This window comes from Manihot esculenta, chromosome 1, assembly GCF_001659605.2.
Source record: "Manihot esculenta cultivar AM560-2 chromosome 1, M.esculenta_v8, whole genome shotgun sequence".
Lineage (NCBI taxonomy): Eukaryota > Viridiplantae > Streptophyta > Magnoliopsida > Malpighiales > Euphorbiaceae > Manihot > Manihot esculenta.
The window spans coordinates 28241447-28385255 of NC_035161.2; the positions used below are offsets into that span (position 1 = coordinate 28241447).

Here is a 143809-nt window from a genome sequence, read left to right on the forward strand (position 1 = left end):
AATCTAGAACCACAAGGTCGGCAGAAAGGCATCTTCCCTCCACAAAAACTGGACTATACTGGCAGACTGACTCTGCCACTGACGGGTCACACTTAGGCCCACTGACCCATAGGGGACACTCTAACCCAGAGACCATCAAACCCAATCTCTCGACGGCCCTCGGAGCAATGAAAGAATGAGATGCACCAGGGTCCATTAATGCATACACATCTGAACAGCCAATGATGAGATTACCTGACACCACGGTGTTGGATGTGTTTGCCTCCTGCTGAGTCATAGTGAAGATCCGTGCTGGAGCTGATGGACCTTCACTCCTGAAACCTGCTAAAGAAGAGGCTGCCCCTCTCCCTCTGCCTCTGCCACTAGCCTGAGTCGCGGCTGGAGCCACTGACTGAGCCACACTGCCTGAAGCTGTCTGCTGAGACTGTACCCCAAAAGCTGGCCTAGGACACTCCCGTGCTATGTGTCCCTCCTGCCCACATCTGAAGCAGGCGGACGTCCCAACTAGACATACCCCCTTGTGCGGCTTCCCACATTTCTTGCATACTGCATTATCTGCACCAAAGCTTGAGCCACTTCCTAATCCCAGACCTGACTTGATCTTGCTCCAGAACTTGTTCTTCTTAGACTTGGCTTTACTCCATCTCTTACTGCCTGAAGCTGCTGCACTCAAAGTAGAGGGATCTAACCTTCCCCCACCTGGGGTTTTAGAACCAGAAGACTGTGCCACTGACTGTTGACTTTCCCTTCGATGATAGCACTAGCCTCCATCCTCCGAGCCATATCCACTATGGCATGGAAACTCTCCCTCTCTGCTGACTGAATCAAGGAGGAATACCTGGAATGGAGCTTCATGATATACCTCCTTGACTTCTTCTGATCAGTATTCAGATTCTGCCCAGCAAACGGCAACAGCTCCAAAAACCTGTCTGTGAACTCATCCACACTCATCTCATCCGTCTGCCTCAGCTGCTCGAACTCAATCATCTTCAACTCTCTTGAACTGTCAGGGAAAGCCCATCCTGCAAACTCATTTGCAAACTCCTCCCATGATAGGCTGTCCACCCTCGGGCTCACATAACTCTTAAACTACTCTCGGGCTTTCTTACATTTCAGTGTGAACCCAGCCATCTAAATGGCTCTACTGTCATCAGCTCCTATCTCATCTGTAATCGTTCTGACCCTCTCAAGGTACATAAATGGGTCATCACCGGTTTCAAACTGGGGAGCACCCAGCTTCATGTAGTCGGTCATCTTGACCTTGCTTCCTCCAGATGAGCTAGGTTTAGGGTCTTGGGTTGCTGGGACAGCAGGTGCTGCTGGTGGTGGAGGAGGTGCAGCATCCCCTGGGGTAGGGTTTGCTGTACCTGGATAGAAAGATGGGGGTGGGTACATAGGGTACTGTGAGTATGGTGGATAGTAAGGCGGGTATGGCATGTGTGTGGGATAAGGATTAAAGCTAGGGTAATCTGATGTACCTCCCATCGAATGCCCAGGATTTTATGAAAAGGGTGGGTAGTAAGGTGCCTGAACAAATCCCGAGGCATGAGTGCCTCCTTGGGATTCTTCCATGCCCTCTACTGACATACTTACTCCGAGACTGTCATCCCTCCTCTGATCCACATCCATCTGATCCCCCACATCCTCTGACATATCCCCTTGCACGGTTCCCCTCACTGATCTGCTTCTACCCAGATCCAAAGACCTTCTAGGGTCTCTTACTGCTCTTTCCCTGCTAGACCTGCTAGACATTGCCCTTGGCAATGCAGGGGGACGGGCACTCATGCCCTCATCCTCCGGTGGTACTCCAGTCAATCGTGCAGATCGACGAGTTCCTCTCATCCTATTTACTGAAAAACAGCACACATCACATAAACATTAGCATCAAATGGTTCATGTGGAAACACATGAACCCGCATCACATACATAGCATATCATTAATGTACGTGCATATTATCATGGCATTACACATCATCATTCAAGACAGGACTCTACATCCTATCCTAGTGGACATGATCTTCCTATTATGCTTGACCTTCTATAACATCTATGAGCCCGACACTCTAGGTCCGACCATATGAACCTAGGGCTCTGATACCACTTTGTAATGACCCGAAAACCGGACCACTACCGGCGCTAGGATCCAGATCGGCTTAAGGCCGCCGGGACCCGTAGCAAGCCTAACATACATCCTGTGAACCTGTATAATCCCATATATGATCAACAACATACATAAAAATTTGAACTTTTCTTTTTCATTCATGAACCAAACTCAACCTGTGCATGCATTATCATAGACATTAACATTAACCCCACCTTGGAGTCCTCATCAATGCTCCAATGGGGTGGCATAATCATGCATTAAGTTTGGTTAAACATAAACATCCATAAACATTTAAGATCATGTATCTAAAAAGGGATTTACAACATACTATGGTCAAGCACACTTCTAAACCTCAATATCAACATTACATTACATAATCCATCATTACATTACAATATCTATCATGTCCACTACGAGCTATTACATGACTAAGACTTTACTCTATCCGACCTCCTGCTCTATCCTGTACCTGCAAACCTGGGGGTTAAGGGAGAGGGGTGAGCTAACAAGCCTAGTGAGTAGAACCATAAAAACATATTAACAACATGCTCATATGAAATGCATCATAGCTCAGACAATTCACATCAAGGGTTAGGTGAACTTGTCACCAAATAGTCCCAGCATCATTTCGTGCCAAGTCGTAGCATGGGGTCCTGGTCTTCCTGTCATATCATACATTACTTACCATTTTCCCAGGGCCTCCTCTGGGCACCTGGTCTTCAAGTTCCATATCCGTGCCAGGCCGTAGAATGGGGTCCTAGTCTTTCATTTCCGCGCCAGGCCGTAGAATGGGGTCCTGGTCTTTCCTTAGGGACTAATTGGGTCATTCAACATTCACCCACATCAACAACAAAGAATGCGATGCAACATATTCATGAAGTCTAATGCAATCATCCTATTGCATAATCATAATGCATGAAACATGATAAAAACATTTAATTTCTCAATTTAAAGGATTAAGTTTAGTTCCACTCACCTCTGGCTGACTCTGACAAACACCGAAGCAGCTGAACTCACTGCTGGGGTCCTCGGTTCCTCGGGTCCGAACCTACACAAGTGGACTCAAATGAGGGACCTAACACACATAAACATAACTCTAAAAACATCTCTCAAAAACCCCCTAAAACACCTCAAAACAATCAAAGAATTCATGCAAAGGAGGGCTGAACAGGGCACTTTCGGCGGCAGGTTCGGTGGCCGAAAGTCCCTCCAGAGCCGAAAGTCATGCACCTTCGGCGGCACCTTCGGCGGCCGAAGGTTCCCTCCAGAGACGAAACTCATGCATGTTCGGTGGCACCTTCGGCGGCCGAAAGTCCCTTCCAGAGTCAAAAGTCCCTTCCAGAGCCGAAAGTCATCTTTCGGGGGCAGGGTTCGGCAGCCGATCCATGCTACCACAGACAGGTTCGGCGGCCGAAAGAACCTTCGGCTGCCGAACCTAGTTTCTCCCAAAAGGGCAGAAACTAAGCTCAACATGCATAAATGCCTCCTAACTCATTCAATCATGTATTATCCTATTCTACAACATGCATACTCGAGCATACAAGCTCCTAGGGCTTCAACTATCCTAAACCCCAACTACAACACATCAAACAACCCACATTGCTCATAAACATACCATAAACCCATAAACATAACAATAACCTAACATGCATTTCTACCCCATAGATCTTCATAAAACTTGTTTAAAACATGCAAGAAAGGTTGGATCTAAGCTTACCTCTTGAAGATCGAGAGGAAAGACGATTCTAGCTTGGAGGTAGGGAGAAATCCACTCTTTGGTCTCCAAACTTCCAAACTTGCTCTTTTGCTCAAAGATCTTCAAACCAAGTGAAAACTCATAAGAAAATCATGAAGATTCGAAGGAAGAAGCTCAAAATCGATGAGGGACGGCGGAGAGCTCACCTTGGCCGAAAACGGAGAGAAAAGCTCTCCCGTTCGGACATGGGGACCCCTTTATAGGTGGCTGGCCAGACCACTTTCGGGGGCCTAACGTGCCTCAGCATGCATGCCATGTTCGGCGGCCGAACTTAAGGTTCGGCGGCCGAACCTGGACTTCCCTCACATATGCTTTCGGGGGCCTAACGCACTCCCGAAACGCATGCACGTTCGGCGGCCGAACCTGGGTCTTCCTCCAAGGCTATTTTCATTTAAAAACTCAACTTCCTTTTTACTTAAAATCATAAAATACATCAAAACATTTTATAAAAACATGATTTTACCCTTCTAGAGGTTTCCGACATTCGAGATTCCACCGAACGGTAGGAATTCCGATATCGGAGTCTAGCCGGGTATTACAAGCAACTCAGTCGACTTCCTGAATTAATTTTGATCCTATAAACATGGGGTTAGGAAAAAAAAAAGATAAACTACAAGAGTTTAGTGAGCAAAATATGAAAAAATAATTCAATAAAACATACGATCGTATGAATGCGTCACAACACAAATAATTTATATCAATATGAACTTGTCACCAGTAAAAGATTCCAATAGTACCCGGCCCACGACGGATACTCCTCATAACTTCCTCTTAAATATAAGATAACATATCTATAATGTTAGGAGTGTAAAATGGGTCTCAACTTGAACTTTTTTTTACATATTGTCAATGGTATATAATGGATCTCAGATATGAACAACCATATCCATCATAATATATCATAACATACTCAAGAATTACTAGGCCATCCAACATTCATTCACTTAATAATAAATTATACAGTGTACCATATTCGTAAATTCTAATACAAGATAACTAAAATCACCGCAAAGCATGATATTATGAAAATTTTTTATATTAATAATTCAAATTTAAATATAAAACTTATCATAATTTTAATTAACATTATTGAATGTATGTAAAAAATATTAATATTATAAAATTTGAAAGAATCCATTATAAAAAATTATTACTTGTAACGCTTTACCTAATTTATATTATTTATAAAGGTGAGAAGAGGAGGAATAATGAAATTTTTTAAAATATTTCTACGAATGTTTTATAATTATAAAAATTTTATTATTTAAAATTTTTAATTTAAATATTTTATTTAATTTTAAATTAATTGAGAATATCTTTTAACATTTAAATTATATTTGATCAAGTGAGTTTTTTATTTAAATTTAAATTTTATTATATTAATCGATAAGATTTTATTATTTTTATTTTAAATTTAAATAATGAATTAAAATTTTATTTTAATTAAATGAATTTATTATTTTAACTTTAAATTTTAAATTTTTTAATGGATATAATTTTATTATGATTTTTAATTCAATTATAATTATAGATTTACTTTCAAAAATATTACAATTAGAGTTGTATGTAAATTATTTCAATTAATTTTTTTATTATAATTAAAATTGTTAAAAAATTTAAAATTATCTAAAAAGTTAAAATTTTTAATTTTTATAAACAATTTGATGTAAACTTAAATCTTTCTCTGAAAAAAAAAAGATTTTAATATTAAATTGAGTTATATTTATAACATTTAAAAATTAAATTTTTTAATATATTAAATTTACAACTATTATTAAATGATAAATTTAATAACAGATAATTATTATATATGTGAATGTATGTGAATGTGATTGAGTTCTCATAAAATAATTTTAAAGTTCAATTTGATTAGCATTTTATTCTCTTATTAATAAATTTATTATTTAAATTAATTTAAAATATTTAAAAAATTCACTTTTTAAAAAAAATCAAAATTTTGAGATAAATATTATTGAAATAATATATTTAAATATTCAATAATTATAAAAAAATAATATAAAACAAAAATATTATTAATATAAATTATTTTATAATAAGTGATTCTTCTAATTTTTAATAATTATATAAAAAATTATAATTAAATATTAATTAATTATAAAAAGAATATAAAAATAATAGTTTTTATAAAAAAATTATTAGATAATGCGTTAATCTTTTTAATTATAACAATTATATTTTATTTTTAAGTAAAAATAATTGTTATTATCAAAATTAATTTAAAGTTGGTAAATAAGTATGTAAATTTTAAGATATACATGAATAGTAAAAAAATTTAAATTTTGATATAAAAAATTATAAAATAATAAATGATAATATAAGTCAGATAATAATAAACTAATTTTTAATTAAAAATATTAAAATATTAAGTAATTTTAATAATATTAAATTATTAGATAATAAATCAAAATTTATAAAAATTAAAATTATAGGATAATAATTAAATTAAGTATAATAATTTTAAAAATCAATTATCAGCTATATATAAAAAAATTTAATAATTTTAATGTAACCTAAAAACTTCTTTATATAATTATAAAAGATTAATAGTTTTAATTATATAAGATTATTATATAATAAGTTGTTACTTTAATTATTTATAATCATATTTAAATTTTAAAGTGGGACAATAATTTTTATTATCTCAATTTATTTAAATTAATTAAATAAAATTTTAAATTATGAGATATATATAAAAATTAAAAAAATTAAAATTTTAATATAAAATTATCAAAATAACACATTTAAATATTAATGAATTCTAAAAAATAAAAAATTAACTCAAAATTATAAAAAAATATAAATCATTACAAGATTATAATTTTAAAAATTAACTTAATTTTAAATGTTAATTATTTTAATATTTTTTAAAATTAATTATATGTAATTATAAATATTAATAAATTTAGTAATATTATGTTATAGAAAAAAAGTTGTTGTTTATATTATCATATAACTTATTTATATGATAATAGTAAGTTTATATTTATTTTAAAATATTAAAATAATAGTTATACATTAAATTTTATAAGATGATGAAGTGATTAAAAAAATTAATAGTAGCTAATTTTAAAATAAATATTATATTTTGTTATAAATTATATTTTTATATATTTTATATTTATTTCATTATTATAGATTTTATAACAATTTATTTTTATAAAAAATAAAAAAATAAAGATATTATATTTAAAGTTGATATATTTATGCTTTCAAAAAAAAATTGATATATTTAAATATTTATTTAAAAAAGCAACCAATCTTATAATTTATTTTCATGTTTAAAAAAGTTTAAATTAATTATAATTTTACGTTATTTTGTATTAATATTTTATTTTATTAATTATATTTTTTATAATATCAATAATTATTTAAAAATTATTTTATATAAAAAATATAATAAATATAAATATATAAAAAAATTACAAATGCATAGAAGAACATTAACACCGTGCTAGCGTTAACCGACACTAGTTATTACTAAAAATTATAAGATTGTAAAATTTGGTACAGGATTCTATGGCTGTTTAAAAATTAAAAACTTGTAAAAATTTAATTGATTTCTTTTTTATTCAATTTTTATATTTAAAAATACATAAAGGACAGCACTTCAATTTTCAATTTAAAAAAATAAAAAACATGTATTACAAAAAAAAAAATTAGATTTTGCAAGAATTGAATTTATTTATTCTGAACACAATTTATTAAAAAAGGAAATAATTTGTATTTGATTTCTCTAAAAATGTTTTTCAAAAAATAATTTATAGTTTGTTATTTATTTATAATTTAAAAATGTAGACATTAATAACTCCCTATATAATAATGTTAATAATATTTTTAAAATCAAGAAATTACTTTTGCTTTTTAAAAATTATATATTTATTTTAAAAAATATACAATTTTTTAATTAATCAATTTTTTAAATATTTAAACATAAAAAGTGAGAAATATTTTATTTTCTTCAAATGACTCTCTCTTTTTATTTTTTTTTTATTATTTCTTTAATTCTTGGAAGGAGCATGCTGAACCGGGCTGGAGTTGCGAGGGAATTTGCGGGGGAAGAATGGGTCGGCGAAATCGTGAGCAACACCGAACCGCCATAATATTAATATATACTCTCCAAAACCCTACAGTCAAATCTTAAACCTTCAATATTTGGGTGATATCTAAAAAAAAATTATATTACCAAATATCATTACTCGAAGGTCTGAAACCTCAGAGATGGGAATTATCAGAAGCGGTTTCTCGTTCATCCTAGGATCCGTTTTTGGCATCTACGTTGCTCAAAACTACGAAGTTCCGAACATTAGAAAGCTAGCGAACACCGGCCTCTTAATAGCCAAGCACATCGAGGAAACTTATAGAAAGCCGAAGAAGCGGGACGAGGATGAATGATTTGATTTTGACATTAGATTCCAGGTTTATTGATATTACTGTTTTAGGGATTTTGGTGATCGTTATAGGCTCAGTTATTCAAGTTTTCTTGGGCGTTTATTGGTTTTTATTTGATCTCTCTGTACTTGGGCCGTTGGAATTCAATGTAATTCAAGAAAACAGAAATTTTCGTGGGAATCGGAGATGTAGAAGCATTTGCTTCTCCTGTATCAATATTCAATTTATGACCAAATTCACTTTAGACATTTAGTTTTGTTTCCAAGAGATTGGAAAAGCTGAGAAAATGTATTCAATTTTTTCTTTTTAACGGGCAATGTGGAATTTTCAAAGGCTTTTATGCTTCTTGTTCTACACTGTAATAAGTTGCAAGATTATGTGTTCATCAAAAGATTCAGTGCAAAATGTCTGCCAATTAAGTAATTGAATATGCAATAATATATTTTTTTCATAGTCTTTATGGATCTGTTTCGATTGGATTTGACTTCACTAGAAGGTCTTGTCTGAGATCTTGAACTTGGCTCTCTATGGAATTCTACATAACCCTTTACTCGTCCTGCTTGTCCATATCCATTTCTGTTTTGCATATTAACCAAAAATTATATTGCTCCTTGGCTTGAGATATAGTTTGCTAGTTTGTTTAGTGCACTTCAAAGGAACTTAACATCTAGAATTATGATCCAATTGAAAGTTTTTTGCTTACTTTGTTTTTATTTCAGTGATCCTATGGTGGTTGTACGAGATTCTTCTGTGGACTTGTAATATATATCTTTCTGCACAACTGGCTTTGGAATTCTCTAACATGATAGGTTAGTTGAACATGTTGCATGTAAATTGTACATGTAGAGTTGAAAGTTTGCTGAAAACTGAATAAGAGATGCCGTGCGGTTCTCATTTCTGGATTAGATATCTATATTACATGTTGACATTAATTACAATGACATAAATTTATGCATAAAACAAAAGCTGGAAGATCAGCAGAATCATAAGCTGCTTTTATTGCTAACACTATTTTTATATATTTTACTCAATGGTTAAGTGCAAGTCCCATGAACTGGAAGAAGCTGTATCATTTTCTGTTGAAGATGGAGGGAAGGGAAATTGATCCTTTGTTTTCTGAAAAGCACGCCACTCATTAATGCATGCCATTTCATCAGGACCCAAACTGGGAAGTCCTTTCTGATCTAAAAGTTTCAGGATCTTTTCTGTTTTACCAAGGAGGAACACTGCCCATCGAACCCTTTCTTCTTGTACTTCGATTGAGCTGCTAAAACACACAAGGTATATGACACGTCGTAAGTTGGTGAGACTAGCAGCTATTATGTCTGAGATCATGATAGTTAGTGCTTCAAATAATTTCTCACTGCTGTGCATGTTACTTCTTTCATCATTCTGCAGAATAGTTTGGCTTATTCTATACATGGAATTAGCAGCCAATACTGTGATGGGCCACTTTGAAGGGCTCTCCTTTAGTAGACATTGATTCACATATGTCTTCTTAAATCCCACATACCTGTTCTTTGCAGCATCAGCAAGCCCTTCAAGTACTTCCTTTGTGCTTTCCGCCTGGAAGGACATTTTATTGAGATCTACATCTAGCCATTTATGATAGAGATCGACCCCTAGCCAGACACTATATGCACCCTTCCTCATGTGAGTCATCTCGCTTTCTGCATCCAGGTTGTCTTCTACTAGTTTGACATACATGAGGCCTTCATGCACACTACGCATCAACTGCTTACGTAAAAAACTGTTGGTGTTTGGAATTGCAAGTGCTATGGCTGTTAGAGTCACTACTGGAAGAGCCCAACAATTTTGAGGCTCTTCATTATCTAAAGAGGGAACTAGGTCTGTGTCAAAATCTTTCACTCCATGGAGTCCTGATGATGATTTTTCCAACAATTCTATGAGATGTTTGGGCTGTTTCTTTTTTCCCTTCTTTATCCAGTGCTCAGTAGCATCACGGTTGTTCTTCATCATCAATTCAACCAGTTCATTCTCACCTTCAAGATGCAAAACAAATCGGCTAAGATCTGGTTTTGAGCTGGGCTGTGATTCTGATGCCAAGTCAATTGATCTGTTGTTGGAATTGCACTTCATCAACCTTCTGCAGAAAATATAGAATAACAAAATCCTGCTCATGAAGAACACAGAAATGAATCTAATAACTTTGCTTGCCAACACAATTCCGACTTGCATTCCAATACACAGGTCCAAAATTTGATCTTTTGCCCCATGGGCAAGTTTCCTACATTGCCTGTTCTTGATTCGTATGGTAAATGGGCACTCTTTCATCTCTACTAAGAACTGGGTCCAGTACTTTTCTACTTTAAATTCTTTCCTGCTACTTTTCTTACCTATTGTTGGGCATCTGAAATTTACAGCAGTGAACCATCTAATAGCAGGGGCAATTGTACCAACTCCTGTTGCAATGGTCTGTATAATAAGAACCAAGAAGGTCGACCATTTGTAATCAGACTCTCCATTGCAAAAGTTAAATGACCAGGGCATCAAGTAAGATCTCAGCATGGCTTCTGCTAAAGTCATGGCACTCAGGAGACACAATGCACCTGCAGCAGTGCATGTAACTGAACGCCCTATCACAAACTGGGGGCTGCAGGTATGAGCCATCATCCAGTATTTCATTAGATCCTCTCTTAATTTCTTATCCACTGGTCTGTCGCATTCAGTTGTGCATTCTTCCACTGCCATTTGATATTTTTTCTTGTACTTAAATTCTAAATATTTCTTTGTTGTTGGGACTGTTAAAGTGGAAGAGCTCAAGATTACAAGCAAAACAATCATGAGAAACATTATTAATGCATGCTCTTTCCAGTAAAGATAGATCACACCGGTGCCTAATTGGATGCAGATATTAGCAATAACAGTAATAACAAGTATTCCCAGAGCTATAATATTCATCCATATTTCTTTGTTTTCCATGGTTCCAAGAGAAGGCATAGAATTACCCATCAGTGTACAGATCAAGGTACTGCTGCTAAGTTTTGCAAGCTGATCGATGCGGCGAGGCATAGGAGTGTTTAGATCCACTGAAAATTTGATTGCCACAGCTATTATGGTTAATGAAGTTGCATTGAGGCAGTAGTACTTGCTGGGAAACCACAATTTTCGAGAGCGGAAGCCTTGAATGAGATCTGCAGCCATCACAATTGCACAGGCGAGAGATGCTACTGCTATATAGATGCCAATCCATGGAAGAGGCTCGCTGAACTTTGCTTCATTCAGGTTTCCATCAGCACTGCAACCGATCTTACCCATCTCTATGTTCTCTTCTACTTCTGCTCCCTCCCTTGAATTGATGGATAAAAGGTTGGTCAAGTTGCTTTTGAATTTGCATTGAGGCGTAATTTACTTCCAATTTCGCATATAATCAACAGATGATTGTTGAATGAGTCTCGACTGTCTGATCGTCTCTTCATTCTTGAAGGGAGGTGAAAATATATATATATTTTTTTTCTTGTGGAATGAAGTCAAGCGGAGGATTATAGACTTGTATGTGGCCTTGAAATTTTGGATAGGTTATTGCGTGGTTGTATTTTGATGGGTCATTTTTCAATGGGGGTGGGGGCGGCTTGATTATTAGAAAACAAAGGTGATTTTATGGATAACCAATCAATTAATGAGGGCCTGCTGGGTTGAGGGCCACCCACTGTGACGTTGATTTATATGAAATTCATAGGAATCAAATGCATTTGATGTTAACTTTTTGCTGCACAAAGCAATGTAAGTAAAGTAGTTGATAAGTCAAATTGATGTTATTATAATTACCCTTAAGCCCTATTGGAGTTATTATGATGACGAAGAACATTGGAAGCATTAACCTACTCATTTTTATATTCTATTTATTTATTTGATTTTTATAGAAGAGAATTGGAATGGCTCATGCGCTAGCCCTGAAGTCGATGGTTGAAGTCTTCAAGAAATATCATCAGGGGCTACATGAAACCATGAAGCCTAGTCGCGAGAAACAAACCCAGCCAGTTATGGCTTAAATTGGTCGCTTTTCCAAATGAGCTCATTCCAAACTAAACTGATTTTTAAAAAGAAAGAAATTGAAGGCATAAAGAATACTAAATGAAACTAAAAGTGTATGAAGAATGGAACTAAATTATTTCAGTTCAATTCAAATTAAAACTATCAGACTTGTTTGGAATTTGGATATCCCCATATCAATAGCAGGTCTTTTTCCAGTGTGGCTGCATATTCTCTCGACTGCATTCCTCAACAGTTGGTTATTGCATGATAGAGTAGGAGTTGTGTGTTCTTGTTAGTTTGTGTTTTATTTCTTTCTTTCTCGTTAGTTTGTTTCTTTTGATATGGGATAGTTAAGGCTTTTGTTTTCTGGTCTGACGAGTTTGTTTCCTGCAATTATTTTATTTATCCAGATTCTAAATGAAGCCCTGCAATGAAATTCTATTTCTTTTGATAAAATCAAGAAAAAAATTCGGGTAATTGCACATGTAATACATGGTATCTACAAAATTATACATTTTATCATAGTAATATAGATACTTAATTTTTGTTATAATGTTATATAATGAATTTAGTTTAAAGTAAATTTTATATAATGAATTAATCACATTAATTGTTTAATTTCTATTTAAGTATTTTCCAATTTATGATTGAGTTTCAACTCCATTTTTTTTAAATGTTTTTTCATCAACAGTTTCACAAATTTTTATAAATAATATCATTTGAATTTTAATTTCATTGCTCTAAATCGAGAGTGGAGAGACCAATTGAGGCGTTAACTTGCCAACCTACAAGTTCAATATCAAAAAGGTGCCGAGAAGGTGCCAAAAAGAGGAAAGGAAAGAGAAGGGGGAGCATGAAACGGTGTCCGTCAATAAGTGTTCTTTAAAATAGTGATATCGTAAAAATTCCTACTTCTAAATTATAAATTCTTGATAACTTTCAGGATTTAGAATTTAATCACTCAATTTAAACAAATCAGATATTATCTTGTTCAGAGTTTTTCAATCGATCCTTCACTTTACTTTTAGTGTCGATGCTTTTTTAGGTTATGTTATTCAAATTACTAGAGCCCTATTTATATTAAGCTGGTAAAATTCAAACTAACCAATTATGGAAGACTATGGAGGTCTTAACATGTAAGATAATGAAGTTGCAGCTAAACAAGAACAATTAAAGCATAATTATACGCGGACTTATAAAAGTAGAGCGGTACTAATTAGAAGTATAATTTTTTTTGCCGAGCGTATCATCTTGGAAAATAAAATTTAAAAGAGTTTAGTGACGAGTGTTAGATCAAATTTTCTATACAAGAGCTTCAAGTTATTTTGGAAGGAATTTTGGGTTTAATAGTTTTTGTTGAATCACACATTAATTGTGAAGATGGGTAATGTGCCTCTTATATGAATTATATACACTCATCCCTCTTAAACTAATTTTTAGGGTGAGTTAGGTCTGTTTCAAATTTAACATGGTATCATAGTCTTTTCATCCAATATTGGACCTCCCATAAATGTGTCACGCACTCGTAAAAATTTTGGATTTGAGGGGGCGTGTTGAATTCCACATTGATTGTGGAAAAGGTAATGTACCTCTAGGCACTCCTCCCCTTAAATTAGTTTTTGAGGTGAGTTAAACCTGATTTAAATTTAACTGTTTTAATTACTAATAATATAAAATAGTCTTATATTTTAAATAGTTACTAAAGATTTTTAAACTATATATTTTAAATATTGCATTTCATAAATAGACAAAGAAAGCAAGCAGATGTGAAAGTGGAAAAAAAAAAGTGCAAGTAGAGATGATCATTTATGACCACTTAGCCTTGTCAAAATTCAAGACAAAATAGCTTCTTTTTTTTTTTTCTCCAAGAGATAAGCATAGTTCATTGAAAATTGGCAGAAGCTTAACAATATACCGGGCTTTTTGCTTTTTCAGATTTAAAAAAAAAATATTTCTCAATCCCTGATTCGGAAAAAATATTTTCCACAATCAGAGTCAAAAGAACCTCTACCGCACTTTAAACGTGCGGTAGAGCTTACCGCACTTTTAAAGTGCGATAAGCAAAGAATAAATTAAAAAAAATATATATTAAATGCATTACCACACCTTACAGGTGCGGTAATGCATGAGTGCCGGCAACAGCCGCATTCAATTAATTTAATTATAAATTTAATTTTTATTTAATTAATTATTATATTTTATTAATTTAATTTATATAATTATATATTAAATTTATAAAATATAATTATAAAAACTATATTAATATTAATTAATTTAAGTTATTTGTAATATAATATTATATTTATTAATTTATTTTATTAATTTATATAATTTAATTAATTAAATATTAAATTTATATAAATATAATTATAAAAATTACATTAATATTAATTAATTTAAATTATTTATAATATAATACTATATTTATCATATTTACCATTTTATTTTATTAATTTATATAATTTAATTAATACTAAAAATATATATAAATGTATTAATATAATTTATTTTACAAATATATTAATTAATGTTAAGGATATATATAATTTATTTTATTAATTATATTTATGAATGGAGAAATTATAAAAAATTAAATAAAAAAATACATTTAAATATTTAAAAGCAGTGAAATATAATAAAAATAAGTTAATATATATATAAATGATAAAATAAAAAATTTTATCAAAAAATAATATTAAGGATGATTAAATCTCTTTTCGTCCTATATAAACATTTATTTTTTTTTTAAACATTGAGTTCTATATGACTGACGTTTATTATTTATATATAATCACTGTTTAATATTAATATTTGTAAAGTTATAAAAATATTAAAAATTAATATTTATTGAGTATTTTGAGAGGAATATAAGAGAATAAAGAAAAATTATGAGAAAAAATATGAAATAAAATAAATTTTAATTTTTTATAATTTTTATAATTCACAAATATTTATATTAAATATTTATAAATTAATTGTAATAAAAATAATAAAAGTAGAATAATAAATATGAAAAATATAATTTTTTATTGTAAATAAATTAAAATGATTAATATTTATAATAATATTAATATAATTTTTATAATTATATTTATATAAATTTAATATATAATTAATTAAATTATATAAATTAATTAAATAAATTAATAAATATAATATTATATTATAAATAACTTAAATTAATTAATATTAATATTAATATTAATATAATTTTTATAATTATATTTTATAAATTTAATATATAATTATATAAATTAAATTAATAAAATATAATAATTAATTAAATAAAAATTAAATTTATAATTAAACTAATTGAGTGCGGCTATCGCCCACTCATGCATTACCGCACCTTTAAGGTGCGGTAATGCATTTAATATTTTTTTTTAATTTATTCTTTGCTTACCACACTTTAAAAGTGCGGTAGAAGTTCTACCGCACTTTTAAAGTGCGGTAGAAGTTCTACCGCACTTTTAAAGTGCGGTAGAAGTTCTTTTCACAAGATTGAAAAATATTTTTTTTTTTAAATTTGAAAAAGCAAAAAACCCAATATACTGAGGCCCAAAGAAACACTCCAAACCCATAATACAATCAGCCCAAAAGAAAGCCCACTATGTAATCCTAGCTTAATAGAAATAATCTGGATACTTCGATCCGAACAAACTAACTGGGAAAACTTGAACAAGGGCGCCGCAACACTCAGGCCGGAACTCGCCTGAGAAAGGTTGGAGTAGAAACCACCAAACAAAACCACCGATGGAGTATAGAAACCAAGTTATCTTTAAACTATTTGATATTTGGTTTATTAAGCCCAATTCAATTTTAATTTTTAGACTTACTAAATGAATTAAACCTTTGGTTTTTTTTTAAAAGTAATATCATTAATTCAAAGTAATTAAAGAATATGAATCCACACTTCTTTAATGAATGAGTTTAGTAATATAATAATAAAATAAAAAATAATAATAAAATTTTAAAAATCTCTGTTTTTATTGTAATTTTTAATAAATTTTTTTATATTATAGATATTAAATAGTAATTTTCTTTTCACAGGAAAAATCCAAATAAATCCTACATCCTCCGTTTGTTCCCATGATTTTTAGATCAGCACTAAACCCGAGTCGCCCGCGCATGCCCTAGGCCCCTGAAACACATTCTCCAGCCATAATCCCAGCTGTGCCGCACCGCCTTTTAACCCCTGTTTCGTGTTGACAAGGAGCTCATCTCTTCCGCTTCGTCTTAGCCAGTTCGTCTGGACAAGGAGAAGCTCCTTCGATTCGGCTGGACAAGGAGAAGCTCTTTTCTTCCGTTTCTTCTGTTCATCGATTCACTTGTCCTTGTATCAATTATTCTTCAGTCAGCTAATTTGGTCATTGGCAAAAATTTGTGAAGTATAAAGAAATTACAAATCCTTGGTCAGGAATCAACCCTAACTTCCAGAATCCAGAATTCAATCTGTTGATCTAAAAGCATCAGGTATTATCTCTCTCAGAGTTTTTCAATCGGCCCCTCACCCTAGCTATTGTGTCTGTTGCTTTTGTGGGTTCTGTTAATTCTGATTTCTAGAGCCCAATTGTATTAAGCAGGTGAAACTCAAATTAAGCAATTATGGGAGGTCATGGAGGTCTTAACATCCTTCCTCAGAAGCGGTGGAATGTATACAATTATGACAACAGAGAAAAAGTCCGGCGAGATGAAGAAGCCGCCTCTAGAGAAGAGCAATTAAAGCGTGAGCAGTCAAGAAAGCGCGACGCCGAGTTTCGCCTTGAGCGGCTTCGAACTGCTCGTGGTTTACCTCCTTTAAATAAATCAGAAGCAGAGCTCGAGCCAGAGCCAGAGCCCAGGCCGGAGCCTGCTCAATCAGAACCAAAGTCCAACCACATTAATCTGTTTGAAGGGATGAAGATTTTTGACCCAATTAAGGAATTGGAGAAAGGGGGAGATGCCGAGAGAGACGGATCTAGAAAGAAGAAGATGAAGAAAGAGGAGGTGAGAGTTGTTACTGCAGAGGAGGAGAAGTATAGGTTGGGTTATGGGGTTGCCGGAAAAGGAGTTAAGTTGCCCTGGTACCTCGAGAAACGCAGTGATGATGTGAATGAGGAGAAGGATGAAGATGATGGGTCCACGAGAGGGAAGAAGGAGGGTAAGAAGAGTGGCAAGAAGACATTGCAAGAACTAAGGGAGGAAAGGCTGAAAAGGGAGAAGCAGGAGAAAGAGAGGGTACGGGCATTGCTGGAGAATAAGCAGAGAGATAGAGCTGGTTTTAGGAGTGGAATGATTTCCAGGAGGTGAGTTTATTGAGGGATTTATTAAGTTAGTATATTTTGCCTCTTTTAAAGTTGGTCTGTCTGCAAATTTAATGTGCACAAGCATGAAATTCGGCCTCTTGGTCAGCATGTCAATTTGATTGTTAATTCTGATGTATTTCTTTTTAGTTGTAGTGCTATCTTATATGTCTGGATTAAGAGCCTTCTATAGGCTTCATTTGGATTCTTATGTACATCCTGAGTTTGAGAACTTATTATTTGTGATTTTAATACAACATGAAAGATTGAAAAGAATCAATGGGGCCTTCGTCCATATCATATATATGACTAATGAATCTTTGGTGATGCTTAGCCTTCTTGTTTTAGGATTCTATTTAGTCATCTGATAGCATTCTGGAAGGTAGTTCTGCCATCTATGCAACCTTAATTACTGTCTTGGCCCTGCATTCACAAATTAAGAAGAGGCTTTGTCTAGTTTGTCTTAGAAACACTGCTAGATCCATTGTCTCATTCCCGCAATTTTGTCAAATTTCAGGATATGTTAGCTATTGATGTTGTACAGAACTAACTCCAGTAAATTGACTGTTGTGTTTTTATTTTGACCCCTAATGGCATGTAGTTGTGGATGGACTAGATCAATTCAAGCAAAATCTTTGCTATAAGACTCTTGTATCATCTTTGAATTTTTGCTATAGTTTAAATGGAAGTATTAAAAGAATGCTTTACTCAACTGATGCTGATCAAGGCTGATAAATCAGAAATCCCGGTGACTGCACTTTACCTGGCTTGGCTCATAGTATACATGTAAATCCAGGGTTTGCATGATTAATATAAATATATCCACTATCCCAGGGTCACATAACAGAGCTGCTGCATTCTTTTTCCTTTTTCTTCTGAAGAATTTTTGTGCTAGCTTTTGTGTGAACGGTTTATAGGCGTATTGTGCTTGGACCGATTAAGGAGAAAATGAAACATCATGCATGTGTTTGTTAAGAAAATGAAGGAGTTGAGTCACTGAGTATTTGAGTCTTTATAAAGCTGTATATTGGGCAGAACATGAATGCAAAGGTCTAGAATAAGGGGGCATTACTGTTGAGAATTTCTGGACATGGATAGGAGCTGTTGAAAATTTTCTTAAGAGTGTCCTGAGGCGTTGAGAACTCCATAAGCATATATTGATAATGGCAAGGTGCCTTGCATTTCTGCAAAGTGGCCTATGTTTGCTAGAGAAGTGATAGCTTATATAATTGTTACCCATAGAACCTTTCAGCCTAAAGTGTGTTATATTTTACCTCATATATTTTGAGATGCTAGAAGTGGAGATTGGAATAAACTAATGTCTGAATTGAAAGTTAATTTTTATATTAAAATATTTAAAAATTATAAATATTATTTAATAATTTATATAAACCAGTTTAAACAGAAAGTAAACATATATAAAAGCAAATAGATAGTTAAATTCTATTTACGAGTATTAATTTTTAAATTTAAATTTAGTTACGTACTATTTAAACTTATTTTAATAGAATTTGATAAAATTAGATATCCGAAAATACTCTAAATATTCTCTTAATTTTGAATGTATATTATTATTATTTTTATATTTAAGATATCTACATATTTCTATAAATTAAATTATTTATATAATTTAAATATAAGTATCGTGCACACCACCTATCCATATCTTTTTTTGAGTAGCTCGCAATGATGCTTAAACTTTTAAGAAATTAAAAATCAAGTTTGACGCTGACAATACTCTATTATTTTCTTGATATCTCTCTCTCTCTATATATATACATATATAACATATTTAATCATACTTAATAATTATTAAGTAGTTATTTACATATTTATATAAAATAACTATAAATTCCAATTAATTATTAATGATTTCTAACCATTAATTTAATTAATTAGTTACGGTTTATATAATTATAATTTGTTCTATCTAAAAGAATTTACATATGATCTCCATATTAATAATTGCTAAAAACTGCATGATTTTGACATCCAAAAACTAAGGATAAATGTCATAAATCCCCGTAAAGACAGATTTTCTCCATTGTACCAAGTTTAACGCTAATTCTTGAAGCATGTATATAATAAATTTAAATATATTAATATTACTTCATTCATAATTTTTATTTATTTTATTTTTTATATATATATTAAAAAATATAATTTTTTATTGATATTTTAATTATATTTATTTTAAATAAATTAAATTTTATTAAATATTAAACAATGTTTTAAAAAAAATTTAAAAATAAAATAAAATAATAATAATTAATTTATATGTTATTATAGTTTAAAAAAAGTGAATAATAATTTTAAAATAATAAAAATATAAATAAAAATAAAAATTATGAAATGAAAAAAATAATATAATAATATAATTACATAATTTTATTTAAAACCGCATAATTTTGATTTAAAAGAATGAGTACAAATTCTCAACAGTCAAAAACTGCATAGCTTATATATAGCTTACCATATATCTATGCAGTTTTGGTCTGAAAAATAAGGGTTATCTCATTCATAAATTAAAGTGATTTTATAATTTGATTCTGAATTAATATAATAGAATCAATAATATATATATATTTAACTAAGTTGATTATGTTTATATTAATATATTTATTTTATATATACATTATATATGGTAATTTTTTAAATTATATAATATTAAGAAAACTCAAATGATAAATATTAATAATTTATTTGTAGTATATACATTATCTTTTAAATTAAATGTGTGCTTTTTAAATATATATATCAAATGTGTTTTTCCAGCCAGGTTAGTTTAGTTAACGGCATAGTTTTGATATAAAAAGGAAAAAACCAAATAAATCCTACACCTTCCTTTTGTTCCCATGATTTTTAGATGAGCACTGAGCTCGAGTTGCCTGCGCATGCCCTAAGCCCCTGAATCTCTAATGCACATTCTCCAGCCATAGTCCCAGCTGTGACACACCGCCTTTAATCCCTGGTTCGTATGGACAAGGAGCTCTTTTCTTCCACTTCGTCTTAGCTAGTTCGTCTGGACAAGGAGAAGCTCGTTTCTTCAATTTGGTTTATTCTTCAATTCAGCTGGACATGGAGAAGCTCTTTTCTTCCATTTCTTCTGTTCTTCGATTCACTTGTCCTTGGATCAATTCTTCTTCAGTCAGCTAATTCGGTCATTGGCTTGCTTCCATTCGATATTTATTAGCAGAACGGTTAGTGTTCCTTAATCAATTGGTTGTTTTGATTAATATTGGTTGTCCATGGTGAGATTTGTGGGTTTTGTCAGTTACATAATGTCCTAGGAACTGCATTAAGTTACATTAGTTGGTTTATTACCTAAATCTATTAGTTATTTTGAGATGTGCACTTGCATTACATTGAAAGGATATGTGTCAATATTGCTAATTCGGAATTTGAATGGATTCAGATAGGATACGGGTTTAATTGATCAAATACTCGTTATTCGAATTCTATCGGCTAATAGAATTTAAATTTAGAATATTCATGACTATTCACGTAGAAAATCCGTCGCATTGAACACTAGACATCTCAAAATTTTGTGTTTGAGTTTCACCAAAACACTAATTTTAATATTTATAAATTTTATGTTAATTTATAAATATGTATTATACGCATCTTGTTCATTTATCAATTATATATTGAATATTAAATATGAAATATTATTTTAATATAAAAATTATTAAGTAAATTATATTTTATTTTTTAAATTTTAACATAACTGATCTTTATTTTTAAAATCAAACACTTAAATTTTAAAAATCTCAATATTTTTATTCCATTTAAATTAAAAGTCTTTCTATCTTAAAATATATTAAAAAAAGTCTTCCTTGAACTCTCTTTTCTTTTCTCCATTTCATCTCATTCAAATCCCATAATCCTTCTTTTCAACATTCATCTCTCTCAAACAAACTCTCATTCTCTTCCATCATTTTATCTCTCTCAAGCTTCTCTTCCCCCATTTTTGCAATTTCCACAAGAGGAGTATCATATTAGGGAGAGCACGTGATGGTTAAATTCCATAAACTTTTCATCTTATGGTAATAATAAAAATGATTTAGTTGTATAAGGTATTTGAATGAATGAAAATAGTTGTTTTGTAATGTTTGTTTTAACCGTGAAAAATATGAGGAATTAAAAATAATAAAAATTTTGAGAAAATTGTAATTTTTGAATTCAGAAACTGATATGATTTAATACATAAAAATTGAATAATTTAAGTATTTATAATTACTTGAATTTTATACCCATAAAATTTGTGAAATAGCAGCAAGTAAAAAAATTTCAAATTATTTTGTGTTCATATATAAAAAAAAATAAGTTAATATTATATATTTAATTTCATTTTTTACTAAGAAAATTAAAAATGGTGGAAGTTTTGAGAAAACTACAAATTTTAAATTTAGGGATTAATATGTTTTAATACATAAAAATTGAAGAATTTAAGTGTTTATAATTATTTAAATTTTATATCTATAAATTTTAAGAAATCATCGTAAGTTAGAGAATTTCAAATTTTGTTTTGTGTTTTTATATAAAGAGGAAGGAGGTAATATTATATATTTAGTTTGATTTGATATCAAAGAAATTAAAAATAATAAAAACTTTAAAAAAAAACTGCAGATTTTGAATTCAATAACCTACTTGTTTTAATATATAGAAATTACAAAATGAGAAAGGAAGGAGAATTTAAATTTTTAGATATAAAAGTTTATTTTGAACTAACGGAGAAATAAATGAAACTACTATATATTTGAATGTAATATTAAAGAGATTTAAGTATTCGATTTTAAAAATAAAGAGATTGATCTGTTAATTATGATATAATTTAGAGGTTAAAATATAATTTATACAAAGTTATTTAATTATATTATAATAATTAATTAATTATTATGAGTAGATTATAAGACTAACTCTCTAATAAATTATGATAACATATATTAATAGATGTCTAACTACGACTTTAATATATATTTATTATGTTTAATATTTAAATTTTAAATAATAATAATAATTAATTTTAATTTATAAATACTAAATAGATATACACTTAATTTATATGTTTAGGTTAATTAATAAATTAATAAATAATATATATATATATATATATATATAATCAACAAATGACTTTTGACTTAACTCTTCAAGATTTAATAGATGGCAATAATATATATTTAATTATATTTTCTAATAGATGTCAAACTTAATATTTAAATTATAACTAATAATAATAATTAATCTTAATTTATATGAGAATATTACTTAATTTATATATTTAGGTTAATTAACAAATATATATATATATATAATCAACAAATGACTATCAATTGACATTTTAATAGACGACAATAATGTATATTTAATTATATTCTCTAATAGATGCTTACCTACAATTTTAATATATATCTATTATGTTTAATATTTAAATTATGACTAATAACAATGATAAACTATTGCTTAACTCTTTAATAAATGACAATAATGTATATTTAATTATATGTTCTCTAACTATAAGCATATATTGATTATGTTTAATATTTGAATTACAACTAATGATAATAATTACTTTTAATTTATAAGTATTAAAATTAATTAGTATTTTTATTTTTATCAAATAATTATTTTTAAGATATATATATATTTAATATTTATATACACTAAGTTGTAAACTTCTGATTATCAAATCAGCAATTTAAATTATAAATGATTATTTTAATAATTAATATTTAAAAAAGCCTATTGCACAAAAAAATTCACACCCTGACCACTTTTTACCACATTTTACTTTTTTATCGTAACTTTAAAATTTTAAATAATAAAGCTAATCTTTTCATATTTGTTTCAATTTTATCATTTTATCTTAATTAATTTTAATAAAAAAATGTTTAATATTATATTAAATAAAAAATATAAACATTTAAATTAATTTATATTTATATATAAAATTTTAAATTTTAAAAAATAAAATTCATTTTTTATTTGTCATAATTATACTTAAAAAATTAAATTAAATACAAAAAATTAATAATAATTTATAATATTATAACGACCCGAAAATCGGATCGCCACCGGCGCTAGGATTCAGGTCGGCTTAAGGCCGCCAGAACCCGTAGCAAGCCTGTTATACTCTCTGTATACCTGTAAATCTCATACATGATCATAAATTTTCTGTGAAAATAAAAACTTTTTTCTGGATCAAGGCTCAACCTGTGCATGCACTATCTCTATACTATAGAACTCCCTGACTAGAGCTTGCTCCAGATGGGTTAACTCATACCTGTTAAGCTTGGTTTTTCACCTGCTCATAAAACAGTGACATAAACAGACTATGTACACAAAAGATTTACAGTACAAATAAGTCAAGCACAACGTTAACTTAAAACACAACTATTACATCTCTTTAATATTACATGTCCACACTATACTATTACAAAACTCTTTTCTCTTCCTGTACCCTACTGAACTTTCCCTGTATACTGAACCTGCAAGACTGGGGTTAAGGGAGTGGGATGAGCTCTATAGCCCAGTGAGTAGAACAGTAAAACAGGTCATTAACACATGCTCTTATGGAATGCATCATATCACAGACAATTCACATCAAGGGTAAACCTGTCACCACAATAGTCCCAGTATCACTTCCGTGCCAGGGCGTAGAATGGGCACCTGGTCTTCCTGTCATGTATATCTATATGTGTATATAACACCTGTACTTACCATTGTGTCAGGGCGTAGACTGGGCACCTGGTCTTTTCTATACCTGCCAGGGCGTAGAATGGGCACCTGGTCTTTCTCAGGAACTATTTGGATCATTCAGCATCCACCCACATCAACAAGTACGTATGCAATGCAACATATTCGTGATTTCTAATGCAATCAACCTAGTACATACTCATGATGTATGAAAGATGCTAAAAGCATTATTTTCTCAATTAAAAGAATTAAATTGAGTTCCACTCACCTCTGGCTATCTCTGGACTGATTCTGCAAACTCTGAAGCAGTACTCACTGCTGCTCTCTTTGGTTCCTCTGGTCTATGCCTACACAGATGGACTCAAATGAGGGACCAAACTAGCTCAAGAACAACTTTCTAAAACTCCTCAAGACTCCCCTTAAATACCCTAAAACAATCAGACAAAGCATGCAAAGGAAGGCTGGACAGGGCACTTTCAGCGGCAGGTTCGGCGGCCGAAAGTCCTCTCCAGAGCCGAAATGGAACAATTGGTACTCACTCTCACCAGACTATTCCCTTAAAGTAGGAGGTCAAGGGTTCGAGTAGTGGGGGAGACGACCTAATTTCCAAAGGGAAATTTGGGCCAAATCCACTTGGGGAAGGATGCGATACGAGAACCCAAGGGGACAAATCCTGCCAGGAACCCGTGAGGGTGAATGGATGTTAAGAGCTGTTCACGACGCCAGTGGAAAGCCCGAGGTGGCACGAGGCCAGGCGAGGGATAGCCCTGGGCCGTGAACGGTAACAGTACCGGTGAAAGGGCCGGGTTGTTACACATGCACCTTCGGCGGCCGAATCTCTACTTTCGGCAGCCGAACCCTTTCGGGGACAAGTTTCGGGGGCTGAAAGGCACTCCAGAGACGAAAGTCCATAACCTTCGGTGGTACCTTCGGCGACCGAAACTCCCCTCCAGAGCTGAAAGTCCAAACTCTCGGGGGCAAGCTTAGGCAACCGAAGCCACCTCCTCAGCACATTCGGCGGCCGAACCACTCTTCGGCGGCCGAAGCTGGGTTCATTAGCAAGGCAGAACCTTGCTCTGCCTCACGCCAAAACACACCAATCTCAACCAAACTCAAACACCACAATTCCTCTACATCCATATACTCACGTATATGCACAAAGGGGTCAAAAACTACCTAAAACCCCAACTCAAACATAACACAACACACATATACATACTTTCATCACAAAAACACCAAAAACACACGTTTTGCCCTATTCATGCAACTCTACCCTTAAACTCCATAAAACCTCCACAAAAACATGAAAAGAAGCTCAGGATCTTCACTTACCTCTTGACACCAAGAAGATGACCGATCCTAATGTGGAGATATGGAGCAACTCTCCTTCAAACCTCTCCAAACTTCAAAACTTATGTTTTTAGCTCAAAACCTTCAAAATAACATAAAAACCAATCAAACATTTGCAAGATTTGATGAAAACATGAAGAAGATTCAAGGAAAAGCATGGTCTCACCTCGGCCTATGCAAATGAACTCAATCCTTATCCATTTGCCGACTGAGGGCCTTTTATAGGTGGCTGGCCAGACCACCTTCGACGGCCTAACGTGAAACCAAAAGTCATGCATGTTCGGCTGCCGAACATCACGTTCGGCTGCCGAACATCACCTTCGGCTGCCGAACTTGACTTTTCTGCCTTGGTTCTTTTATCTCAAAAACTCATTTCCTTTTAACTTTAAAACTATATAGCATACTAAAATACTTTAGAAAAACATAAATCTTACCCTTCTAGAGGATTCCGACATCCTGGATCCCACCGGAAAGTAGAAATCCGATACCGGATTCTAGCCGGGTATTACAAATATAATCTTTAAAATTTTATTTGACTAATAAAATAATTTTTAAATATATATTTTTATTTCCATAATGTATTTTTTATTAATCTTATTATTTACTTTTGATTCTTATTTTATACACGCTAGTTTAATAGAAATTTAAAATGTAAATAATTATAATATAAAATATATATCACAAGATTACTTATTAAATACGTGAATAAAATAAAAATATTAAATATCTCAAATAATTTAAAATAAATATGATTAATATATTTAAACTTTTATAAAAATTATAAAAGAGTAATTTTATATACTCAAAATTAATATATAATATTTCATTTGATTTAATAATATTAATATAAAATATAATTTTTATATATTAAAAATATATACATAATTTATAATAATGAGTATAAATTTTTAATAAAATATTTTAATATATAATATTTATATGTGATTTTTATATAATAAAAATTTATTTATAATAAAAATTTATTTAATATTATATATGATAAATATAAAATAAAAATATATTTTCAATATAAATTTTAAATTAAAAAATTATATATTTATTAATATAAAAATTTTAGGAATTATATTATAATTTATTATTAATTTTAAATTTAATTTAATATTTTTTATTATAATGAAAAGGCTTTATTTCATTATTTAAAATTTTAAATATAAATATAAATATTTAAATGTTTTATTTAATAAAATTTAAAAAAATTATTTTACATAATTAAAAATTTTTTAATCAAAATTAATTATGCAAAGTGACTGAAATTAAGACAAAGTGAAAGTATTATATAAAAAATGATAAAGTTCTGATTTTTCTTTTTCCATAGAGCTAAAAAAAATTATGTCTATACTAACAAAACCACCCAAAGTCCCAAATTCGCTTCCCACTTCCCAGCCCAGTCGGCGACAACCCTTCCCTCTCCCAGTCGGAGTCGGCGTCGCCTTTTCTCTCCTCAGTCGACGACAACTCTTCCCTCTCCCCAGTCAGCGACATCTCCTTTTCTCTCCCCAGTTGGCGACAACTCCTTTCCCTCTCTCCAGTCGGCGACAACCCCTTTCACTCTCTCCTCAGTCGGTTTTTCTTTCTTTCGTTGAATCGGTTATTCTAGTAATCAAGATTTGACTGTAACTCTCTTCAGGTTTGTAATCAGATTTTGATGATAAAGATTTTTTAAGTGCATGTTGTTTAAGATTTTTTAGTTGCTATTAAAGATCTTTAGAATATGGACTATTAATCTGATTATTTAGTTACTTTTAAAAAATTTTTAGTTGCTGTTAAAGATTTTTTAGGTAATCATCAAGATTTTTTGTTTTGTTGTATGAAATATTGTCATTGTAAATTTGCCATTTATCATAGAATTTCTATTACCTTCTGTGATAAAATTGGGTGACCAGACTTCAGTCCCATCTGGTTCTGTCTCTATCACCTCACTAGAAGCACCAGAATATTCATCTGAATCATCAAATTTTGTATATGCCTTATTCATAGATGGAGGCATTCCTTCCATGGATGGATCAATGATTTTATCTGTTTTACCAATAACCAAGATTAGGCACCAATTATATTGTTTAATAGCACAACCTTACAAGAATAGAAGAAAATAGTGGCATGCACCATCAAGGTAGAAAATGCTGCTATAGATTAGTCTGCATTGAAATTTTTTTATGTCTTTCCACGTGCTTTAGTTCATATTTATTAGTTCTTTGATAAAGCTTTTATCCCTTTCTTTTAATGCTGGTTGAATTATAATTTTAGCATGGTTTAGAATTAACTAGGTGAACTGGTGTGATTATTTTAGTTTGTGGTTATGTATTGACTTAAATAAATTTATTTGTTGATTAAGTTACTATATGTTATTTGTTCTTGTGGTTATATATAGTCCCTGGAACGGGAATGAGTATTATGCGGGTATTGTTAAATGGATTTGGAACGGATATGGGTGGTAAAATTAAAATACTAAACGGATTTGAGACAGATTTGGGAATCGGGTTCGAATTTGGGTACCCTCAATTTTGCGGGTACCCTACCCTTTTACATCCCTAGCTATTTCGAATACAGTATATTCAAGGCTCACAAATATCCACAACAAGGTTGCAACTGTTTTATCTGTAAATCTCATTTAAAGTGCAAATGATTTTCTCTATGCTTGCATGTTTTGCCATCCCAAAGTCTGCCAATTTTAAATGACCATTTGGATCCACAAGTGTGTTTGCTCCTTTTATGTCTCTGTACAAGAAATGCAATTTAAAATATGAAGAAGCCTACATATGTATGTGTGTGTATATATATATGAATCATTAGCCTAGTGATATGAATTGATGGAAATATCTGTCCCAGTGTTGTAGAAATTTCAAATTTCCTACAGTTATATGGTTTATGTGGCTGTTCCTCTGTTGTGCAGCTTAGGGGAGGATGTTCAAGAAGTTGACATTTTACTTGATTGACCATTGCCCAGCCATTATGTGGTACATGTCTTACCTGATATAGATGGTGCTCCTTTGCCTCATCTAAACTGGGCCGGTTCTGACATCTATCCGTTTCAGTCTAAATGTTTCATCCAGAGAACAATGTTGTTTATTGGTCTCACTGAGCTCAGGCTTCTTGAACAAATTTCTCAAAGCATGCATAGACCTCTGTAAGTATTAAAATCTGGACATTCGCATCAATAGTGAATAATGCAATGGGACTATCACAACTTTTCAAGTTCTAATGTTAGCTTCTCTTCATTTGATTTTCCAGGGGAAGAGTTCCTCTCTGGTCAATTGCAAACTTGTGTAATAAATCAAAGTCATGTAAACATGTATGGGCTTGTACTTCTTGGTTTATATTTTAAAATGTCTAGTTATCTCCTTGTTAATTGCAAAACAGTTAGTGGTTCACAGTTTTGACTTCTAGTGATGTTTGAACAGTTACTGACAACATTGTTTACTGTGTAACAATTATGTGGTCACAGGGGGATAGAAATGTAGCTGGTGATCTGGGATTCTGTCGAAGTATTGCTATTTCAGTTGGTAATAACATGCAAACCTTCTACCTGGGATGCATTGCATATTGCTTTTTATGTTAATTATACACACGAATATATACACACAACCCACACCCGCACCCACCCACCCACCAATCCATGTGCTTAAAAAATTACAAAGTAATTTTAATGTGCAAGTGTTATATTTAATTGGTCTTTGGAAATATTTTTTACAAGCTAAAAAAAATTTCTTTCAGCATCTAGCTGTTTTCGTATCTGGAACTAGAATTTGATGGACTTTACCATTTTGCTGTCAACTCGGTATTTGGATGTATACTGTATCATTAGAGATATATTATCCTGGTCTTTTTATATATTTTTCTATTGGTATGTTCAACTACATTCTTCCCCATCCTCCACCCCCCCCCCCCCACCAAAAAAAAAAAAAAATCCATCTTCCACCAGTTTGGGGTTTGGTGATGTAGATCTGAATAAATGTCTGACTGCTTATACTTGTCAATCAATGTGTCTTAGTGCACTCTTGTATGCATGTGCTTATAAGTACTTAAAGAAGATGCTAAGAATCATGTAAATATTTTTTTTAATGATATTTAGTACTGCATGATCTGAAATGCAGGAGGTGATTTTTTGGGATATGGAGAAGAATTAACTAAAACTTCAATTCAGAAGCAAATTGTTGATGCGCTTTACCTGGGTGATAGAGGCAGAGCATCCAAGCTGCTTTCAGATCTCGGACATGCTAACAAGTCACTAAGAGCTGCCGACTTTGTTGATATTTTTAAATACTGTGCAAGATCACCTGATCCATTGGTAATCTAATCACCTGGGAAATTAGTTTATCTAACATTTCCTTCTTCATCATTTTTTCTTATTTATGTTGCCCATATATAACATATATATTTTAATTCATTAGATTGAAAAACTGGATCATTGTGCCAAAATTGAAATTTTTTGGTTTAGATTGCAAAAGGACAAAATGTTTGGATTTTAATACCACTAGGCCTAAATATATATGTCATTTAAGCAATTTGGGAGTTGTTGCACGTGTTTTGTTTCAAGTTGGGGTTGCTGTGGATTTAAATTGCTGTTGTGGTCATAGTTAACAGAAACAAGACTGTAATTTTTATAATGCAACAGTAATGGCCTGTTGTTATGTTAATTGTTTTGAAAAATTTGTTATATTCATGAAATGAATAAATATTAATATGAGTAAAACTAAGATATACACCCAAATAATAAGCATGAATATTTCAATTAAAAAATTAAATCCATCATTTTTTGACATTATTGGCATTAATTGATTTGAAGCTAAAATAACTATGTGGATACAAAATAATAATGCTTCATACTATAAATTGAACAAAAAAATAGCATCATATTTAATTTCTTCAACAAATAAGCAAAAATAAAAATAAGTAACTCAAATTACGCAAGATATAAATTGTGTAGAACTAGAGAGATAATTGATGATCTTAGCTCAAGAGAGAAGAAGTGAAAGATTCATAGAAAGATAGGAAGTTTTGGTAGGAATTTGAGAGAAAATGAGACAGCATCTTAAAACTACCACTCCCACATACCAGAACAATTCCGATTGGATCAAATGTTTGAATTTTTTTTTAAAATTTGAATCCATTTTACTTGCAATAATAGTTGTCAAATCGAGAATCAAAATCTTTATTTTGTAAATTGGGAATCAAATCTAATTGAATCGTAGAATTGGATAAAATTTTTTAAAAATTAATTAAAAATAGTATATGTCTAAAAAGTAAGCGTAAAACTATCATAATGACATATTTTAATAAATATAGAATTATTATTTATCGAGTTAAAAATATGTTCTGTAATAGAATAATATATTATTATGATTATGTTATATAGTTTTATATTATAAATTAGGAACTCTCATTGAATTGGATACAATGATTATCATTATGTATGTGCTAAAACTCTTATTTAAATATTATCAAATAATTAAATAATAAAAATAAGCTAGCAGCTTACATTAAAATATTAAAATAAATTAATCTAACATGTCATAGCTTGACAGCTATAATTGGAGAAGTAAATGAACTAAAAGAAAAAAAAATTGAGAGGGAAAAGAATAGGTGATGGAAGAACAACTATAATTGGAGAAGTAAATGAACTAAAAGAAAAAAAAATTGAGAGGGAAAAGAATAGGTGATGGAAGAAAAATAGCTAAGGAAAGGTTTTATGTGCACTTTTCATAGCAAAAATGAAATCTTAAACTAACAACCCAGTTGAAAATAATCCCTTAAATTGAGCAAAGACTCGCTCGATTCATATTGATTCATCTGTTTTATTATCAATTATTTGACCTGGTCGCAATTCAATTACATTTTCTATTTGCTTCATGGATTCTGGATTACTAGGATGCGGATTCGAATAGAGAATCATAAGATTCAAGTACATTTAAGATTCATCCCATAGATTTGAATCAATAAGATGGGAAATAGATTCAAATCAAGGATAGTCGTAAAATTCTGGCAACAATGCTTGCAATAGTTACATCAGCTTGCTTTTGGCTGCAGTTTGCCATTGAGACGTGGAGCATAATGGAGGAAAAACAGATTCCGCCCAATAACACATCCTGCCTGTTCATGACTCGAGCCCTTTGTAAAGGGGGTTATTTGAATGAGGTATATGCATGTGAATTTATTCTGTGAGAGTGTTTTGGATGTGATTATTGTCTTTATGCATTGGAAAGATTGTCACTATTCTTGCCCCGCATCTTGTTACTAGTTTACAAAATTTTCATTAATAATTATGAATGTTGGAGATGTAATCTTCTCACCATTCTCGATTGTTGGCTGATTGTTGTTTCTGGGATGACTGGGGTTTTCTGATAATCAGAGTGAAGTTTTTTTTTTTAATTATTTTTTTTATGAGGGATTGATATGAATGATGTTTGTAATGAAAAATGCAGTTAAGGTGTAGTAGAAGTACTGTTGAAAATGTGTGGAAACTTGTCACTCCCTTTTCTTTAGGATGAGAAGATAAAGAGATTGATTATGATTATTAAGTGTTCTTTTCTGTTTCTCTTGTGCTTTGTTCAGGCATTTAATCTGATTAATTTTATTGGAGAGAAACATGGCATGACTCCTAGTCTTGCTGTGTATAACAGTTTCTTGGGAGCATGCTCAAAATTGTGCAGTATGGTTCATGCTAATCAGTGTTTGGATTTGATGGAGCGCAAAATGATGCGGAAGAATGAAGTTACATATACAGAGCTTCTGAAGGTGTGTAAATAGTACTGGGCTCGCATAAAAGCTAGTTTCAGCTCATATTTCCCCTTACTACCCAACACCTTTTACTACACCCCAAAAAGGGTGCATAAATAAGAAAGCTAATAGAATGAAGATAATTTGCCTTCTAACTAGTTTTTATTCGTTCTGTTGTTTCAGCTGAAATGTTTGTGAAGTATTCAGAGTATTGCAAACGAATTTCATCAGATTGTATTCTAATTTTTCTGTTTCTCTTGCAGCTTGCTGTCTATAACCAAAACCTGTCTGCTGTCCATGAAATTTGGAAGGATTATATCAAATACTATGGTCCAAGTATTTTTTCTTTGCAAAGGTTTATTTGTTCATTTACAAGGTTAAGAGATTTAAGTTCTGCATACCAAGCATTGCAATATATGGTAGTTTTGGCCCTTCGAGGAAACACTTCTATTATGAGCAATGCTGAAGGAAAGTTATATTCTTCACGAGTCTTGGACATTCCGATACCAAATCTTGAATCAAGCTTGCAGAGATTTGACATGGAGGAGTTTGATGAACAGTTTGTTCCCTTAAAAGTGGATGCTTATATTAGGAGCATAGAATGGAGTACTGTTTCTACAACCGGAAAAGAAGTCGAAAGTTCTGGAGTAGTTGGATTGGGTAAAACTAAATGCGTGCCTGCCATGCAGCTTCTGAAGCCATCTTTTGGCAATGTAATGCGTGCATGTGCACAAAACCAAAATTATAGATTAGCAGAGCAGTTAATGATTCAGGTCAGATATTGTTTTAGCCTTACAGATTTCCTGGGATAGTCATTTGATGTGATGATACCTTTCCCTCTACTTGTGTACACCTCTTGTGCATAGGCATGTCCACTGTAAGGTCAAAACCGGAACCTTGTTCGAACCAGACTGAGATCGTGGGCCCCTAATTTGGTTCAGTTCCAGGATTTTTCAAACTCTGAACTGCCTTTTCAATTAAAAAAAAAAGTTCAAGCCCTTCTTTTCAGAATTAATTTACTCTTTTCACTTGTTTGATTTATTTTATTAAATTAATTGTGTTTAAGTTAATTTTCTTAATTTAATGTAATATAATATAATATGATATAATTTTTTAAAGGACAAATTATTTAACTTTTTGCTTTATTTTAATAGCCAGATTTCATATGTTACTTGTGTAATGTATTGTTTAATTTATTGCTTGTGTTTTGTGCGTTTACTCTTTTTTCCAAACTGCCTTCAAGCCATCTTGAACCATCTGGTTTTGAACCACCTATTGAACCATTTCGAGCGGGTGGTTTGTGCAAACTGTCCCCTGGTCCAGTGCAAGAACTGGAAGCGCTGGTTCCTGAAACGTGAACATGCTTGCTTGTGCTTGTTTTTGTTGTAAATTTATAGAAAACAGAATTAAAAAAAAAAAAAAAACACTTTTTTCTACTAGAATTGTAAGACTTGGTCGTGCTGGAATTTTCACTTCTGACCATCATCACAATTGAAGCAACCTAAATACAACAATATTTTATGCTCTTCTATGGTCAGCTAGTTTTCCATGTTCTATTGAGAATTTGTCTTTTTACACTCTACAGAAACACTTGTTAGCAGGTCTTGGTACTTCTTCTATGTTGTTTATTCACCTCTTGAATAGTTAAGATAGTAATTTTTAAGTTATGTTATTATTAATATGAATTATAATTATCATTTTTGTTATATTCTTTTTTTTTCTTTTTATTTAAATTTTCCTTAGCCAAATTTCTATGCCTCATTCATTTAAATTTGTTTTTTCCATTACTGTGTAGATGCAAAATCTTGGGGTGCAACCTTCTAGCCGTACGTATGATGGCTTCATTAGAGCTGTTATTTCTGGGAGAGGTATAAGTGAAGGCATAAAAGTGGTAAATCTTTTTTTTCATTGGGTTCTTATGTCATTATTTTTAATAATGATTTCCCCATTCCACCAATAACTTTTGCATTCATGTTTTACATGGATGAAATAACCTTCTCCACCCAATGTTTTCACAGTTAGAAATAATGCAAGAGAAGAATTTGAAGCCACACAACTCAACTCTTGCGACCCTTTCAATTGCTTGCTGTCAAGCCTTAGAACTTGATTTGGCAGAGAAACTACTCTACCAAATTTCATATTATCAAGATCCACATCCTTATAATAGATTTCTTGAAGCATGTGATACTCTGGTGAGTTAATTTCTTTAAATCTGGTACTTCAACTAGATTGGCATTCCTTGTTACTTGTTAGCCTCTGTTTTTCTCAAGTAAGAAATTCTACAAGAAAATATGACAAGGCAATTTACACACATGTTATAGAGGAGTACTTGTAATCCACCTAAGTCAATAGAAAATGTGAACATTGAATTGAAGGGTTGTTGAATGCTGACTGTATGGCTACACAATCTTGCTCTTGATCTTCATATCTCTTTATCAATTGTTTGCATTATTAAATTGTTGTGCCATATGGATTTATATTATAAAATTTATTGGTCCATGTAACTTGTAATTTTCTTCAGGAATATTATTTTCAAATGAAGTACTTGAATTGTGTGTTTTCATAGTCAGCATAAAATTTTTGTTCATTAATCGTGCAGGAGAAACCAGAGCGTGCCATTCGGATGTGGGCTAAAATGAAGCAACTAAAAATCAAACCAGATATCTGGACATATGAGCTGTTATTTTCATTATTTGGTAATGTGAATGCTCCATATGAAGATGGTGATATGTTGTCACATGCAGACTCTGCTAAAAGGATTAAAGCTATTGAGATGGATATGGCAAAATATAGTGTACAACACAGCCATTTATCGATGAAGAACTTGGTAACTCATAAGTCATGTATTTCTTGATTTGTTCTTAGTAGGTACTGACCTTAAGTAGCTAACTTATTTAAGTATCAGCTTTACTGTCAGATCTGTTTGGCGTGAAGATTAATGTTATGCACTATAAAATTAAAAAACTGATCTTTTTAAAAAAAAAAATTGTTGATGATTAAGTGGATCCTGCTACATCTCATTTGGGAAGCTCTTGGATGCTGCTTTTGGAGGGACGTGCCACAATTTAACTAACAACAAAAAGTTATTACTGATGGAATAACATGTAAATCAAGCATGACATAGTTTAGCAACAGTATTAGATGCCTTTAGACTACTGATGCTTCTATAGACTATAGATATCTCTAACCTAATTAATTGACACAAAATCTAGTGGAATAGAAAATGCAATTTGTTGGGAATGCCTGTCGTGACTGGATGTGGAGGTTATCCATAAGCACAGGAGAAAAAGCTAATTGGGAAGCTTGTTTTCTGTCATCCTGTCTGGGATTTTCTTTGTAGATTATTTATAATTGCATTGTTTACTTTAACATTCACCAGACTATTTGAAAAATTAAGGTGATATTTTGGCTAGTTATGGATTAGAACTATTTTTGAAATTGATGCAAAATTGGTTTCAAACAGAATTGAATGATGAAGAAGGATCCATATGGTCAGCCTCAAATAGTTCAGGACTAAAAGTTAGTTGTTATGAATTAAAACTATTTGGCCCTTGCATTGTAATTTTGTGGACCTTGTACTTTATTCCAAAGTTCTTGTCTATACACGCTATTTTCACTTGCCTTATGCTCACTTCCCCTAAATATATATATATATATATATGTTGAATACATACTTATAGGCCTGTACCAATTTGAGATCCAATGAATACTTGAACAAAAATAGAACCTATTGAATATCTGAACTTATAAAAACTATGATAATTAAATATAAATTAGCCACCTCATTGATAACTTGTAAAAAAATTCAGAAATGGTCTTATTTATTGCTGAATGTACTTTAATTTTCGCTGATTATGCTCTATTTTTTCATAAAATTTACTCATTTTATTGAAAATAAATTTTATGAAAATTTAGAGTATAGTCAATAAAATTTAATGCACAGTAAGCAATTAATTGAATCGTTTCTGACTTTTTTGACAAGTTATAGATGTCATGGCTAATTTGTATTTGATTGTTATGATTTTTACAAGTTCAAGTATTCAATAGGTTTTGATTTTAGTTTAGGCATTCAATATATTAATTTCAAATATTACAAAAATGTAAACATGTATTTGGCCCTTTTTTTCCATTGTTGTGGACCTGATGCAGTTAAGGAAGACTAAATTTAAGATTTTTTTTAATTGTTAATTGTAAAATTATGATTTTTCATTCAGATTTTATATTACAAGTAGGAAGCTTAGGTTTCTGTTTGGATTTATATTCCTAATTAGATTGATTTAGTATTTTTTATTTTGGCTTTCCTAGTCATAGCAGCAGGATTAGTTATTAGTCTATAAATACCTATGTAATTTTGGTATTTTTTTTATGGAGAGCTCGTTATGATTATTTTTGACAATTAAGAGTTAATGAGTATTTTAAGAATATTGTTCCTTTCCCGTTTGATTGTTGTCTTGGTTCAAGACCTCAATATGGTGTTGGTATTTACCTCTTTTGGTTCTCTTTAGCTGAAAGCTCTTGGAGCAGAAGGGATGATAAGAGAGCTTATGGAGTATCTACGCATGGCAGAAAACCTTTTCTACCGCAGCAATACTTATTTGGGAACACCTATCTATAATACCGTGTTACATTCACTTGTTGAGGCTGAGGAAGTGAGTGATTTTCCTCGTATCTTATTTATAGTTGTCACTATTTCATTAGCTGTGGGTACTAACTATCTGTGGTTGACATGCAGAGTTACTTGGCGATTGAAATATTCAAAAATATGAAATCGAGTGGTTTCTGCCTAAATGCTGCAACTTATACTATAATGATTGATTGTTGTAGCATTATCAAATGTTACAAATCTGCATCTGCTCTATTCTGCATGATGTTGCGTGATGGGTTTTATCCGCAGGCAGCAACTTATACTGCTCTCATAAAGGTATTTGTCTATTTGAATTCATCCAGAGGGTCTTGTGCTATCTGAATTTATGACTTACTAAAGAAAAAAAGGAACAAACTTGAGAATTTTGCTGGGGGATGTGCATTTTCTCAGAGGTGAGAAAATGGAAGTTTATACCTGTTAGTTACTGGTGTATGTGCCATATATTAGCTTCTGGTTAGTTGCAGCAATTCACTGCAAGCTCCTGCAAATCACATACTCGGCTTTGGATTGCGAAATTTTCTCACTTCTAGGTTTCTTTTCTTTCAGAATGTGTTGGATGATGGAAATTTTGGTGAAGCCTTCAATCTTTTGGGTCTAGGGAGCTCAGAAGGGATTCAGACTGATGTATTGTTGTATAATACTATTCTCAAAAGAGCTTGTGACGAGGTACCTCATCTCCTAATTCCCTGCAAGCGCGCTCTTGCACACATCAAAAGCAAAAGTTTTTCTGGAATTTCTATGAATTCAAAAAACTGGATTTCAATGTTGTAAAATCTTAATCAGAGTGTTGCCTTGTGTGAAATGGAATCTAGGGGAGGATCGATGTCACTGAGCTTATTGTCGAGCAGATGCACCGTGAGAAAATAAGACCCGACGCATCGACTTGCCAATATGTGTTCTCTACATATGTGGGACGTCACTTTTATAACACAGCCATGGAAGCATTGCAAGTTTTGAGCATGCGGATGATTTGTGGAGAGGACCATGCTTTTGAAGAAAAGAAAGCTGAATTCGAGGAAGCTTACATTCTTTCTGAAGATGAGGAATCTGAGCTTCGAATACTTGAATTTTTAGGAGGGCCTGATGAGAATATAGCTTTTGCTCTCTTGAATTTAAGATGGTGTGCCATTTTGGGGTTCCCAATTTCTTGGTCACCAAATGGAACTTCATGGGCAAGAAGACTTGCCGCTAACTATGATTCCCTAATTTGATATTATTAGCCGCTGAATATTTATTCAGATCAACTTGGCGCATTAGCAATTCCCGGAATTATGTTCTTGGTGAGGGTTGCAATTTTGTCCGATGAGCAGTGATACTGCTTAGCTGCTTCATTGTCAAATAATTTTGGAATCTGTGCATCGCAATGTTTACAATTTTGTTTATGGTAAAAAAAAAAGATTTGATTTTTCAAGGAAGTATCTTGATGAGGGGTGGTAATTTATATTTAGTATAATTTTAACAATTATTTTCCTTCCTTATTTTCCCCTTATCCAAACAACCCATTAGTCTAAAAGATTTTTCAGATGTTATTATGTGTAATGAGAATGTATTTTACTTGTAATTAATTTTATGAAACTCAATTATAAAAGTTCACAGACCGAACAAATAATCATTATAAATAAAATTCTGTAAAATTTTTCGTACGCTAAAGTTTCTATTTTAATTGTTACAACACCAAACCTTAATGTAATCAATACTTCCAAAGGTGGATTAATCGTGCGTTCGATAATTTCATAATTAAAATTTCAGTTTTATCAATTTTTTAAATCAAATTTTCAGCTGTGTCAATTTTATCGGTACAAGCATGCTAGCAGTTTTTTTTATTAAAAGAAAATTACAGAGAATACTAAATGAAAATGTAAAAATGATTAAAAAAAAAGGACTTTGTGCCAAAGATAAATCTCATCACCCAATTTGCAATTATCTATAACAATTAATTCAAAGTCCATGAGAAAAAAAAAAAGAGTAATTAGTATTTCTCTAGCTTCCTGCTAGGAATCATATCACCATCAACAAAAGGGAGAGATTTGGTATCACGATGAGTAAAAAGGCTAATGATATCACAATAATGCGTTGATGAGTTTTCGAAGCAGCAGAAAAGAATATGATCTAAATTAGTTAAGTATTAAAAATTTAATGAACGGTTTTGAAAAGTTTCTATTAAAAATATAATTGACTGATTTGGATATCAACTGCAACTGCAGTATTCTGTACGGATATCATTATAAAAACTCTACCTTCCTTATTTTTTCAACCTATTAACTCTATTCTGGATTGTGAATCTTATCGTCCTACACTCACCATGGGTTTAGAACTTACCAGCTTATCGATTTACTAGTTATCACTAGCCTAACAAAAACTCAACTCCGTACATGAAGCTCAGTAATCTGTTAGCAGAATACTTGCAAACGCATGAAACTGTCCAAGTTAAGTGAAGGGATCTGATGCTAAGCTTATCGGCTCAATTGATTTCGTACCCCATTTTTTTAATGTTTCAAATGTCAGAAAATATAAAAATTTTGGGAAATAAACAGAACCTAATAAATTAAAATTTAACTCATTTAATGATATAATGTTATTTCGAATGTTGTATTAAAAGAAGACAGTGCAATAAATATACATTCATTTAGGATCTAGCCTAAATTTTAACCCAAAACGAAATAATAGTTATATAACCCCTTTAATCTCAAACCAATATGTACCCTAAACTTGAAAATTTTTATTTTCATGAATTAAATTAAGAGATTAAAGGAGGAACTATACTCATAATCACCCGTGTATAAGTAGCTAAAAACGATTGTTACCATCTCAAAAGCTACAAACAATCAACCCAAGAGATCAAGGTTGGCAATGAAAGATGTGCAGCAAGAGAAAAGACAGAACATCCAGCTTAAAACAGAGAGAGGGAGAGAGAGAGAGAGAGAAATTTCCATCACAGTGGAGACCTGTAGATTATTAAGTCTTAGATATCAGCAATACCAGAATCCCTCGAAGGTGAAGCACAAAAGAAAAGAAAAAAAGAAAAGGAAGAGATCTTAAGTTACAAAAAGAATGTATGTCAATAAAAAAGCACGACTCATTAGAATGCCCCACTACAAACACATTCACCTGATCTAAACAAGTTTGCTAATTCCATAAAGCTAAGAAATTCACCATGCTCGTCTCATTACTTTCCTTTTCCTTTTATCCCTCATCCTTTGATTGTTGATAGAAAGGAAATATTAGAGGAAAACAAATTTATGATTTCTTCATGAGATACCCCAAAATTATACCAAGCAAGCCCACAAAGGCGACAAAAATAAATGAGACACCGGCACGGCTTTTGCTGCCTTCATGTTTCAGGAGTTCCTGCGATCATTAATCTCATAAAGTAAGCAATCCATTAATCAAATACCATAACACAAGGCAGGCTTATCAAATATGGGGAACATGCATAAGCAAAGCTACAAAGAATGCAGAATTGTTTAAAAGATGGACCATAAGCACCATGGAAGAAAAGTAATCCAACAACTACACTAGAGGTTTTTTCCTATGTCAATGTAGAACATAAAAACAACAGTGAGCACAGATTGTCATTATCAGTGTGCTGATATATACTCAAACACATGATATTTCTCTCTCTACAAAAACATAAATAAATAAGAATCCACATAAATGAAGTCATGGACTAATGGCTCACCAATTCTTGACGAAGCTTGGTATTTTGTTGAATAGCACTATTTTTTTCTTCAGTCAGCTTTGAAATAAGGGCTTTTGTCTGCAATAATAATGCCAAGGTTTATCAATAGTAATTAAATCACATATATAACCACAACAAATAATTCATAAAAGAAAATTAAAAAAATTGAAAATGAGAAACCAATTATAACACAACACAAGTCAAATTACAATAACAGTGAGAAATAAAGAGATGGGAGTAGAGAGAAAGAGTTTAAAAAATTAATAAAAAGAGAGGCCTACATATAAGTTCATGATTGTGCAAAAATCGAGCTTTAGAATACAGAGTTGCCGATTTCAATTTTGACTTCCTATAGATTTATTAGAGGTTTCTAATTCATTGAATGGAAAAAATGAAATTAGTAAAGTAGCAATGCATCAGTGAAAAAGGAAATAGATGTCTAGATTCCTATAAACAAGCCATCAGAATATGCCAATAAAGGGTGAAGATAGGGCTGGAGATGTGCAACAATAAATTTAGTATATTTTATCCCTTTTGGGATTCTACAAAGAGGAAATAATTATGATATATATGTGCGCGTGCGCGAAAGAGAGAGAGAGAGTGTATATAATGTCTGAAGAGCACTAAGTTTAAATTTACAGCAAGAAAATGCATTAGCATATATGGACAACAATATCATAATAGAGCATCACATTTACGGCTATGGTATATCATATATGCACTGTGTTAATTCAATTGTTCCTGTCAAGGACCCATTATTAACCTTAACACTTTGCCCAACCCCCATTTTGTACCAAAGTTAGTAGTCAATTCTCATAAGGTCCCCCATTTTGGAAGGCATCAAGAATTCATGTTCAACAGTTTCAGCGATTATTTCACATCTCCATAACACAAAATACCATGAGTGTGACAATATCCAGATGTACTGCCTTCACCTTCCTTCTTATTTTGTTTATTTTACTTTTAAACCACAGAATCACATGACCAAGTGGGATCAACCCATGAGTTTAAGATCCATCTGATCCTCAAGGACACCAGAAATGGATCTGATTCTAAGCCATTGGCATACTTTTCTCGTCCATACATCACCTTTGTGGCAATTACCAGATGCCACTGCCAAACCCCAATAGTAGGGATAGACAAGGTTCAAGAACCGTCAGTTCCAATTCTGAACCAAACCACCATGGGACAGTACGGAGGACGGTTCCTGAACCGCTGATTCCAGTTCAAGCCCTGGTTTGGAAAAGTTCAGAGGCTAGGAATAAGGCAGTTCAAGATTGCTCATAGGGCAGTTTGGACTTAGGAAAAAAATTGATATGGAATTCAGTTACCTTTGTAAAAATATATTATTTTTTCTTGTAATATTTTAAATAAAATAAAATAAGAAAGCAAGAATTAATGTCTTCTTAAGAAAATTTAATAAGAAAGGGTTTGGACTTAGCTAAAAAAGCATATAGAAATAAAAGAGAAGAAATCAGTGTTCTTAAAAAAAAGAGAAAAAAAAAGAGGTTACTGGAATTTTGGTGAGGGTATAAAATAATAAGAGTAGTTGAGAGAAAAAAGAAAATTTTAATGAGTGCATAAAATAGTAAAGTAGGGAAATTGAAAGAATATTGGGAACTAAATAGAGTGTAGAGAATTTCAGATTTTTTAAAAAAGAACTAAGATTCAGGTGGGGTATCTATAGAGTTTTTGTATATTTTTCATTCCTAGTTTATCCCTAAAAACTAGCTGCTTCAGTCTAGTTCAGCACTGCCAATTCAATCTGGTTTGGAACCACTGGTTCACATTCCTACAAAATACAAACCCGAACCAAACATCAAGAGGACAATTCCCATCTGGTTGGAAACCGATTATGGTTTGGACCAGTTCCAAGACCATGACCACCCCTAACCATTAGAGTGTCAAAATCATCTTCTGGAACTTTCTGCCTTCCAGTCTAAGTTTTCATAACCTATGACTGAGGCTCTTAACACCTAAGACATTCAAGTAACTATCACTTTACACCATGTGTCCAATTATTCCCTACATCCTCAAACAAGCAAACCCACATGTCCATTTCCTTTATGTCACAACTCACAACTTACTTTGAATAATGGCAATTAGCCTCAAGTTCATGTCTAGTCCTCTGTCAATCAAGCCACATCCAACAGATGCAATTGCTTATTTAGATCAGTAAACCCATGTCTCGTACATTTAACAATAACTCAAGACAGAAGTTTACCATCACCAAAAATTAGTAGCCTAGAGGTCAAACAAGCTACTTTAAGCCTGAAAATAGCACTATTAGAATCTGGATAGGTAGAATATGCAATCAAGCTCAACATGTGCTCGCTCCTCACCAAAAATTGTTTTTTTTAACACAGTTCAACAAGTCTTATAGTAGTTGGTGGAAACCTCAGCTAAATGGCAAGGAGAAAATTTGCTACAGAACACAACAAATTATCAGAGAGAAGGGTGCCTGCTAGTGTTACAGTTACTGTGGATTGTGGTATGTCCGGTCTTTCTCAACATTTTTGAGGCAGAGGGTGATAGATGCTGACAAACCAAATACCAGATTCAGAACTTGTTTAATGACTTCCATAAAAAATCTACTGCTTTCTTCATACAAAGACAGCTTATTTTCTTTTCTCATAGGCCACTTTCTTTTTCAAAAATGTAGTTTATTTATCAACTTCCTAATGTACCCGTGTTTAACAAGTATTGAAAAAGTAAAATTTATTGGTTCCAAGAATAATTTAGTAATGGTGCAATACAAGTGGAGGGCATAAGGAAACATGATGTAAAATTTACTGCTTCAACTATATTAATTATATTTCTTAATCCTATGTGAAAAAACAAATAGGTCTCTTGGAAAAGTAAAATTTATTGGTTCCAAGAATAATTTAGTAATGGTGCAATACAAGCGGAGGGCATAAGGGAACACAACAGAAAATTTATTGCTTTAATCATATTAACTATATTTTCTTCATCCGTGTGCAAAAAACAAATAGGATTCTCTTTATGGAATGGAGAGAGTATCTAAAAAGAAATTGTTTAGGAGAAAACACACCAGGATCTCATTTTTAATCTTAGAGAAGACTCCGAAAAATGAACAAAGATGGTCAAAAACTCAAACCTCATTTAGAGAAACTCACATTAGTGTTTTCATTTAACAATATCCAAAGTTTTTTCACTGGCCAGTCAAGGAAACTGACAAACATGATACACCAATAATTTCTGGAAACTAAAGTAAACTACTATCGTATACCCTTGTGTAAGAATTAGCTTCAGAATTTAAAATAACGAGCAATGCATTTCATGCCATGAGTTCAACAAAATGATCTTGTACATGTATACTGTCCAGTCCATCACTTAAACTTTGCCCAGTGCTTCGTCTGGTCCATGGAACTATGCATGGCTATTTCTTATTATTGACAAAGAAAGAAAAAAGAATAACTGAAGCAGATATCCGCGCAGTATAATGTATCAGAATTGCTATCCACCACAGCATGCAACATTGACCATGCAAATAAATGTGAATTTTACCTCTGACGATTTTTCTTGAGGTTCAAACCGCTCAACAAATGCTTTTGAAGCCTGCATGCACCAAAAAAAGGCATATAAAAGATAAAACAACTTGAGGCTTGAAAGGATAACTACGGTAAAAATACTATTAACAACAAGGGTCACACCAAGTACTCACACTAGAAAACTCAGCACCGTTTGTGTTTCCATTATCTGACACAGAACCTCTTGGTGAAGACCCTTCCTCAGAACCTTCTGGAACAGGAGAAGGGGGTTGAGGTGGAGAAACATAAAGCACTCTCAATTTGCACTCTTCAACCACATGCCCCGCCTCCTTATTGAACTAGACAAGACAAATACCAATAAATACTAAGCTCCAAATCCAGTACCTTCAAAGTTGACATGCAAAATAAAATTGAATGAAATTACCATTTCAGCATTGATATCCTTTACGGTTGCGCCATCATGTGTTCTCACACTCTGAAGCAAAAACTTGTCTTTGCATTGCATATCAGCAGGAAGCTCCTTTTGCGCTTGCATTGTAACTGATAGAATCCCCAAGTTTAAAAATTCATAACTACCATTTACATCATAAGTCATAAATACAAAGTAAAAACACAAAATCCACCAGACGGGCACCTATAACATCACATGTGGAACGAGGCAACACAATCCCAGCATTTGGTCGAACACAATACTTCTTTGGATTTGTCGTTTTGACCTAAACATCAAACAATAATCAGCGACTTAAATGCACCGAACAAGCAAACAAAATCCAAATCTGCATTCTCATTTTAACAGAAACAGACTACAAATTTCCCATATGAATTTCCCTTTTTTTTATGTAGCGTTCATGAGTTATGCTCATGACAAGAGATTTGTATTTAGTATTTGTTATTTATCTCAGTTCCTCTATAAAAATGGAAAATTTGACATTGAAAATACTTAATCCCCTCTTCCCAAGAATGAAAAGGAAAGTTACCTCAGCCCAAGAAGATAAATACTTTAGATCCAAAGAAAGAAAACGAAAACAAAACAATTACAGAAAGGAAATACCTTGAAAGCAACATAACTATCAGTTTTGTTGGACAATTGAAGAGAACAAGAGATCTGCTTCTTCAATTCAACTAATCAGAAAAAAGAAAAGAGTTAGAATAAAAGAAATCATGAAAAAGAAAACAGATCCATTGACCTTACATGGAAATTTGAGCTCTAGAGGCTCGATGCTGAGAATATCTCCCGTGCTCATCTCAAAAAATATGGGAAAATTCAAAAACAAAAAGGAAAAAAACAAAATAAAAGCAGTTCTTTGAAAGGAGATTTGGAGAAGATCCGGAAAAATATGTATTATGAGAGTGTGTGGAATCTGTTGTTGAAAAGTGTATTCACAGAAGACGATAGCTGGACGGATCAAGGGAGAGAGTTTCGAATATATATATATATATATACACATAAACTTGAAAAATAATTATTATACATGTAAATAAAATACTTTTTATAATTTTTTTTAAAAAACATATTTAATATATTTTTTATGATTACAGTCTAATTTTTAATATTAATGAAAAAGAATAATTTTTTTTTAATTTTGTTATAATTAGTAAAAAATTCTTACATGTTCACTATCAATTATTAAAAAATTTAAATTTTATATTAATATATAAGTCTCATCATATTTTTAAAAAAAATTAATTAGTTAAATATTTTAATTATTTTAATTAAAAACTTCATAAATCCTGTATAATTCATAATTTGACACTTGTTAAATCTCTGGACAAATTGCTTGTCTCTGTATTCATGACTCATGATATTGTAGTTGAATACAATTATACTAAAATTGAGAGAACATGTTTTATCGTTTAAAACTTAAAAAATTAAGATAAAACCATAAAGAAAATTATGCTTTTAAAGGAGCAAATAAATAAATAAAAACTCGTATAAATTGCTAAAAGGCCTAAAAACAAACAAATCAACGAGAAAAAAAAAAAAAAAAAAAAACAAAGCAAGCTCACTCAAAAGATAAATCCAACTAAAATTAAATATTGAAAACCAAAATCAACACACATCAACCCAAATCAACAATCAATACGCACTCCGACAGAAAAATCACTGCTTGCAATATCGATCCACCGTCAATCCACAGCAAATCACGTCGAAAACAGACCACCGACAGCATCACAGAAGGCCAAAAGGCACACGGAAAAATAAGAAAACAAACATGCAAACACAAATATCGACAGCCATCACTGGAGAAATCTTCCACCGATAGAACTATGAGAAACAGTAACCAACGACAGAAGCCACCTACCAATAGCCAACAAAAAGGCAACGGGAAAAATCATGCAACCCAAAAAAACACTTGGCGAGAAAGAAGCAAACACACAGGCCAACCGCTAGGAAGAAGAGGCAGCACAGCTCACACGGGACCGTTGGTCACTGGACGTGGCAGTGCAATCCCGAGATGCCGATGTCGCCTAATAAAAAAAACTGAGCAACCAACACGAAAGCTTAAATCCAAAACTACAAAGGTGATACCTTACTGATGACTGCTTCAACTTCTCCGAATCGACATCTCTCTCTTAATGTTTCCTGACTCACTGTAATGCCAAAAAGAAATTTATTTTTTAAATATTTTACTTTTTATTTTTTAAAACTAAATATAATCATTATTTATGAGTTTAATATAAAATACTATAATTACTAGCCTAATAATTTCTAATTTACGGATCATACTCACTTTAAATAATTATATGTTTTGAGAAAGCGATATAAAAAATAATTTTTTTCTTTTTTTTTAAATAAAAATTTTAGAGACCGATTAAATAATTAGTAAAATATATTTGTCTCTAGTAATGAGATTCTTTTAAAATTAGTGGTATAGACTTTTTCTCGACACTTGCTTGGTCAGTCTTATTTTCGACTCACGTGCTGTTTTTTAATAGAATTTTCAAAATTAAATATTTATTAAGAGAAATTATTTACGAACAGAAAAAGATATTAATCTTAGTTTTGAAGAATTATGATGGCTCGGTTTAATATGAATTTGATTTGATTAAATTTTTTTTTAAATATGGTTTGATTAATAAAAGAATGTTTAATTAAAAAGAACTATAAAAAATTTTTATTAAGGCTTGAGTAGCTTAAAAAACTAAGTATAATAAAAAATAATGATTTTTGCATCTCAAAAATCATTTACATTTTTTTATTGCATTGGTTTAAATTATATTTTTTAAAAAAAAATAATTTATTTATTAATTCATTAATATTTTCTATTTTTATATATATTAAAATTAAATTTATTAGTTGTATGAATTATTTAATTTTTAATTTATTAATATAAATTTAGAGTAGAATATTAAAAAGTAAAATAAAAATATTACTTTAATTATATTAAATATTTTTTCAATTTATCTGAAAGCATAAATACGAAAAGTGTTAATTGAAAATATTGGTTAAGTTTTAGAAAATAAAATCTTTTGGCTATTCTTTAAATAAAGCTAATTGAGACATTATTGCTGGAACTAGTTGTATAATTGATTTTGTACTTTAGATATCTTAACAATTATAATACTGATAAGGGGAGTGCATAGAAGTTAGCATTCGATTCAAATTAAATTAAATTAAATTAAATAAATTAAATATTAAAATTTTAATATTTATAAAAGTTAAATTAATTTTAATTAAAAACTGAATTGAATTGAATCAATTTGATTTAATTTAATTTAATTTAATTTGATTTGATTTAATCGATTTAAATTTTTAATAATTTTTTTTATTTTTTATATTTAATTTTTAATATTTTAAAATTTAATTAAAATATTTTAATTTTAATATGATATAATTTATATATTATTAAAAATAATATACTATTATCACTAATCAATTCAATTTAATTTTTTTGATTTTTTTCTGATTAAAATCAAATCGAATTAAAATAATTAAAATTTTTAAAATTAAAAATTGAATCGAAATAAATACAAAACTAAATCAAATTTTCAAATTAATATTTTTAATGATGTTTGTAAATAGTATTTAGTTTTCCTACTATTTTAAGTTATTATTTCATAAATTTTTATTTTTAATTATAATAAGGAAAAATTAATTAAATAAAATTCAATTACAAACAGCATTAAAAATATTAAATTCACATAAAATTAAAATTTTCATTTTCAATTAAATTTAATTCTCATTGTCATTGAAATTTCATCTTTTTATCCATTTCATTATTTTTCAATCTCACTTTTATTGGATGCAAATAAATCAAAATAGTTATTAGTTATTAAAATTTTGATTTAACAAGACTTTAATTTGGTTCTTTAAATTTGAGACTAATTTAAAGACTTATTTACTTAAGAGATAAATTTTTAGACTTATTATTTAATTTTTTAACATATTATTTTTAAATTAAAATTTTTTAAATTATAAATTAATTAATTTATTTATAAATTACTCAAAATTTAATTCTGTAAAACTTTTATTTATTAATAAATAAATAAAATATAAAATTATTAATATTCAACTTAAATTTAAAAATGAGTCGACATAAGTTAACTTGAACTCCAAAAAATTTTAACCAACCAAATATGATTTTTGAAACTTCAACTCAATCACTTTATATTTTATATATTAATTATAGCATATAAATAAATATATTAAAATTATAATATCATACATTATCTAAAGAATAATACATTAATAAAAAAATAGAATAATAATTCTCGTAATTAATTTATTAATTCTATAAATAATAAATAGAATTATTAATTATTTTATTTATTAATATAGAATAAAAGCCATGGAAATTAAAAATGAGAGTAACCATTTGATCTTTTCGCATGAAAATGGATTTTTTTTAAAAAGAGTACATTTTCGTTTTTCAAAACTTTTTTTTTATAAAAATCAATTTATTTTCATGAAAATATCGTTTTTATATTAGAAATATTGATTTACTCGTGGAATGAAATTGCTCCGCCAATAGCTCTTTAGATTGTTAAACATTTAAAAAATTCAAAAATTTTGCACATATTAATTTAAACTATTTTTTTTAAAAAAGAAAAAAGAAACAGAAGCATTCTTTTTTTTCATTCTCTTAAATTTGACCATATTCATCTCCTTGACTTTTTTTATTTTAAATAGCTATAGTAGATGTGAATAATAATTAAACTTCTAAAAATCTTTAAAAAGAGATAAATATGAATTTTTTTAGTTATTTTTTATATCCACCACCTGTGAATTCAAGCTCATTTTTTTAATTTTAATTATTTAAAAAAAATACAATCCATTGACAGTCCTAAATTACAAAAAACAAAAAAATTGAAAATTTTTTATTCTTATTTTATTTAAAATGTATTAAATTTCAATAATCAATTAAATGTCATCCTATTTATATCTCTCCTTACCAGACAAAAAAATAAATTTTTCAGGCAAATTAAATTTAGCCTTTTACTACTATAATACTAAATTATAATAAATATTTGTAACCACCATATCATTTTTATAGATATAAATATAAATAAATAAGTTCAAATAATGAATATAATAATCTTCAAACCCAATTTGCTTTACTTGGGAGAAAAATTTACTTAAATTGAATCTATATAGAGCCGTAATGTAAAATGACAGTGAGATTCACATGAAATTTTATAAATTTATAATATGATTGTATGTAAATCTGATTTAAATAAAAATTACCTCAGAAAATGTAATAACCCAGCGAGTGAAAAAGTAAACAACTAATCCTAAATCAAGTAGAATTAATGTTGAATGCAATTAAATGTCAAGAGTTAAACTATTCTCAAGTCGAATTACACTTCATAATTAATCTCCAATAAAAACATATGTTGAATAATTATTAAAACAATTAAACAAATCACAATTCATGATCTATCTTGTTTAGAAAATTCTTATTTAGATTCGATTTATGATAGAACTAAAATAGACGTATATGGATTTTAGTTATTTCATGTGAATCCTGCTTATAGTTACTGTGTCTTGAGCTTCTAAAAAGAAAATCAAATGAACACCACTTTCAATCAGCAGCCTCAACCAGGATGATCCAAGGCTGCAAAACTTCAGTTTTCACGACGCTACACCTGAATAAACACACAGGAGCAAGCCACCCCATTGCTCCATCTACAATAATAGGCTTAGTTGCTTCTTTTATTATGTCATTAAATTCTCAGTGCTTCTACATGTTGTGCAAGTTCTTTCAACACCTATGCAAGGAAAATAATGATTAGGCTAATTAACAAATACTTTCTGTTTTAACCATGAACGTTTTTAGACTCACCATCTTGGTTTCCTCAATAGCTGTTTCCAATGATTTGAGCTTCTGGTATGTGAAGATCACAAGAATCAGAGGTTTAAAGGGGAACAGCCAACAAGTGATGCGTGAACGTCACTTACAAGGTTGGTGTTTGCAAGTGATGCTTCCAATGCCTGGATTTTCTGAGCCTGAAGCTTCTCAATTAATTTGGTTTCCCTAAATTCTAAATCTTCTCGCGCTGTGGAGGTTGCATTTGCACCTTTACTTTGGCCACTGTCCTACAATGTTCAGCAGGTAAGAGACATTAGTGAAGCACAAAATAGAAGAGAATGCTTTGCATGAACAGCAATCTTTCAATCAATTCTAGTTCAAGTGCAAGTAAAAGATCTATAAAGGTAATTGGTTTGGGACTTGTAGTCCTCGAGGCATTAGCTGGGGGCACAAATCATAAATTAGCAGGGCTTGGAAAGGTGGACAACATGGCTAATGGGAAATAAACCTATCAATAATGTGCAGGAAAAAGAGATAAAGCATCATATTGTTTACCGGTGTCTCCTCTGAAGCCACACCATTATTTTCCCCAGTATTAGATACTTCTTCAGTAGCAGAAACTGCCTGGAAGAAATAAAGATATAATATGTCTTTCAGCCGCATGGAAGTAAAATTGAAAACTAAAAAGCAAAATAAAGACATTGAAAAAAAAACACCTGAAGAATTTCTTGTATCTCTGGGTTGTTCCAGGGTCCTTTATCGCTAAATAAGCAACCTCCATAATCAGAACATGTACAGTTCCCTCCCAGAAAACCTGGCAAATTACTGTGAAATCAAAGAGCAAAAACTTAGTGGCTGCAACATATAAATGAAGCTCTATAAAGATTTATTATCCGAAGCATTAACATGCATGTCAGAGTATTGTGATAGTACATATGCACATAGATATGCATAGGCATGCCACCTTGCATCTATAGCTTCAAGCAGGTTATTTTGGTAGTTGTATCCCAGCACCTGAAATTGAGAATGCACGCTTTTAAAACAGCACTAGTGATACATTTTAAGACGCATATAACAAGCACAGCATTTAAAGCTATTGTTTATATGTGAAAATAGTTACGAGCAGATAAATCCTTACATGAATCTTTGCTAATGTACGTGCATCAAGAAAAGCCCTTACTGCTTTCCATAGCATCCTGAACCCAGATCCAGCATTGACTATAAAGAGCTGATTTAGAGTCTGAAAATTTCAATCGCCAAATATCATTCTTTGATATGTGATGCAATGAAGCATGTACTGATCTCTAACTCTACAGAAAATAGCACTAATAGTTGTTCATGTATCTTTAAAATGACACTTTAATACCTCTGGATAGTAGTTGCTGTCAATCTTCTGAATTTCCATAAAGAGGCATCTCGCAGGCTTTGAGAAATTGGACATTCCCTATGCAAAATCAAGGTTAATTCATGCACCAAAAAAGACAATTTTAACTGGCTCAAGTAGACCATACATTATATGAACCTCACCACTCCATTCACATCTAAAATACTTGTCATGGAAGCAATATGCCTCCTAGCTGCAATTGAACAGGCAGGGAACCTCACATTCAATGTTTTCTCTTGTTCAGATACATGATACTTGACAAATTTTTCAATGCTAGTCACTTGGAATAGTCTATTAAGGTCTACAATCCCAATCCTTTCAATGTATATTGGCCTTCCACATCTATCAACCCCATGATATCCATGAGGATAGCATTTCTTTACTTCTGCATATTCCTCAAAATTAAAGTCCTGCACTAAGTTCCAGAGATATTAATCCTCCAAGAGTTTGGTCAAATTCAATAGGAGACAACAAAATGGGATACTAAGCCTAGTTTGGAGCTTGGAACCACCTTTGGAATTGCATCAACCTTATAGCATTCTCTCCACTTGAGATAATTTACCAACATTTCTTTGGCTTTTGAAAGATCAAAGTCCCTCATTCGCAGAAATCTATGATCACAGAAATTTAATCACCATCTTCTCCCGCAGCAACCAATCAATATCAGGTAGTCTAATAAAGAATACACTTACCTTAAAAGAGTGTGATAATCATTGTGCTTCCCTAGTAAGATGCCCTCAACAAACAGCAATTCACGGAAAGATTCAACGAGACGTTCATCTTTTGGATCATGAGCTCCTTCCAGGACTTTTTGAAAGCTTTGGCTCCTTCCACGTTTCTTCAGCGAGTCCCGAAACTTGAATGGATAAGTTAACATTGATTTGATGTTAGATGATGAAGAAGCCTTGTCTTCTCCTGCAGAGGGAAGAAGCCAATGGGATCCAATTGGTGGATGAATGGACTTGGTCCTTTCAGCTGCCGACTGAGTTTTCATGGGCACTGGAGATTCCTCACCTTCTCCACCTCTTGATATGACTATTTCCCGGTAAGTATCCTTCGATTTAAACATATTCACTCGGCTAAACTCAATAATTTCCCGAGAAAAGCCCCTTAATTTCAGGAATCTGATTCACGTAGCTTATGAAACGTATATGAAAGTGTTCCAAATTTCATGGTCGACTTCTCGTCAACTACAAATTCAATTGATATAAATCATCAACAAGAGGAAGAAAAGAGAAAGAACTGCATACCCACAAGTTCTACAAAATTAGCATTTAGAATTTTGCCAAAAAAGTAAAGAACAGTATGAAGGAATTCAACCCAATTGAATTTAGATAATTATGAACAGAAACGAGAACGACCCATATGAGGAAAACGAATTTTCTTGAAGGGGAAAGAGACAGGAAATTAATCTGGGCTGAATCCAAATTGGATGGAGTTGTTGGAAAGCTGAAGGAAACATGGTGAGAGATCTAGCTAGAACATATGAATGAAAATTTGGGAGAATATTGAAGGCATCGAATGTAATGCTTTGCCCTCCAGAACTGGGAATGGGTTCCCAGCTTTTCATTTGGAATATATTGATTGTGAAGGAAACTCCAAAGGGCTAAGGCAAGCAACCGTTATAGTTTGTAGAATCAATGGAGGAAAATGATGAGAAACGGCGCCAAAATCCACTTCTGGCATATACAAGTTTTCAAAACTGAATCCTTGTATTTGTAAATTTAATATTAGATAATTCAATTTCATTGTCACTCGTTTGTATTTTTTATTTTTATTTTTTGCTAGATATATAATATGTCACAAACTTTTATAAAAAAATCAATTGCACTCTTACTTTTTCATTGTTAATTTCTAACATTTATTTTTTATCCATACATAGATAGGACTTGCATGATTTTTAAATTTTCAGATATTAAATAGTATATTTTATAAAATTTATAAATTAATGGTTATATTTTTATAAACAAAATTATTTAAAAATATTTATTTATAGACTTGAGTATAAGACATAAAATTTAGAGAACACATTAGATATGTGCTCTTTACTCGTATAAATATGAGATGAATTTTTTTATGATTTAAGATAAAAACTCATATTTATATAAAAGTATTAAAATTTAATATTTTAAATATACATAATACGCTATATATTACTTAGATTATTGTTAAAAAACCAAAGCTCTCTTTATATATTCTTCTATGAGTGAGTTTTTTCCTCTTTTCTTCTTGAATTTTAGGAGCTCAATCTCCTTTTTGTTTAATTTTTTTAGGCTAGGTCAATATTTCAATAAAAGTTTTGTTGAGTACCTGTGTTTGCTCTGTATGTTATTCTTGGCTTGTGTTGTTTCAAAATCTGTTCAAAGTTTAAATTTAGACTCTTTCTTTTGCCAAAATTTGGTGAGATGCAACTCTTCTCAAACCTTGCAAGGATCAAAATATTTTAGAAGGTTCGAATACGACACTAGGGAGGCTCTCACCTCCCCCTCTTGGCCTATTCAGGCAGATCTTTAGCTTCTCTCTATATCAAGACCCTATATATAGTACTCTAGTATTTGGTAAAATAGGAATTTATGGTTAGAGAGGTAGTCGAAACTCAAGATAATACTACTAAATAGAATTTATTTTCTCCTACCGCATTAAAGTGCTAGTGATACTTATATTATGTTAGAATTAATAAGTTGGGTTTTGGTTAGATGGTATGATTTTTTCTTTTTTTATTTAAAAAAAAAAAAAAGAACACCCTAAAAAAAGAAAATGCAAATACCGTATGAACGATCTTGAGACTCAGTTACACTCTATTTATCTGACAGATCAACCATCATAAATACAATATCATTAATGAATTATGAAAATAATTTATAAATATAATATATTTATTATACGAATTACAATGATAAATAAAAAAATAATAAATGAATTGACATAATTTTAATATAAATATAAATAAATGTAATTTCAATTTTTTTTATCGTTATTTATGAATCATGTATTTTGATATAAATATAAATAAGTATAATCTTTTTCTTTATTGTATTTATGGATCATGTCTAAAATTATCACTGAACTTTGATGAGATAGTAGCTTATTGTAATTAGTTTCCATCTATTTTTTTACATAAGTAACCTTTTCTTTATCTGGTTTTCTTAAGTTGGATAATTCATCACACTTAATCTTATGTGATTAAAAAAAATTATTAATTTCAGTTGGTTTATTCTCTAAAAAATAATTGAAAAAAAGTATTAAATATTTAGTCAGATTTTTTACTTAAAAGAAAAGTTAAAAATAAATTTCAAAAAGGAAGTCTGTGTTATTTTAACTAGTTAATTTTCAAAATTGAATTGATAATATCTAATATAGTTTAATTCAGTGGGTAAATGAATATTACCCGCTGATATCCTCATTTCTTTAATTTCTTATTAAAAAAATGAATAATATATTATATCATTCACCTATAATTTTTATTCATTTTATTTTTTTTATACATATTAATAAATATAATTTTTTTTAATTTTTTAATTATATTAAATAGGAAATAAATATTATTGCCTTCTTATCAAAAAAATATCAATGAAGACTAATCGGTTTAAACTTGGGGAGGTGGGTACTATGATCCACTTCATGGGCTGTCCATTTGCAAAAATCTCAAACCTAAAGGAAAGACATTAAAACAAATAGAAATAAATGAAAAATTACCTTTTTTTTTTTTAATTAAACACTTTTTATTAATAAAATTCAGAAAATTAAATTTATTTTAAAATGTCAAATTTACACCTGCTCTTTATAGCTTCATTTTTTGCCTTAATGCAAGTATTTCACACAGGTCAAACCCACCTTGGATTTCAACTTTCATATCAGATGTCAACTCTGGCGCACGTTAGCCCTGGTTTAAGCTTTCCCACAAGGATGCGCATTTCCTCCTGGCAAACCCAACCCTCCCCTTCTCCAAATCATATAGAATCTCAAACCCCTGCTGCTGGTAGTTCCCCAGTATCGCCCCGGGCCCACCTCTCAGCTCATCCTCATCTCCTCCGTTCATTATCAGCATACACCCAACTTTCCTCTTCATACTTGCTTCATCTCCACCGTCCAAAAATTCATAAAGGTAATTTTCCCTAGGCAGCACTATACTAGATTCGTTCCCCACAAAATGTAAGACCAAACTAGGGACGTACGCTACAGTATCATAATAGTAACACGGGCCGAGCCCTGTCTTTTCTTCAATGTCTTTGGCTCTATTGTGGAATCGCCCAACTCGGTTGTCAAACTCAGTCACCAACGAGTTGTACAAACTCGCCGGCAACATAGTAAAAGTGGTTCCAGAATCCACAACCAATCCACCGCTTCCCTCTCCGTCCACACTTTTCAAAAATGCCGGTGCCGGAATTTTCTTCTTGCCAATAGAAATCCCATTGAGCCCAACGCAATAAAAATAAGGGTGTTTCGGGTTATCAAGCATAGAAGTGAACACAAATTGAGGACGATCATTGTTATTTGCCATTTTCTTCTTCTCGTCTGAACGACCAAGAATGAGTGTGCTTGGGAGGCGGATTTGGTCTGAGTCAAATGAATGAGACACCAAACAGTATGAGAACTGATAACTTAGTTGGGGAGAGAAGGAAGCCAGCTGAGCAGGCAAGGAAAGTTCGCCGCGGCCGAACCCAGCAACCCCAACTGGCTCGGCTAGGGCGGTGTGGGCGCAACCGAAGGTGAAATTCTGGAGTATCAAAGATGGGGTTGCAAATGGAAGTGCTATAGAGTCACGGTAAAGGCTAGCAACAAGACTCCCATCACCGTATGCATAATAGAAAGGAGGACAAGAAAATGATCGGCAATCGGAAGTTTCAATGGACTCTAAAGGACAATTAGCAATAGCACAGAGATTGGAGGTGGGGAGGTTAGAATGCACAGAAGAACATGCAGATGATTCACAGTGGACCTTTCTAGCTGTGGTGGAAAGTTTCAGTGGCGGAGCTGATGAAACAGTGTCGTTTTCTGCTTTGCCTTCGCAGAGAATGCATTCGAAGGGGTGGCAAGGGAACCAGACAAGGTCGCTGCCAGTATCAAGGTAAAGGGAGAGGCGTTGAGGAGGGACAGAGTTAAGAGTGAAGGAAAGAGTATAATCACTACCCGGAGAGAGAGGAAGAGAGACTTGGCGATGGTGGTGGGTATGGAAGCGGGCGGCGGAGCGGGTGGAGGCGAATTTGAGAAGGTGGTGGGTGGAGGTGAAGTGGTGATGGGAGAGGGAGTGAGTGAGAGGGAGAAAAAGAATCTGGGAGATTGCAAAGGGGACATGTAGAAGACAGAGAAAGAAACAGAGCAAGAAAGAATAAGTAGTGGCCATGCAGTTTCAGGCAGGGGAGGTTATAAACAGAGTAATAATCACCGGAGAAATGTAAGCTCGGAGATAACAGTGAAGGTGGCTTGCGCCGCTAATTTCAGGGTTGGAGTGTCGTCTCCTACCTCAAGCAAGGGATCTTATCAAGCCTTGCATGGAGTTTTCTCCGTGTTGAGTTCAGAATTCCAATCGAAATCAACTGTGCGCTAAAAAAATTAGTGATATAAGAATAGATTTTGTCCGACAAATTTGAATCAATTGCTAATTATAAATGGAATAATTTTACAATTCTTTTGAAATTTATTTTTAAAAAATAATGGTGAGAATTTATTTACAATGTTTATCGCAATCCATCTAATTTATTGATAGTCCGGTGATAAATTTAATTACTACCTGCTTCCTTGAATTACTTGGGGGAAAAGAAATACTTGCAGTGACATTAAAGAAAAGCTGCCTGCTTGATCAAATTTGGAGAATATACACTTTCCTTTTTTTCCACATATTAAAAAATATAATATATTTTTTAAAAACCCTATATCTCTCTCTTTTTCTTCTCCTTTGCGGGTTTAGTCCGTTTCTTCTTGCCGGAGTCTCGGCCGTCACCTGCCTTGACTGGACAGGCGGCCGTCTTTCTTCCCAACTCCAAGAGTTGATTCTCCCTCCCCGTCTCCGGACGGAGTTATATTTAAATAAACTTTTATGAAGTTAAGGTAGTTTGTAAATGCAAAGAAAATAATATAAAGGGAGTAAAATTTTGGTTAAAACCTTCTAAAAGTTTGTTGAATCAATTCAACTAGAAATTTGATTTATTTGAAAATTTAATTGGATTCTATTTGTATTTTCACATTTTTTAGTTTATTTGGTTATCTTCAAATTATACATATATAGAAAAAAGAATTTAGAAAAACTGAACTAAACTAATTTACTGTCTTTGAAATTTTATTAATTGATTAACAGGTTTATATAATTATATTGATGTTCTTAATTATAGATTTGTTAATAATATGAAGTTCACCCTCATTTTAGAAGGAAAATTAAAAGAGCTAGGTTAATTAATTAATTGCAGAAAAATTATAAATTGTAATATGAAAGGGACAGGAAAGACTTGAAAATGAAAAATGGGTCCTAGAGATAAAACCCCCGGGACTTATTGTCCCAAAATGGGCACGTCTAGAAGGTTCCATTGAGTCCACCCAACTAATAATGTCTCCCTTGATTTTTATACATGTCCTTGAATGAAGCTCCTTGAATATTTGCACGTACGAGTAGGTGAAAATTGAGCAAATCTAAAGATATTTGTTTAGGGTTATTGCCCTACATACATGGGAATAGGACCCCAATTGAACAAGATTAATGGAAGAGGAATCCAACACAGTGTACCTAGCTATAGCTGCATGTTTCATGATTCATTACTTTCAAATAAGAGTTTAGTCCTTAACCCTTCACATGTTGGTCCTTTTCAATACACTTTGTTTTAATTAAAAAATAAATTCTTTCCTAAAAAGCACCAGTTCCATTCCTAAAGCAGTTGGCTTATTTGGCATATAACAAGCATAACAGTGAACTAGGCTTAGCAGTTGTCCAAATTGAACCATGAACCAGATCGAAACAGCCTATTAGAGCTAGTTCCAATTCCCCCTTTTGAACCAAGACTGGAACCAATTCTCAAATGATCTGTTTAATTGCCAGTTCAAATTGGAACCAGCCCAACTTAAACTTTCAGTTTATCTTAATTTAAATTACTTGGTCTGTTTGCTCTTTAATTTTTTTTGCTGTACATAAATAAATGACATTATAAATCTAAATTTGTAAAATTTAAACCGAAACCACATTAAACCATAACCATTTTAGAATGAGCCTGTGGTGAACTGCAATAGGCCTACAAATTTTACAATTACAGCTCCGAGGCCTAAAGCACCTAATAAAAATAAAGGGGGAAGGATGGCTGCAGGCAGGACTTGAACCTGATTATTCCCCAAACAAGTATGCAAACAGACCACAAAATAAAATTTATAAGAAAATACTAACCAATTGTAACTTCAAACTTTTGTAGCAGACATTGCCATACATAAAGGTTACAAGGACACACCAGAGATTTCTATAATACTGAGACAGTTTCAATGAACAAATGAGGGCTCAAATGAAAATTTCTGAACACATAATTAAGGTTATCAAATTAGAGAAGTCAAATCTAAGATCAGCATCTGCCACATTACAAGGCCATACCCATGCCAATTTAATTTTCATCAACAGAAACACAACCTTTATTAATTTTTCAATTATATTCATCTTAAAAATATTAAATTTTATTAAATACTAATGAATATTTTGAAAGGCTTTTTAAAAATAAGATAAAATTAAATAAGATTGTAATAGTCAAATTATATTTTATTATAGTGTAAAAAAAGTGGATAATAATTTTAAAATAATAAAAAATTAAAAGATAAACAAAAATAATTATACAACGGAAGGAATATCTCACGGCCATTGCATGTGACTATTATATTGATTTGAATTTATTTGATTCAAAAAGGGAAGAGTGACTCTTAGACACTTGGAACACCGTCTTATATAGTTCTTAGTCCCTAAATGCTTAAGAATGGCTAGAGCACTTCCCTCTCTCCCCCTGTTGTGGGATGCTACCATGGTCTTGTACATCACTTGTATGCTAAATATGCTTCTATACTGTATTTGTTTAGAGCTCAATTGGTATCTTAATCATAAAAATACTTTCTTTGATTTTTTTTTTCTAGTGACTAATGATTGCATCTAAAGTGATGTTGTTTCTTCTCTCAACTCGAGAGTTCTTATTTGATTTTGTGGCTTTAAATGATGGATTAATACCAATTTGTTACCTCAATCTAGTTGGTATTTTCATTGTTGTTGTTTTTGCTCTCCATGAAAGGTAGGGTAATAGCATAGTGATTTCTTAATTAAGGGGAGTTTGGATCCTTTGCTAGAGTTTTATATGAATTGATTTTTATGCGGATCTATTTAGCTTTAAATTGATTGGACTACCTGTATTTCGTACAACTCTTATATTAAGTTTTAAATCTTTAAATAATAAAATCTCTTATTTTAGTATAAAAAAGAAAAGATTAGGATTTTCATTTTGAATGTTTTACGTATTTTCTTTTTAGATAAGTCGAAACATCATTATTAAGAATTTTCTTAAATCTCTTTTAGAGTAAAAAAATTTATTTTTTAAATAATTATATAGATTTTTTTTATCACCGTTATAATAATATATATATTCTGTGTGATTTATTTCTTTATAATTTTATTGTGTTTATTGATTATATTTGATTCATGCCGATTTAGGACATAGTTCTAAAGAGAGTTTCATCAAGGAATATAGCACTAGAGTTAAAAAAAATATAGTTAAGCTCTTATAACTATATGAAATTAAAATGTCACAACCTCGAATCCTCTTCTCGCCTGAGTTTGATATAAGATCCATCAAAGCCTTGGGCTTTTATAATAAAAGCTCGCCTGTTTGGACGGTAAATACACTTAATATTACAGTTTTTTAACAAAATAACTATAAAAGGCATAATCTGCTACGCCGTCGCTCATCGTTTGCAGTATGCGTCCCCCTCCGTCCATCAATCATTCACTGTCAGTCTAATGACTTCTGTAATCTCCAAAACCCTAGTAAACCCCTATTATTCTCTGCTCCGCATAGCCCGATTCGCTCTGACTTCTCACTCACAACCATTCAGTAGAGTCCGACACATGAGCTCCGAGTCATCTCAGCAAGTTTTCCAGCTCAAGGTCGACCCACTCACTGGTAACTCGGAGTGGGTTGTCATTAGAGAAGACGAAGAAGAAAACTTTGGAAGTTCCCATAAGAATCTCTTGGCCACGACGTCGTATTTGGACATGCTCAATGACTCCACCAGAAACAGAGCATTCCGCGAGGCCATCGACAAGACTATAACGAAACCTTGCCATGTGCTGGACATTGGGTATCCATCACTCTTTTAGTGCAATTGTTTAATTTGATTTTTATATTATATTTTTTTGAAGGTTTAGATGCAGATATTGAAAAAAAAAAAAAAAAAAAAGATGGCTTCAGCTACAATAGGTAATTTTTCATTTTCCTTAATTCAGCTCTGTTTGCTGTTTCTGTTTGGTAAATGCAGTGCTGGAACTGGGTTGCTGTCAATGATGGCTGCACGGGCAATGAATTGTGGTGAGCCAACTTCTGCCAATACAAAGGAGAGGGTAACAGCTTGCGAGTCTTATCTTCCAATGGTGAAATTGATGCGAAAAGTTCTGCACCTCAATAATATGGGGAGGAACATAAATGTAATCAACAAGCGCTCTGATGAACTCAAAGTCGGCGTAGACATTCCAACGCGTGCAGACGTTCTGGTGAGGTTTAAAGTGATTATATTGAATCTTCATGTCTATATTTCTGTTGATCTTGACATCTAGAACAACTAATAAAAGATTAGAGATGCAGTTTATAGAATAGATTATCTTTATAGATGGATAATGCGGTAGCATAAGGGAATGCGGAACTTGAATTGGAATTGGAACATTGAACTACTACTTCTTTTGCCAACGGTGTTCATTAAAAGTCCATTACATGATTTGAGTGGCAAGCTAAGGTAAAATCAATCTTCCCAAATGGGCCCATTAAATAAAGATCCAGAGAGTAGCATGACTAGCATCACAGTTTGTGTTATAGGATTCGATGAGTTATTGCCAGTTAGAGTATGTTTTACTGTCAATTTATTTTATTATTTATTTTTATTTTTACTCGAGAGTTATTCTACTTGCAGGTTAGTGAGATACTAGACTCAGAGTTACTGGGTGAAGGGTTAATACCGACTCTGCAACATGCACATGACATGCTGCTGGTGGAAAATCCACTAACTGTACCATATCGTGCAACAACTTATGGCCAGGTATTAGGCTTTACCACATAGGCATTTTTTACCCTCATTATTCATTTCTAGTTCTAACAGCCTTACTCTGTACGACACAATTGAAACTTCGAACAGAAATACAGAATGGCCAAAAAGTTAATTCGAGTCTCAAATAGTTTTCTTTAGATTAGCTTGAGCTTGCATATACATAAGGCGGTAAAAGATTAAGGAACAGTCTTTCTATATGCATATATATGTGTATGTATATATGTTGTCAACATTTGCATTCTTCTAAAATGGGTGAATACAGAGGACAATGATGAGTTGTGATCCTGTATCATCCTTGGGAGGTGTTTTCGTGTTTTTTGTATACCCTGAAATTCTTTTGATGTTTTCCACCCTTGATTAGCTTTAGACAAGTTACTCTACATCCAAATCCAAACTTGCTTTTGCTTTTGAAATATTGATATATGCTTCTACTATTTTCTCCACTTTTTCCCTTTTGGTTATCAACATTAGTCTAGTTGTATAGTTTCTCTTTTTCTTTCCTTTTTTTTCATGCGTTGGAATAACTTTGTTCTTCCTTAGCTTTTCTTTCATCAATTCTTAGAATTATTATTAACCGACTGTGCTCTTGGTTTGAATGAGGATTCTTTTAATCATTGTAAATCTCACTATATTGCATTATTTTCATTTTGCAAATTTCCTCGTCTTCCTCCCTTAGCTGGTTGAAAGTCCGTTCCTGTGGAAGCTGCATGATTTATGTGATAATGAAGCAAAAGCATCGGATGGCATTCATCTTATTCCAACTGGCTTGGATAGTATTTTACATGTCAAATTGCAGCAACATCCCATGCATTGTGATGCAATCTCAAAAGAAATAAAACTGGTAATGACATAATAACTTTTCTACAGACTTCTTGGAGAATAAAAGTGGTTTAAGTCCTCTCAACTTAGGATTCATCCAGCTATCAGAACCCTTCAAAATTTTTGAATTTGACTTCTGGAAACGACCAGACAGCCATCGGGAATCTGAATTGCATATCAAGGCCACTGATGATGGTAGAGTTCATGCTATATTATCATGGTAAATATTTTCGAGCCATTTATGTGGCATTTTTTCCTTCCTAGTGAGCATGGTAACCTATTTAATTTCAGGTGGATGCTGCAGCTTGATTGTGAAGGGACAATCTTTTATTCCACTGCCCCTCGTTGGATAACCACAAGTGAGTAGAATTACCATTCAGCTTTTATTGTAATCATTATTATTATTTTCATTCTCTGTTAATCATGTGTTAGTTTGATCTTCCAATCAGTCAATTTAAAGACTGATCATGTTCTTGTTTTTAGTTTTTGTTTTTAGTTTTTGTTTTTAGTTTTTGTTTTATGCCAAGCAAATCCAATAGCAGTTGGGTCATGGTGTGATTCTCTTATAATGCGCTTATCTATTGAATTTTGTGATTTTGTGGCATTTTTCATCTATGGAACTTCGTAAAGTATAAGCTATATATAGAGAGAGTTTATTGTGACAAGTGACTTTGTGGCCCTTTTTCTTGATGTTGCTTTCAGATAGTTCCTCAAGAATTTTTGGTCCTGAACTCACCATTTGTCTGCTAATATGATGTTTTGTTTTAGAAGTTAGGTTTTCAACTCATCGAGTATTATTTGTTGATTTTCATTACAAGTTGTAATGCTTAACTAGGTACCGGGAACTGGTGTGATCATTGGAAACAGTGTGTGTGGCTCATTCCTGGGAAAGGTATACCTATAGGCAAGGGTGAGCAGCTTCTTTTTCGTGCCATTCATAATGATACTAGTGTCTTCTATAATCTTGCAAAAGAAGATACTGAGGTCAGGCAGTATAATTTTTACTCTGGGGAATTTGACCTTATACTACCTCCTGAAAGGATTGCAATCTATGGAGATAGTAAATGGAGGTTTTCCATGTTAACAGCTCTAAGAAATGCAGTAAGATCTCTCTTCCTCTCTCTCTCTCTTTCTCTCTCTCTCTCTTTCTCTCTCTCTCTAATTTTCTGCATTTTTTACTTTCTTTAATCATGAGTTATATTTTGCAGTTGCAGGCAAGAGTTCAACCCCTCTGTGTTGTTGCAGACGATAGTATTTTTCTAACGCTTAGTGTTGCAAATATTTCAAAAACTGCACATGTGATATCTTTGTTTCCTGGGTTGCGGGAGAGGGGTGCCCAATATCTGCAGAGAGTTGCTGATGCCAATGGTTTCACTGCAGATCGTGTAAAAGTTCTCGAAAATAAGAAATGCTTAACTCTGCAAGATACTAATCAGAAGAAGGTAAGTTTTTGCACACAAGTTGTGCTTGTCAAAGTTTTTAATTCTAGATATTCTTAGGAAATTGTTCCTGTTACTTTTTTCCATGTCTCTAATCCCCTCTTTATATCTATTGCAGAGGAGAGGTTAAAATGAATAAAATTCTATTTTTTTTTATATAATTTTATATTAGAAAGCTAAACAATGGCATGGCCTAGCCCGCCTCCCCTTCCTATAAATCCTTCTGCTGCAATTCAAGTAAAATAATACCTGATATCTTATAGTGGATGTCATCCTTGCTCCTTATGCATGTAGTCCTGCAAATTTATGCTTAATGCTTCTTTAAAATTGAGAATAGATTATGTCCATCTGCATTTGACAAACAATTGGAGATTATGCATTACATTTGCAGGTTGATCTGTTGATTGGAGAGCCATACTATTATGGAAATGATGGAATGCTTCCATGGCTAAACCTGCGATTTTGGTATGTAGATGCATAGTTTTTTACATATAGCATGGTTAATTGGACATAAGTTTCTTGTATAAAGCATAGATAGTTGGACATAATAAGTTATGCTATCCATACAAAATTTTCATTCAGGTTGACAATTTATATATGGTTTTTGGCTTTGGATTAACTTTAGGAAGGAACGAACTGTGTTGGACTCTGTCCTCTCTGATGATGCCTTAATAATGCCTTTTAAAGCAGTATTGAAAGCTTGTGCCATGTCACTACCAGTAAGGGGAAAAAAAGTTATTTTATTTGTCAATTTTTTCAATAAAAAGCTTGCAGCTACTCAATGCATTTGTCTAGTAATGGAACCAATATTTGAAATCTTGTAGGAGCTATGGAATAGCCGCCGCTGCTTAAGTAAGATAGAAGGCTTTGATCATTCTATTGTAAATACAACCTTAGGGGCATGTGGTGAATTACCTCCACCACATGATGTTCCACTTCTGCCTTTTTTCATCTGGCAATGTGGAGAGATTAAGGTAATTAATTACATAAAGTTTATTGTTTATGGAAAGATGGTGTCCTAGAAAACTAGTATGATCGCTACTTTGTGTAACTGATTCAACTATATTGAAAATTTTTAGGAACTCAGTGAGAGATTCACAATAATGGAGTTTGAATTCTCAAAGCCAATAACTCCATGTCATGGAAAAGCCCAGGTATTCTTTTTTCCCTTATATCTGAAGTATTATTGATCCTGAATAAGATCTTTGATCTAGTTATCAAATAGATAAGAAAATTTTTGTGGTTGTGAAATATGTGAGAATGGACAGAGCTTAAACATGAAACAGTATTTCAATTTTTGTAAAATCCTTTTGTGTGGGATTGAAATGGCTGTGCATAGGTTTTAGCTGTTAGTGATCTTGATAGGTATGCTATGTCTAGCATAAAATAATAATGATATATATAGGCTTAGTTATCAAAGCAAAAAGACAAAAAAAGAAGAAAGAGTCTAATTTTGATAGCATTGGAAATGGATTGTTACCTATGATTACACTGTATCCCCAGCATATACTTGCTTAATTTATAATTATTGCAGGTCGAATTTTCTGAAACTGGTATATGCCATGGATTTGTGATATGGATTGATTGGGTGATGGATGCAAGGAATTCCGTGGTGTTATCTACTGGGCCAGGTATAATTTATTCTTCAGTCGGTGAAATTGAATTGGAACTTGGCTTGTCTATCACAGCTACTTTACCTCGTTGTGCCTATCAAATATGGACAATGCAACCTTTTTGAAAGAATAAAATAAGTAATCATTTGTGGGGATACTGCAAAAATTGCCCTCCTTAGTCTTATAATGTTGTAATATGTATTCAGATGAGAGGTACTGGAAGCAAGGAGTGAAACTCCTTGCACAGCCAGTGGCAGTCAAAACCCGGGGATCATCTACAGGTGAATATCTATATACAGAGATCGAAGCATCGTTTGATCCATCAACCGGCGAACTTGCCATCAGCCATGCCTTCACATAATGCGTAATGTAAGCTAAAAGAATATTTTTTGTATCGCAGTAGATGTACATTTGGATTCCATGTTGCCTTTTCTTTGTGTTACGTCAATGTCTGCATTTCTTTTTCCATTAATAACCTACAAATGGAGAAATTCTTGTGTGATGTTAGTCCATCACGTGTATCTGTGTACTAACCATCCTGTGCCAATCAAATGCTATATGTGATTTTTTTTAAAAAAGAGCATTTTTGAGTATTGAAATTTAGCCGATCTAAATTGATCAACGTCCCGTATTTCATTTCTCACGCTGCTATTAAGGATCACACTTGGGATTGGGCTATCCAACACTACAAGCCTTATTAGCAGGCCACAATTCCCGGTCGTTATGCCAACATCAATACCTAATGTCCATGGATAATGAAATAAAAGGACACACCTCAATTTGGCTTCCTAAGGCGCTAGTGTACGCTACATGTCATACTCAAAGAACGAGTTGGTGAATCAAATATGCAAGGAATAGAAAGGATCTCCTTCTCATCTTTAGAGAGAGGAGTGAACTATCTATTTATCCATTCTGCATTTAAGGCTAGTCCCGATTTTCTTGCCAGATGTAGGGGAGGGCAACTCCTCCGCACAGTTGCGCTCTCCCTCGAATTGGGTGGGGTGTATATAGGTTTTGTGGTTTTAGGCAGCAGTACCAAGATTGGAGGGTTTACTTTGGCTACCATTTTTCTTTGTTCATTAGGTTTTCTCCCATTTCAGTGTTTTACAACTGGAGTCAGTGTGGTGAAACTACATTTCCTTGGATTGTCGGACTTCTCTATTCTCTGATTTGTGCTACACGATTCTGTTCTTGCTGTTCAAGGATTTGAATGTTGGTTGGTTTTTATCTTCGAGGAACTGATACTACTTTGGAGGAAGCGTAGATCGACTCGTAGTTGACCTTGAACCTCTGGTATCCCCCCAACCCCCCGCCTCGCCCCCCTCCCTCCCACCAAGATAACGACTGTGGTAGTGCATGGCTTCTTGACTGACTTTGTTTTTCTCTTCCCTATGGTGCTCCTTGATCCTTAAGTGTTTTTTTTTTCTATTTTACCATGCATGGTTTTTGAAGAGGGAGTTTCCTTTGCGATCTTGAAAACGGCAAATGTTAGCGGTTTGTTGGATCCTCAAGGAAGCAGGTGTTGCTGAGCCAGTGTCTTGTTTGACATTAAGATAGCCAACCCGTTCTAGCTTCAAGTCACTTGTTTGCACTCGGGTGTTTTTGTTTGTATGGACTTGGCCCTCTTTTCTAGGCTCTGAGCGTTTATAAGCCTTTCTTCTTAATGATATCTATCTTGGGTGCAAAAGAAATATATATATTCTGCAAATTGCTAAACAACGATGGTATTTCTCTTGTTTCTAAACAGATTGGATTTCTTGGTTCTTTCATCTTCTTCATTTTCATGGAAAATTTTACCCTTGTCAAAAGAATTACCAGCTCATGTTCCTCGTTTTGAATTATAACAGAAATGAGCTACGAGACCAGAACAATTTAATTTCTGATCCTCCCGGAGTACCAACTGCTACTCGATTTTTGCTGCTGTTATTTAAATGGAGTTTGCCAACAGAAAAAAAGAAAGGGAAAAAAGGTTTTAAGTAATTTGATGAAATTACGGAAACCCTTCGAAATCCAAAACCACTGTAAATAACGATGGTCAATGTCTTCAGACTCCATTCAACGACCAACCAAAATTAAATGTAGATCAGCAATAAAACATGACAAAAAGATAGATGTGTCGCAATCAATCATACACATACACAATTCCAAAATCTTCCTTCAGAACAATTCATTTTATAATTAAAAAAATTAAATAAATTCTCATAAAAACATGCATAATTTAAAATTCTTGATTCCAAATAAAAAAAAAATAAAGATTTTAATTAGAAAAATTATAGCAGAAAGAAAAGGGTTAAATTAATGTCCTTATTTGGAGTAATTTTATACAAAAACGGTGATATTACATGAAAAGAAAACTCAATAAAAATTTAAAAAATAAAAAGAAAAAAGAAAAACCTAAAAAAAAACTACCAAATAACTTTTTTTATTTGACTGTATTATTTATCTACCTATCAAATTTTTAGTGGTCTAACATTTTGTCATAACCAATAATTTTTCCCTTATTTTGAGATGTAATTCCAAACAAAAAAGTAGAGTCATCATCTATGTCGTATTTACCTCAAGGGGCATGTCAAAAAATCGCAAGAGGTAACCAGCGTTAAAATAAAGCAAAAGTGGGTGAAAATTATACCCTATGAGATTCTTGAGGTATTAACAACTCTGCGTAATCATCCACCGTTACCTGTTTCAGATAGACCAATTTAAAAAGAAAAATAAAACTATTAATCAATTGCTTTATGCGCAGAGACACAGAGAGAGAGAGTTCTAGTACCTCAAATATTTGGCCACCACATGTGTACTCTACATATAATTCCTTAGGTTCTCCAGGACAAGGATCACAGAATCCCATAATACCCGATTTTTTAACACCCTCGTGAAGCTGCAACAATATGATGAAAACCAAAAATTAAATCAATGTCTACATTATGCCATCTGTGGAGAAATATTCAAAATAAGAAGGGACTCGGTTTCATCTACACTCATTGAACTTATCCCATTTTTCACAACAATCATTAAACTTCAATCAATATCAGTAAAATCTTTCAACTTTAATTTCGTTTCAATAAGGTCGATATTGTTATATTTTGATAGAAATGTCATTGCTGATTACATCAACCTAGAGAAGTCACAAGCGTGCTAAAAAAAAAAGAGAGATTTCTCTACTTTGACATGAAGTCATGAAGAAGGCTCTGTCAATATTAGACCTTTCTATAAATATAGCACTAAAACAAGTAGAATTAGGGAAAAGGACGTTTATAGCTGATTCCAACTGTTGCCCAGGACTGACTATATCCATAATTGAAAACCACAAGAAGAAGAATATAGAATTGAAAGAAACATACCTTCAATTGTCCAGAATCATTAACCAGGAAATTCAGAGGAACTGTAACATCAATGACTTCAAAAGCTAATTCATCATTTACTTCTGTTAGTCCTCCTTTCTTCAAAGCTTTTCGACTTCCATACAATGCTTTAGTAATAATCAATCCATTTGTTTCCACTTGCCTATTTCTTTTCCTATTGGCCACAACTTGTAATAACTGTTGTGCCTTTTCTGCTGCTACCCTTGCCTCTTGAACCTACACAAGGATTCAGAGGCATTTTTGAAGTATTGAACAAGACTAGATTGAAAAAAGGAGCAAATAAAGGCAATTCCCAATTTCAGTTTAGAAAATATGACACTCCCAAAAATATCAGAATGCTTGAAATGATCAAATTTGCTGAATGAATGTTAGATTGGACATTCTGCCCAGTTTTCATACCATTTTGATAAGAACTTCTCTAACAAAATCAAATAATACTAGTCTTAAATTCCTCGAATTATCAATAGAATAAAATACTGATTTCAAGATTATATTTGACGATGTAATTGTAAACTATAAAAGAAAAGACGACATTTTGGAAGTAAGATTACATTTGACAAACTAAACTCAAATGAAATAGCTGTTGCTAGCACGCTATTTAAGTTATCAGGTCTTGGAACAGAGCAAAGCAAGCATAAACCAAAACTTCTTTGGGCAAATGGGCAATCAATACCTGGGCAGAAGTTATCTCTTTATTCTCCAAAGCTTTCCTCTTTTCTCTTTGAAGGTAGTAAGGTTTGACAACAAATTTCTGCATGCGCACAAAATTTATACACAATTAATAACAATGCAGACACAAAGTCTATTCTCATACACCTCAAATAACTTGGAGGACTACTTCACTGAACATCTCCAATAAACTAAGTCGCATTTGTTGGACAGGTGATGACCAAGACCGCCAGCAAAAATTAACAAATGAAAAAAACCAGTGATGATTCATGAACATGAAAAACCATTACAGTGAGATGCAAAAGATAGCTTGAATAATGAGAAAGAGCCACCTGAACACAAATTCTGTCCAACTTCTAATTCATAGGATACAAATTTTCACCAAACGTGAAAGGTACAATCCATGTCTAAATACCTTGAACATGAAATCTTCCTTTCAAAGAAAGTACCTAACCTCTCAACAAGCTATTGCTCATTATACAAAATAGGAAGGCATGCTCATGAAGCCAAGAGTTATACCACGTGCGCATTTGAGAATTTGATTATATTTCACTTTATAACAAAGGAAAAGAAGGAAAATAAACAAGAACAAAGATTGCTCGTGGAAGAAATGAATTAAGCTATAGAAATAACCAGCGTTGTCTCCACAGAGACAGATGGACAAAAATGGTTTAAACTTGGAATTGTGACATGGATGTTGTGTAACACTAAGCCTATTGGGCTCCTAATGAACTGGGGAAGAAGCAAAGTGAAAAGAGGAACCCTGAGCTCAACTGAGTATGCATCAACTAATGAAGAACTTAACATGCGTGTATCTAATTCAGTTGAACTTGCAATAACTCCAGCTGCTTTGAAATGGAATTGAAGTTAAAACAAAAATCATACCACCTAGTTGGCTACCTTACAAGCAAACAATAAGAGTTCAGCATCAGTAATAGTAATAACCTTGAGTAAAAAGTAAAGTGATGTAGGAATTAGGAATGCTCCAGTTGCAAAAGTCAAATTCAAATGCCTGGAAAGCAATATCTGCATATAACACTTCATCAGCCCAAAAAAAAAAAGTAAAGAAAAAGAAATAAAGGAGATGGTAAGATGGCATAAACAAATGAGATATTGAGATGTTAGAAATAGTCATAACTCTTCTAGAAAACGAAAATAGCCAGGTTGCAGAATTGGCAAATTACATCATGTCATTCTGTTAGAATCAAGTTTCAGATAAAAACTTTTGAAGATATGACAACATATAACATCTATAGTGTTTTGAAGAACAGTGGTGTAAGGATAGGATAGAAAATTGCACTCCGATGGAGTCTCATCGCTTCAAATGCCTCTGTGGAAAAGAATATAATGTGTATATATATTATACACACCCCTCCATAAGCCCCATCCAAACAATTTAAATTTTAAACTTTTTTTTTCTTTTAAAAAGTAGAAAATCATCACATTTCAACACAAAAGCCTACCTCAAATGTTAGACCATCAACTATCAAGAAATCAATTAGAAAAAATGATTGCTCTAACATATATTTTATTGCCAACGTTAATTTTACTAATTATTTTACCAGACAGAAATTTTAGAAATTTTGTCTGAGACTTGAGAGCCTTCCACCAGAAGAGGGATTAGAGCCATCCATCAAGTTAAAATAACTGGCTAACTAAAGTAACCCAGATGCTTAATTTGTGTTTAAGTGGATTAATTTTAAAATTTGCTGCTGCATTTCTGTGTTTGACCAACAAAATAACTCGTATAAAGCTGCAAACTTTTACCAAGCAATAACTCCTATCTAGAATTCCTACTGCAGACTAAGCATACGAAAGGAATAAAATTTCGAGCAAATATAACATGCCAAGTTGAAGCAAGTGAAAGGATAAGATTTGCTCACAGGAATAATGAACTTTTGCCCACCACGATGCAATTCAAATTTCCAAAAGATACCCTGCAACAAAAATGAGTAAGATTTTCAGATATATAGAAAAGCAGTAACAACCCAGAAGACAATTCAACAAATAAAAACTAAGTGCTTGACTTTCTTGGATTATGCTTAAGCAGGTAGTTGATTTGATGGGATGCTTGAGAGTGTTAATCAAAGCAAGGAATAATTAGGCTACTTCACTGATGCTATGGAACATTTCTATTTCTTCTTCTTCATGAGGGCTTAGGCACTAGGCCGAGTGGGCCACCATATTCTTTCCTTAAGAATAAGATTGCAAAAAGTTGTTCTGGGATCAGTTCTGTCAGTTTCCAGCATTGTAATCAATTTATTCTGGACATTCATACATTTTAGGCATTGATTTCTTCAATAAACCTTCTGTTAAACTTTCAAAGTCAACGCTATTTAGCCAAAAGTTGTCTCTAACCTAATTGGTGCATTTTATCAAATCAGTGCTAATACGATGGCATTACGCCTTTAGTCAGGAAGACTTCCTTAAAATGTCCCTTAGCATACAACCTCTGGTATTCCTAAGCATAACAAGCAATACCTGAATAATACTTTATAGAAAGAAGAAATCATTTATAGAGAAACGTCAACAAGCAAAACCAGGCACATATATACCTGAATAATTCTTTATACGTTTAAAAAACAACTTTAACAGTTCATGAAATTTTCTCAGCAACATCAACAATCAAGCCTTAGTCCCAAACTAGATGGGTTCGACTATATGAATTACTTTTCATTATCAACTCTGTTTGAAACCAATTTTTCATTAAAATCCAAAATTTATATATCTTTTGATACTACTTCCCTCCATATCATTGATGTCTCCCCCATTCCCTTCTCACTCCTTCTGCCACTAACTGACCATACTTCTGTACTGGGGCGTTATATGCTCTATGTTGTCCGCACAAATCTCCCAAAATCCAAAATTTTAAACCAGAATAACATTTTTTATATTAAGAGAATAAATATTTAAGGAAAAAGATCCAAGATTACAACTTCAAGGATAAGTTATCTCCTAATCTAGTCAACAAAAAAGGATTGATGATTAATAAAGTAAAGCCCTCCACAATACTAAACAGAACTTAAAGACACTCTTCTAAAAGCCCCAATGGCAGAATCTGACAAGGAAGCCAAGAAACCGTCTTGTCACTTAACAGATTAAATAGAATATCAAAATAACATAGAAGCATGATATGTCATCATTTCTAATACCTGAATTCCTATTGTATACAGCATCCTCACAGTGCTGAAGTTGGACACTTTTCTTCCCCCACCAACTTCAATCTCCAGAGCCGTGCTGCAACAACAATATCAAAAATTATAAGAGAAATCTGGCATTCTTGATCAGCTCAATAATAGTGGATAAATACGTCTTTTACGTCACAGACTTTCTCCATGAATGCTAGCCATTGTGGACCCCAGAACTTCTCTTGCATAACTATTTGCTTTCATTGTTCCAGAACCAAGTGAAAATTCTGAACAATTGTTGAAACCATTTGAATCCAAATTTTTTGGCTTATTTCAAGTAGTGAGGCAATCAACCTAAAGTGATTTATATAAACTTATGATAAAAACATACACACATCTGATGGATAAACAAGCTGAAACCAACAGAGTGTGAAGCATCTCAGTTTCAGCATTAATACCAGATGATTGCTGACACATACGATGGAAACTTCCTTCCCATTTCATCTGTGTATATTATTCAACAAGGTACAAGAGAGTTTTTTTACAACATTTCTTTTTCTTTTTAATGATTATAACATTTTATAAGCTTACATTCATTCATAGTCCATATCATGAAAAACATGATACCTCACTAACTACATTTACAGCACAAAACAAATGAGAATAAGGCAAACTAATAATTTCAAATAAGATAATATGCCAACAATATTAGTTATAACTATAGAATTATTATCCATATAAGTTTTTAGCATATACCTCCCAAATGTGCCTGCAATACGACCATGAGATACTGACGAAAAGCGATGGGTGTAATTAGCTGATGCTCCGAAAGAAGTGGTACCGATCTGTGGTAAATAAACATATTAAAAAAAGAAGTGATAAGGATAACAAGCGAGAAGCATATCTTAAATAAAGCTTCTAAAAATTAGCAAAATTTGAACATAACAATCACGAAGACAACATATGGAAACATGCATTTAACAAGGTAGATCAACAAAAATTGTTAAGTCAACCAGTTGATTATAGACAACTGCAAGAAAGGAAGGAGCACAGATACTGGTAGTGTTGTTTCACCTAGCAAGCAACCAGAGGGTACACTCAAGACAGAAAAAATGAAATTTGTGGATTTGGTAGTGTCTATCTGAACAAAAGAAACCACTTAAAAAAATCAGCTAATGCATACACAATAAAACTCCAAACTTCTAGGCAAATATCTGCTTGCCTGGAGTAGTTCTAACTCGTAACGTTATCTAATTTTTCATTCCTCAAAATTTTCCCAAGATTTAGCATACTTAGAACTAAATTTCTTGCTAGCTTAAATAGCAAATAGATGTACCTTCAACTCTCCAGCAGCAGACATCTTTTCATCCTTCTTCTGCCATCCAACTGTTATAGATGATTCTGGACCTAAAAAAAGCTGAACCTGGTAAAAAGGATATAAACAAACAGCAATTGAAAGATGTTAGATGTTACAAACAAGTAAATTTAAAAATTCAGTAAGCTACTCAAGCTTACAAAAAGTGTTCACAACCTCAAATAATCTGAAGAGCATTCAGCACTACATTTCAACAGCAAATGTGCCGCTGCAATAAATATACTTACTTGTGAAAAGAAACCCACACATGCATGCTCACATACGCTTAAATTAAAAACAGCATACATTTCCATTTGCTGTTTCAGATAGTTGTCGGGTCCAAGTATTAGAAAGATTGATTGAACCATCTCTCAAAGACTTTGCAATGGTAATTGTTGCCGTTGAGTGTAAAGATAAGTGACTGGAAAACAAAGGACAAATTACTGAATCGAAAATAGATGTGCTAGATAGTCATACAGACAACATGAAAAATCAAATGAACTACCGTGTAGTTTGTACTCCAACAAGTGCCCGCAAACCAGCTGAGGCCATAAATTCTATGGACGAAACTGAAGAAAGCTGATGCTTAAGCACAGCACTAGCGGCTGCACCACCAGAACTTTCTTGAACTTCCAAATTTCCACCAATAGCAATAGTATTACGTTTTGATAATTGGAAATGAACTTCACTGGACATAGCCATTCTGAAATATAAATTAAAAGCATGAGTTTCATAAAAGAAGGGCACAACATATAAAAAAGTATCCAATAAAATTCACTCTGAAAATTAAGGTAAAAAATGTCTAAAATCATGATGTAGAAAGGTTATATACTTTTGTTGGACTATGATAACTCATACAGGTAATTTATCTTTAGCATGCCATAGGTTTATTGATCATATAATAAACTACCAGTTTAAAGAGAAAAGAAAAACACCATTAGCATTTGTGTGTTTGTGCATTGTCTCTAAGAAAAAAAGAGATCTTTTTTTCCTATTGCATGCTCATAGGTGGTCAAGTTTCTTCACATGTTGAAAGTGTTTGGTAAATTATAGAAGATATCAATCAAGTGTGCAACAACCATTCAGGAAGTTCTGAAATCAGATCACATGAAGTTTAAACTTAAAAGAAGAGGAACGGTTATGATACCCTCTCATTATGCCATCACCATCCAGAAACTGTGGCAAGGATAAGTGGGCCAATATTGTACCAGACGGTCGGAAATGTGCTACCATCTTTTGGTGCTCTTTCCTCCGTCTCAACCTTTCAAGTTCTTCCTTTAACTCCTCTGGTTTGTTCAGCTTTGGACCAAGTTCCAAACCAGAGGTTAATCCTTCCATACCATATACGTCATATATTTGCCTTTTACTCTCATCTGATAATACTTCATATGCTTCACATACCCGTTGAAAGTTCTGTGTAGCTATTTCCTTCATCTGAATACAAGCATCCAAAAGGAGGAAAGGAAACAGAGAGGCAAAATTCTAAAATTAAAACTATGAATGTGAATCCAAGGAAATAATAAGTGCATTTTAGGGAGCAAAGAGCTACATGGACAGATCTGGAAGACATAATAATTCTACCATTTCACTGCCATGCCAAATTTACAGGTCAATTTCTAAGGGGCGGAAATGTGTCTGCTAAGACAGAGTCAGAAGTCAAAACCATCTATGGCAGGAAGGGAGATGTGAAAACTGTCAGTAGTCAACTAATTGGCCCAATTAAGTCTTTCCACTTTTAGTATAGAAGAATATGAACATTTAAAATTACTAAACCATAAGAAAAACATGATGTATAAGGTGGTCTCCACTGCTTATATTTATAATACATGAACATGTAAACATATATGAACTTCATTGTTTATGATCACACAAGCGCTATTGGAATTCATAGGTGACTACTAAATGATATATCAATAAGCTCATGTCATATTGGACAAGCCAAAGAAATTAGCACATAAATTCTGGGCCAGAGAAACGTTCTACTTTCTTCAGCTCTTCTACATGTTTTGCCAGGTTCTTTAAGCACCTAGTGAAATTAGTTCCCACATTTAAAATCATTCTTCTTAGCTTAAGCAAAAGAAACATAATTCAACAAGTTAAGCAAAAAACTAAACCCGCAATGCCTCAAATAATTACACCACCATTTCTGTCACTGCCACCAAACACACACACCAATACGTCTTGGATACGCAAAATTTATATTTTAAGAAACAATGGGCATAAAAATCGATACTGCAACTAACAAAACTTAACTTCGTGCCTATTTACAATTTAGGGGCATACATGGAGGTCTTGGTATTTGTCAGGGTGGTAGACTTGGGCCCAGTGGCGATAAGCCTTTCTAATTTCTTCATCGGTGGCCTCCGGCGACACTTGCAGCACCGCATAAAGCTCTCTCTTTGGCTGTCCTGCGTCTTCTTCCATTTCTTGAATCCAATTCAGTGAGAGGAGATTATCTTCTGAAACATAGGCACAGAGAGACGAAGCTATGAAATGAAAGTGAAAAACAAGGGAGGGTTTAGGGGTTTATGGTTTTTGCGAGTGGATTTTTTTTTTTCCGAAATTGCGAGCAGTTCAGGGAGGAGTTTTGAGACTTGCACCGCCATTTCTTGAGGGCAAAAAGCTAATATCACTTGTTTGTGACTGAATTCTCCAGTACTGAGAATCTGAGATGCCACGTCATCCGTCGTCTGGAGGTGTAAGAAATTGGGCTTTTCTTCCTTTCATTTATCCTAGGCCCCCAACCGCGCGAAAAGGAAGGATCAGCCCAAAGTAAATATCAATTTCCAGTGAGCTTTTAAAAAAATTTTGTTATTTTTTTTCTTTTTTTATTATAAAAGAAATGTGAAGCTTGAAACTATATCACTAATTCTTGTCTATACTAAAAAAATTAATAAATTTTAATTATATAATTCACATTTCACATTTAAAAAATAAGAGTTTAAATTTTAATTCCAATTAAGTCAACGGTACTAAAAATCATTATTTAACTTTTACTATGTTTGCTTTTAAATTGGCTAACTATATATTTTATATGATATTTTTCACAAAAATTATTTTATTTTTAAATTTTATACAAATTTATATGGAGAAACGCGCTGTGGGCTGGATTGACCTGAGCGTGCGAGGTACAGTGTATGCGGATTGGACTGCCAAGCGAGTTATAGTGCGAGGTGCTGGCTATCTGTAGGCTGAATGCGAGGAAGACCACTCAAAAGCTGCTATGCCGATTTTCTGTGGTAGACTTACGGATTCAACAAGTCTGTCAAGCCGTGAAAGATTTCAAAATTGTACGGAGTTCGTCCGAGAAGCTTTCTAACCTCTCCGGAACATCTCTAGAATATTTCTAGAGAAATATCTGGCAGGAAGCTTCTCCAATAATCCTGAAATAACTTGATCTTTTGCTAATTGTATATCAAAATGCATCATATACCTGCATTGTAGGTATAAAATAATTTTATATCTATTTTGCACTACAATTTAAATAATCTAAAGTCAAAAGATAAATATAGAAAGAGAGATAATTTAAACCAACTCTTTGTTTATTATATTAAAAAAAATATTATATTTGATGAGCATTATTTGCATAATAATTTTTTTTATCGTGCAAAACTGTTTGTACTTTTATAATTAATCTGATTAACTTATAATGAAATTACAAATATCGAACCGAAAAAATCTAATTATATATTTAACTTAACTCCTTTTATTATGTATTAAATTCTCTTACATATATCGAAAAAATATTACCACTAAAAGTAAACATCTAAAAGTATTCTTTAAAAATTATGTATTAAATTCTCATACATATACTAAAAAAATATTACCAATAATTATTGTCCAAACATTGCGAAGTATCTCCTCTTACTAATATTATCAAACAAATAAATTAGTTTCCTAATATAAAAATATAAAAAGAGATTTAGACAAATAAATTAGTCTCCTAATATAAAAATATAAAAAGAGATTTAGAGAGATGAAAAAATAATTTCAAATTTTCAAAAAAGTATAAGAAAATATTCAACTCATATATCCTATGAAAAATAGCTGAAGCGATAGAAAAAAAAAAAAGAAAAATGATGTCATAATAATTACAATCTTATAGCTATGGAGGGTAGAGGACACTACTAGTAAACTCGCATAACGATGTCATGTATTATGATATGCAAATTAATAAAATTTACATAAAATTAAAATTTATTTGATTTAAATTGATTATTTTTTTAAAAATAATTTTTTATAAAATAATTTAATTGATTAACTGCGTGTAAATAATTTACTTCTCTTTCATTCCTTTCATGAAAGGAAAAAATGTTTTTAGCTTTTAAAAAAATTAAATAAAAATATTAATTAAATAGATATAATTTTAATATTTTTTATTTGAATTATTTCAATACCTAAAGATAGCGAGGGGCAAAGAATTTGTTGCCTTTTTCCTAACTTCCTATTCCGGTTTGACACACGACAACACGCCATCCGCACCCTCGCCCACAAAAAGACAAACATATTTAATTCAATTAGTTTTTGTCTAATTTGACAAATGACTCCACGTTTCTTTGCCTCTTAATCATATTCTTCGGTGTACCCTTCAATTCAAAAGACCCTTTGTTTTATGTGTGAACGAATAGAAACGGATCAAGTATTTTTTAGTAACTAATTTGAATAACTATATTAAAACAGGTGTGGATAATATATAATCGATTGAGTTTATATATTTATTATAAATTATTCAAATCGTTTATATAAATAATTAATTTAACATAAATAAATTTATATATTTTAATTTAAAAAATATAATTTAAATATTTTTTAAAAAATCAAATTTATAAAAAAATTTATTAATGAAAATATTTGTTATACGTAAAATTAATTCAGTTATTATTTAGATAATAATAATTGAATTTTTAAAATAATTTAAAATGAATTTAAATAATTTAAAATATATTAAAATAATAAAAAAAATTTAATCATGTTGAAATTCAAATATAATAATTTTCACGAATATTATACTCCAAGCCATCTCAAATGTTCAAGCACATGAAAGGGGCTGCAACTCTAGTATTACTTAAAGCCATTTGGATTTTTATAATTTATTCATTTTATAATTTTTATCTACTCTATTTTTTTATAAAAAAATAATTACTTTAATTAAAATCAATTTTTTTATTAATTTTTTAATTATCTTAATTTTTAATATAAAATAAAAATATTATTTTCTATTGAAATAATAAAATTAATTTAAATTAATTACTAAGATAGTTTAAATTTTTATTAAAAAAACAATTAATAATAAATTATTTGAGAATAAGATAAATTAAATAAAATTATAATATAAAAAAATCAAAACATTGAGACAATTAAAAATAAAAAGTGCAAAAAAATTATAAAACAGAGTATTTATTAATTAAGAACACATTGAAAATAAAATTTTATTTACAAATTAAAATTTATATATATATTAAAAAAATTATATTTAATAAGCACGATTTTATATTTATATCATACACTGTCCAGTTTCGGTAAGTACAGCCGACTTCATATGTACATTATTGCGAGGCTTATCTCTTGACTTTTGCAGACCATATCCATACAATATGTATATACATATAGATGGATAATCTGGCTAGGTTGAATAACTATAAGAATAAAAATTAAGTGGTTTAATATATTAAAATTACAAATAATATATTTGTATAATTATTTATTTTAATAATATAATAAAAATAATATAAATTATATTGTTATTATTATTGATGACCGCTGGATTTCACCATCCCATTACAAGACTAGACTCATAATGACAGTTCTATTTGAGCGCCTTTAAGTCTCCTGAATGGGCCGATTCAGTCCGTTCGGCTCTGAGATCAAACCTCTCTAGGCCTCAATTCCAATCTCTCCATCCAGTCCAATCAAGAGGGGAACAGATAATCAGCCCATTGGTCTGGTGGATCCGTTCGCAAGCGCGTCAAAAGAAATTAAATGACCGTTACGCATGGAGTAGATGTCTGACATATTCGTACGTACGGAGCTGAGTGACAGAGACAGCTAGCACTGTAACAGAGAGGCAGATATACATCACGGGTAAAAAAAGAGGGGTTTTTCTTCCTTCTTTTTTCTGGACTCCATTTTTCTTTCTCTTTGTAATTTTTGTCTATATATACTACTTTAGTTCATAAAATCTGACTGGAATGTCGGAGAGTCTCCACCGGGACATCTCCAATAGACTCCTTACTATTTTTTTTCATTTTGCAGATTTTTTGCTCGAAGCACGTATTGAGGAACTCATATAATGGACCGAAAAGAAAATCAAATCTATTAAATGAAAAAAAAAAAGATTTATCAATTATTATTAATTATTTTAATTACACTCATTAATTTAATTTAATAATAAATACATTTACGTAAATTTAAAAGATTTTAAATTTTATTAAAATCATTTTAGTTAATATATAAATTAGCTTTTAGTCATCGAGTGATTCTGTAGTGGTCCATATGAATGCGAATGGTGATGTGCTGTGGCTAACGGAGACTTAACGATGCGCTTGAAGACAAAGACCTCGAATAATGTCTCCACAAATGAAGTTTCTTCGAAACTTCGCCCACCAATGAATTTGGTGTTTTTTTTTTTTTTTTTCTTTTTATAAAAAAAATAACATGGACAAAAATAAGGTAGATTTTTTTTTTGGAAAATTGCCTGTTATGAGATTACAAATATACCCATTTTAGCAATTACTCTATTTTTTATCCTTAAAAAAAAATTAAAAACTCATTTTTCTAGCACTACACTTTTAAAGTTTTTTTTAATTATTTAATTATTCATCATATGGAAATCTACCCTTCATAATACTTTAAAAAATTATTCTACTCATATTTTTTCTTAAAATTAAAGTTTGTATTAATAAAATTTAAAAGAAAAATTAATATCAGGCACTGCTCTTTTACTTTTATTTTTAGTTTACTTATAAAAATAGGTTTAAATAAATTTTGCACATATAATATAAACAACTAAAGGGGTATATCCGTCACACCAACATAACTGAAGGCAAGGAGAAGGAAAAAAAAATCCAAAAAGGCCAAGCAAAATAAAGACGAAAACGACAAAAATAAATTAAAAATAAAAAGCAGCTTCAATTTATTTCAGTCACTGATGAAATGAAACTGAAAATCTCGTACAAATAACCCACAGAAACCAAACAGCAAAAACTCAGAGCTTGGTTTCAGTACTATGATGTCTCTTCCTTGAGCTTCAACAACTTCATCCCAAAACCAACCATGGGGTTACCAGTTGCAGCGCTAGCAAAGCTCAAACTGGGATTATCATTCTCATCCTCCCACGCCGTCGTTTCGCCATTCCTCCCAAGCTTGATTTGCCCTTTCGTCATAAAACTCGCCTGCAGACTCGGCATGGTTCGCCGAGCTTATTCCGACATCATCTACGCATCAAGGCTCTTCATTTTTCAACTGGGTAGAATCGCCTTCGAAGACAGTAACCAAGACCAGGCTTTTGGGAATAGATTGGGAAGAGCTCTGCGGTTGGTTAGCCAGAGGGTGATTCGGACAAGAAGGTCTCCTGCAACAACTCAATCAGATGAAGATAGCTTCCATGCTCTCTCCATGTTTTCTCTTTAATTAAACCCAAAAATTTGATGCTTGTCCATTAATTAATCAAGGATTATGGATTTTAATGATGTTTTGCTTTTCATGGAAAATCATATATATATATTAAAATCATGATGTATTTTAATTATATAGCAAATAATTTTTTTTTCTCAAAATCTAACTTTTGGATCTTTTAATTAAATTAAGAAATTGAATTTTTTTTAATTTTGAAATAAATGAAAAAAAATTTAGCTCAAAAATTTAGATTTTTATGCTAAATCAATGGGAAGTTAAATTTTATAGGCATTAGGATAGATTTTTTTTTAATGAAAATTAAAAAAATAAAATTTAAAATTTTTTAAATTTATTTAAATACATTTATGGTTAGATTTTTTTTTTGAAATGAATTCATAGTTATATTATCGCTAAATTAAATCTGTGATCGCATATTTTGATAAAATTAAAAGCGCTAAATTGAAAATTTTAAATAAATACATGAGTGAAATTTAATATCTAGCTTTATAAAATTATAATTATTCTTCATACTATTGAATTTTTAGACATGTCTCGATTACGCCATCCTATGAATTATCTGTCTACATTTGATGTGATAAAATTATAGGTTACTTTCAAGAATAGAAGTCGACACGTGAAGCATTCCTCTGTGATTAGGAGAAAAAAAAATTAAAAAAACAAAAGGCACCAACATAATAGTCAATGAAAATATCTTGAATAATTGTATAAGGCCTAACTTCTTATAATTTTGATGCAACCGGTGAAGGTTGGCCTTCGCTATCAGTCTGTCTAATCTTGCACGGTAGTATTGATAAATCAAAACAAATTCAATTAAATTTTTATATTTTTATTTAAGGATGAAATAAGTTTTCATTTCAAAAAAGAAGATGAAATAAGTTTAATTTAAAATTTTAAGTTAATTAAGTTTATGTATTCTTATTAAAGATTAAATAGATTATAACTTAAAATAATTTTTTTAATAATAAAATATTATTTTTTATAATTTAAAACATTAAAATTTAGTATTTTAATTATTATAAAAATTTCAAAAATATATAAATATAATAAATAATTTTTGAAATTATAAAAATAAAATTTTATTATATAAATATATTTTTATTAATAAAAAAATATAATATTATTAAAAAATATAATATTATATTAAATGATAATTTAATTGAACGAATGGTTTTGTTGGTCTAAATTTTTAAATTAAATTTATTTGGCTCTTAAATAAAAGTATATGAACTTAATTAGATTACTGTTTATAATATAATTTATTTATTATTAAACTACACATAAAATTAATAATTTATCATATAATATATATAAAATTTAATGACATGATTATTGATAAAATAAATTTTATTTTTTATGTATATCTATATATTATTATAAAAAATAAAAAAATATAATTAATCATAATTATTTTTTTGATAATATATATTTATTTTATAAACATAAATAATTTATTTTTATATTTTAAAATTTATGTTAATAATAGTTAATGAAAAAATATTATAAAATTAGAGCTAATAAAAAAAAAGCAACTGACTTATCAATTATTAGCCTGAGTCTTCTGAGTTTACTAAATATTTAAATATAAATTATACATTGATATTTATATTTTTAAAATTAAATATTTAAATTTTTTATTATTATTCTGTTTAAATATTTAATTTTTTTATTTTTTTTATTAATTTAAAAAATTATGACTGATCAAACCTATCAAATGTTTTTTTTTTTCTATAATATCCTTACCTTACCATATTCTAGAAAATTTTACATTTGAAACCATAACTCTTCCTTTTCTTTTTTCCTTTCATCCACAGTGAATTACACATTACCATACGCGTGGGTTGGAAACTCAGGGAAACAATGTCCCGAAGTTTGCGCCTATCCTTTCGCAATCCCAAGATAGATGGGAGGAGGTGGGCCTGGAGCGTTGAAATCACCGAACTGAGATGTGGGTGTGGACAGTATGATCAGCGTAATAGGGCATGAACTTGCAGAGCTGTCTTCAAACCCATTAGTAAATACTTGGTATGCAGGCGAAGACCTAACAGCACCAACAGAGATCGGAGATTTGTGCAAAGGATTGTATGGAACAGGCGGTGGCAGAGGCTACATAGGGCAAGTGATGAGGGACAAGCAAGGAAGAACCTTCAACATGAATGGGAAGAGTGTAAGGAAATTTCTGGTTTAGTGGATTTGGAGCCCTGAGTTGAAGGCATGTGTTGGCCCTAATGCTTTGGATTAGACCTCTTTCTTAGGATCTTGCAAAATATATATATACATATATATAATCAGATTCTATGCCTTTGAATCTTCAGCCTCATGGAAGCAAATGGGATTGCTGGGTAGGCAAAATAAATAAATAAATAATTGTGGTGGTGAGATTGGGATAGGGAGGATAAAATGATCGGATTTATCACCTTTCTCATTTTTTTTATTTTTTTTTTCTCGTTTATAGATAGTTTAGATGTATAAAGAACAGAAGAAGAAGGGAAAGAGTTATGGTTTTAGATACAATTTTTTTTAAAAAATATACTATAGGATATAGTAGGAAAGAAAATTTTATGTAAAAGTTTTGATAGGCACACTTCTTAATTTAAAAGAACAAGAGGAAGGAAGATGAATGAATGGAATGGTGGATGAAATTGCTGGTCTAAATAATTATTGAACTCATTTTTTATTTGTCTAAAATGGATAATCCAAATTATTTAGTAGTTTCGTGTGCAAGCTATTATATACGGCTCAAAATTTTTGCTCGAAATTTTCATATTTCATCGATGTGGGATAGAATTTCAAGTAGGGAGGTGACTTTCACAATGGAGTATTTGGTCCGAATGATAATAAAGGAGTTTAATTTTAAAAAATATGAGATCAATCTATTAATTATACTAAAATTTAAGAATTAAAATATAATTTATTTAATATTTAAATTAGGTGTGTGGTAGCTCATCAACTATAAATTAAAAGGAAAAGGTAAACCAAATACTTTATAATATTCAACTATATCTCTTATTATTTAATTAATTTTAATAGAGTTTTCTTTATATAATTCAGAATTATCATCTTGATTTCACATAAAAATTATATTTATTAAATTAAATTTATATATTTACTATATATATAAATTTTAAGTAATTATGTATCAATATAGTATTCAATCTTAATATTATAAAAATTATTTTTATATGAAATCAAACTTACACTCATGCAGCTTTTCAAATTTGTTGTACAACTAATTTCAAGACGATTGTTGCCTATTAGATATTTATACACTCTTCCTTTTAGCTTCGCCCTTGCCCACACTTTGATTAAAAAAATCTTTTCCTTTTTTCATAATGTGTCTAAAATTAAAGCCAGTCTAAAAACTAATATAAGTGAATTTTGGAATTGAACTAAATATATATTATATAAAATATTTAATGTGGTTGAGTTCAACTCAATCTGTTTTCTTCACAATTGATTTTTATAAACCGTCATTCCGATATTTAAATTAATAAATTGATAAAATAGGTAAATATAATGAATCGTTTTGAATTCAGAAGGAATGTATTAAAGTGTATGTCTTTATTTTTTGTGCATATATGCTTTTATACTGTTAAAAGCTGAAATTAGTTATCAAATCTCAAAATTTAACTGATATTAATCAGTGAATAAAAAATCTTATAATAATAGATGTAATGAAAATCTGCAAGATTATATCCATTACGATAATTTTTTATGATTTATTGACATATTCAGTTGAGGGAAAATTTTCATAGAAAATTGAATGTTACGATATTTGTATATTATTTTTTATAGGCGAAATTTTTACAACTTTACTACATACGCTATTTGATGGTAATAGATTATGGCCTGCCTTAAATAATATTATTATTATTATGTCGGATTAATATCTATAATACTTTATAATTTTTTGTTTTTCAAATAAGAGTTTGTAATATTTTTCGCACATAAGTTAATAATTTGTATTTTGTTTCTTTAATAATAAATACCTAAATGCCTACCACCTGCTAATTGGATGGCCAGCAGACATTTATATTGATCCTTAAATCATAAGATTAAATTTCCTTCCCGTACCCTTTTTCCTCTGGTAAAAAAAATATATTTATAAAAATTAATATTTTATTACTGAAAAATAATATTTCCATTTGGGCTCTTTCGAAAAACAAAAAAACAAAAGGCATGGGTGCAGTAAAATCTTCATATCAACAATTAAGCGCATCTGTAAAATTAATGGAGGAAATCAAAAGTGAGATTAATCAAACCACCAAAAATTTAACATATTAAATTACTTAATCGTATTTATGATATAAGCAATGTGAAAAAAAAAAATCAATTTGAATTGTATAAAATCATGGTATTAGATTCTATTCACTCAATGTTTTAAAAAAAAATCGTATGAAATCATTAATTTTAATCCAAGACAAAAAGCCCACTACGATTTGAATTTATAAAATATTGTAATTTCAATTTAATTAGGTAGATTTTAGGTTCGGTTTATTTTATAGAAAGTATTTTTTATATAGAAAATATTTTTTATCATTTGAAATGTTGAGAAAAATTAATCAAATGTAATATATTTTTTCTAATTAAAGAAAAAATTAAGTTATTTTAATTTTTTTAAAAAATTTATTTTTTTGAAAAATTATTTTATATATTTTGAAAATTTTATTAACTATTATATATATATATATTAATATATTTTATTTTTTATAAAAATATAAAAAATATCTTTTATTATTTCTCACAAATAACCGAAATTTTAGAAGGATTTCAAGCTCAATTTGGACAGTCCTCCATGCTTACTCTCAGCCACTATTTTCCCATTTTGAGGTTATGACCCAAAGTTAACCCTGCTAAAAGAAATGTAGGAAAAAAAATTTAGGGGGTCCAAACCCAAAACAACCACTAACCAGCTCAATCACGACTTACATGGTAATTTTAGATAACTTAAATTTTTATTTTTTAATAAAATCATGATTATTTTGATGATAACGTGAGAGTGTATGTAATAATTTGCCAAAAAAAAAAAAAGTTCACAGCCAAAAAGCTACCGCTGACACATGGAGGGCCTTGGTTTATTATATTTTTGTGTATAATCTAATCCATAAAGATCCTCTGCACTGAAAGATCTATATATATATATATATATATAGCGACGAGATAGAGACAGAAACGTTAAAATTTTGAAGCTCCGAGAGAAAAATGCTTTTGGAAAAAATTTATCACAAAATATATGTTAAAATAAATGGTTCGACACTCTTTTCACTTTCTTAAGTGAATTGAGGATTTGATTCATGAATAGAGTAAACAATCCCCAAACATTTTATCTCTTGGTAGGTAAATTTGCCAAAATATATCTGCTTTCTCTATAGCATTCTATGCCTGACTACTTGTTGCTAATGGCTTCTTTAAATTTGTTCTACATCTACTTTGTATTATTGCATGCAGCATTCTCAGTTACAGGCTCTATTTTCAGGTAAACGCTCAACTCATAAATCAATGCTACTGCCTCTGACAACTCCACCCACCACAACCACAAATGGAGTCGGACCCGTCGGCCAACGTGTGATCACCGTTGAGATTAATGGGTCTTGCGAGTTCCAATCTGTCAAGCTGCAGTTGATTCTGTCCCGGAGAAGAATATGCTAATTCTAATCCGCTGGATACTATTTATAACATCCACAACTATGCTTTGCTGTTAGTCGCTGTGAGGATACTGGCTATGGGCCAGTACTCAGTAGTCTACTAAACTTGGCGTTTGTTTGAAAGGAGATTTCTTAAAATAAGTGGAGCTTTTTCAAACATCCTCCGAAGCATTCAATTGTTGATTCAATTGTAACAAAGCTTCTCGTTTCCCTCACTTGTTTGGAAATCACTCGCCATTCTTTTATTACACTAATTTATCATGCAGCATTTTGGTCCATTTTCTTTTCTAGCGAAAGGAACACCAAGAACAACAATATCTTCTAGAATGGAATTTTATCTAATCAAAGTCCAAGCGTTTCTTAAAGCATAACACGTTAGTCGGGTAAAGAAGGTTGTTCTGAAGAAACACACAGCCCTTTGAATTGTGAAATTCGCCTTTAATGAATCACTAGCCCTTTTCTTCACAAATTCAAGTTCAGAGAGACCCTCAAATCATATACAAGTTCAACATGAACCAAGGCCCTAAGCATTTCCTTCTATTATTAGTAGTGAGAAGATAAAAATAACAAATTTAAGTGCACTACTTCAGCATACACAATCCGATGGCTAGCCGAATTAAATCCATTAAACGAAACTGATGACTATCATCTAATACAAGGTGTAGAGATCAATCTATGGGACAAAGGGAAACTTAAAATGAGAACAGAAAATGGGAAGGAGTCGTCGTCGTCTTACATTATGGAACAATTTGATTGGGCCTCGAGCATCTCTGGAGATCTGCAACAGAAAAATATCAATCAGGCTATCTGATGCAAAATATCTAGAGAACAGTGGCCTCTGACTATTATCTAATATGAAAGTTGCGGAGACAATATTCTTAAACATCATCACTCTAAAATCATTTTCTTTCAACATTATAATCTCAAATGCTAGCCCTATCTAGAATATCTCGGCCAAACCAATATCCTTTTGAATTTGCATCCAAACTATTATCTAATATGAAAGTTGCAGAGACAATATTCTTAAACATCATCACTCTAAAATCATTTTCTTTCAACATTATAATCTTAAATGCTAACCCTATCTAGAATATCTCAGCCAAACCAATATCCTTTTGAATTGCATCCAACTCCCTTATGAAGACAAGAACAGAACCCAAAACCCCCCTTTCTTAGACAAGGGCCTAGACAACTGAGAAATAGTTCGCTCCTTGTATCAAACTATGCCCCGTAAATGCTTAAGATCTCGCATATCATCCATTGCAAGTCTCATGTAGTGCACCAGAAACAAACAATTGACTTGAACCTTATTAACATACAACAAATCCTAAAAATGCTGCTTTTGACTGTAACCTTACACTGACAGATGCCTTAATGAAATTACCATGGGATTATACATGTGCAGAAATAAATGCTCAAAGCTGCAGAAGGTGAAGCACTTACATTTGACCAAGATTAGCGAAATCAATATCAGGAGCAAGCTCTTGCACAATGTCATTAGGCGGTTGGCCACACTCTTGCATTTTCTGCATAAGATCAACAATCTTGGTGAAGTTATTAGGTTCATTCTCATAAACTTCATTAAGTCGGTTGATGAGTTCATATTGATGTGTGTAGCGCTCATATTCTTCTGTGGTCAAACTGGCTTTGTGTTCTTCCAGCCATTTTGGATATCTTTCTCCAATTTCCTTCATGGGTTCATGAAGAATCTCCTTCGACAAAAGTTGTTGCATCATAGTCTCTACAATAGATTCCATGTCCTATTAAAAAAGAAAATAAGACATTTAATTTAAATAATTCAACTCTTATGATAAAAAAAATGAATGCAGAAATATAACAAATGAAGAACTAGAAAAGCTATGAAACTTAATCTTGTGAATAGAAACATGGGAGGAAGTGCATATGCCTGCAATGAAAATTGTCTGAAGTGTTCAAGTCAGTTAAATAAACCAAGCCAATAATGGCCGAAAAATTATTCAACCAAAACCATAAGTAAATTCTTCTACAGTGCTACTATTACAAGTTTCTCCAAAAGGTTATGCTGACAGTTACCACAATAACTAGAAATAAAGCAAATAAAAGCACTTTTTGTTGATACAACAGGAAGAAAATACTAAATAACATCACATGCTAATGCTATAACCTAGTTATAGTCCCACCATAGCAGAATCATAGGAGTGAGGGATTCGGGGACGATCCTAACCTTCAACATTGGTGCACTCAGTAGCTATTCTAATGCTTGAACCTGAAACCTTGTTATTGCAGGCCCAAACTCTTGCCATTGCACACAGCAACGGCCCCTTGAAAATCAAGGAATGATATTCCACATTGAGTTGCAATTGCATTTCTTGTTATCATTAACTATTAGGATGTTTATAATAAGAAGAACAAGATTTTTAAGAATTAAAAATAAAAAGTAACTCTCATCAACAGAGACTAACTTTCAACAAGGGAGACGATTGAGAATTTCACTACAACCACACTAAGGAATAAAGCTCATAAAGACACTGATGCAGGTCAAAGTCATCACTAAGTATGTGACATAAATCCTTAAGTTATCAGCAACACATGCCACTTGTTGATAGGTCAATAAACACCAACATGCAGCCTTTATGCACTAACACAACTAATCAAAGAAAAAAATTTACTAGAGGCTTTCAACACAAACATATCTTTTAGTTGAGAACTCAAAAAGAACAATGCAGCAGAATAAAGCAAAACAATAGTCATTGACAACTGTTCATTGTCGCTTTCAATCATAAATCTAAATATAAGAAACTACTTCGCAATGAGGTGGAAAGCAAAAATAAGTAAACCAACTGGAAAATTCAATAACAAAAGTAAACATTCAATTCTTTTTCTTCAAATCCCAGGGCACCTAGATTTGCTACAAATGCTTTACAGTGAGTGACAAGCGATATGCAATCTTCAAATACCCTCTCAATCCTAAACCTAATAAACCAAATCAGCAGTCAAATAGGTTAAGATTAAGAATTACTCCAACCACAAGAGAAAATTTGAGACCAGAAATAAAAGGCGAAAATGAGATTATCAAAAAGTCTGCCTTAATAACTTGATGCCTCAAAATACATACAGTATGCCACCAACAGAAAACTGCCATATGTAAATGAAAATTCTAGATGTCAAAATATTCGATTGAGAAGCACCAAAAAAAAAAGAAAAGAAAAGAACAAATGGTAACAGAACAAGTCTACCTGAGAGCCAGCAAGCTCCTCAAACTGCTTCACCCAATCCTCCATCATTGCGTCCTTATTCAAATCAACAGGTTTGGGACCTGTGATGGACTCCAATCCCTTAACAGCCTCCCTAGTCTGTTCCCTAAGCTGATCAAGCGCCTCTGCAACATGGGACTCCTTGATAACCTTTTGCTTTCCCTTTTTCTTGATTTTCAAGTCAGGTAATCCCATACCCAATCCTTGAACCCCCATTGGAAATGAAGGAGATGGTTCTTGTTGCTTGCTTTCCTTATTGCCATCACCTCCCCCACTTCTACAATCAAATAATAGCTAAAATCAGTACTAACTACAACCCAGAAAAAAAAAAGGAGATAAGAAAACCTCGAGTTTGTAAAAATGCAGAAAAAAGAAAACTAGAACTTAAATATGCATATGTTTTGAGGGCAATTCTTCGCACACACACAAAATTCAATCTAATCAACGCTAAAAGGAAGAAGAAAAAGGGACCTTTGAGAGGAAGTAGCGAGATTAAGACCGTGGAAATCATCAAGGGCACCTGGAAATATTGAAAGGAAAAGAAATTGAGGAGAGTTGGAAAGAGAGAAAACAAAGAAAAGGGTTTTAGAGAGAGTTAGGCATACTGTCAAGGAGTTCATCTAAATCGTCGTGGTGGTTGTCAGCCATGATTGAACCAATAATCTCTGTTGGTCTTTCTTAGCTATGAAGACTAAAGGGTGTCGAGATACTTGGATTGAGAAAGGAAAGGAATTGAAGGGAGAGTGAAAGAGAAGGCAAATAGATGTGAAATTTTGGTAACGTTATTAAGCGGTGGCGGGGGCGGGGCAACCGATGAAAAAACGATCCAATCATTCTGAGTTCTGACTCGGTGTAGAGTAGTCTTTGACGCTTCCGGTTTGGCTTCGGATTGGAACCCAAACACTCCATTTTTATTGATGATGTATTTTCCCATTATTAGTTTTTTTGAAAAAAAATAGATTTGTAAAACTATTTGATGATCGCTTACCGCTGATGCCTTTCTTTATTTATTTAAAAAAAATTATTTAATCACTTAAATTTAATAAAATTTATTAATTAATGTATTGATTTAAAAAATTTATTAAAATATCTTTAAAATATTAAAAAAATATACTAATCAGCCTTTTATTAATTTTAAATATTAAATATTAAATTATTTAATATTTTTAGTATAAATAAATTTTATTAATTAAATTTTAAATTTTATTAAAATTAAATTAATTAATCTTTCATTTTAATTTTTTTAATATTTAATAATTAAAATTAATAGAAAAATTAATTAATAAATTTTTTAATATTTTAAAAATATTTTAATATATTTTTAAAATAAAAAATTAACCTGTGAATTTTACTAAATTTAAGGGATTAAATAATAATTTTTAAAAAAATTAAATTCCATTATTTTCATTTTTAATATTATATTTTTATGCTTCTTAATTTTACGTATAATTCAATTAAATATTTTATTGTAAGTAAATATATTATCTTAAACAAATAATATAAGCCGCCTAAATTCATTATTGTACAATAAGAGGATATAGAGGTAAAATACCACACTATTTTTTTTCGATAATTACACTATATAATTAAGAATCAAGTAAAGTTTTTTTCTCAAACATCTAATCAGATCATATCTTAAATTTCAACCTCCAAAAACAAACTAATATAATTGTTCATAGGCTATCTACTTTGGCTATATTATGTTAGTATAAAGATTTTGTTTAAGTCTGCTCTTGATGCTTTTCAATTTGATATTTTCTTGGTTTTTTCATGAACTTTTTAAGTTACTGCTAACTTGGGTTAATTCAAATGCTCTAAGTCGGCTGAAGCTTCTTATGTCCTATCCAAGGAATTGTGCAGGACGTCCAAGAGCTAAGAAGGAAGATGTCCGTTTCTCAGCGACGCGGCGATGGAGTAATCGAGCTGCTCATACCTTCGCCTCAAACACTTTGTTATCGTGCTTTTCAGGTGTAATATGTGCAGCAAATGAGATTTGTATATTAGCCATTGCCACCTTGATGGGTTGTCTTTGATTTTTTTCTTTAAAAAAAAAAAGAAAGAAAAAGAGAGAAAAAGCTTCGATCAAATATCTACGTGTAGTGACTCATAGGGACTGCTGTAAGACGATCGTCCCTTAATTTGGGATTATTTGTGAAGCAACTTTGATCGTCTAATTGCTGGAGATCTTTGTATTAAGATAATATGATCTCATATCTCGTCTCATTTTCTTATACCCAATATCATGTGAACCAGGATAAGGTTACTATCTGAAAATTTTCAATCCTCTCTTCAGTTCTCATATGTCCTCAATAACCTGAATTTGTTCTCTCCAACCCTTGGCAGGGTTACTGGAACACTTTTATAAGACTGCAACTTAGTATTTATATAATAATATCAATATAGTCTCCGTCCTGATTTTACCAAAAGTTAAAAACAAGAAGCATCGTCATCTTTAGAGTCGGAGAAAAACCAGCAGAAAGTGAAATTCATTGCTTAGTGAACCATGTTAAGTTCACAGCTCCATATTCACAGTGAATTGCAGCATATCCATAGGTCGCAGCAACCTGCTCAGTTAGAGATATGGTGCTAATGAGAGGAGAATCAAATCCCTTGCCTCCAGATTCTCAGACAGCAGTTGCAGGATTTGCCTCAAGAGTTGAAGTGGATTCTGACTGTTGAGTCATGCAATTTTGTGAGAATTGCAGATTCAAACCTGCAGCTGCTGATGCAGATTGGTGTTCTTGGGAAGGAAAATAACCCCCTTGTGGGAGAAATGAGCCCTGTGGATTATAGAAAGGCTGATGGCCTTGCGGGTGAGAATGAGTTTGTGCAATTGGATTGGGAGGGTAAAGTGCCTGGAGCCCTGTTGGCCCATATATTGCCTGATGACCTTGAAATCGTTTAAGCTTAGCAATGTGCTTTTTACCAGAAAGATGGCGGTCCAGAACTTCACGGGTATCACACTTGACATTGCACAAATCACATAATAAGGGTGTTACGACTTTAGGTTTTGGAGGTTCCGCAGCTGTTCTCTGAGTTTCATGAGTCTTTATACGCTTCCCTCCATGACCACCCTTCATTTTGCGTTTTATTCCTCGTCTCCTATTATCAAACAAAATTTTTCTTGGCTTCCTTCCTTGCTTACCAGACAATTCCACAACTGGAACTTTAGGTTTTTCCCCGGTATTACTATGCAGATTGTTCTCCATTCCATATTCATCACTGCGAGCTTCAGAGGGCAGGTTTTCTGCTGACTTCTGCTCTTCACCATCCTCTACGATTGGAGGCTGCTGAGGCTCTTCCGGTTTCAAATCATTTATAGGTTCCTGATGATTTTGTATGCAGTCAGCTGGTTTGGTACCATTTTTTAACTCTTCAATCCTGAGCATATTCTTTTTATGCCTCTTTCCATTCTTGTGCTGCTCTAGGATTTCCAAACTAGTGCAATCTACCCTACAAAGTTCACACCAAGCAATCTGTACAGGTCGACGGTTAGGAGCTACCTTTTCTGGTGCAGAAGCAGATTCAACTACCTTTTTGGCTGCATGGGCTGAGTGTTCCTTCGCAGCAGAAGGTTCAAAATTAGAAGATGTTGAAATCACACCATGTGGTTGGAAATGCCTAACACGAGCCTTACCCCTACCATGTCCCTTTCCACGGAAAGGAGGGGCAGAACCTTGGTGGTGGCCATCATTTCCCCTGCCACACCCTTGGAATGGTCCACCACCCCTTCTACCACCACCCCTGTGTTGATGTCGACCATCCTGCAAAGTTCACTTTAAATGGTATTCAATAATGTAATTACAAAAAGGAAAAAAAAAAAAAAAAAGAAAAGAAGAAAAGTAGAACAGTCAATATTGTGCTCCATATGTGTCAACTACCCTTGGTCTGAAATAAGTGGCATCACAATAAGATGGTTCATGAGTCAATAAAATACAGTACCCCCACCATTTCAAAATTAAATATCAGCAATCATGTTCAAGCAAAAAGGACACTAAGGACGCTATCTTCAAAATTGTAACTTATTCCAATATTAAATGGAAGAGAGACAACCTACCTTCTCTGGGCCTTGTTCACATATTACAAGACAAGTAGCATCTTCTCTCAAAACTCTAATTTATCACAATATCTGATGCCTGACTGGCTGTTCTACTCTTAGTTGATGATGCTAGTCTCTTTTAACATTATGAAACAAAGTTCTAATTGTTGACAGGATAAAAAAGTTTTTAACAGTTGCAATTTCAACTTGTGCACAAACTTAGGCATGTTGAAAAATTCCTTGCCAAGATTGAAATTATTTAGCTTAAACAAAAGCAAGTAAATAAAAATTGGTACTTAATTTGCTAAGCACTAGAATTGATATTTGCAGGTTATATGATACAAAAGCAGTCCTTGCAGTTCAAAATGTTTTATTGACAGAAGCAAATTATTTTAGCTTAAACCTTGCATATTCATCAGCAGCACCCCACACAATCCGAATCTGTCAGAACCTCTGTTGCTCTGACTCTTCATTATATCCTTAGGACCTGTCTTGTACTCAAAATAGACATGGGCACTTGAGCATAATTCTCCAAACACAAGGAAGAATATAGAACTGAATGAACCTGTTCGGGCATGGTCGTGCATCAGACACTTGTACCGAGTCTGAGCAAGATGGGTTGAAACAGTAAACTACAAACATGAGAGCAGATGCTTTCAACCAGATTTAAAACCTGCTAGAAGAAAACTTCTGACACGATCCCAGCTATTCTGAACCTGATCTAGTCACCATGACCAAGGCAGGTGAATTAAAAGATCTATACCTATTCTTTCTGGTAGGCAATCTAAGGCCAATGAAAATGCTTCCTCATTCAAGTTCTACTTGGAAATGACATAATTCAGCAACACCCTTGGCCTAATGGAAGTCATAGTTTATTGACATCAATAGAGTTTAAAGGCAATAATTAGTCAAGGATAATAGAATATACTTGTGACTTTGATTACAAGATAGCCACATTCACCAAATCTAGAGACTTTTGGGCTTTCTTGATGAATAATAGCTTATAACACTCTGCTACAAGTTAGTTTAAATCCTAAGCATTTAACATTTATGTGTTTGACTAAAATGCTTACAATTGATTAATAAGTAGTTGACAAATTTAGTAAAAAGTAATTTACAAGCACGTCAATTGTTAAAATTAATAAAAGGGGTATTAACTAAGATATGTGGTGGAATTTTGAAAATTGTTATAAGTTATAGAAAGTAAATATGTTAATATAGGAAGTAAATATTGATAGATGGATCAGCTGCTTAATCTTAGGGATTGTATAATTATAGGCTTGATTTTCCTTCCTGTTTAGTTACCGTCTCTCATGTCTAAATAGGTTGTAATCTCTATTGTGATAAACAACAACAATTATTCTTCTTCTACATGGTATCAGAGCCTTTCTCATAGAGATTTTTTTTCTCTTTATCTCTCCTAAAGTTTTAAAATTTTTTTTGGAGACTTAGGACTCCGTTCATTTGGGTTATCCATAAAGGGTAACATTTGGATCTCACCATCGCTGGAGTCACCACACCAACTCCTTGTCAGATTTGAGGTTTGTTTGCCGTTCGAGTGTTGGGTGGAGGTATTTTATTTGGTACTGTTCATCGGTACTGTTCACCGGTACTGTTCACGTAGTACTGTTCATCGGTACTGTTCACGCCGGGTACTGTTTTCCGATTTTGTGTTTCTTTTGTTGCTATCGTTTTTGGGTTGGTTGTCCTTATGGCTGGAGTTAAAACCACCACCGTAACTGATGTGATTCCTATGATGACTAAAATCACGGAACACAAATTGAATGGATCTTCCGATCAAGGAATTTTGATATCTGCAGATGAATATGCACAATTCATCCAATACCAGGCATCTATAAAATCTTCTAATTCCTCCTCTATCACTGCAATTGCCGAGTCAAGTAACTCTACTGCATGTCTTGTGTCTTCATCCTCCAAATGGGTTATTGATTCTGGTGCTACCGATCATATGTCAGGTAATTCTACCCTTTTGTCCAATCTTGAGTCTCATACATCGCCTTCTTATGTTACTCTTGCTGATGGCACTAAATCGTCTGTCATGGGTTCTGGTCATGTCAACTTAACCCGTTCTTTTTCTGTATCCTATGTGTTATGTCTCCCTAAGTTCGCATTTAATTCGCTTTCTGTGAGTAAACTCACTCGTGCATTGAATTGTTGTGTCTCATTCTTTCCTGATCACTGTGTTTTTCAGGATCTTTCGACGAAGCAGATTATTGGTAGAGGAAGTGAGTCAGAGGGTCTTTACGTCTTGGATCAGCAACTACCTCGATCTCCTCGATCTCTGGTATGCTCCACGCGTTTAACACCTTTTGATGTTCATTGTCGTTTAGGGCATCCTTCTCTCTCGGTTTTGAAGAAGTTATATCCACAGTTTCATTCTTTGTCTATTCTAGATTGTGAGTCTTGTCAATTTGCTAAACATCATCATTTACCTACACTCTCTCGAGTCAATAAACGGGCTTCGTCTCCCTTTGAGTTAGTCCATTCAGATGTTTGGGGTCCTTGTCCTGTTGTGTCTAAGTCTGGCTTTAAGTATTTTGTTACTTTTGTTGATGATTTCTCTCATACTACTTGGTTATTTTTAATGAAGAGTCGTTCAGAATTATTTTCTATTTTTTGTGCATTTTATGCTGAAATCCAAACCCAATTCAATACTTCCATCCGTATATTGCAAAGTGATAATGCTAAAGAGTATCTCTCTGGGGAATTTCAATCTTATTTGTTATAAAAAGGGATTCTTCATCAGTCCTCTTGTGTTGCCACTCCTTCACAAAATAGAGTTGCTGAAAGAAAAAATCGACATCTTCTTGAAGTAGCCAGAGCCCTCTTATTCCAAATGAAGGTACCTAAATGTTTTTGGGCTGATGCTGTATCCACTGCTTGTTTTTTGATCAATCGCATGCCTTCCTCCGTCCTTCATGGTGATATCCCTTATAACATTTTATTTTCCACTAAATCTTTGTTTCCTATTGAGCCACGTCTCTTTGGTTGTACTTGTTTTGTTCGTGATGTTCGTCCACAGGTTACTAAATTGGATCCCAAATCACTCAAATGTGTCTTCCTTGGCTACTCTCGACGTCAGAAAGGGTATCGTTGTTTTTCTCCTGATCTGAATCGGTATCTTGTGTCTACGGATGTAACATTCTTTGAGTCCACTCCGTTTTTTCCGCCATCATCTGTTTATAACACCCAGGAGGAGGAAGATGACCTCTTGTTATACACTGTTTGCTCTTCGTCTCCTCAGACTACTCCTACACCTTCCGCTCATGTGCCAGGTCGCCCTCCCATCTTTCATGTGTATTCCAGACGCTTCGAGGACTCTGACTCCGTTCCGCTACCCGCTTCTTCGTCGACCGATCCTGCTCCTACTGATCCTTCATTGTCTGATTTGGATTTGCCCATTGCTCTTCGCAAAGGTAAACGTACTTGTACTTATCCTATTTCATCTTGTGTCTCTTATGATCAATTATCCTCCTCTTCTCGTTGTTTTGTCACTGCTTTAGATTCTATTTCAATTCCCAAAACTGTTATTGAGGCTTTGTCCCATCCTGGTTGGCGTGCTGCAATGGAAGAGGAAATGATGGCCCTTGACACTAATGGTACTTGGGAGTTGATGTCCTTGCCCCCAGGAAAGCAGACTATTGAGTGCAAATGGGTGTTTGCAGTGAAAGTAAATCCTGATGGATCTATTGCTCGCCTCAAGGCCCATTTAGTGGCCAAAGGTTATGCACAAACTTATGGAGTTGACTATTCTGATACATTCTCCCCAGTTGCCAAGCTCGCATCTGTCCGATTGTCAATTACTGGGTATTGTGTTTTTGTGGAAGGTAACTTGGTCTCATGGAAAAGTAAGAAGCAAAATGTGGTCTCCCGTTCTAGTGCTGAATCTGAATATCGAGCTATGGCACAAGCTGTTTGTGAAATCTTGTGGGTACGTCAACTGTTGGAAGAAGTTGGGTTCACAAATTCGGTGCCTGCTAAGTTGTGGTGTGATAATCAAGCAGCTATCCACATTGCCTCCAATCCAGTATTTCACGAGAGGACTAAACACATCGAGATTGATTGTCATTTTGTTCGTGAAAAGGTCCAACAAAAGATAATATCAACAGGATATATCCGAACTGGAGAACAATTAGGAGATATTTTCACTAAAACTCTAAATGGGACTCGAGTTGATTATATATGTAACAAGTTGGGCATGATTAACATTTATGATCCAACTTGAGGGGGAGTGTTATAAGTTATAGAAAGTAAATATGTTAATATAGGAAGTAAATATTGATAGATGGATCAGTTGCTTAATCTTAGGGATTGTATAATTATAGGCTTGATTTTCCTTCCTGTTTAGTTACCGTCTCTCATGTATAAATAGGTTGTAATCTCTATTGTGATAAACAACAACAATTATTATTCTTCTACAAAAATTAATGGGTAAACTACTTCAAACTAGTTTATAAGCATTAAACATAGTGCTTATAACTATCAAAATGAGAAGTTGGTTCCTCTCAACTTTTTCAAGCTAAAAAGCTAAAAAATTTTATAAATAAATATCTCAGCTTATTTTTAGAGCTTACAAGCTGGTTTGATTATCAAACAAGAAAAACACCCTCTTAGTTGAGGATTGTATTTGCTGGGATAGGATTGACAAAAGTTTGGTCCCATCCTATGATTAATTGTTTGCACAATTAATGAGTTGAAGCTTGGCTAGATATCCAGTTTTTAGTCTGAATCTTATAGCAATCGCCCATAAACTAGATAAATTTCTAGAGCAGACCCATGCTACATTATCTAGAAAGTAGCTTTAAAATGTATAAGATAGTACTTGTCTACCAAGCCAAGACATAGATTTCAGGCTCAGCTGCCAATCCTACAGTTACATTCAATTTCAAGAAAGGCAATGCTCACTTTCTTCAGATATATTAGTTCAAGCTGTGTTTCATAAGCTAATCCGCATTCAAATGACGTAACTTCATATTACCAAGTTCAACTCAAATTAGGAGACTTTGTGAAGCCCAATATATGCCAATGAACTTTTAGGAAAAGCAACCTATTGTCAATTAAGACTGAAGAGAAGAAAAACCAAGATGTGCCATATAAGAAGCTGATTAGAAAAATCCTTACAGAATAGTCAGATAAATCATATAGAAGAGAAATCATAAGCTTTGCAAAGCATTCAGGAAAGCTACAACAAGTAAAACAAGCAAGAAGTAACTAACCTTCCCTTTACCCTCATTTATGGCTCATGAACTGGACCAATATTTCATGGTTTTCCTAGCTAAATATTTGCACTACCCATACACAATACCTTGTGTTCTTCAAGGCTATCTCAAACTAGAACCTTTGAATAAAAAAAGGTTGAAGTTCAAAGAGACAAAAACTTTATTTAACCAAATCATAGATCACACAAAGAAGCACATAAGAGGCTAAGAGCAGAGGAACTATGCTTAAAAGGCATTTGGATTCATTAGGGAAATGAAATAAGCACAGTAAAAATGTAGACAGCTGCTTCAAGAAGTTCTTGAGGCCAAAACTTCCTTTTCTGTTGCCAACAAATAACTGAGGCCACAGAAGAACACCATTTCAATTAATAGCAATTAAACTCCAACAATATAACACAAGAGACAAGAACAAAGACCTGAATAGTATTAAGAGTTAATGAAGAAATCTGCAATTATGCCACAATGAATGTAAATTTAGACTAAGTAACCAATGGATTTTAAGATTTCAGATAGACACCTTGGTCACCAACCACAATTTCTAGGTCATAAAATCTTGATTCTAATAAAACTCCTTCCCTAAAGGAACCAATAGAAAGAAAACTAAAATTTCGAATAATTTGAATTTAGATCTTCATCTGAAACATGATGTTGCATGCATCAATCATAAAAACTTCCATCAACCTCAAATAAGAGGAAAGAACCATAACACGAGCATATTTATTTGATTCATCCATATGCTAAGAGGATCTTGCACTTCAACCATCTGCTACAATTATAGGCAGCCAGTTTGCAGTTCTCATTTAACAGAGTAAGTTGGTCAATTCCACTTACATGGATAGAGAATTATATTTCTGCTTCAGATATCTCGTAACCCAATAAATAGAGGGACTAAATGACAGGAAGCTCATGAAGAAGCATTGGGTTAGTAGCTTATCCAGACTTCTACTGAAATATGGTAACCATATTCATTGCATCATCCATTTTTAACATATTCTTGTAAATTATACATCAAAACAGAAACGTATTCATGCAGCCTGGTATTTTATTCCCCTTGGCATAATGGAGCTTCTTGATACTACAAAAAGAATCCACTCAGGAGTCAGGAACAGAAGCCAGAATCCCCCTAATTTATGATACATAATTGTAAAAGTACAAGTTTAAATGTCAAATTTATTTAGAAAAGAAGTATGCAGTGCATAATTTAATACTTCAGTGCAATTTCTGCAGCATATCTAACTGTCTTAATCAAAGACTCGCCTTGGATCAATCACACAGTACCATTCAATCAAAATATGACTCCCAAATCTTTCTTATAGTATAACACTGCAAGTATAAAGACCAGCAACACTTACCAACACAAAAAGAAAAGAAAGATTTCACAAATGAAGCAATCTATTTAATGAATTTCATTTATGTAATCTTCAGTAGCAGCAATTCAAACATTGACCATAAGATAGTTTATCAAATATTTTATATTCATAGACTCTTAGTAGCAAGGTGGGAGTGGGACAGCTAAGAAACAACAAAAATTATAGGCTAACTTCTACAGTTAATGTGACGCCTCACAAAGTAAAAGCACAAACAGGGATGCCTAAAGATTGGACTTCTGACCAAATTTAGGCCACAGTAAATCAGTGATTAAACTTTCGTCAGCCTCAAGCCCTCAACCTACCAAAAGGCCAAGCAGGCACATTAGTAAGTGCCCTCCAAACAAATAGTCACCAGAATGTGCATATCAGCATTTACATACGTGCACAGGAGCCTGCATACCCACCAACTAATACACACACACACACACACATAGAGAGAGAGAGAGAGAGAGAGCTAGTGAGATTGCACAAACAAAACACCTATACCAGAATGCTCTCGTGATTCAACAATCAATCATTATTATTACCAGTTATTTTCGCAAGTACACGGTTAAGAGCAGCACAGATAATCAAGAAGCCTGACTAAGTTTCCCTATACAATTTTCTATTATTCCATTTCCTTCTAAACTTGTGCAAAATTTGACCGGCTTAATTCTTCCCTTCACATTATGAAGAAGCAGGAAATTGCAAAACATGCATAATTTTACTTTATGTTGCACAAGCTGTTATTAAATTCAAATAACCAAAATAGCAAAACACAAGAAAGAGCAAACCTTATAGAATTGTCAAATGCAACAGTGAATCAATCACACAGTTAAAGATTTGAATAGCTACATAAAGTAGAACGAAAATGGTCAGATACCCTAAATATAAACATCAGCGAAAACACACCTCAACTTCCAATTTAGATTTAATAAAATCAGAAACACCATACCCGATTACGCATTGGAACCAGTTCAAAGCCCGGACTCTTCACCGGCAACCCAGCCATTGCCCTCTCCACCGCGTCCATCGACCCCGCAAACTGCGTCAGCTGCTCCAGCGCCGCGATCGCCGCAACAGCCGCTGGATTCATCCCCGGCTGCACAACCACATTAACCGAACTCTGCGGCGGAGGATAAACGCTCAGCTGCTGCGCCGCTTGCAACGACACCCCAGTCCCACCAGAATCCACAATTTGCGTTGCTTCTTGCTGCGCTGAAACCCCGGGCGCGGGCTCATGCTGATAATATGGCGGTTGCTGATAGGCAACGGAGTAATCGGCTTGGTAATAAGCGTAGCTTTGTGGTTGCTGGTCATATTGCCATTGATTTTGAGGTGGGTATTGCTGGTAATACGAGTAATAAGAGTGATCATAGGATTGGACCTGCGTTTGATAGTAATAATCTTGAATTTGGTATTGTGGGTATTGCGGGGCTTGTGCTTGTTCTTGGAAATGTGGGTTGATGCGTTGCTGCTCAGATTCTGGAAGAGATGAAGTGTCCATTGCTTTAGCTTGGATTTTTTGCAAGATTCTTTGTCGATTGCTGATTAGGTTGGTGCAGGAACGCAAGGAAAGGGATTGAACCAACTCCTCGTCCTCGGCCTGAGCCTTCTTCCACCATGAACTGGGTAATTATTTGGTACTGCTGCGGGTGAGTGCTCGCAGGTCGCAAGACACGTGGACTCCTGGTCCAATCTCCTGTAAAACGAAAATAAAATAATGAGAAAATTTAATATTTGGCCCGGTAGTACAGTGAAACTGGTTAATTAGTATGTAGCCTGGTTTAGTTCAAAATATCATACTTCCAGGAATATGATATAATTATATTTTGCATATAAATTAATTTTGTAAAAAAGTAAAATTATTTTTTAAATAATAAAAAATAATAATATTTATAATATAATTTCAAATATAATAAATTTAATAAATTTAATAAATTTAATATAAGTTAACTTATAAAGTCACTTTTTATATATAAAAATAATAATTTTTATAAAATTGACTTAAAATACAAATTAAATAATTAAATTTTTTATATTTTCTTCAATTAAGTAAGACCCTGATCTTTCATTTTTTTAAATACATTAAATATTTTAAAAATCTTAAAAAATAACTAATTAATTTTTTTATTAATATTAACGGTTAAATATAATAAAAAATTTATTAATTATTTTTTTATTTTAAAAAATATATTAAAATGTATACAATATTTAAAAAAATTTACTAATTAATTTTATAAATTAAATTATAAAAAATTTAAAATGTTCATGATCTAAAATTAATTAGTAAATTTTTTTAAAAATATGATAAATTAATTAAAATTTTTTAAAATTATAAAAATTAAATAATAAAATATTTAATGATTAAAATTGATGAAATAATTAATCAGTAAATTTTTTAAAATATTATAAATATTTTAATGTAATTTTTAAAATTAAAATAATGAGTTTTACATATTATAAAAATTAAATAATAATTTTTTTATATTTTATATTTAATTTTTATAATATTAAAAAAATTTTAATTAATTTTTTAATTTTATAAAAATATCTATTAAATAATATTAATATTAATAGTATTTTAAATTTTTGTTAACCTTTAACTGTAAAACTAAATAATTTAAGATATTTTAATATATTTGTTAAAATAAAAAATTAATTAATTAATTTTTTTCATTGATACTATTCCAAATTATTGTAACATGTAGCGGCATCGCAGAAAAAAGTGAAAGAAGAAGGTCCTTTTTGTAATATGTCACTCACTAATGCAATAACAGTGGACATAAAACCTCCAGCAGCAACCCATACAAATCCGAACCAAACCCAAAATACGAAAACGAAGAAAAGACAGAGATGGCCGTTGCTGCTTTAGCACCAGCCACTCCTTTTCGGTTGCGCCGCTGTTCAACCCTCCGGTTCTTCTCCTCCTATACCAAATCAAATCCTACAATCCGCCCTAAAATTCCTCAAACCCTGCTAAAACCCCATGCTCTCCCGCCAAAATTCCCGCTGCCCCCACATTCCAGCCAGCACAATCCCAGGTCCTTCTGCACCGTGATTTCCGGAGCTCTGCGTTCCGGTGAGAAGACCAAACTGGAATCCGTGGAGGACCTGAGAGGCGAAATGGGGGATAGAGTTGGGCCCTTCAGGAAGAAGTTGAAGATTGTTGATATAAAGGGTGGACCTGATGAAGGCTTGGATCGGGTTGGGCAGACCCTTGTTGTGATGGGATGGGTCCGGACACTTCGAGCCCAGAGTAGCGTTACGTTCATGGAGGTAATGGTGATTCAATAACGACGGAAGAAACTCTAATTTTGAAAATGATATTGATTTAGTGATTTGAATAAAGTTCATCTTTCCCTCTTTTCTTTCCCTCAGTTTCAACTTTTTATGTAGTATGTATTTTCTAAGCATGTAAATCAATGTAAGCTGGATGGTGTTTATTTGGTGGAATTTCTAGTTATTAGATGAACAGAGAAATGAATGGACGGTTTGATGCTTTTATTTTTGAAGTATTTTTGGCTTACATTATGTAGCTCCTTAAACTGTATGGTAATTATCTGATATATGCATTCAGGTTAATGATGGTTCATGTCTGTCAAACATGCAATGTGTAATGGGTATGGAAGCAGAAGGTTATGATCAGGTATCATATAACCAGAGCAATATAGATATACATATATTTTTTGTATTTGCATTTGCATTTGTGGGACCAAAAGTTTTTGCACTTGACATCTTAACTTCTAATATTTCCTTTAAGAATTTTCACAACATCAATAGCAAAGATTCTATTTATTTCAGTATCAATTAGGTAATTGGACATTAACTTGTACATCCTTTGCAGTGTAACTATTTTCAGTTAATCCTCATATAAAGTAGTGACAATAACGATGCTTCAGTTCTTCTCCGTTTATAAACTAATATTCTATCATTTAAACTGTACAATTCCTGCCATCCTTTGCTAAAATACAAAGTTCTTGCCGTTTGTCCACTGCCTGGATATTCACATAATTAGTGGTCTATATATTGGCACTTTCTTTTATTTAGCTTGGAGCTTGTTAATAGGTAGAATCTGGTTTGGTGGCAACTGGTGCATCAATATGGGTACAAGGAACTGTTGTGAAGAGCCAAGGATCAAAACAAAAGGTGGAACTGAAGGTCAACAAAATTATTATGGTATGGCGTTTCTTGACTTCTAATTAAATTGGAATTATGTTGATGCGTTTTGATTGGAGAATTTGCCTCTTCCCAGCAGTTTTGCATCATAAACTTTCCATTTCATGTAATTTTCAGTTCATAGGCATGTTTATATGCCAAATAATCTATGCCAATGGCTATCCATGTAGTCAGCTTTCGGCATAAAAAGGAATAAAAATAAAATTTTTCAGCATTTTTGGATGTCCAGTAAATTAGGCATGCTAGTAGGATCTATACCGAGAAAGCGAGAATTTGCTTAAATGAAGGATGTTAAGAAGCTGGCAAGCTGCTTATGACATTGGAGTGCCAACCTGCATATCATATAATTGTGTTGTTGGCTTGTTGCCAGTTTGCACTCAAAATGATTATTATTCTTATAGGTTGGCAAGAGCGATCCTTCATATCCCATCCAAAAGAAAAGGGTCAGCAGAGAATTTTTGAGAACCAAGGCTCATCTTCGTCCTAGAACGAATACATTTGGTGCGGTATGGCTTTGCTGCTGGTTTCTGCTCCAATTTTTTTATTCTTATATTTTGAAGTAATGCAAATCAGTTGTAGGTTGCAAGGGTGAGGAATGCTTTGGCCTATGCTACACACAAGTTTTTTCAAGAAAATGGGTTTGTATGGGTCTCAAGTCCTATTATAACAGCTTCAGATTGTGAAGGAGCAGGTGAACAGTTCTGTGTCACTACTTTGGTACGCACCACTAAAAAATCCAGTTTTACCTGCGAATCTCTTAGTTTGACTCATTTTGTAACAAATTCTTTCTGACTTTGGTATGAACCTTTTTTCCCAGCTTTTTCTCCACCTATTGTCAAATTATCATATATTCTCTTTCTTTTTATGAATTCTAATAGAGGAATTACTATTCAACTAGCCAAAAGTCCACAAGTAACATGTATAATTGGCTATTTGTCTGTTTATAAGGTTCAGTATTGTGTATAATACATGTGAAATGTATGCTTACATATATATACCTTTGCACTTTTAAGGGGACCATTTCTTATGGAAACTGAATTGTTCACTTGCTTTTGTGTATCTCCATGATTGTTTATCTAATTAGCATATTTGTAGGCATTAGTTAGTTTTTGTTAAGATGCTGTAATTTTGACGTGATTAGGTAGAAGGCCTATGGAATTTAGACAATAATATTAGTACTGTATGGAGGGTGACGGCAAGCTTCATTAAGAAAGTAGCAGCAATATATTAGGTATATCCAAAGGTAGAGGATTATTACCTACTAAAGTCTTGGTGGTGGGAGGTTTTTTTTTCGTTCAAAGGCTATAATATGAAAAAAGAATGGTACCATAAACTGCCAATGACAAATATATAGGCTCATTTGAAAAATAAAAGTTGGGAAAGAGAGAAGCTAAGAAATTGGTCAACAAGGATCGCTGTAAATTTCAAGCCAATTTATACCATAATTTGGTGATAATCGAGAAGGGGAGAATGAGATGTACAAGCTAGCAAGGGTAGGTTGAAGGCAAAAAGTGTAGAGATCTATGTCGAGTCAAGTCCAATAAAGATGTTAATTAACAATTTTTTCAGGAGGTATGAGATCAAAAAGAGATGGAGATGTTATTTTGATCAAATATTCAATATGAGTCATGAGGATGACTTTATAGACCTTAATGTTCCTTTGACCAAAAACTTTTATTATACTCGTAGAATTAGGTTTTTGAAATTAAATAGACCATGAAGAATGCAAAGTCAGGGAGAGTTTGCAGCCTAGATGGTTTCCCTACAAGTATGAAAGTGTTTTGAGGAGGTTGAGTAGACTATCTAACCAAGCTATCTAATGTCATGATAAATTATGGAAGATGATAAATGCATAAAAAATACTTTGTTTCCTATCTTTAAGAAGAAGTGAGACATGCAAAGTTGTGCAAACTACCATGGCATTAAGTTGAAGAGCTTACATGGTGAAGCTATAAGAATGAGTGGTTGAATGCATAATCAGGGATGCTACTAATGTAGTAGACAGCCAGTTTTACTTTGTGTCAGTAGATTTACAATATAACCATCTTTCTCTTAAGAAGATCATTGAACTTTATAAGGAGAGAGGATCTTTGCTTGGTTTTTGTTGACCTACAAAATTATATGATGGAGTATGAGGAGAAGTTCTTTGGTGGATGTTGGAGAGGTAATGAGTCTGTATCATATATATAAACATCATTAAGGACATGTATGAAGGGGCAATCACAAGTGAAGAACAAAGGGAGGAAATTCAAATGAGAATTTCATAACATTGAGTTTATATCACGGATTGACTTTGAGCCCTTACCTATTTACCTTAGTTGTGGATGAGCTAACCAGCCATATTCAAGATGATTTCTCGTGATAATGTTAGGTTGTGGGGAAGAAAATAGTGATTGAGTAAAAGTTGGAGTTCTGGAGGACTCTTGAGAGTGAGGTTTTAGCTTAGCTTAAGCTATAAGGAATATAATGTATTGTGAGTTTCAGTAAAATTGATGAAACAGAAGTGAGGTTAGGTTCAGTTTGGATGGATTTTTGGTGCCAAAATACGATCAATTCAAGTATTTAGGTTCTATTATCTAGAAAAATAAAATAATAGATGAGGATGTAACTTAGGATCAAAACAAGATGGTTGAAATGGAGTGTAACCAATGTGCTATGCGACTATAGGATCTTGACAAAGTGAAAGATAACTTCAATATAACTGTGGTCCCAGCTGTGTTTATTAGTGAATGTTGCATCTAAGTTACAACATAACACAAGATGAGTGTATCGGGAATGTGAATGTTAATATGAATGTTTGATGACAGGAGAAATAAAATTGGGAATAACCATATTTTTTAGGGAGTGCATATGACACACATTGGGGATAAAATGAGAGAGAGAGTGGCTTAAGATTGTTTCGTCATGTTCAATATAGAACATAGAATGCTACAATACAAAACTGTGTAACCTAGCAGTGAAAGGAGTTGGAAGGAAAAATGGGAGACCTGAAATAACATGGATGGAAGTAATAAAAAAAAAATTTTTTTATATAAATACGAAATTGGTTTAAACATAGCTAAATGATGAAAAAAGATCCATATAGTTGACACCAACCAGTTTGGAATTAAGTCTTAGTTTCTGTTGTCATATGTAATTTAGAATAAATTGAACAACACAACTTTTAGGCAAGATTTGTTAGTGGTTAATTCTAGATTGGTCTTATTATAGTGCTATTGTAATTGATGCTTCATGGTGTTATTATTTTTTTCAGTAACTTTTGTTCTTTTGCAGATTCCAGGCTCTCAAGAGGCAGTTGATTCTCTTGTGGATGGCATTCCAAAGACTAAGGAAGGATTAATCGATTGGTCACAGGTGAGCCAGTTGAAGTGTTTTCCTTTTGTAATAGCATGTGTTATAACCCTGTGGAGTTTTTTTTTTTATGTTTAATATTTATAGCTGGTGCAATCAGGGATGACATGATCCTTCTTGGTTGGCCCATCATATGTCGCGTTATGATTAGGTTTGTTAGGGAAACCCTAACAGAGATGGAATTTAGGAGTACAATAGAAGAGAAAAGAGAGGAGAGATCCATAGAGAGGAAGATACGGAGAGAGGATTCTTGATTATTCTGAGATGATTCTATGAAGTACAACTGAACAGTATTTATACACAAGTAACTGCCTCTAACTAATTCTACAGTCCTTAATTATGCTTCCCACCTATTACAACAACTAAATACTGTTTTATTCCTCTTTTTTTTTTCTTATGTCTTTCCTATAATATGTGACAAGATTTAATGTTTCCAAAATAAATTTCAGTTGGTCCTTTGTCATGACTAGTGAGAAAGAAGTGCTTTATTCAGCATGACAAGTTTATGTATATGAAACCAGGATGATTTTCAAATACGTGTGAAGTTTATTCCTAGACAACTTATTACTTCTTCCATTTAACAAGTTGTTTCCATGGGTTTCTTTTATTCCAAGAGCTTGTTTAGTTATTAATAACTTTTGGTTGTTAGGTTGAAGTATAAGTTATTATTGTGATAGTATTTCTTCAAAGTGGTTCTAAAGGGAACTAGCGATTTGTTATGGTACAAAGGCAGAAGATTGAGGAATTTGTCTGGAGATACAAAATAAATTGTGATCTTATGAACGATAGAAATCTTCACGGTTTATCTCAATTGTGTGCTGAAATTATCTTTATCAATATCTGCTTTTATTTCTAAACTGGGCACAGTATATATTGGTTCTACATCATATATTGTGTGGCCAACTATTTGATAATCATTAAAACAGGTTGCATTCTGATTTATTTATTTGAGCTCCATTGATGTCATTTTCAGTTCTTTAATTCATTTTTCAGGATTTTTTTGGCAAACCAGCATTTTTGACAGTCTCTGGCCAGCTAAATGCTGAAACATATGCTACTGCTCTGTCAGATGTATAAATTTTTTACTCATGTTTCCCTCATTTTGATGTCAGATTGTCAAGCAAGCTATTTGAACCCTTTTTATGACAATTTATTATTTTCTGTCAGGTTTATACATTTGGTCCCACATTTCGAGCAGAAAATTCTAATACTTCTAGACACTTGGCCGAATTTTGGGTAAATAGTCTTTACTTGAGGGTTTTTCTGTTCTTATCCTCAAAATTTTTGGTAGCCAATGTCATTAGCTTTTTTTGCTTATATCTCATGTGCAATTGGAGTATCTCACTAGCTTTTTCTGTTTGTCCATTTAAGATGATTGAACCAGAACTTGCATTTGCTGATCTGAATGATGACATGGCCTGTGCAACCGCCTATCTCCAGTACGTAGTATGTCAACTTTCACATCATCTGTAGTGTTGTTATCAACAATTTATGGAGTGGAGGCAAGCTAGCTAATGCTTAAGAGCGCTTCTTCTTATTGAACCTTTGACATTTTTTCTTTATGAATTGAAGGTAAGGCATATCCTTGAAAATTGCAAGGAAGACATGGACTTCTTCAATAACTGGATTGAGAAAGGAATCATTGACCGACTGAGTGTATGAACTCTCAAGTGTAACTTATCCTTCTCCATTCTTTTTGTTTTATGACTCGATTCTTAAGAAGAGACAGCTTATACATCAATTTCCAAATCTGACCAATATTGCTTTGCATGCCTTGACATCTTGGAAATTTGTTTGTTTGATGCACAGGATGTTGTTGAGAAAGACTTCATCCAGTTGACTTATACTGATGCCATTGAGCTTCTTCTCAAAACAAATAAGAAATTTGAATTTCCAGTACTGCATATTTGTCTTCTTTCCTCTATTCACTCATAGGTCCTACCCGGGGTTGAATTTCTTCATTTAACAATATTTCTGTGTGTCTCTAGGTGAAATGGGGGTGTGATTTGCAAAGTGAGCATGAGCGTTATATAACTGAAGAGGCATTTGGTGGATGCCCCGTCATAATAAGAGATTATCCAAAGGCATGACCCTTAATGGGCTCTAATTTCTTTTGCTCTTACAGAATCTATCATTGTTCTTGTTCTGAATTTCTCATTGAAAACTCTCAGGAGATCAAGGCATTTTATATGAGGCAAAATGATGACGGGAAGACTGTTGCAGCCATGGATATGTTGGTTCCTCGGGTAACATTTATCTTTCTCATTGTTGACTAGTTCAGTTTAGTCAAAATAGTTATGACTTGCATCTAAGATCCTAAGCCTCTAGTAACCTCTATGGATGCTTAAAAGCAAGAAGCCAAAGCTGAAGCTGAAGCCGCAATAATTGAGGAAACATTATTTATTTTAAAGGATATGGTTTCTTTGAGATAAAAAAAAGGGAACTAAAAAAAATATGTTGATATTAATATAAAATGTCTACTAATATATTGCACTAAGAGTTAATTGAGATCTGTATTTATTGAGAGATAAGACAAAACTGCACTAAATAATTTTTAGTCTTAATTCTGAAATTTACAAGGTAGCCTATTCATGCAAAAAGTAGAAAAGAGGAATATTTTAAACTAGAAAAAGTTATAATATAAAAAAAATATATAAATGTCAACTTTATGACTTCAGTGTCACCTTGATTAGGAACCTTAATTATACCCCTAATTGGGAAACATTACATAATGAAAAATGCCTGCATAGAAAGATTTTATCAATACTTGCCCTTAAGATGATGCATAGATATCTTACATACCTGTCTTGCAAGCTAAGCCATGGAAAATTTGCTACAAGTTCCTTTAGTGAAAGTATTAGTCAACTGATTTTCAGAAGTCACGCAAAGGGATATCCAGAATTCCATGATTTAGTTTATCCTTTATAAAGTGCTGCTCAATTTCATTTTGCTTTATTTGATGATGTTGAATTGGATATAAGCCTCAATCTGCATCTGTATCTGTATAGCCTTCTATTTTAAGGTTCCATTTGCATCTGTATTTTTGTCAGGCTACCTCATTTCTTCAACCATGGCTTCTTTCCATTTTAGATCGTTAATAGCTTCCAATAGTTCTCTTTAGTATGCCTAGATAATAAGGTCATCATATTCTGATATCTCTTGATTGTTGATTTTAACATCTTCTCAAGGAGAATTTGCTATCATGCTAGATCAATCGATCCCTTTGCTGCATAAAACAATTAGTTCTCGTAAAAATGGAAAAGGATGTTTTCCGATTATCTAAACTCGTATCTCATCATACTCGACAATCAGTTCTGTTAGAAAGTCATACACATGGTCTTTCTCCATCCAATTTTGAGATTGGGTTGCATCTTCAGGATATGATGCTCCGAAGTCTTAGAAATAATCAAGTTCCTGCCAATCCACTCAATTTAGCAAAATATTGTCATATAGTCATTTCACCTTGCTTTTGTTTCATGAACTTTCCTTCAAAGCTCATTTATATGAGCACCATTGACCAACTAAGAATAATTTTGAGTGGCAGCATTCCAAATTTTCTTAGTTGTATCAAGCAGAAGATAACCCTGAGCAATTTGAGGTTGCATTGAGTTGATAAGCCACAATGTAATTAAGTTTGTTTCAGATTCTTATTGGCTAAAAGTTGAATCGGTAGCAGCTGGATCGGATGCACTTCTTGAGATGCAATCTTTAAAACCTCAAACTTGAATTAATAGAAGACAAGACCTCGACCAAGCAAGACAATTTGTTCCATCGAACTATAGGGGGCTAATAGGAAGAAGTATTATTACTGAAATTTCCCATTTTAGTTCCACCAATCTGAATGCATAAGTTTGAATCATTTTCTTTTCACATGTTCCACTATACATAAGAAAATAGTAATTGAGAGGATTTGGCTTGAAATTGAAAGAAAGTGATAAATGTTACTTAAAAAAAAAAAAAAAGAAATCCTTGGTCGACACTATCAGGGAAGAACACTTAACAGTACATGTGAACATGCCATAAACAGTGCCCATGAATAATATTTCGAGAACCTAATAAATCGAGGGTTCTAATACCATCTTATGAAAGAAGAAAAGGGATTGACCTAAATAATTAATTGTCTTTATTCTGAAAGCTACAAGCTGGCCTCTTCATACAAGACTTCTAAAATGGGAATATTCTAAACTAGGAAATTAGAATATACAAAATCCTAAATGCCTATTACACAGCCTAATCACATACTTGATTAGGAACAAAAAATATAATTTTACAATAAACAGAAAAAATGATAGGAGAATAATATTATCAACAATGGTAATGCCAGAGTAATGGAAACTTTGATAAATGATAATTTCAATATTATCATAATTTACAGAATCCTGAAATGAGATTATAATGATCCCAATTTCCATCTCATTTTACTTGTTAGTGAAAGATATTATTTTGGCATAAATTTGGATTTTTTTTATGAAATGACACTGAAAACTTTAGCACTGCCCTGGATAAGAAATAGTTTTCTTTTTGTTTGTCAGGTTGGGGAACTTATCGGTGGAAGTCAAAGAGAAGAACGACTTGAATATCTGGAAGATCGGTTGGACAACTTGAAGCTAAACAAGGACAGCTACTGGTGGTATCTTGATCTGCGCCGTTATGGATCAGGTTAGATATGTACTCATTGAAACTAATGATTCTCCCAAATTGGTTGTGAGATTGGCATCTTTGAAATTAAGTGCATAAATTATATCTGAGTTCTTCACCAAGTCTATTAAATAAGAATAATCTCTGGCCTGCTATGATTTTTTTTTCCTTTTTTTTTGGTTGGAGGGGAGGGGGGAGGGCACATTGGTTGTCTTCTCCCCGAAATGACTAGCATGCCAGCAATTCTTCGTTTGATCATTTGGGTGGAGAGATCTCGTGCATGAATGATGCCTCAGGGTGCAAATTGAGGCAGATATGAAGAACTAGAGAGTGATTCTTAAGAAAATGAACCTGAGGGGGAGAGAGGCACCAGAAGTGCATTTTCTTGAGGTTTGGGTGGAGAGTCTATAGTGCCATGGATGAAATGATTGTATCAAGACTTCAAAGGCATTTCCATGTGCTTAAATTAAATTAGACATATTGCTTTAGTCATGCTCAAGATGCTGGTCTAGGATGTATCATCAAATATGCTGGTATGTGGGGATCCTAATTGACCAGTATGCTCGGCATATTCTCATAGTTGTTGGATCAGTAGGGAAAATTTTTTATGCTAGGCTGAATTATGTAGTACAGAAGGTGTTTGGACATTTATTGGAATCATATGATAATTATTTAACTGCACCTATCCTCTGAATATCTGAAATCCCTAAGATCAAATTTACTGATATATCTCTTTTTGCCTTCTTTTTTCCATATTTTGCCAGTTCCTCATGCGGGGTTTGGACTTGGCTTTGAAAGACTGGTACAATTTGCAACTGGAATAGAAAATATAAGGGATGCTATACCTTTCCCTAGGGCACCTGGTTCTGCTGAATTTTGATGGCAAAATTTGTCAGATGCGACATGGTTCTTTTTCTCCTCCTTTCTGGAGTTTTACCCCTCTTCTCCTTCTGATAATAATTCCTTTTCCTCTGCCTTGAGCTTTGAAATTAATTGTCATAAGAACCAATTAGGTAAAGCATTGTTCCGAGAGATTTGACTGCCTTTATTGGGCATGGGTGGCGGATTCTTATTATTGTGTAAATTTTTACGATGACTGTAAATTCATGTTATTTATTGTTCTTGATTTTATTGTACTTTCTCGGAAGTGAATCCTGAACTCAAAGGAAGACGTTTTTGGGGGTTCTATCTTAATGGGTTTCGTATTTCTCGTAGGGGTGTGCACGAGTTGCTCATATCAAACTGAATATTTTGTTTTGATTTATTTTTATTAAGAAAGTTTATCCCGAATTATTTGGGTATCGAACTAGAATAAAAATTGGGTCTATATATATATATATATATATATATATATATATGGGTAAAATTAAGTAATATTCTATTTAAATAAAAAAAAATTAATCGAATCGAAATGATTTAAAAATTCAGTTTGATTGTTTATTTCTTTCGATTTGATTTTACTTTTAAATTTAAAATTTTTAATTATTTTAGTTAAAAAAAAATTAATGATAATAATATATTATTTTTTATAATATAAAAATTATTATTAATTAAAATTAAAATATTTTAATTAAATATTAAAATATAAAAAATAAAATTAATCATCGATTTAATTATTTTAATAATTTTTATAATATTAAAAGTTGTTCATTTTAATTTTTAAACTAAACCGATCAAAATCTCCTTATATTAATTTTTATAATCTCTAATTATAATTATATCTATATTAGTGTAATCTTTTAATTTTTTATTAATTATATAGATAATATTAAATTACTTATTTTTTTATTATAGGTATATTACAATATTTTAAAATATGTTTAATCATTTATTATATATATGATCTATGGTTAAAAGATTATAATTATATGTATATTAGTGTAATCTTTTATTCGTCTATTTTTTTTATTAATTATATAGATAATATTAAATTACTTATTCTTTTTTATTATAGGTATATTACAATATTTTAAAATAAGTTTAATCATTTATTATATATATGATCTATGGTTAAAGATTATATAATTCACAAAAGCTAGAACATATATTAAACAATGGATGCATAATTCAATCTTCATGTGTATATATATAATTAAAACTATATAATTAGAAAATAATTAAAATTTATAGACTATAGTTAAAAAATAATTTAAATTTATATCATAATTTTTAAGAATTAGAAGGTACCAGAATTGAAAAATCGAGAAAACTAAACTAGATTCACAAGAAGAAAAAATTAAATTGAAAATACGTACTAAAATTTTGGTTCAAGTCAAGATCGAAATGCACACATCAAATTATTATTATTATTATTATTGGTTTTCAATTGAATCTTTGGAATTTAATGAAAGTTTTGTTTTATATATCATTGTTGCATTTCGTTTGAGAAAGAGGGGGAAAGAGGAGACAAAAAATAGTAAGGGAGGAGGCCTAGAGAGCATAGAGGTAGACAGGAGAGCAAAACTCTGCATCACATGGAATTTATCTTTAATGATTTCATCATCATGTGATGCTCTTTGGACTTGAATGAACTCGGTTGAAATAATTACATGCTATTTAGATTGAAAAATTCAATTGAGCAACAGCAGACTTAAGCTACTAATCAAAGGGCAAAATTGAAGAGATCCATGATAGTATAATCCCAGCAGCATAATACCGAGGACAATTGTAATTTTGCCTTTCTAGGCTAAGCCAAAAGCCAGCAACCTTCATCGATCATTGAAGAGCAAGAATTTCCCAAAATTGCTTTCTCATTTCTCACTAATCCCCTTTTTATTTTTGGAAACAAGGATGCATATTCAGTAGTAGCAGCAGAAGTTTCTCATGAGCAATGCTATTAGAGTCTTTAAAAGGAAAAAAAAAAAAATCTAAACCTGGTGCAAATCTAAAATACAAATATGAGTCCCACTTCCCGAGTTTAAACGATAATTGCCGCGTCCTCTAAAATACAATATATAAACAGGTGTAGACCTTGCCTATTAGACATGCAATCGATGACATTAATATAGTCATTTTCTACAATGATCTCCTAAACCTGATGCTGCAAAGCACACAGAAAGCCAAATGTAAGATAAATTAACACCGTAATCAGAACATCTCACCTCACAAGACCTTTAAATTTTAGGTTTGAAGCCTATTCCAGGCCGAAAAACCAGTTTCCATCTCGTAATAAAATATAGAAAGAATAAAATTGAGCAAACAAAACGCTTTATTTTTATCTTCTATTTTTATTTTTCAAAATGAGTACACTATTCAGTCCCTCGACAAGACCTTTCTGGGGCATGCTTCCATCATGCTCACCAGACATTTCCTGTTCTCAACAAATGAACAAATGAACTGTACAACAATGCCTGTGAAGGATGCCTTTGTTTTGCTGTTAAAAAAAACAAAAACCAGCTCCTCAAGCATTTGAAGATTGCAATTCCTGTGAGATTAAAATAAAGCCGATGCTTAGTTTGCAATAAAATATATGCCAACCACATTTCCACTTACATTTAAGAGGCGAGAGAGTTGACACGGGAAATTTTGTGAAAATCAGATTTTACTTTCTTTTCTGAATCCTGATGCTGGTGCAAACATTGTGCCTTTTCGAGATGTGCATGGCGATGCCCATCCCAAGTACTGTATTGATCACAAGGAACAAAACTTGGTATTTACAACTTCTAAAGTTCCACCTCATGAAGGTCATCTCCAATATTGCTACCATTCATTGGCATATGCGTCATAGAAGGATCACCAGGCATGAAAGATGATGGTGGAGGCATTTCCAGTGCCTCTACTAAAGGTTTAGTTTCCACCATTTTTGGGGGGCTATACGATTCGCTGAAGCTCCCACTCCATGAAGCCGGTCGTCGAGAGAGAGATGACATGGAGGCATTGCCACTGCCATTTATTGCTCTCCCCCCTCTTGCAATATTATCCATGCTTGGGAACCTTTGCATGTTCATTTTTGAAGAAGATGAGGGAGATTGGAAAGAGCCATCAACAGATGTCGAAGGGTCTTCAGCAAATCCTGTGCTTTCTTGAACATTGTCTGCCATAGTTTCTTTTGAATTTTCACTTGATGGAAGAGGTGTGGGAACAAAAAACTTTGCATTTGCAGAAACAGCAGGTTTGACAGATGGCACGGAAGGTGACTGGAATAACTTTGCTGAGCTTCCACCTCCTTGGTTAAAAGTGTCAACATACCTGCCACATAACAGTGATTATCAATTTGACCTCGCAAATTAAATGAATAAATTTCCAAAAGGGTTATCTATAGCAGCTGTGTCACTCTCTGAAGGAAACAAAGCTGGCAGTATCCTAACTTCTCAAAACCAACAAAAACTAACACTCCTGTAAGTAGGGAAACATCAATTAGGCCAGGTCCGAGACGAGGAGAAATGGTTTTCAACTTTCAGGAGAGAATCATGCCACTTCCATCAGGACATTAAACTGGAGATGTCAACTGTAATTAATTACCAAAGATCTCTTGCAGTACCTCATTCCTGAGCATTCCAAGATAGAGGGATAGTTGCTTACAGCTTTGTCAGTTGGCCTTTTCCCCTCTCCCTTGCCCTCATCCAAAATACATTTAGTTTAAAGGGCGTAAGGTTTAGCTTGGTCTTATCTTTTTATCATTTCTTCTTTTATATAACTATTTCATTTTCACATAACATGGTTGCAGCCTAAGGAAAAGAAAAGCTTCTAAATTACCTTGCTCGTACACCCATCCGTCCACGAGCTGAGAACTGATTTGAATTGGTTGGAATAGGTGGAATCCCTGAAGAGTGCTCTGCAGGAGTTGGAGTCTTAAATGTTGGGCTCCCATTAGTGGGAGACCCTTCACTCTTTATTGCAGATTTCAAGTTGTAATCAGACATTCCGTTCTGGAAGGCTGAAATTGTTGGAGGGGGTGGCAGGGCTGCTTCTTCAGCTGGTAGTTCAGCACCTTCTTCTACCCATCTCTTAAGCTTTTCATCATAATAGAATTTGTTCTTTTCTCCCAATTTAGCCTTCAGTAATGCGAACAATAATAATTAACAGGTTTATCAAAATTATCCACAAGTCTTACAAATTTTTTTTAATCATTTATTAAATAACAATCTACCTGTCGATCTGAACGGGGCCCTAAGACTAGCCCTACAGTCTTTTGCAAAAGCTGTGAACCAAAACCAAAACGACTAAAGCGGGATGAAGTTCCTGAAGATGTTTTGCTTTGTGCACTAGATGAGGTTTCTTCCTTTGACGACTCAACCTGATAACCGTGCAAGTCAGCAAGACATCATAAATTTTCTACAAGATAACAAGAACGAATTTTAAGCAATAGTGCATCTATTCTTTTCAACTAGGAAATGGCTGTCCACCTGTCTTGGAGTTCTACCAATATCTGGCTCAGAAACACTTCTATTATGCATTGTCATTCTATTGCCATCAGCTGCCCATTCACTTATGGGCTCCATTGAAGCAGAAGGCATTAATGATGACATGGCCATTGTTGACTGACTAGATGATACCCTAGGCACCATTTGCTGGTGATGATGCTCATTACCTTGTGATGTTGATGGTACAGGTGGTGGAAGACCCCCAACAACACGGTGAGCAGTACTATCGAAAAAGTTGAGCAATTTCCCTACTAACTTTGCTGGAGCCAAATTTGCTGTGTATCCGCCCTGAAACACAATCTGTTAAGTTGGGTTGCAAAAGTAACAATAAGCAACATGTTATGAACTACAGGATAAAGAAACACCTGTTGATGGGCTCTAATCCTCTCCTCAAGGGATAATACTAATTGTTTCCATGTTTCTACTTCTGAAGCACGTCCAGTTTTTAGAGATTTTAATATTGCCTGACAGTACCTGAATCAACTCACCAGGTTCAGAAAACCACTGGACAAATTACATAAAGCATTGAACTTTGAATATCCCACCTACTTTAATGAATCTGAAACTTTGCCCACTTCGGCCAGCATATTTGCATATATCAACTTATATGGCTGGAATGGTAGCAGGATATACTGGGAGTTGCCAAGCACCTTTGCATACTCATACAATTCAGTTCTCTGTCAATACGCCCAATAGACCACCTTGGTAAGATTCCTTAAAAATCACAGTTTACTAAGTACTTTAAGGAAATCATGATAGGAAGAGAAACAAGGAAGATTTCCAGATTGTCATTCTAAAGTTTGTTAATATAGTTTGAATTTTGAATAACACTTCAACCAACTAAAAGATGTATACTCCAACTAAACTATATAGACTGAACAATCTCCCAATCCACAAGCACAAATAACAATAATACAAGTGAGAATAAGAAGCCTCACAACATAGAAAAATACATACTGATGCACAAGAGCCATGGAGAGGGGGGGGAGAGAGGATGAAAAAGATAAATAAGGATCACCTGAATAGCTTCTGGACTAGCATAGGTCCTCGGATGCTTCCAATGATCTGCTCCAATAAGACATAGCCTTGCACTGTCTGAATATGTTTCAAAGTTGGTTTCTGCCACTAAATAGCAGATGTGTGCACCGGTAATCTGAGTAATTAATAATCATTCAGATATAGGGCAAAAACTTTGGAAAAGTGACCATTAAATGACATAAAAAGATAAGATACCTCACTTCTTTCCTTCCACAGGCAATCTCCAAGATGTATAATTACAAGCTCATCGTCCTTGGTTCGGTTAGCAGTTATTACAGCCAAATTCTCTTCCCAATCGTCAAGCATGCCATTTGCCTCAAACTGTAGTTCATTGCCAAATTACTTTGGGACATAGACAAACAAAGCCATACATCTTTTTTTCCCCAGAGGCATTTACAGGAAGAAATATTGTGAAATTAAAAGATGGCATTCACATGACAGCTACATCAATGCCTATGAGTTATTAGAATCTTAGCAGACAGCCATAAGAAGGTTTAATAGCATAACACACACAAAGAGGTAACTAAATAGCTCTTGCAAAGAAACTTGGATAAAAGGCAGAAGAAAGAAAGTAGGGTATAGCTGAGCAGCATTGCCAGTATAATTAAAAACACCATTCCTCTCACTTTGATTTTGTTGTTCATAAGAATCCTTCTTATGTACAACCACGAAAAATAGAGGATCAAGAAAAACATTCTTTTGGAAGGAGGAGAGCAAATTCTCAACTCTTAATTACTTCTTATTTAATTGTCAATAACAATCACAATCAGAAGTAACTGAGAGTTGAGAATTTGCTTCTCCTCTTGAATTGTTTCTCTTGATTCTCTATTTTTCCTGGTTTTACATCAGAAGGATTCTTATGAATTAAGTCCTAAATAAATGAAATACTAATCTTTCTTGTTATGCTGAAATATAACTCCTAAATATCCTAATTTTACAATAAACAAATTTCTTAAATTCCATCTTCCTTTACTGCCTAACATTTTCTTTACTACTAATAATAATAGAATTCCTATAAATGAAATGCTGATCTTTCTAATTTTACATGGAATATAACTCCTATATATACTACTTTTATAATAAACAAATTTCTTAAACTCCATCTTCTTTTACTGCCCTACATATTCTTTAATATGACAAAATACCCTACAATTTATTGATGCTCAAATGTGTCACTTTTCGTTGAAAGAATTAAAAGCATTGCAAACGCTAAATGTTTAACATAATTATTTAGGCCAATTAATAAAAAAAGACCACAACTTTGCATTTATCACGATTATGGCCAAAACTTTCAATTTTGGAGGACAAAACCTCAACTTTAAATTTATTGCAATTATAGCTAATCTCTAAGATGCTTTGTCAAATTGGACAAAAAAGTCCCGTTTAATCACAATTATAGCAAAAACTTTCAATATTATACCTAAACTTTGTAACTTGTTTTACAATTATAACCAACCCTTATAATAACTTTGATCAATTTCAAGTGTCATTCCATGTGTTAATTTATTTATATTTTTAAATATTTAATTAAATATAAGTAACCAATCCTTTAACTGTAATTAATCACATATCCTAAAAGCACTAACTCTTATTATTTTAATTCTCAACTCTTATCATCTAAATTAGGGGGTTTTAAATTATGAATATATGAGTGTAACTAGTTCTAAATTAGGGATTTTAAAGTTTAAATTAGGAATTAAAACAATAAAACTTAGGTGTCTTTTAAGGTATATGGTTAATCAGATGATAAAAGTTAGAAATTAGAATAATAAGAATTGAGTGCTTTTAGGATATGTGGTTAATTAAATTTAAAGAATTGGTTATATAACTTTAACTAAATATTTAAAAAGGTAAATAAATAACGTATGGTATGACACTTATACTAATTTAAAATTGATCAAAATTATTTCAAGGATTAGCTAAAATTACAAAAAAAAATTATAAAATTTAGAAATAATATTGATAGTTATGGCTATAATCATGATTACATATAAAGTTTTAAACTTTCTATCCAATTTGACAAATCATATTAGAAATTGGCTATAATTACAATAAATTTAAAAGTTGAAATTTTTTCATCCAAAATTAAAAATTTTAGCTATAATCATAATTAAACATAAAGTTGTAGTCTTTTCTGGCCAATAGCCTTATACTTGAGCATAAAGATACAGGCATAATATATCACCTGGATAGGCTGTTGAGGCATAGCACCAGGACCGCCATCTGTGGCACCACTGGTAAATACATCAGCTGGTTGCCCTGCAATTAGCAGACATAATGTCCGCAAAGGTGATCCTGCTACCAGCTGGCGAAGTGCCATTTGCTTCACAGTATCAACATAGAACTGCATTTTTTCCATACCGATCCACCAATCAAAGATGTATGCAGAACAGTAAACTAAAACAGTTTTCCTTACCAAGAAAGCACCTAAACTAAACAATCACAAGTAAAATGGACAAAAAACCTGATCACCAAGCTGCGATGCAAGAACAAGTGCAGGTCCCCACAACTGGCCTGCTTGTGCACATTGTAAAGCCTCTTTTTTTCTACCAGAAACCAGAAGATTTTGTACCTCAGATGCAGTTGCCTAAAACATACATCAAAATCTTTTACAAAACAATAAAATGCTTATAGAACAGTCCAAGATTGAAGAACAATCAATTGGATACCTGAATTTGACCTTCAGATGGCAAACTCTGCAAGCAGTGGCAGAAAGCACCATAAGCACTGAATTGCGAGCCATTCTGCTTAGCAAATGCAAAAAGTTTTGCAACTTCTGATTCTGGAGCATCACTCTCCTATGAAAAATATTCACATTACTTATTTCTACATCTTGCTTCTCAAATTATCATGAAAATAAATAAATAAACTACAAGCCCATTTTAGGATGACATGTTACCAAAAGGACTAAGCAATTCAAACTCAGAGATTGAATAAAAACAAAGCAATTTACAAGCTACAGTCAGAGAAATTGACAAAATCTCGCCATAAATAGGAATGAGCAATATTCGGTTCAAACTAAAAAACTTATCAAACCGAAATAATTTAGCAATTTTGTTCAGGTTTTTTTTAAATTTGGTTCAGTTTGGTTTTAATTTTTATATTTTCAGTTATATCGGTTCGATTCGGTTTTGAAAATAAAACATTCGGTAAAACCGAACCAAACCATATTAATATAATATCAAGGAATATGTTAAAACATCCTCTATTTGGTTTAATGGTAACCACGTTTAAGAGAAAATATTAGGTTCTAGGTTCAAGCCTTCCACATCTCATTTTACCTTTTTTCAACTTTTTTTTTTATTTTTAATCTTAACCATCCATCTAGAATAAATCTCAGCCGTTAATTTCCTAACTATATATTCATTCTTTCTAATTACAAACCCTAGCCATACCTTTACTCATTTAGCCGCCTCTCTTCTTCCCTCCTCTTCTCTTCATCACACCTAACACAGCAGGGCAAACATGGTGCAGTCGCACTCATTCAGCCGCCTTTATTCTTCCCTCCTCTTCTCTTCATCGTGCCTAACATAGCAGCAAGGCAAACATGGTGCCGTCGCACAACACCACCATCACGCCATCACACAGCACCACCATCGCACAGCAGCATCGTCATACCTTCACACAGCACCCTCACGTCATCGCACAACAGCATCGTCGCGCCGTCACACAACTGCATCGTCACACTGTTGAACAACAGCATCCTCTTGCCATCTCGCAGCACCATATCTCAACGATTCCTTCCCATAGCGTTTTACTTTGTTATTTGAATTTGAAACATTTTTTTTTCAATTTGTAATATAGATTTGATTGTTGAGATTTGATATTGAATTGGTGTTAATGCTTTTTTTTTATTATTATTATATGTTTGATCAATGTGGTGAATAATGGAGGAGGAAAGGGGAAGGAGAAGAAGAAAACCGATTACCGAACTAAATCGAACCGATTTATTTCGGTTTGATTCGGTTTAGTTGTATATATAGTTCGGTTCGATTCAGTTTTAGTTATTAATTAAAATTCAGTTTTTTTGGTTCAGTTTTGAACCGAACCGACCATTTGCTCAGCCCTAGCCATAAATTGCACTGACATTCTCTACCTCTGGCACTTCAGGTTGCCCTTCCTGTCCTCAAAGCCACTGGACTTCCTACTTTTTTTATATCTGAGAGCTTAATAGCCTGTTAGCTCTTTTGCAGCCAAATCTCTCTTTCTGCTATTGATGGCATCCAATGTGCACAATTCATTCAGTGAAAGATCATTTCGCACTCACTTAACTTGAAATTCCAAAGGTTTTTTTTTCCAGAGAAACATCACATTAAAGGGACAGAAGAAGGGGAGAATCTAAGAGGAAAAAGAGAAACCACAGTTTACTGGCAGTGCTTGGGATGGGAGGAATGGGAGATATATATGTTAGAGTTTCTACCAAATGCTTCCGGGTGCATTTATTGAAGTTAACTAGAAGTATTGTAAGAAGTGATAACTTCCATTTTCTCACAGCTCACATCACAGAAAGCAAGAAGAATTTATATCCAACAACAAGTTGCATGTTAAAAGAAATATGATGAACTCTTTTGGACAAGGAGAAGGTCACTTGCAACACCCATTCAAATGATTACTGTTTCCACACACAATATATGCAAAAAATAGCAATGTAGCAGTTTTCTCCCTTTGAAATAATGCTAGCCTAAGCGGAAAGTGGAAACAATCTAGGTAAGATACCTGAATATTCAGAGTCAACAATTGCCATGAGATTTAAATTATAATCAAAATGATTGAAAGAGAAATATGTGATTTACCTTCAAAGAAGCATCACTGCCAAAAGGAGATCGAAGTTTTCCATAATGTTGACAAGCTATTTTAAGCAAAGAGAGAAGCAACTTCATTACTTCTCCTTTTTTATAATCCATGTCAATGGTGGATTCACAATTAGTAATTCTCTCATCAATCCACTTATTCAACTCTCTACTTCCAACATTGCCTCCCACCAGCGGACCTGGAAATGATTGTTGACAGAGAGCACGAAAATAATTACATGTGCTCCCTCGAACACTTGGATCATTGTTGGTATTTCCCGATATAACCTCCATCAAATTCAGAACAGAGATTGAGCCTCCAACAGGTGCCTTTACAAAATAAACAATCACAATTAGATCTTAGAATGTTGCGTAAAATTATCAAAATTGAGTTTCTTCTTTCTTTTCTCCCCCTTTATCTTTTGAGATAATCAACACATGTAAAATTAAGAGAATTTACATTTCACTCATTTCCCTAGTCCTTTGGCAACCAAATGAGCATGCAAGAAAAATAGCAAAGAGAATATTTAAGGGTCTCACCTGACTTCCAAATGATGTGCTCCCCAAAGAACTTGAATTACCATCTTTCATTACAATGAGCTTTCCACCAAATCCAAATGTAACCAAAGCATGAGGAGGACGCCCAGCAGATGATATCCCAATGTTGGGAGCATAAGAAAACTGCTGGTTGTTCTCAGAAAAATTAACTGATTTCTGACTGCTATAGTAATCATTTGAAATGTTCATGTGTTCAGTGTTGGGAGCATAAGAAAACTGCTGGTTGTTCTCAGAATAATTAACTGATTTCTGACTGCTATAGTAACCATTTGAAATGTTCATGTGTTCATTCTGCTTTACATTTCCCTGATTAAACTGCACATCAAGGTTCCCACTAGGTATAAAACTTTGTGACCCAATAAATCCATTAGCATCCACACGACCCTGAGTCATTTTGTCATATGAAGGAACTGTTCCCAAAGAATTAAAAGATTCGTGCAGCTCCACATGATTGTTCATGGACACATTTGAACCATAAGAAGTATGCCATTGCTGGTTTCCATCAAAATTAGAATCAGCATCAGCCTTGGCAACAGTATCAGGTTGCCACATATTCAAACCTTGCTGATTATAGTCACCATAAGTCTCACCCCAGCCACCATGCTTGTCTTGGCTATTATATCCTCGTGACCCATACTTGTCAGCTTGCTGATATCCACTATAAATATCGTTGGTATTTTGAGAATGTGAATCAGCAAAAGCAAATTCATTTTGTTTCTGCTGATCATGATTTTGAATAGTTGTTGATTGAACAGAAGATGTGTAGCTTTCCAGGGACCGCCACTCTTGCGCTATTGTGTCATAATACCAACCAGGATATTGTGGGTCAAAAACCATATGTTCAGGGTAACCATTACTAATCCCTTGCGATACCTGATTCCAAGTGGACACACTCTTGGATGTGCTAGTCTCGGCCATGGTTCCCACCACAGATGGTGAAGTCTGCTGCAAATAATTCAGCTCCACTTTTCCATCAGATGCCCATTCATTCACTGCGTTAACATTAGAACTGTCTTGGACATTTGCTGTTGCATCAAAACTATCCACTTGATACCACTGCCCAGTACTGGCATCAAATTTCCACCCAGGATACATGTTCTCCCAATACTGACTGCTATTGGAATCCTGCCCATTAACACTCTCTTCAGCGGATCCTCCATAATGTTGTGTGCCATCTTGATATTCCCCATAACTGATTGAATTATGCAATCCGCCACCATCCGTATTCTCTAAATTAGCGGCTTCATCAACTTTCCCAGGAAAATCCCCAGAAGTATCCCCCAAATCATTAAAAAAATCTGAATACGACCCAAATCCATGTTTCCCATTAGGCAAAGAATCAGCATAAAATGAACTCCATCCCACCTCCTTAACTCCTGAGTTTGTGGATTCGACAGTTTTACTTAATACTGGATCTGGTACAACCTCCGACTCAATCCCATCATTATTTGACTCAACTATAGCATTCGACCTCAATGAGTTGGACGAATCCAATGTATTACTTTCTTCTGCATGCACACCGGATAATTCTGTACTGGCATGCACAGAATCATTCTCACCTTTCACCTCAGTTCCACCTTCAGCGCTTGCATCCTCAATACTCAGATTGGCGAATGCTTTGGCCTCATCAGAATCACTTCCCTCCGTAAACTTCTGGACCGAATCGGAATTGGTGGGTCCAAAATCATCGTCAACTAATTTATCGAAGAAATCCTCATCCGTCTGATCCTCCATCGCATGAAATGGAGGATTGGAAGCCATCTGAAATAACAACCTTAACCCTAACGATCTACAAAAATAAAACCTATACACCCTCCGCTCGTGTCCCCAACTTAACGTCCTATTCCATTTCCTCCAAGTCCCTCAAAATTATAGCTGTAATGTAACGAAAACCTCGAGATCCAAAAATTAAAACCCTAAATCAAATCCATAAAAAGGCGATAAAAGCGAGATCTAGGGTTTATGAGATCGCTCAGAGTTGTAGAATCATAGCAAAATTGGGTGGAATTGAATGCAACCGATCCCTATGACAATTTTAATAATAAGAAAACGGAAAATAACTTACAGATCAGGTATAGATTTGCAGGAACAAAATCGAGGTGGCAACGCAGCGACAGAGAGAGAGAGAGAGAGAGAGAGAAGGAGGAAGTGTTCGATCTCGCACCACCCACCAAACCAGGTAAAAAATTTGTTTTTTCTGTTTTTATTGAATTAAAATTACACTGGTACCCTATGCCATGTTTTTTTTTTTTTTTAATCACAAATATTTCTTCGTTTTTTTCCCTAATTCACGTCAAGTTCTCACCAGCAACCAATTGGGAGATTATAAGTTTTTTTCTGCAAAAATTATTATTTTTTTATATTTTAATAAATTTAATTATTTGATTTTTTATTTTTAAAAATAAATTAAATAGTTCATATTTTTTATATCACTAATTACTTAATTTGTATGGTTAATTATATAAATTAAATAATTATTATTTTAAAATTATATAAATCAGATAGTTATATTTTAAAATTATAAGATCAAATAATTATGTTTTAAAATTTGCAAAGATTAAATAAGTATATTTTAAAAGGTATTTTAATTATTTTACTAATCATATAAAAGGACTAAATATTAAATAGTTCATTATTTGAAATGAATGAATTAGATAATTAATTATTTAAAAAAAAGAATTATTTAATATATTTTTAAAAATAAATAATAATTAAATAATAATTTCACTAAATTATATCGATTAAACATGTAATTTTATATTTATTAAAAACTTAATTTAATAAAATTTAATGCTTCGTTCACAAATTTAGTACAATGATTTTTAATAAAATTTAATGTTTCATTCACAAATTTAGTACAATGGTAAGTGTATTTAAATAAATCTCGAAGATTTCAGATTTTATTTTTAATTTTTAATTTTTATTTTAAAAAAATAAAATTTAATGCTAAATTTACTTATTAAAAATCCAATTATATTTGCAATTTGAATATTGAAACTCTGAAATTCACCGTATCAAGCAGATATTTTATACGATGAAATTGATTAGTGTACTGAAAAAGAAAAATTAATTGAATTAGTTAATTTTTATATTTACTATAAATTATATTTCCTCCTTCTCATAATTTTTATTGATTTTATTTTTTTATATATATTAAAAAACAATTTTTAATTATATTTATTTTAAAAATATTAAATTTTATTGAATAATAAGTGATATTTTGATAATTAATAATAGGGTATTTTGAAATTATAATAAAATTAAATAGAATTATAATAGTTAATTTTTATATTAATTATATATAAAAAAATAAAAATATAATAATTTTAGAATAAAAAAAGCTGAATAAAAATTATGAAAGAAATATAAGAAATTAAGAAAATTGTTATGGGAAATACAAGTTAAAGAATAATTTTCTTTCTTGACCTTTTACAAAGGTTATTTTACTATCCAACATTATTTTCATTATATTTATTTCATCAATTTTTAAATTTTTAATAATTTAATTTTTTATTTTATTTATAGTCACTTTTTTAATTTTAATTATAAATAATTTAATTTATATAATAAAAAATAAAAAATCATATTAAATTTATAAATTAAATTATTACATAATTTTAAAAATTAAATGAAATAATAAATAAAAATATAATATATTAAGCTGAGAGGTAAAATAAGTAATGGTGAAAATTGTGATGAGGTAATTATGCATTCTAGTCCCCTAATAAATTAATGCATTTCAGTTCTCTTTTGAAAATACTTTAATTTTAATAAATCAATTCAATACAAATAAAATTTAATTAAATACCATAAATTAAGGATAAATGTCATTATAACGTACTAAATATTTAATTTAATTATTTTTTACTTAATTTAGTTATTTAAAAAAAAAACTCAGTTTCTTAAGTTTTTATTTAATTATTTGTTCAGTTTAAAAGCTCTATTTCTTATTTTCTTAATTTTGTGTAAATTAAACTTAAATTTAAAGTTTGACTAATTCAAACATAAAATTAAAAGTAGACTAAATTAATCATCAAAAGAAAATTGGGTATTAAGTCATTCCTTTAATTCTTGGATGTTAGGCTTTCCCTATCATAATCATTGATTTAAAAAATAATTATTTCTAAATTAAAAATATTAACCTATTTAGAATCAAGGATTTTATATAAATTTAATTCAATATTTTTGTAATTCATTTATTTAAAATAAAAGGATTTAACTTCTTTTTAATTTAAAAGTCTATTTATTTTTGAAAAATAATTCATATTTGAAAAATATATTATTTAAAAAAAATTAATAAAATAATTTATTTTTTAATTTTAATTTAAAAATAAATATATATTAATTAATCTAATTGATATTAGATTAATGTGGTGGCTGAAACAATACTAAAATGAGATTGATTAAAATCATAAGAGAGAAAACGTGAGGTGATGGTGAATATTTATGATAGTTATCCTGATGTTTATGTAATATTTTTAAAAAATAAGGAGAATACAATAAATTACTTAAAACTCGAGTCGTGTTAAAAATAATATACAATTGTCTATAAAATCATTCTCTTTTATATTGTGTGATAACGGAGATAATTATAATTTTTAAAGTCTGCAGTTTAATAATGGATATTGCCAACTAATTAGATTGGTAATCTCGTGATTTATAGCGAAATAAAAATGTATCTAATAACGGTAACTCTATGCCAAGATTAGATTTATTTGTAGAGAGCGAGACTGAGACTTGATAATAGTATAGGCGTTAAAAATATTCGGATTTCATTTTTCTATAATAAAACCGTATTTTTCATTTATTAAATTTTTATTGTGTGGTCTCTGTCGTATACTGACGGTTCATGATTTGTTATGTAATATCATTAATAAATTTAAGTATAAAAGTTTTAATAAGATTTTTAAAGTGTATAAAATAATTTTTTTTAAAAATTATTGTCAGTTGGTTAATTTTGATAAACAACCCTGGAAAAATTATTGTGAAATAAATGAAGTCTTAAAATTTTATGTTTTAAAATAAATTGAAATCATGTAATACTTTTGCCTAAGATTTTTTTTTTGAAAATCATTCGTTCCAGATCACTTGTATTTACAATTTTAATCCCACTGATTTGCTTTAAATTATCAAGAAGATTTAGAAACTTATATGTAAATATAAAATTCTTACAAGCCTATAGTTATTTTTATTATTAATTAAGAAAATATAGTTAGAATATAGTTAAAATAATAAATTATATATTATATTTTCTAATAATACCTCATCATTCATATTGTCTTATTATTAAATTATTTTTAAAATAATAAATATTATTTTTAATATATATTAAATATTTTTTTGTCCTGCAAATATATATTAAATAATGATGTATTAAAAAGTTAACAAATAAAAATAGATTAGATATTTATAATAAAAGTAACTTATAATTTAAAAAAGATTTCAAAGAAATAAAGTAAATTTTTATTTAAGCTTACTTTATTTGTGAGATTGAGAAAGTAATTAAAATAAAACTTCAGTTTTCATAAATAAGTTACAAATTAATGATTTTCTGATTCATCTAAGATCAACACACTTAAAATGTTATTTTAATTGAACAAATTCAGAGGAAATAAAAGGTGACATTAAGGTTATTGGATCCACGGTATTCGATTTAAAATCCAATATTTTTTAATTTAATTTTTATTTTTAAAAATTTTAATTATTTTAATTTAATTTAATTTTTATCATAAAAAAATTAATAAGATCGAACCGAATGATTAATAATAATAATATATTATTTTTTATAATATAAAAAAATTAGTATATGCAGGTTTGATAGTAATTATATCTGAATAAATTTAAAAGATCTTAGATTCTATTTTTCAATCCATTTAAAAAAAATTTGGTGTATAATAATATTGAAATATTTTAATTAAATTTTAAAATAGTTAAAAATAAAATGAAAAAATAAAAGTTGAATTGATAAAATAAATCGTATTCCATTGAATAGACTGTTTTGATTCAAGTAGTTTCTATTAAAAATTAATTAAATTTTATAAATACTAAAATTTTAATTTTTAATTTATTTTATTAATTTAATTTAATTTTAAATCAAACCGATAAAATATTTATTATACTTTATATATATATATATATATATATTATTTGATTTTTAAAATTTATTAATCCATTTTCACGCCAAATAGCTTCACAAAGTGCTCACTAGTCCAAGATTCAGAGACAATTCATACCCAAATTCAAACTCAAAACGGCTTATTAACATAGAACCTTATTCAGCTGGGAAAATTTTCACACCCATATATTTAATCATACAAGTTTACATAATGAAAATTTTAAATTTTGATTATCTTATATTGTATATATATTTATTTTAAAATTTTTAATTATAAATTTGTAAAAATATATTTATTCATTTTTCCATAATCATCATAAATAAAATTTTCAGAAATAAATTTTGTGTAGTAATATTCAATTGAAAATATATATAAACAAAAATAATAACTTATAAATTTATAAAATGATGTCAACTGAAAAAGTTTCAAAAAATTAATATTTAAAATAAAATAATGAAAAGGATGTAATTAATTTCACTTTAGTTTTCGTGCATCCCAAATAGCAATTTTTTTTTAATTTCCTCTATTTACATAGCAGAACCAATAAAATTAATTGATATTCTTAATTTTAGAAAAATATATAATAATTTATAAAAATACATTTTAGATAATTTTTTTTCTGCATAAAAAATTCAAATATTTAATATTAATTCATATTTATATCTAACACTTTCAATTTATCACAATTATAGCGAATAATACTAAAATAAATTTATGTAAATTAATAATAAATTGCAATATAGTCTATAAAATTCTATTTGAATAATAAAATACTTTTTAAATACATATTTTTATTATAATAATATTATTTTTTATTAATCTTATTATTCATTAATTATTTTTACTTTATATAACATCTTAAATATTAATAAAAATTTAAAATATGAAAAAAATAAAATTTTACAATTATTAAAACATATAATATTTTATTATTTAGTATATTATTAATAGAAAGTAAAAAATTTTAAATATAAAAAATGTACACATAATTTATAATATTGAATATAAACATTTAATGAAATATTTTAATATATACTATTTATAAGTGATATTTTATATAATGAAAATTTATTTGCAATAAATATTTATTCAATGTATATATATTTAATATTATATCAAAAATATATTTAATTTTAATATAAAATTTAAATTAAAAAATTATCAATAATATAAAATTTGAGAGATTATATTATAATTTATAGTTAATTTCTACAAATTTAATTTAGTTTCATTGACTATAATTATAATAAATTAAAAAATTTGACTTTCCTTGAATATAAATATAAATTATCATAAAATTTTGAATTATTTATTTATTTATTTATTTATTTAATGATACAATGTAAGATAAAAGTCTATTACTTCCAGAAAAGTTTAAAAGCTTACCTTAAGTGAAGACATGAATATAATTTTTTTTTTGTCAAAAGTTAAAATTCACACACCAACCGTAATCATAGAACCAATATAAGTTAAATAAATAAATAAAATGATTGAAGAAATGCAAAAGGTGTGATCTTGAGACCAACCAATTACCACCGGCAATAGACAGCTGGATAGTTCTGGGACATTAATGTCAAACAACATTTAATACACGCATTAGCATAAAAAATGGGTTTTTTTTTTTTTTTTTTTTTTTTTTTTTTTTTTTGTGGACAAAGAGAGTCTCAGAAAGATATTAGACAAAAGCTAATATGCTTTTGTTCAATTTTATTTTATAGAGAAAGGTCAAAATAATTGAACACAAAGTTTGAATATTAATGGTTTTGGTCTGAAACAGACAACTGGAACGCTAATTGTCATACATGAAAATGACGGATATATAGTGATAATCCTAGTGATTTATTGACTAGTGAACTTTTAAAATACTATAAGAAAAAAGCATTTACAAGTTTAACACCGAGATAGAGAGAATTTAAATAAATTTAAGAAATTTTATATTTTGATATTCACTATTTTCACGTTAAAATAAGTGAAAATTATTTATTTTTTATTTAATATTAAGAATTTTAAATATAAAAATTTTATTTTATTTATTTTTTTAATAATTTTAAAATGAAAAAAAAAAATTTAAAATAAGTTGAATTCTTACCTGTCTATTTTAAAAAAAAGTGTGAATTCAAATAATATCTTCAAATATTTCTAGTTATTATTTTTGTAAGTATTACAAAAAAGTCTATTATCTGAATTTTGAATAATGTATATAATATCATTAATTATTTATTGGCTAAATTTAGAAGAGTTGAACACTAAAAAAGATGAAAAGATTTTTTTATTGAAATTATATTGTTTCTCTTGTCGGTGTCTTTCAAATTGAAAGTGGTCTTGCTTGCTTTTCTTGGATTGAATGTTGAATCTTTTTGAATTTTTAAGTCTAAAGTTCTATAGTTTTCTATACTGTATATGTTTTGAGCCCTTTAATATTTAGTTTGTTTCTTATTAGATTTTTTTATTTTTAAACCTTGGAGCTTTCTCTAGTCAAATTCTGTGTTTGACGAAAAAAGAAAAAAACAATAATATCATGTAAGCATATTATATAATACAACAACCCCAAGTAAATTTTACCAAATAAATTTCTTATTTACAATTTTACATGTAAATAAGAGTTTAAACGAACTAAATTTTATGAATTATTCGAGATTCGCCTCAATAAAAACTCGATCAGATGCAGTTCGTTTTCTAAACGAACCGAGTTCGAACTCACTTTTTCGACTAGTTTAATAAACGAGCCGAACTTGAACTTAACAGTATTCAGCTCGTTTAGCATCGCGAGTTCGGCTCGTTTTCAAACTCGTGAATAAACTCGCGAACAAGCTTGTAAACAGATTCACGAATAAGTTAATGAGTTCATCAGTATCAATCTCACGTCGAAAGTTGAAGAGATATGGAAGATTGTGATTTCTTTATAAAATGATAACCCTTCTATATTTTTTTTTATTAGTTTTGGATTTGAGAGATTTCAATTAATTAAACAAAATTAATTTAAAAATTTTTTAAGGATTTTATAATTTAAATTTTATTTTTAATTTAAATTTATTTATAATTTAAATAAATTTAAATTATATTGAATTTGTTTATAATATAATCGAGCTCAAATTCAAGTCTAAATGAAATTGAATTATAGTTTTTTGAATAGAGTTTGAGTTGGCTCATTAATAAGATAAACGATTTTATTACAAATCGAGTTCGAACCGAACTCGAGTTTAATATTTATTTTATAAATCGAATTTGAGTTTATAAATGAAGTTGTATTCGAACTCGAGTTTAATATTTATTTTATAAATCGAGTTTGAGTTTATAAATGAAGTTGTATTTGAGTTTGAACTTTTAGATTTATTTTCTAATGGAGTTTGAGTTTATCAAAGTTCGGCTCGACTTAATAATACATTATTTAAAATGAAAAACTGCTAGTTAGATATTTTCAAATTTTTCATTTTTATTTATATGATTTGTTTATTTTTAATTTATAGTATAATGAATTTACTTCAGCATAATTACAATACAAATAGGATTAAGAATTTTAAATATATTTAAACTCTAAAATTATGTAACTAATTAAATTTAAATTATAAATAAAAGACAATTTGAATTTAAATAAAAAATCAATCTATCCAATTAATTTTAGACTTAAACAATAATAATAATCATTATTTCTTAGCCAATCATTATAGAGGTCAATTAGTTAAATATTAAATTTAAATATAAATATTTTAAAAATTCTCCTATATACAAGCTTACAGTAATGAATAAAAATTGAGTAAGGCAATCATTACTAGAAACTTTTTTTTTTAAATGTCTAGAATAAATTTGAAAATTATTGGACAACAATGGAAAAAAAAAAATTAAGTCATACTTTCCAACTGAAAATGCTATTTTAAGCCGTATAATATAAACTCTAGAGGGTGGTTCAATTAATTAAGATTTGGACCAGATGATTATGGCACTAATGCTAAAAACATGGAGTTTCATGCAGGAAAAATAGCTCATTTAATTAAATCTCAAAACCAGGGTTTGTATAGGACAGGCCACAAGCCGGTTGGACGGTGCAGTTTTCTAGGTCCCAGCGAGGCAGTGGATTTCCCTACGTTGAGAGTGGGCTTTTATTATGGATCGGCCTTTTTCATATTTCAAGCCTCAAGCCTTTCTTTATATTATTGGGTCTTCAGCATTTAATGCAATGGAATGCGGCTGGGAAAAAAAATAATTAAAAAATATGAGAAATAGTATGATGCTATTCATGCTGTTTGCTAATAGACCATGAAATTATATCACTCATATAGATTTTAGTTTAAGTTTCCAAAATCCTTAATTAAAAAAAATATCGTTAACTAATAAGAGAAGAGAATAAGATTTTATCATTGTGTGAGCTTGTCCTTGAAAGAAGGCATACCTCCTTCTTTATGCCTTTTTCCCTTGTCCGTTAGTGACGTGTAACGGCCTCTTTCGACCACCTTTTATGTTGTACTAGTCCATATATACGGATACCATAGAAATCCTCTCTATGTCAGGCGATCATTTAATTTCCCTCGGTGCGCGCAAATGGGCAGGGCTGCGAAGTGACTGGGTCTGTTGTCTTTCCTCTTGTCAGATCACATAGTTGAATTTTTGCTTTCCAGGCTTGGGCTTTTTTGCGACTCGTCCTGTTGCTTGTACTGAAATTCGGGCGGAAACAGTTAGACAGGTCTGCCGAGAGGCACTCCGACCTTGAAGTCTGTTTTGAGGCTTGTTCTGTCCTTATAGGTCTCGACTCGGTTCGGAGGAGATGCGAAGTCTGACGATTATTAAGAATAAATCATTTGATTTGGTCTAATCTTTAGAGAGGATGTTATCGAAAGGGGCAATTATAAATTTAAAAAATAAATAAATATAAAGGGACGTTTTGTAAATATAAAAAAGAGTTAATGCTTAACAGGTACTAAATTTTTTAATTGGGGATAGTTTCTGGCTCTGAACATAATTATTGTCTTCACATTATGAATGTTTACCAGAATGGCACCACTCAGTATTGCTAGTATTGGGGAAGTTGTCACAGCATGCTTGTACGGTCTCATGAAACTTTCAATGAAGCTGCATATTTTGGACAATATGTCCAAAGACTCCACCAATACAAACAGCGGCATAACTTTTATTCCTAACTAAAGCGAAACAGGGGACGTTGTCACCCCCCAGCCAGCCTGAAAGCTGCTTTAGTTGTTAGAGATATAAAAACTTTTTTAAAATTCTCACCTATTGAACTTAAATTTTCTGGTTGAGTATTTACTTGGTATATATACATAGTATCAGAAATTCTCAGATAAAATAATAGATTTTAGGCACTTATATAACTTAATTAGCATGAATGCATGATTTTCAATTGGAAAATTGAAAGGGACGATGCTTCTATTTCCCATGGGCTCCTACTTTTCTACCTATCTTCACCCATACTGCAAGCTAAGATCATTAAAGATTTTGCCATTTACCAACCCAAAATTTTCGCCCCTTTTCTGGGCTGATGTGAAGAATCTTTAACATTTCCTAGAAAAAAAAAAATTTTTTTAAAGTGTTATGAAAAAAATAGAAATTTAAATGTAAATCTATCGTATAAGTAATTAGGCTAGGTATGAAAAAATTATTTTATAATTTTAAAGTTTTAACAATTAAGTTAGTGTTTAGTTTGAGTCAAATCTGATTATAAGTAGAAATTTATAAAATTACAAATTACTTAAAGATCAGAAATTTTAAATAAGTTGCATACTATTGGTTATCATCCACTTATTTTAAAATTATAACTTAACAAAATAATATATATATATAATTTTTAAAAATATTAATAATTATTAACTATTTAAAAATAGCACATATTTCATTGGGTCATTTAATTAATACTTTGAAACATCTCTTATACAAGCACTTCAAAGTAACCAAAAACTCAATTATTCTTTTTAATACTGATTCATAATTTTAAATAAACTTTAAATAAAAGTCGTTAATAAATATACCAATTAAACATTAGGCAAATGCTCCAATAGCGCTTCTTTTTGTTATAATTTTTTTATTTAATTAATTTCACACCTTTTATTAAATATTTCAACGTATTCACTATATTTTTTGATAGAATATGAATTGAAAATAAAATAAAATAAAATAATATTATAATAATCAATTTATATGTTATTATAATCTAAAAAATAAAAATAGATAATAATTTTAAAATAATAAAAAAAATTAATAAAAATTATGAAACTGATGACCGTTGGGTTTTTAGCACGTGAACTGAGGTCGGATCTTAGAGAAGAAAGCAGGCCCAAAGTCCATTAGAACCTATTGAGCAGATCGGCCCATTAGCGCGTCATTCAACCCGTAATGGAAACAAGCCGGACTGATCTAAGGTCTTAATCTCTCAGAAGAGAGTCTAGCACCAGTAATGTGACGGGAGTAGGAGACCAAGCTCGACTATGCCCTGGTCCTATCAGCATATGCACCAGAGGGGAATCAAATAGTCGTCTGACGAGTATGGGCGAGCATATACATCTGCATATACGAATCTGCGTGACAGAATAGGTGGCTGTAGCATGGTGACGGTTATGCGTAAACAAATGAAAAAAAAAAGATAAAAACGTCACCCCTCAAACTAAACTTCCACGCACTTGTAAACCCTATTTCAGGATATTAGAAACTAAGAGAGTAATTTCTAATAGAAGTCAATACTATCAAATAAAAAATTACCCAAACTGAAATAAAAATTGGGGCCAAGAAGCTCAATAAGTAGAAAAGCTTCCAAGAATTCCAATAGGCAAGAACCATGTTTGATAAAGATGACAAGCTTGTTAAAGAGCATGAAGAAATTGAAAATTTGTCCAATGCTCAAAATGCAAACTTTTTTTTTAGCTATTGGTAATGATAATAACATTAAAAATGTGAATAAAGAAGAAGTAATAGAAGTTACATAAAAAACATGTGCAATGATTTTTGGTTTTTTTTTTTTACGACATTGAATAGATTAAGAAATGGAAAATGATCATCTATTGGTATTGATGGATTATGAATTGATCACGAGTAGAAATATAGTTAAAGTCCTTATGTGTCTTAAGCTTATATTAATAACATTTACAGCAATTTCAACAAACCTTTTCTTATTATTTTGTGCTTAATATTTGGTCAAAGAAAGTGTGCACAGCCAGCAATGCCACCCAAGCATGACATTAAAAAAGAAGAAGAAAGAAGAAGAAGATTAGAAGCATATAATGGTGCCCTTAACTATGGCTTCTTTTGGGGGGAAAGAACTATGGGTTCTATGATTATTGAAAGTGTTTTTCTAAAAAGAAAAAAAAAGGCAATAAAAAAAAACTATTTCTTTTACAATTTTTATAATTACATTCTATCATTTTTTTACTGAAAATTCATATTTTTTACGATACCATTTATATATGATATTATCTTTTCATTAAATAACTAACAGAACAACCATATAAAATGACATTTAAACTGATTTTGTTAAATCATATAACCGATAAAATATATTAACAATGAAACAATCAATCACGTACGATAATACATAATTATTAATAACTGTTTTGAAATATATATTGTAAATTCGTTAAGAGGTAAATATTGAGTATAAATAGCACCATAAAAAATATAATGTTTAATCGGTTAATAAATCACATAATGTAATTGCCAAAAAGAAATTGAGAATGACCTTTTAATTATTATTTCAAGGAAAAATATTGAAGAGAAAAGAAAAGTTAGTTGTACCTTATATGTGTGTTCATTGCAGGGCAGATAAAGCTTTTCAATCTGCAATTCTAACCAGAATTCTTCTAAAACAAGAAATCACATGCATCAAAGAAAGGAACCAAAGACCAATATTTTAAGGAGGAAAATGTCATGAGATGGTCAATACCCATTCTTTTTTTACAATTATTTTATTTAAAATAAAAAGAAACACTAGTATCCAATATACATACACACATAATAAAAATTCATAAAAATAATAAATAAATCTGACTGATTCTTCGATAAGAATAGCATGGCCCCTCCTTTTGCCCGGATATTTCGTTCATTTCAAGGCAGATAAAATTTTTAATGAGAACATGAAGGGATTTGGATCTTTCTCAGTTCTTCTCTAGTCAGTAGTCACCTTCAAAGATATCCCACAAAGTCCCAGCAGCCCAAGAAAAAAAAAAAAGAAAAAAGAAAAGTAAAAGCAAAGACCCATTACAATATCCTTGGAGGTTGTTTTTGTCCTTTCAGTTTTCATCTTCATATCATTGGCTTTAATGCTTTCCAATAGCTAAAAAGTCCAAATCCACAAACCCCAAACACACAGAGAGAGATAGAGAGAAGAAAAATGTCAAGAGAATTTGCCCTGTAAACTGCAAAATTAATTAGCAATGCAATAAATAATTTTCATGATAGTGTGCAAGCTAAAGGGATAGAGTAGGAGTAGTAGACTGTGTACAAGGACATCTGGAGACTAGAACAGGACATATTAACAGAAATGGTGACGTTTTTGGTACTTTGCAGTGGCAGAGACCAAAACATTTAGGTCCACAAGCACAAGCCAAGAAAACCAAGAAATGCTTTAGCTTTTCTATCACTGAAATGGCAATGTACACATTATAATAACACTACCCACGAAGTGAAAACGTGGCAGAGCTTTGATATGATCAAATGGGATTTAACTCATTGATATTTAAATCGTCTCAGAGCTGAAAGGTGAAAGGTTTCGAGAGTGTAGCCAATTGTATAAGAAAAGAAAATGGGAGCAAAGTTTCTGGTCCATAAGCAGAGCAATAGGTTGTTAGGACACATATACATGACCAACCACTACACTTAAATTTTGCTGTTCCAAGGCACGTGAACTGCTCAAGAATCACAATTCACTCGCACCAAACAAACAAACAAACAAGGAAGAAAAGGAAGTTGGGGGAAACTAAACTCCAGCCAATGAATTTCTTTTCTGCATTAAATGAGTTGGTAAGTTGATAAAGAAATGAATTTCAGACTGCTACAGCACAGCTAAATTCACAAATTAACAATTGCGGAGAACACAATGAAATGAATTTAATGTAGTCAGGTCAGCCATGAATGGGAGTAACCAATGCAAAATCTAGAGAAAAACAAAAAATAAAGAAGAAGCATTGATCTATGCAATAAGGATCAAAAGTAAAAAAAAAAAAAAATCTATAGCTACAGAGAAGATAACCCACTTGAATGATCCAGTTACACAAAACCAAAAAATTAATTATATGGGATTAGATCTCACAAGGAGTAAGAGCTATTAGGCATCAGAGACCACACTAAATTCATCGTCTTCTGTTGGAGCTGGCAAGTTAAGATCTATGAGATTGTTGTCAAGTTTAGCAGAATTTTCAACAGCATTAGTGATTGAAGTAGCCATGAGATGCGATCTTTTGTGCCCGCCAAGTGCTTGTCCAGAACCAAACAGCTTGAAGCAATATGGACACTCGAAAATTTTATCATTACCTTCGTTGTTTCTTAGCTCTGTTCCATTTAGAGAGCAAATCCTCTTGTGGGCACCCAATGCCTGTGAGGATCGAAACAGTTTCTTACATTTTTCACATCTCAACTTCCCACGAATCTTACTGGTTTTGATGTCCTCATGCTCTTCCAACATCATCCCAATTGATTTTTCTCCATCTATATCTTGCTCTTGATCTTTTTCTTCATTATTTCTCGTCCAAACATCTCTTGAAAGCATCATAAGACACCTAGCAACATCTTCTTCAGGGGAAGTATCAGACACGGAACTTACCGGTTCTGGTTCTGCCGGCGACTCCTCCGAACTTGGATTCTTCAACTTAAGTTTCTTGACATCGAAATTCTGCTTCTGATTCTCCGGAAAACCCGATTTCCGGGTCCTTTTAGATCGTCTACGAGTTGGGTTTCTTGACTCAGTCTCGCTTTCTCTATCTTGAACAACAGACCCAGCATCAACAGCAAAAGAGAACTCAGGATCTGCGAACCTGAAACTCTTCTTGGGATTCTCTCTCAACCCATAAATCAAAGCCTTCTCTTCAACTTCTCTGTTCTTGATTTCTTGCTCCTGTTCTTCACCAGAGAAAGAATATGAAGATGATGCTGACTCAGTACGGTCTCCGGGTTGTTGCTGAGGCGCCATAGTAGCCTTTGGAGGGAGAGGTAAGGTGGCTAAGTGGGCCTTCATGTGACCACCCAAAGCTCTGCCATTAGCGAAAGTTCTAGCACAGAGCTTGCATTTGTGCCTCTCCATTGAAGCAGAGAGCAAGCAAAGATCAAAAGGGCTCTCTACCTCTCTCAAAAGCTAGAACAAGCGTATAGAGAGATTAGAGAACTTAAAAGGAGTAGGTGACAAGCATTCCTCCACCAAAAGGACACACACACAACCCAAAAATTATGATATAATATATATATACATATAATTTTTCTTTTTAAATCACAGAAACTTAATTCAATTTATTTTTTTTTCAAATTTTTTATTTGAAATGATATTTTTTAATTTATAAATTTATTTATTTACTTTTTAAATAATTTTAAAATGTCTAATAAAAAATTTAAATTGGAGTGTTGAAATATTTTAATACCTTATTTTTTTATTTGGTTTTTTAAAACCTTCATTCATTGAATAACCTTAAAGGATTAAGAGTAAATTTAAAATTAAGATAAAATTTTTAAAATATATATATTTTTATTTAAAAAGAGGTTTCTTTTAAGCATGACAATATTTTAGACGTTTCAAAAACTCTAAAAATTTAACTTTTCTAACTTATTAATTTCATGAACTTTCACTTCACTGTATCCAAACATTTGGTTAAATGTTTTTTTTTTTAATTTTTATTCATGAACATAATTTTTTTTATAAAAAAAAAAAGTGATAATGAGAGTAGAGAGAGGGACAAGTGACATGCAAAATTGCAAAATCTTACTCATTTGGATAAATAAATTATATGTAATTCACCTTTTTATCCTTTTATTTTAATTTGCATTGCATTTTTGGAGGGGTGATATGGTAATTATCATTGGTGCTGTTATCATCCAATTTTTACTTTTCCACACTTAAATCTGGATTTTCAATTTGAACATATGAAGCGGATTTTGCTAGGCTTTGGCCCCATTTGCTTAACTTTTTCATGACGATTTCCGTGACCTGATTTATGAAGCATGCTTTTTATATTGACACGAGCTTATGTGTCTCTTAATTTTAGTTAATAATTTCTATAATATTCTGTAATATAAAAGGATGGTAAGAATTAAAGAGAAATTCTCTTGTTTGGTTTGTTTTTGTTCTTCGAGAGAAAGGCTTTGCCCCTGTTATTTAGCTGTTCTCCTTTGCTCCGAATTCTCTCTTTCGATTGCTCGGAGAATGGGTTCATCTCTTTTTTTTTTGGGCAATCTGAAAGCTGCCTCCTTTGACACCTGTCTCTTGTAGCGACAGTAGAGCATTCCATCTGCAGATTAAGGTTTCTATTTTCATGAGTCTTGATTCTCAGTTGGGATGTTGTATGAAGCTTATTTGCCGGCTTGGCTCGTTTCCTATGCAATGAAATCTCATTGTCTGTGGAAAAAACAAATCTTCACTATTTTTTTAAACAAAATAACTAGTCATTCAATTAGTTTGATGAATTATTGTGCTTTAAAAGTAATGATAAAATATGTTACTTTAAAAAAATTAATTAGTGGCGAATTTTTGCTTAAATTTATAATTATGATATCATTATTAAAATCATTTATTAATATATAATTAAAACTCAAAAGAATCAAAGTGAATTTTAATTAAAATTTTAAAAAAATCAAATTAATATACTATTATTTATATACAGTATACGATAAAAATATTTAAAATTAATTTTCAATTTAGTTTTAAAATAGCTTTATATAATTAGCACATCTCAAAACTTGAAAGCCTTTACTGTGAACACTTGTATTGGAATATGTACAGTGAGTAAATTATATAAGTAAAACTTACAATTTGATCTCAATTGTATGCAGAAAATTCATTTATTATTTTTTTAAAAATAATATAATAAAATATTGTAGATATTTTAAAAAATTTATCAGTTTATTTTTTTATTAATTTTAACTATTAAATATTATAAAAAAATTCAAAATATCTCTAATACAAAAAATTAATCAATAAATTTTTTAAAAATATACTACTAATTAATAAATTTTTTAAAATTATAAATATTAAATAGTGAAATACGTAACGGTTA

At 31.8% G+C, this 143809-nt stretch overlaps 14 protein-coding genes across 22 annotated transcripts; 5 read left to right on the plus strand and 9 right to left on the minus strand.

The window, feature by feature from the left end:
- Positions 1–7893: 7893 nt before the first annotated feature.
- Positions 7894–8613, plus strand: LOC122723599. Its single transcript, XM_043956336.1, has one exon. It carries the CDS (start codon positions 8100–8102, stop codon positions 8271–8273), a length of 174 nt encoding a protein of 57 aa, XP_043812271.1. The 5' UTR covers positions 7894–8099; the 3' UTR covers positions 8274–8613.
- A 512-nt stretch (positions 8614–9125) lies between these two features.
- LOC110629028 lies at positions 9126–11783 on the minus strand. The gene has a single exon (XM_021775871.2). The coding sequence runs from the start codon at positions 11547–11549 to the stop codon at positions 9294–9296; it is 2256 nt and encodes a 751-aa protein (XP_021631563.1). The 5' UTR covers positions 11550–11783; the 3' UTR covers positions 9126–9293.
- Positions 11784–16339: 4556 nt separating this feature from the next.
- Positions 16340–17824, plus strand: LOC110604103 (leukocyte receptor cluster member 1). 2 transcript variants are annotated; one of them, XM_021742318.2, is made up of 2 exons: positions 16340–16739; positions 16847–17824. In XM_021742318.2, the coding sequence occupies exon 2, from the start codon at positions 16872–16874 to the stop codon at positions 17553–17555; it is 684 nt and encodes a 227-aa protein (XP_021598010.1). In that variant the 5' UTR covers positions 16340–16739; positions 16847–16871; the 3' UTR covers positions 17556–17824. The 2 variants fall into 2 exon arrangements, with proteins under 2 accessions (XP_021598010.1, XP_021597931.1); XM_021742239.2 differs by having other exon boundaries at positions 16346–16739; positions 16850–17824.
- A 9113-nt stretch (positions 17825–26937) lies between these two features.
- Positions 26938–38385, plus strand: LOC110629054 (pentatricopeptide repeat-containing protein At1g76280). Its single transcript, XM_021775906.2, has 16 exons — positions 26938–27242; positions 28506–28569; positions 28648–28739; positions 28844–28904; positions 29058–29115; positions 29707–29900; positions 31640–31747; positions 32165–32347; positions 32593–33102; positions 34125–34220; positions 34348–34521; positions 34929–35156; positions 36835–36978; positions 37062–37250; positions 37521–37640; positions 37787–38385. The coding sequence occupies exons 3-16, from the start codon at positions 28672–28674 to the stop codon at positions 38183–38185; spliced, it is 2532 nt and encodes an 843-aa protein (XP_021631598.1). The 5' UTR covers positions 26938–27242; positions 28506–28569; positions 28648–28671; the 3' UTR covers positions 38186–38385.
- Positions 38386–39892: 1507 nt separating this feature from the next.
- On the minus strand, positions 39893–45585 carry LOC110629876 (vesicle-associated protein 1-2). The gene is made up of 8 exons (XM_021777065.2): positions 45358–45585; positions 45217–45287; positions 44800–44881; positions 44590–44705; positions 44339–44503; positions 44182–44232; positions 40654–40731; positions 39893–40322 (listed from the first exon to the last, which is right to left on the minus strand). The coding sequence occupies exons 1-8, from the start codon at positions 45407–45409 to the stop codon at positions 40212–40214; spliced, it is 726 nt and encodes a 241-aa protein (XP_021632757.1). The 5' UTR covers positions 45410–45585; the 3' UTR covers positions 39893–40211.
- A 4338-nt stretch (positions 45586–49923) lies between these two features.
- LOC110620833 (phosphatidylinositol/phosphatidylcholine transfer protein SFH11) lies at positions 49924–53504 on the minus strand. 3 transcript variants are annotated; one of them, XM_021764749.2, is made up of 11 exons: positions 52493–53503; positions 52312–52411; positions 51944–52210; positions 51783–51860; positions 51555–51656; positions 51381–51430; positions 51133–51241; positions 50972–51040; positions 50566–50703; positions 50450–50491; positions 49924–50375 (listed from the first exon to the last, which is right to left on the minus strand). In XM_021764749.2, the coding sequence occupies exons 1-11, from the start codon at positions 52867–52869 to the stop codon at positions 50331–50333; spliced, it is 1377 nt and encodes a 458-aa protein (XP_021620441.1). In that variant the 5' UTR covers positions 52870–53503; the 3' UTR covers positions 49924–50330. The 3 variants fall into 3 exon arrangements, 2 of the variants coding, with proteins under 2 accessions (XP_021620441.1, XP_021620448.1); XR_006350593.1 differs by lacking the exon at positions 49924–50375 and having other exon boundaries at positions 50476–50491; positions 50566–50698; positions 52493–53504; XM_021764756.2 differs by lacking the exons at positions 49924–50375; positions 50450–50491 and having other exon boundaries at positions 50539–50698; positions 52493–53504.
- Positions 53505–55511: 2007 nt separating this feature from the next.
- Positions 55512–57396, minus strand: LOC110627800 (probable aspartyl protease At4g16563). Its single transcript, XM_021774167.2, has one exon. The coding sequence runs from the start codon at positions 57142–57144 to the stop codon at positions 55678–55680; it is 1467 nt and encodes a 488-aa protein (XP_021629859.1). The 5' UTR covers positions 57145–57396; the 3' UTR covers positions 55512–55677.
- A 3275-nt stretch (positions 57397–60671) lies between these two features.
- Positions 60672–66552, plus strand: LOC110603204 (protein arginine N-methyltransferase 1.6). The gene is made up of 14 exons (XM_021740928.2): positions 60672–61106; positions 61284–61515; positions 61929–62054; positions 62740–62904; positions 62984–63102; positions 63174–63241; positions 63718–63983; positions 64091–64324; positions 64713–64786; positions 64947–65040; positions 65146–65295; positions 65401–65475; positions 65856–65952; positions 66141–66552. The coding sequence occupies exons 1-14, from the start codon at positions 60766–60768 to the stop codon at positions 66293–66295; spliced, it is 2196 nt and encodes a 731-aa protein (XP_021596620.1). The 5' UTR covers positions 60672–60765; the 3' UTR covers positions 66296–66552.
- A 1622-nt stretch (positions 66553–68174) lies between these two features.
- Positions 68175–77127, minus strand: LOC110629458 (chaperone protein dnaJ 13). 2 transcript variants are annotated; one of them, XM_021776442.2, is made up of 13 exons: positions 76731–77127; positions 75595–75881; positions 74953–75150; positions 74754–74868; positions 74430–74516; positions 73850–73938; positions 73118–73202; positions 71849–71902; positions 70911–70991; positions 69970–70047; positions 69276–69512; positions 68705–68812; positions 68175–68614 (listed from the first exon to the last, which is right to left on the minus strand). In XM_021776442.2, the coding sequence occupies exons 1-13, from the start codon at positions 76869–76871 to the stop codon at positions 68558–68560; spliced, it is 1617 nt and encodes a 538-aa protein (XP_021632134.1). In that variant the 5' UTR covers positions 76872–77127; the 3' UTR covers positions 68175–68557. The 2 variants fall into 2 exon arrangements, with proteins under 2 accessions (XP_021632134.1, XP_043812285.1); XM_043956350.1 differs by lacking the exon at positions 76731–77127 and adding an exon at positions 76701–76721.
- An 11108-nt stretch (positions 77128–88235) lies between these two features.
- On the minus strand, positions 88236–91745 carry LOC110616823 (peroxisome biogenesis protein 19-2). Of its 2 annotated transcripts, none has more exons than XM_021759330.2 (5): positions 91563–91745; positions 91429–91477; positions 90940–91231; positions 89168–89484; positions 88236–88502 (listed from the first exon to the last, which is right to left on the minus strand). In XM_021759330.2, exons 1-5 carry the CDS (start codon positions 91603–91605, stop codon positions 88457–88459), a joined length of 747 nt encoding a protein of 248 aa, XP_021615022.1. In that variant the 5' UTR covers positions 91606–91745; the 3' UTR covers positions 88236–88456. The 2 variants fall into 2 exon arrangements, with proteins under 2 accessions (XP_021615022.1, XP_021615016.1); XM_021759324.2 differs by having other exon boundaries at positions 90940–91234; positions 91563–91743.
- Positions 91746–93321: 1576 nt separating this feature from the next.
- Positions 93322–103295, minus strand: LOC110629071. The gene is made up of 2 exons (XM_021775930.2): positions 102541–103295; positions 93322–94721 (listed from the first exon to the last, which is right to left on the minus strand). Exons 1-2 carry the CDS (start codon positions 103090–103092, stop codon positions 93582–93584), a joined length of 1692 nt encoding a protein of 563 aa, XP_021631622.1. The 5' UTR covers positions 103093–103295; the 3' UTR covers positions 93322–93581.
- A 1093-nt stretch (positions 103296–104388) lies between these two features.
- Positions 104389–114889, plus strand: LOC110629076 (asparagine--tRNA ligase, chloroplastic/mitochondrial). 3 transcript variants are annotated; one of them, XM_021775943.2, is made up of 15 exons: positions 104390–104864; positions 105166–105234; positions 105654–105764; positions 106166–106270; positions 106344–106481; positions 109038–109118; positions 110109–110186; positions 110283–110351; positions 110487–110561; positions 110688–110771; positions 110925–111011; positions 111104–111199; positions 111287–111361; positions 113648–113774; positions 114518–114889. In XM_021775943.2, exons 1-15 carry the CDS (start codon positions 104442–104444, stop codon positions 114631–114633), a joined length of 1734 nt encoding a protein of 577 aa, XP_021631635.1. In that variant the 5' UTR covers positions 104390–104441; the 3' UTR covers positions 114634–114889. The 3 variants fall into 3 exon arrangements, with proteins under 3 accessions (XP_043812291.1, XP_021631635.1, XP_043812293.1); XM_043956356.1 differs by lacking the exon at positions 110109–110186 and having other exon boundaries at positions 104389–104864; XM_043956358.1 differs by lacking the exon at positions 110925–111011.
- A 2054-nt stretch (positions 114890–116943) lies between these two features.
- Positions 116944–127689, minus strand: LOC110629085 (protein transport protein SEC16B homolog). Of its 2 annotated transcripts, XM_021775954.2 has the most exons (13): positions 125485–127688; positions 124948–125274; positions 122824–122952; positions 122619–122741; positions 122340–122498; positions 120350–120475; positions 120135–120269; positions 119666–119793; positions 119482–119590; positions 119099–119404; positions 118843–118989; positions 118449–118747; positions 116944–117941 (listed from the first exon to the last, which is right to left on the minus strand). In XM_021775954.2, the coding sequence occupies exons 1-13, from the start codon at positions 127261–127263 to the stop codon at positions 117416–117418; spliced, it is 4293 nt and encodes a 1430-aa protein (XP_021631646.1). In that variant the 5' UTR covers positions 127264–127688; the 3' UTR covers positions 116944–117415. The 2 variants fall into 2 exon arrangements, with proteins under 2 accessions (XP_021631646.1, XP_043812299.1); XM_043956364.1 differs by lacking the exons at positions 119482–119590; positions 119666–119793 and having other exon boundaries at positions 125485–127689.
- Positions 127690–140635: 12946 nt separating this feature from the next.
- LOC110621680 (zinc finger protein ZAT4) lies at positions 140636–141963 on the minus strand. Its single transcript, XM_021765961.2, has one exon. It carries the CDS (start codon positions 141847–141849, stop codon positions 140878–140880), a length of 972 nt encoding a protein of 323 aa, XP_021621653.1. The 5' UTR covers positions 141850–141963; the 3' UTR covers positions 140636–140877.
- Positions 141964–143809: the final 1846 nt, after the last annotated feature.

Bases quoted from the DNA above. Each gene is read 5' to 3' on its own strand.
- LOC110620833 (XM_021764749.2), bottom strand. From the start codon at position 52,869: ATGTTTAAATCGAAGGATACTTACCGGGAAATAGTCATATCAAGAGGT. The intron at 51,431-51,554 runs GTAAGGATTTAT...TCTCAATTTCAG, and splicing joins GTACATTAGCAAAGATTCAT to GTGCTGGGATACAACTACCA. The intron at 50,492-50,565 runs GTAAGTGACGTT...TTCACATACCAG, and splicing joins CACTTGCAAACACCAACCTT to AAGCTCAAATCATTGGAAAC.
- LOC110627800 (XM_021774167.2), bottom strand. From the start codon at position 57,144: ATGGCCACTACTTATTCTTTCTTGCTCTGTTTCTTTCTCTGTCTTCTA.
- LOC110629076 (XM_021775943.2), top strand. From the start codon at position 104,442: ATGGCCGTTGCTGCTTTAGCACCAGCCACTCCTTTTCGGTTGCGCCGC. The intron at 105,765-106,165 runs GTATGGCGTTTC...TTATTCTTATAG, and splicing joins AGGTCAACAAAATTATTATG to GTTGGCAAGAGCGATCCTTC. The intron at 106,482-109,037 runs GTACGCACCACT...GTTCTTTTGCAG, and splicing joins AGTTCTGTGTCACTACTTTG to ATTCCAGGCTCTCAAGAGGC.
- LOC110629458 (XM_021776442.2), bottom strand. From the start codon at position 76,871: ATGGAAGAAGACGCAGGACAGCCAAAGAGAGAGCTTTATGCGGTGCTG. The intron at 75,882-76,730 runs GTATGCCCCTAA...GCTTGTATTCAG, and splicing joins ACAAATACCAAGACCTCCAT to ATGAAGGAAATAGCTACACA. The intron at 69,513-69,969 runs GTATTGATTGCC...ATCCTTGTGTAG, and splicing joins AAGAGATAACTTCTGCCCAG to GTTCAAGAGGCAAGGGTAGC.
- LOC110604103 (XM_021742318.2), top strand. From the start codon at position 16,872: ATGGGAGGTCATGGAGGTCTTAACATCCTTCCTCAGAAGCGGTGGAAT.
- LOC110621680 (XM_021765961.2), bottom strand. From the start codon at position 141,849: ATGGAGAGGCACAAATGCAAGCTCTGTGCTAGAACTTTCGCTAATGGC.
- LOC110629071 (XM_021775930.2), bottom strand. From the start codon at position 103,092: ATGGACACTTCATCTCTTCCAGAATCTGAGCAGCAACGCATCAACCCA. The intron at 94,722-102,540 runs GTATGGTGTTTC...TGAACTTTGCAG, and splicing joins TGGTTCCAATGCGTAATCGG to GATGGTCGACATCAACACAG.
- LOC110629054 (XM_021775906.2), top strand. From the start codon at position 28,672: ATGTTGTTTATTGGTCTCACTGAGCTCAGGCTTCTTGAACAAATTTCT. The intron at 29,901-31,639 runs GTAATCTAATCA...TTTTGGCTGCAG, and splicing joins CAAGATCACCTGATCCATTG to TTTGCCATTGAGACGTGGAG. The intron at 34,522-34,928 runs GTGAGTTAATTT...TTAATCGTGCAG, and splicing joins TTGAAGCATGTGATACTCTG to GAGAAACCAGAGCGTGCCAT.
- LOC122723599 (XM_043956336.1), top strand. From the start codon at position 8,100: ATGGGAATTATCAGAAGCGGTTTCTCGTTCATCCTAGGATCCGTTTTT.
- LOC110629028 (XM_021775871.2), bottom strand. From the start codon at position 11,549: ATGGGTAAGATCGGTTGCAGTGCTGATGGAAACCTGAATGAAGCAAAG.
- LOC110629876 (XM_021777065.2), bottom strand. From the start codon at position 45,409: ATGAGCACGGGAGATATTCTCAGCATCGAGCCTCTAGAGCTCAAATTT. The intron at 44,706-44,799 runs GTGCCCGTCTGG...GGATTCTATCAG, and splicing joins TTCCACATGTGATGTTATAG to TTACAATGCAAGCGCAAAAG. The intron at 40,732-44,181 runs GTAAAATTCACA...TTATTATTGCAG, and splicing joins CTCAAGAAAAATCGTCAGAG to ACAAAAGCCCTTATTTCAAA.
- LOC110603204 (XM_021740928.2), top strand. From the start codon at position 60,766: ATGACTTCTGTAATCTCCAAAACCCTAGTAAACCCCTATTATTCTCTG. The intron at 61,107-61,283 runs GTATCCATCACT...TGGTAAATGCAG, and splicing joins TGCCATGTGCTGGACATTGG to TGCTGGAACTGGGTTGCTGT. The intron at 63,242-63,717 runs GTGAGTAGAATT...ATGCTTAACTAG, and splicing joins CCCTCGTTGGATAACCACAA to GTACCGGGAACTGGTGTGAT.
- LOC110616823 (XM_021759324.2), bottom strand. From the start codon at position 91,605: ATGGCTGACAACCACCACGACGATTTAGATGAACTCCTTGACA. The intron at 89,485-90,939 runs GTAGACTTGTTC...CTTTTTTAATAG, and splicing joins AGGAGCTTGCTGGCTCTCAG to GACATGGAATCTATTGTAGA. The intron at 88,503-89,167 runs GTAAGTGCTTCA...TTTCTGTTGCAG, and splicing joins TTCGCTAATCTTGGTCAAAT to ATCTCCAGAGATGCTCGAGG.
- LOC110629085 (XM_021775954.2), bottom strand. From the start codon at position 127,263: ATGGCTTCCAATCCTCCATTTCATGCGATGGAGGATCAGACGGATGAG. The intron at 125,275-125,484 runs GTGAGACCCTTA...TATTTTGTAAAG, and splicing joins GCACATCATTTGGAAGTCAG to GCACCTGTTGGAGGCTCAAT. The intron at 119,591-119,665 runs GTAGGTGGGATA...GAGTTGATTCAG, and splicing joins AAAGTTTCAGATTCATTAAA to GTACTGTCAGGCAATATTAA.